Source organism: Oncorhynchus tshawytscha, linkage group LG12 (genome assembly GCF_018296145.1).
Source record: "Oncorhynchus tshawytscha isolate Ot180627B linkage group LG12, Otsh_v2.0, whole genome shotgun sequence".
Taxonomy (NCBI): Eukaryota; Metazoa; Chordata; class Actinopteri; order Salmoniformes; family Salmonidae; genus Oncorhynchus; species Oncorhynchus tshawytscha.
In genome coordinates, this window is record NC_056440.1 from 32392433 (window position 1) to 32536611 (window position 144179).

The 144179-nt window shown below is 41.6% G+C and overlaps 2 protein-coding genes across 4 annotated transcripts; both read left to right on the plus strand.

Annotated features, from left to right (window-relative positions):
- Nucleotides 1-1065: 1065 nt before the first annotated feature.
- LOC112262974 (multivesicular body subunit 12B) lies at nucleotides 1066-36198 on the plus strand. Its single transcript, XM_024438891.2, has 10 exons — nucleotides 1066-1170; nucleotides 3612-3733; nucleotides 10292-10387; nucleotides 13075-13171; nucleotides 14073-14202; nucleotides 14672-14764; nucleotides 20511-20599; nucleotides 31281-31336; nucleotides 31766-31825; nucleotides 35226-36198. The coding sequence occupies exons 2-10, from the start codon at nucleotides 3620-3622 to the stop codon at nucleotides 35292-35294; spliced, it is 804 nt and encodes a 267-aa protein (XP_024294659.1). The 5' UTR covers nucleotides 1066-1170; nucleotides 3612-3619; the 3' UTR covers nucleotides 35295-36198.
- A 25218-nt stretch (nucleotides 36199-61416) lies between these two features.
- On the plus strand, nucleotides 61417-115156 carry LOC112262975 (LIM/homeobox protein LMX-1.2-like). 3 transcript variants are annotated; one of them, XM_024438894.2, is made up of 9 exons: nucleotides 61417-61640; nucleotides 61917-62036; nucleotides 62751-62937; nucleotides 107168-107400; nucleotides 109201-109376; nucleotides 110143-110220; nucleotides 110642-110708; nucleotides 112252-112413; nucleotides 113851-115156. In XM_024438894.2, the coding sequence occupies exons 2-9, from the start codon at nucleotides 61973-61975 to the stop codon at nucleotides 114000-114002; spliced, it is 1119 nt and encodes a 372-aa protein (XP_024294662.1). In that variant the 5' UTR covers nucleotides 61417-61640; nucleotides 61917-61972; the 3' UTR covers nucleotides 114003-115156. The 3 variants fall into 3 exon arrangements, with proteins under 3 accessions (XP_024294662.1, XP_024294663.1, XP_024294660.1); XM_024438895.2 differs by having other exon boundaries at nucleotides 61417-61608; XM_024438892.2 differs by having other exon boundaries at nucleotides 61417-62036.
- Nucleotides 115157-144179: the final 29023 nt, after the last annotated feature.

The window sequence follows — 144179 nt, forward strand, 5'->3', positions numbered from 1 at the left end:
AATGGTTTTCATCATATGAATGGTGAAACGGGATCAATGTGGCCATAAGAATAAATTAAAACCTGTTAACTCTGCCCAAAGCACAAATACAGTACATGACAGGAAGACACTAGAGACCACTGGAGAAGCAGGAAATCATTAGGCCTAAACCTTGACAAGAAAATATTAACATAGAGCACACCCCCAATTATGTGCAGACCCTATTTGATGTAATTATTATCCACAACACGATGGGAATTTCTGAATTTTGACTTAAGGTAGGCCTACAACAATTCTAGGACTCTTACCTGCTTACATGCTGTTTCGACAAGCTTTTCTACTTAGATAGTTAAAAATTCTGGAATATGTTATTCCATCATCATCAGATGAATGCCTGAAATGGGTATTCCCGAGGTCCTTCCAAAAGCATGGGACAAGATTATGTGTGGTAAGGTTAGATCGACCTATAGAGACAGGCCAAGCCTATAAACTACACCAGGGATGGGCAACTTTGATGGAGGTGGGGCCACAAAAAAACCTGAACTCATCATGAGGGCCTGCAATTGCTTGCGGGTCTACGTCATAGAGTTTATTTCGTTCAATTCTACACATTTTTCCATGAGGCGTAGAGAAAATGTTGCAGTTTTAAAGCAAGTTTGCTTCAATTCCACACGTTTTGCCATGATTACTAAATTGAGATAGCTGGTCGCTAGACTAACCAATCCCAAAAAATGATAGCTGACATGGGCTAATTGAGTGACTATCAGTGACTGACATATAGAAAATCCCTGCTGATACACAACCAGGCTGCCAGTTGCCCATGCCCGACCTGCACTGACTAAACTGATTGCAAATGGCTATTGCAGATGGGATTGTGACACCAAACCATACTGTCAACTCACAAAACAAGTCCGATTCTAACATGTCAATGAGACTAGACTAGACTAGACTAGTGAATGGCTTCGCTAGATGCCTGCATACACTATCAATGGAAAATTGGCACACAACTTTGAATTATGTAGTTGAGGAAATTTGAGTTACGTAGTGAGGAAAAAAAGTTTAACCGTCTCTGGTTGTAGTTAATTATTTCTTAACCATGATAAGAACATTGACACTGGCTCTGTAGTAAAAGACACAAGCAGCACCCTCTAAGGATCCACAGCAGGACGACATTTAAAACAATTGACCAAGGTAAGAATTACAGGCCTACCTGTCTAGCACCATGTGTCCCTCTCTGTCCTATTCCATACGGCAGGAACACTTTACATTTTTTCCAGGCGGTCAAATTCTGTGGTAAGAATCCCAGTTGCTGGCTGGTCCATTCTTGAAAATTGACACACGCTTGAAAAATCTGTAAATCGCCATCCATCTGGGTAATCAGGCTCTGCAAATGGAAATGAGTATGTTTGAAAGGAATATTACTCACCGATAATAGGCTACGTAGAATACACAGATAATGAATCCTTTAGTTGATCTATCAGATTTGTCTTACTTTTTAAAAACTCTGCATTGTTGGTTTAGGGCTCATAAGGAAGTATTTCACGGTAAGGTCAACACCTGTTGTATTCGGTGCTGGGACAAATAAAATATGATTTGATTTGACAAATGTAATGTTGCTCTCATAAAATGTCTTTAAGCACGTCTTTTAGCTCCCCACGCAACCGCGAATATCACAGTGTTTGAAAATCACGGTTTTAAAATGTTACAAATTTTGAAGACGTCATCAGGTTTAACTTTTCAACTGTATCATTCTTTCTACAAAATGTAGAAATGTCGGGACAACTTCAGCATTTTAGCTAAGCCTCTAAATTGAACGCACTTCACTTAACCTTTGTCGTTTTAGTTCCCCTAACCTTTCACATAAATTATCCTAACGTTTGTTGTTAACTCACCTAACCACCAATGTAAATTCTCCCCATAATTCTCCTTTGTTGTTAGGATGCAACAAACAACCTGGTCACTCAGAGGAAGACATAGCACTATACGTCCTCCAAACTTTTGTCAAATTCAACCACAGACCATGTACTTGTTTCTGTTTCTCTAATATGGCAATTCAGAGGGAATACGCATTTGCCAATGGAATCTCAGATTACATCATGTAATCTACGTTTTAGAGCCATTTTAGAGTAACAGAAAAGAGGAAACGGTCAGTGGTTGTATTTAACGAAAGATTCATAAAAAAATATGGATTCCATCAAAAATAGATAAGCCTGACTTTACACGGGACAAACATACTGTAGGTACATGGTAAGGGTTTAAGATTTTACAGCGACTCAATGTAGTCACAGCTCCAGTCTGCCCACACTCATCGCTACTCAACTCCCTTGTACTTGTATATGGAGAGTTTAGATTTTCTCAGCTAGCCCTAGTTCTAACCCAGACCGTCTCCATCACACAAGAGCATTTCTCAGCTAGCCCTAGTTCTAACCCAGACCGTCTCCATCACACAAGAGCATTTCTCAGCTAGCCCTAGTTCTAACCCAGACCGTCTCCATCACACAAGAGCATTTCTCAGCTAGCCCTAGTTCTAACCCAGACCGTCTCCATCACACAAGAGCATTTCTCAGCTAGCCCTAGTTCTAACCCAGACCGTCTCCATCACACAAGTCTCCATCACACAAGTACATTTGCATGTGGCAATTTGATGGGATGCAGTATTGAATTTTCTCTATTGTTTACAGTTTTGTTGATGGCCGACTCTTTGATATGTGCACATTTTACAGAGTGTGGCTTAATGGCAGTTTGCCTCCAACCACTACACTGCAGTTAGGAAAAGCTAGAATGATTAGTCCACAAATTAACATTCTCCCTCCCTAAACTAATTTGCTATCCTGGATCTCTTTCATGAATAAGAACATCCAACTAACATTTCTTAAATAAATAGCTATTCCTGTATTAAATCTACCAAATTCAATAGACTTAATTACAATAAATTCAGTAAACATTTAGATGGAATGCAGTATCTGTGTCACTTACCCCACTAGGATGCTTTAAACATAATTTAATAAAAGGGCAAAGGAACCTCTGCAAAGCCACTTAACCTTGTAAAAGCCTTGTATACACATTACGCTATAGCTTCTTTAGACAGGAATAGATAACAATTGATCTGGATTTTCTTGCAAATATGTGATCACTCCATCTAAGCTGTTATTGGGTGACTTCACTGGGTCACCCTTAATTGCTTTTTGTCATGCTGGTCTCACTTGTCATTCGATGCAAAGCTCAGAGGCCACTTTTTCTTTTGGATCCCAAGAAGCTGACAGAAGTCAATATTGGGCGACAGTTATCATTCTGGCCAAGATGAACATCTTTATAGGTTTAGTCATGATGTAGTATGCTTTACTCCAAAATATATGAGCTGTGCTGTTGCTCAAAATCTTCTGTCCAGAAAGTACAGCATTAGACTACATGCAGCCCGATGGGAAAGATCCATATAAGAGAGACAAAAGTGTTTTTGAAATAGTTCAATACAGGGAAATTAAGATTATTGACTCAGAAGCTAAGATTCTAATCCTCTTCCCCCAGATGTTCACGTATGTTGAAAATGTATTTTGTGAGGGAGTGAAGGCACTATTACTTCTATTACTAGTATCCCAGTAAGGCTCTGAAGTAAACTTTGCTGTCTTTCCAAGGGTCCAGCATGATGCCTGAGGTACAGGAACTGTTTGAGGCTCTCCCAGAGCTGATCTCAGAGCCCATCACCGGAGTTGTTGTGGTGGCATGCCGAAGCAAGGCACCTGCTGAATACTCTGTTGTGAGTAACTTCTCAGAGCTTTTTCATCATTCACTCTTTTGGACTGAGGATACATTATTAAATAAAAGCATATAGCTTATCATGGAATATAAATGGATTTGACCATACTTCGCTCAACATTTTCCACTTACTTCGAATTCTACCTCATTTGTAAGCAAATCAATTGCATTATGCATACATGTATGTTGTGAAGCAGATGCAGTATGATTTATGCATTATGATTTATGTATAACTTCTATATTTTTTGTAATCAGTGATTAATCAAAACCATGCAGGTCTTTATTAATATTACATTTTTGGGGAACTCAGTCTTACTGTTTTGAGTTAGAATAGTAGAATACACAAGGTGCCATTTTAAAATTTGTTGTGCAACAGCAATTTGTCTCTTGTTATGTCAGTTACTGACAGTCCCTCAATTAGCCTATGTAAGCTAAACATCTTTAGATTAGTAAATTAATCTAGCCAGCTATCTAAACTGGTTGTAATCATGGTGGAATTACCGACCGGCCATGCAGGGCACGTGCCCAGGGGCCCTGACCTCCAGGGGGTCCCCATTGATTTTGTTAGTTAAAAAAATAGATACATTTCACTTTTATTTAACCAGGTAGGCTAGTTGAGAACAAGTTCTCATTTGCAACTGCGACCTGGCCAAGATAAAGCAAAGCAGTGCGACACAAACAACAACACAGAGTTACACATGGAATAAACAAACATACAATAGAAAAGTCTATATACAGTGTGTGCAAATTAGGTAAGATAAGGGAGGTAAAGGCAATAAATAGGCCATAGTGGCAAAATAATTACAATTTAGCAATTAAACACTGGAGTGATAGATGTGCAGAAGATGAATGTGCAAGTAGAGATACTGGGGTGCATAGGAGCAAAAAATAAATAACAGTATGGGGATGAGGTAGTTGGATGGGCTATTTACAGATGGGCTATGTACAGGTGCAGTGATCTGTGAGCTGCTCTGACAGCTGGTGCTTAAAGTTAGAGAGGGAGATATGAGTCTCCAGCTTCAGTGATTTTTGCAATTCGTTCCAGTCATTGGCAGCAGAGAACTGGAAGGAAAGGCGGCCAAATGAGGAATTGGCTTTGGGAGTGACCAGTGAAATATACCTGCTGGAGCGCGTGCTACGGGTGGGTGTTGCTATGGTGACCAGTGAGCTGAGATAAGGCGGGGATTTACCTAGCAAAGACTTATAGATGACCTGGGTTTGGCGACGAATATGAAGTGAGGATCAGTCAACGAGAGCATACATGTCGCGGTGGTGGGTAGTATATGGGGTTTTGGTGATAAAACGGATGGCACTGTGATAGACTGCATCCAATTTGCTGAGTAGGGTGTTGGAGGCTGTTTTGTAAATGACATCGCCGAAGTCAAGGAACGGTAGGATAGTCAGTTTTACGAGGGTATGTTTGGCAGCATGAGTGAAGGATTTTTTGTTGTGAAATTGGAAGCCCATTGTAGATTTAATTTTGGATTGGAGATGCTTAATGTGAGTCTGGAAGGAGAGTATACAATCTAACCAGACACCTAGGTATTTGTAGTTGTCCACATTTTCTAAGTCAGAACCATCCAGAGTAGGGACACTGGACGGGCGGGAAGGTGCGGGCAGCTATCGGGTGAAGAGCATGCACTTAGAGCATGCACCCCCATAGAGACTGTCAGAGGTCCGGACAACAGGCCCTCCAATTTGGCACACTGAACTCTGTCTGAGAAGTAGTTGGTGAACCAGGTGAACCAGTCATTTGAGAAACCAATGCTGTTGAGTCTGCTGATAAGAATGTGATGATTGACAAAGTCGAAAGCCTTGGCCAGGTCGATGAATACAGCTGCACAGTATTGTCTCTTATCGATGGCGGTTATGATATCGTTTAGGACCTTGAGCGTGGCTGAGGTGCACCCATGACCAGCTCGGAAACCAGATTGCATAGCGGTGAAGGTACGGTGGGATTCAAAATGGTCGGTGATCTATTTGTTAACTTGGCTTTCGAAGACCTTAGAAAGGCAGGGTAGGATAGATATAGGTCTTTAACAGTTTGAGTCTAGAGTGTCTCCCTCTTTGAAGAGGGGGATGACCGCGGCAGCTTTCCAATCTTTGTGGATCTCAGATGATATGAAAGAGAGGTGAACAGGCTAGTAATAGGGGTTGCAACAATTACGGCGGATATTTTTAGAAAGAGAGGGTCCAGATTTTGCAGCTCTTTCAGAACAAATGGGGGAGGCTTGGGCAAGTTGCTGAGGGGGTTGCAGGGCTGTTGACCGGGGTAGGGGTAGACAGGTGGAAAGCATGGCCAGCCGTAGAAAAATTCTTATTGAAATTCTCAATTATCGTGGATTTATTGGTGATGAGAGTGTTTCCTAGCCTCAGTGCAGTGGGCAGCTGGGAGGAGGTGCTCTTATTCTCCATGGACTTTACAGTGTCCCAGAACTTTTTGGAGTTTGTGCTACAGGATGCACATTTCTATTTGAAAAAGCTAGCCTTTGCTTTCCTAACTGCCTGTGTACATTAGTTCCTAACTTCCCTGAAAAGTTGCATATCTTAGGTGCTATTCCATGCTAATGCAGTACGCCTCAACATGTTTTTGTGCTGGTCAAGGGCAGTCAGGTCTGGAGTGAACCAAGGGCTATATCTGTTCCTGGTTCTACATTTTTTGAATGGGGCATGTTTATTTAAGATGGCGAGGAAAGCACTTTTAAAGATTAACCAGGCATCCTCTACTGATGGAATGAGGTCAATATCCTTCCAGGATACCCGGGCCAGGTTGATTAGAAAGTGTTTTAGGGAGCGTTTGACAGTGATAATTAGTCATTCTCACTCCGATTAAATATTAACATGGCATTAGGCATGGCAAAATGTGTTGAATTGATGGAAATTAGCTTAAGAACTGCTAAAACTTGTCAATGTAAAAAATTGCTTTGAAACAGCAACATTTTCTCTGCAACCCATGGCAAAATGTATAGAATTGCAGGAGATTAACTCAAATGTTTTTCTCTCTACCGTCAAGAGGGCGGCCACTCAAATGTTTTTCTCTCTACCGTCAAGAGGGCGGCCACTCAAATGTTTTTCTCTCTACCGTCAAGAGGGCGGCCACTCAAATGTTTTTCTCTCCACCGTCAAGAGGGCGGCCACTCAAATGTTTTTCTCTCCACCGTCAAGAGGGCGGCCACTCAAATGTTTTTCTCTCCACCGTCAAGAGGGCGGCCACTCAAATGTTTTTCCCTCCACCGTCAAGAGGGCGGTCACTCAAATGTTTTGCCACCTCTTAGGGCCCCCAAAAGGCTAGGGAAGGCCATGAAACCATGTTCTTAATAACATTGTTGTATTGTTGTGGATTCTACAATATTGTCTTTGGAGGGTAGCCATGAGGCACTTGGGCATGTACTTGGCTAGCACTTGTGAGTAGTGTTAAGTTTTTTGTGAGAGGAATTGAATAACTAACTAATTCATGCAGTTTACTTTGATGATGGAGATGATTACTGCAGGCTTATTTGTTGCCATTAGTCCTTCAGCCGTACCAGAGGCTATGGTTTAACAACCCTTGGTGGATGCCCCCTACAGTTCTGGCACTGTGTCCCCATGTTTGTTGAACACTCTCACAGTAAAGAGGGGTTGCCGGCTGTTTGGCACCCCAGCGAGTTTGAACAATCTGGTTGTGAGAGAGAGGAAAGTGGGACAGCGATATCACTGGCCCGTGGGAGCCATGTTTGTATTTGTGAAAGAGTGAGAAGTGAGAGAGCTAGAGAGAGAGATGGAGAGAGGAATGTGTTTTGTGAATTTAACAAAGCACAAAGCAAACACAGTGATATAGCCTGAAGTGGGCTCAAGGGCAGATCTCTGTTCCTTTTCTTTCTCTACCCTCTCTCTTTTCTTCTTCCTTCCTCTCATCCCCTTCTCTCTCTTCCTGCCCCACCCCACACAGCCCAACTGTTGTAATCTCTGGTGGGTGTTGGTGGGTTGGCATTGTGACTGTGCTTTGCATACTGGCATTGGGACTCCATGCATGCCACATGACAGTGAATGAGAATGAGACTTCCTGCTTGGTTTCTTCAGTAGGACAGATCCCTATGTTGTTACAGAAGGGAGTGGAGATGTCTGCTTATGTCAATTTTTTGTCATGTTCTTTTACTGTTCATGTTACATTCTAGGCCTACTTTTGTTGTTTCCTTTTTCTGAATTCATCTTCAACGATGACTGCTTTTAAGAAATACGTTTTATGCCGTAGATCAATGAGCTGATTAACTCTTTTGCTCTCCACTACGGTGCACTCATATCTCTGAACTTGAACAGGTTGTTCCTACGCAAGAGAGCAGGCCCAGATCAAACACTGTTCCACAGGAATCAGGAGCATTGCTCAAGCTGCAGCAGCCGCCCCACATCAAACAGCTTAAGCAGGCAGTGACACAGACACTTAGGGCCGCAAAGGGAAGCTGTGTGTAATTCAAATTTGCCTGAGCCTATAACATGCTACCCTCATGAACACATTAACATAGGTTTATTTGAAGGCGTGTGGTGCTAGCCTGAGATCTGAGCCCACTGTAATTGGCTAGGGCCTCCGCTGAATGGGTTTACCAACCTTAGATGGGTACGGTTAATCGTTTAATCAAATATTCGAACGGACGTTAGTATTTGATAACTTGAGTGAGTTTTCTTTTTATAAAAAATGTTTGGGTCTATATTAAGAATCAAAAAGCTTTGTCCAAATGTAATTTAAATGATCCTTGTGACATTGTTACCTACAAGGATATACCATGACATTTGATATTCTTAATTTAATAAAACAACAACTTTTGAATGTAGTTTTTGGAACACTTTATTGAGCAGTCTGTCCACTGTTTATCTCTGCCATGTGCATTTGCGTCATTTTGATTGGTCAAGAAAGTCAAGAGTTCTTTCTTTAATGTATTTTGACTATCCGGATATCCTAAAATGTCACTATATTATTTGAATATGAAAATCATTTCAAATGTCCATCCCTAGTAGCAGTAGCCTTTCATCTGCTTCTTAGTGCTCTCTCTCATTATAACCTCAATGAAGTTCTCTATCTTTTGAGATCTGTCATAAGAAATACCAGTACTCCCAATAGACTTACCTATTCCATGACAGTTTTGAATCATTTTCATTTGTACAGATTTTGGGAACCGACTTGATATGTGTACATGAACATCTAAATGACAAGATCAGATTTCAAAGATTGATTTAAAGTCAGATCCTGTGATTCCTCTGATCTTCAGAATTTTCGTGCAGCGGAAACACTTCCAGCAATGAGCTCTGTTGGAAGATGGAAGCCACATTACAGTAGATAGTAAAAAGAAAATACAGAGTAAGTCCACCAAAACTTTACCCCTTTACCTCTCCCTCTGCGGCTCTGCGGGTGGCAATTCACATTCTGGGCGCGTCGCCCCCTGCTGCCGGAGCTGTGGCAGGATGACGCCTGAGGTGCCTCCTAGGAGCGCTGTGCCCTCGTTACTCCCTTGCTTGACTTTGGGTTTCACACAGCCAGCCCTTTGTTTACGCTGACAGGATGCACTGGCTACTGACCTGGAAAAAGTGGCCAAGACGGGTTGTCTTGTAAGGAGGTGGGGGCTTCTGGTGATGTATGGGCTCCTCATGGGACTGCGCCCGCTTGAGATGCCTGCATCTCTCTTTTTCTCTCTCTGCCTCTCACTTTCTCTCTTTATTTTTCTCTTTTCTCTTTTCTCTCTCTCTCTCGCTCTCTCTCTCTCTCTCTCTCTCTCTCTCTCTCCCTCTCTCTCCCTCTCTCTCCCTCTCTCTCTCTCCTCCCTCTAGTCACTGGTGGTTTTGCATAAGTCTCTCCCTGCCATGTTTTCCACAGCCAATTGCTAGGGTCATTCATCATTATTGTCAGGATGGTAATTTGTGTGGGTGGGGGCAGAGATCCAGAACTTCTTTGTTTGAATGAACCTCATTAAATTGAATCGTCTTTGTAAAGGATCCTCTCTGAGAATAAGTCTGGCAGTCATTTTGGTGATTTACCGACGATGGCCAATGTAACATGACGTTTCAGCCAAGCTTGTTTGCTGGTAGCTATGGAGAAATGTCTGACTCACTCATGTGAGGGAAGTCTTGGCTTTATCATTGTTGAGTGCATGCACACTTATAGATATGCTGCCCACACTGTCCTTCATAGCCTTTTCTATGATGTGCCTGGGCTCTTGTGCATTATGTTGCCATATTCAGGCACTTATTTTATTTTTCCTCCAAATAATATCTCCCCATCCCCATCAGGATATTTTAGGAGCACAGTGAACTTTGGTTTTTCTTATTAGAGCAGATCTTTGTCAGGTTTTATTTAATCAGCCCCATTCCAGGGGATGATCTTTTCAGCCACCTATTTGGAGGCTAAGGCTCCATCTTTACCCACACAGGGCACTAATGAGATGGAGCGCTGGAGCAGGCGACCGTTAATTAAGGGAAGTATGCAAGAGAAGAGGCAAAAAGCAACACGCTCACAGCGTACATACATTAACTTTATCCCACCTCATGCATGTTCTTCTCTCCTTGTTGTTTTTTTCTTCCTTTTTTCACGTAGGTTGCACAAACAACAGATGGTTCCGACGCCGACCTGTGGAAGGACGGCTTATTCAAATCCAAGGTCACCCGCTACCTCTGTTTCACCAGAGATAATGTAAGTGGAAATGTAAACTTCTCAATTTCCCTAGGCATCATGCAATAACACCTCATCCCTAACACCTTTTTTGGCACTGGTTTGCTTGATTTGCCCTCTCTAGCGTTCTCCTGTGCAGCACTTTGATAATTGAAAGTGCCATAATGTTCAATGAATTTTAAAAGTCAGTTTTTTTGTATGAATGTAAATACCAATATGAACTTTTGATTATATGATTGCATGTATATTATTGATGTGTGATATCTTGGTGGGCTCCCAGGGTTATATCGTTGACGTTCTTGTGTCCTCCAGAGAGGGAGATTTATGATTATTCATAGTATTTCAATGAGCTTTTATTCACTTTTTCCAATGAACCTTGTCCCTGCAGAGAATCTGGATACCTCCCAGGGATTCTTCAAAGATGATGCACACATCAAAAATGTTGTTCCCTTTATAAGAAATGACTCTTCAAAAGGGTTGGAAATGGGGCACCTATTTAAAATAACAGTAATAACTTTTCTGTTAATTGAGCTCTCTTTGAACGTTCTCTACATATCAATTGGTAGGCAAATTTGCATGGTCTTTTTTACACTTAAAATTTGAGAATAGAGAACACCAATTATCCTGCTCTAAAGCCTACAGTAGATTTGATAAATTACCATGAAATAGAAAAACACTGTGTATCATCAGTATTCACCCCCCCCCCCTTGGATTTTAACCTGCAGGACAATAACCTAAAACACAAGGCCAAATCTACACTGGAGTTGCTTACCAAGAAGACAATGTTCCCGAGTGAGCAAATTACAGCTTTGACTTAAATCTGCTTGAAACTATATGGCAAGACTTGAAAATGGCTGTCTAGCCCATGATCCCCAACACCTTGACAGAGCGTTAAGAATTTGAAAAGTAAAATGGGCAAATATTGCACAATACAGGTGTGCAAATCTCTTAGAAAGAGAAGACTCAACACCCTAATTGCTGCCAAAGGTGTTTCCAACGTTAACTCAGGAGGGTGAATGCTTATCTAATCAAGGCATATTAGTTACATAAAATGTAACCGTGTTTAATAATGCTTACTATGCTATCATTTTTAAACTTAAAGAATTTGAACAAATTCAGATAAATATATGACATGGGTTTACTCCATTCATCTGACTGATCAAGTTAATGGTCCTGGGACCTATACAGTACATGTACATACTTCAGCCCAAAAGACTGATAATATGTCAACAGGATTGTAATGATTAGACAGACATTTCAACCTTTGTTCCTTCCACAGTTTCTGTCAGAGTCTCAGTTTACAGCCTTGCGGTTGGAGTTAGAGGAGGTCACAAAATCAGTTGAATGAATGCCCCATTGAACAGTCCTCGACTCCACCCTTAGAACATTTTATACTGTCAAACTCACACTTTTCTTTTATAAAACTATGATTTTACCTCATGCCCACATTTGTAGACATAATAGCATTTTTGCAAGCAATGAATTATTTCTCTGTGTTCACTCTGACATATCCTTGTGACATGTCAATAATGTGTGGTTGGACACTACTACTAATTCTGAAAATAGTTCCATTAGAATCCTTGTGAGAGTGGTTGAAGCCAGCTCTTGTAAATGCACCTCTTAACGGCTGCCTGCCTACCTGCCTGCCTGCCTACCTGCCTGCCTACCTGCCTACCTGCCTGCCTGCCAACCTGCCTGCCTACCTGCCTGCCTACCTGCCTGCCTACCTGCCTGCCTGCCTGCCTGCCTGCCTGCCTGCCTGCCTGCCTGCCTGGGACGGAGCTCAGTCTAGTCCACAGTTTAGTATCTGTCACACAAATAGCCTTGCCCATGTTCCTGTGTATTATCTTAAAATGTGTGTCCACACTGTTTTAAAGACTTTGGCACAAATAAAACATGACAGAGCCATCAACCAAGGCTATTTTGTCTGCCAGTCAATGTAGCCCCTCAGTAACTGTCGTGGACAAAAACAGACTCTGCAAAATTAGCCACCGAATTGCGTTGGAAGGAAGTAAATACTTAGTGATTTATACTCTAGGTTGAAGGTAGATGGCCCTTTTGTCAGGTCCTGATGGGAGAAAAAAACAGCCGAAGAAAGGGTTTCATGCATAGTAATAACATTCATCCATATTCCACCCTCAGAATGAAAACAATCAGTACAACATGTCTCTAACGGTGGTGACTGCTGGGCAACAGTGGCAGTGGAATCCAGATTTTCGGACGGGCCAAGTAACGACTCGGTCGCCCCCCTCTCCACTGCCGCTGTGTATGATTGCAATTTACTACGGCGAAAAATTGAAATATAATGACTGGAGGCTGGGAGGCTGAGAAGAGTCATGCTTGAAAATGTCAACTAAACAGTCCCTGATTGTTTTTAACCAAATTCTGATGAACAGGCAATCCGGCCTGCCTCACATACAACCCCGCTGTTTCCCTCCAAGGGTTGAGAATGATTGCAAGTTCACAGATGCATTCTCATTTTTAAGAGAAGCTATTACGGAGTAATTACTTTCACCAACGTGTCAACTCCTCTCTTTAGAGACTTCCCAAGCTTTTAGGAAATCATTGATTCAGTTGTCTTTGTCATTTCTTTTCAGACCATTACAAAAACGGAATAACCCTTACACTTTTGTAATAAGAAGTGGTTCTTACAATCTATTACATCTGAAACGTGCATATGCCATTTTGAATGTTTTCCTGTACATTAGAGCCAGTCGTCAGATGTGCTCCTTGACATGAGGTTGATTGATTTGAAGGACACTCTACCAGAGGGCTTCATACCCATCCAAGAAACAATAGACACCAGTAAGTAAGCATTTCCCCCTAAACCACAACCGTACCTCTGAAGGTTTTTCGGGCCCCTCACTAGCTTTGACTTTGCTTTAATCAGCCTCTGCGGAAGTCCTCTGGGGCAGCTTAGCTTGAGATAGTGAATGTTTTATGGGTGCAGGTTAGCTTAATTTATGATAGTCTGTGGGAATAAAAGAAACATTTTGCCCTCGAGGTACACGGGAAGAGAATCATGAGTCATTGTTTATCTCAGCTGGAGCTGTGCTTTTCTTTATGAGGGGCTTATTTATTTATGTATTTATTTGGGGAGAGGACGAGTGGATGGGGGTTATCTAATATTAATGAAATGCATTCCCCAATGCTTTAGTGCTCTTTGAGTGCTATGTATTCCCCCTCACTATCCAGGCCTTGAAAATGTAATAATATTGTGGTGTGGTGAGTGAGGACAGATGTTTATTCTTTTTTATTATCATCACATTTACTCTACACTTTCTATCGGTGGTTGGAAATAAATGGAGGAGTCACAGAGGTAATATGGGCATGCATGGTTATGTTTTCTAGCTGGAATGAACAACAGAAAGAGTATGTGTTGTTGGGCTATGGTTTAATGTAATGTTTTACCACTCTATTTGAATCCATGTTTAGTGTATACATCTAATGTGATGTATGGAATGTTATCCTGCACATCTGGTAGAACAAAATACATTCATATTTGGCAGCATATATTCTGGCTACTGTAGGGGTTAGCATTTGTCTTTCGGTTTCCAGTTATCATTATTGGATTTTGTCAGTGCTTAGCAGTATTCTGTCTGTTTATAGTTCATATCATTATTTTATGCATAGCCGTGACCAAGAGATGAATTTGGCCTCTTGTTCATGATCCCTAATATGGTCTGTCTCTCTCCTTGTCCGTCAGAGGAGCCTGCCTTGAGGAAGAAGAGGCTGTGTGTTAGGCTCGGCCTACGCCTAGCCACAGAGACTGCTGTGTGTGACATCCAGATCCAGGGGAAGTTCAAGCACACCTGTCCACACTACACGTGTATTGGGTGAGTGGACGGACCTGTAAAAGCAGAAGGAATGTCGTACTTAACACCTGACACTCATGGCATTGTGTTTTGACATGCAGCTCTGTGGCAACGTGCGCAGTAAGTTTTCATTGATTTTGCATAGTCTCCAATGAGCAGGATCCCTATTTCCCTTCTCAAAACATACTTTGCCTGCAGCCTGCTAGAGGCACCTGCCTGGACATAAACAGTGCACAGTCTGTCAGTAGTACCTCATTTCACCACAGGTATGCAAGAGAAACGAAGGGCTCACTCAGTCTTCTGCTCTGATCATCCACATGTCTGCTGTTTTATCAATCATATATGAGCTGTACCCTCATCAATTATGTCATTGAATTTGAATAATGGATTTGGTCTTGGAATCTTTTTGGAATGTCCCTGTGACAGTGTTGCTCATGAATTTAAGAGTTTAATTTCCCATTTGACTGGTGTGTGACTCTTGTTTCTACAGAGAGCTAAACAATATGGACATTTTGTATCGAATGGGAAATGTCCATCCATCCACCGAAACCGCTATCTACAACTCAATGCCCAACACCACAAGGTACATACCAAGTTCTTAATGATACTTTTATAACCAAGCATCAACACCCTCTCTCTAAACTTTTAGTTCAAAAGGACCATGCCATTGATTGTTTTGTGTTTTTAGTATTTGGAAACATGAGTCCCAAGTTCAGATTTGTCCGTTTTGTGTTCCTTTAGGTATGTTTGTGATCCATTAGTCAGTCAATACCTCTTGAGTGATGTAGTTTATTACACACAAGTAATTGACAGTTCATATTCATGCAGTACATGTCCTGATAGCTGTGCCTGGTCAGAGAAAGCAGTGAAGGAGTACTGGAGAGAAAGGGAAACTAGACAGGATCCCCTGAATGGGAACATAAGTTCAACGAGGGCCGAACAGAGACTTTTTGGTCTCTGTCTCAAGTTGGAGAGCCGGGTCGCTCTCTTACTGTGGTGACATTAGTGCTGTTGTACTGTGCAGACAAAGGGGAAGAAACGTAGCCTGGCGAGAGAAAGAGAGAAACAGCTGCAGAGGAAGGGAGGGGAAGACAGAGGCAGGTAGTGCAGAGAGCTCCACCATGCCATACTGTTGCTGTACTGTACCCCCATCCTCAGCTGCTCTGTCTGCCCTGCCTGGGGCCCACGGAGAAGGAGCAGGCCTTTGTACTGCGGCCCGATTCAACAGCCTAATTTTTTAGCGCAATGAAGTACTGGGGATTTCCAGAGCAAATTGTAAGTAAACAATCAAGATTCCTTTTGAATGGCGGTGGGGAGGGGGGCATGGCAGGGGTATCGATGGGCTTGCCGGCTTGAAGTGCTGCTCCTGGAATGTTCGAGGCTCAATGTGGAGAGCAGTATGAAGACTACTCCACTCCACAGCAGCGGTCAGAGTGAAGGTGGCCAGACTGATGGAGTGATATTCAAAGGTGAGACTGTTCATATGGCTACTGGTGATGAGAGAAAGCTGTTTGATTTAAAGGTATGAAGTGTGCAAACTATGATTTGAGAGGCGAGACACACAAATCGGAGTTGTGTGAATCGCGAATATTTGGGGAGCAGATAGTTAATAATGTTTGATGTCTCGAAACGATGGAGAAAGTCTAGGCCGTGTACCCTCTCAACTGTTACCAGTAATCCTTAGCTCTTTTGAAGCCCACTTTCAAGTCGCTGGGGCGTTGGGGGTAAGAATAAATTGCACCTCGAAGCAACAAACCCCCTCCTGATGCCTGCTGAGATCACAGGCTCATGTTTTTGTATTAACATTTACAAATTCATGCCACAGCTTGAGAGCCTTCCCTTTCCTTCCCTTTAGTTCATTTCCATCCACAATGCACAGACACATAGGAGCAAGATGATGTACTGAATAAGAAACTCTCGCCAGCCAAAGTAGACAATGCCATTTTATGAAGTGAATATTGCCGGCATGTTCTTTGTTGGCTGCTCCAGACCCCTCATTATAGACAGATAAACAACCAACGCATGGAAAGGCCACACTTTCATTATACTGAGTACCTTGTGCTACAATACATTGCAATATTTCTGGAGTGTTTATGAGCCATCCAACTGGGCACAGATGTCAATTCAACGTCTATTCCATGTTAGATCAATGTAACTTCATTGAAATTACGTGTTAACAACTTTGATTTCACTGTAAGGTCTCCACCTGTTGTATTCGACGCGTGTGGCTAACATCATATGATTTTATTCAACCAGTGTGTGCTCAGTGTCATATGAGCTATGTTTGGTTCAATCAGCCAAAATAAGTATGTCCATGTTTTTGAACTACTCAGGCAGTTAGTATCTGGTAACTGTCATTTTTGAAAACTTGTTTGCATCACTTGAACTCTTCCCTCATCCATGTTCAGCGTCTGAGAATTCCCTCCTGTACACTGTGCTGTCTTGGGGCTATCTATAACAACTTTATGGCCTTTTGAAAACGGCACCCCTTAAATGTAAGTGCCTTTCACAGTCAGTGGAAAATATGTTTTAAACGCAGTCAATATTGTGTACATTTTTTATGACCCTTGTAATTTTGAATGCTGGTGATCCCTCACAAATGTTAGGTTGCCCCAGGCAATGTGAGCTTGTTAGAGTTGTGCTCTGACTTAAACCACTAAGCCACTTAAACTTTTGTCAGCATTTAAAGCTGTCAGCGTCTAGGTTAAAGTTACTGAACAAGCAGACAGGCCTTGTTTTGAATAACCTGAGCCTTTAGCTAAACTGAAGAGAGCTGTTATGTACTTTTTCTGATCAGTTTTGTCTGGAACATCCTTACTTGCTGCCATGTCCCGTTTTAAATGATTGCTTTGGCCTGGTGTCAACCACTTCAGCTTTCTTTCCATCTTGAGAGAGGCCAGTCAGCCACTTCCTGACTCCCTTATGTGGAAAAGCTGCGCCGTCCTGTCAGGCTTTTAATGCATCCACTACAGCAGCCCCCTCTCCTTTCATCTACGCTCCTCCTTTCCAACGCTGCTATTTGTTCTCCTGATAAATCTGTCATTGCTAAGGCTGATATCTGACCTCTAGATGGACTGGTGGCATAAATTAGCCTTGTGCTAATATTGCAATGTCTTTTTTCTCCTGCATAATCAAGTTTTTTTTTTTTTTACATTTCTCTTGGAATAATAGCCTGATGTACTGTATACCTGGACACTTTTTAAATCAAATGGCCCAACGATAAAAATGTTAAGGCCAATCATCTTTTCCACAACGTAACATGACCATAGTTGTATGATTTGCAGTTTAAAACATTATTCATAAGGTAACTGTCTGACGGGGGTCAGGAAATATAATTGAATGCCACGATTGACATGCATGCAGTCTCCTCTAGCTTTTATATTGTCCTTTCCTCTGCTTTTGACACTTTCCACAGTGTCCCAGCTGCTATGCGGTGGCATTGTACCTGTCCCCATTCCTCGCTGCCTAACCAGCACTGTACCTGATTCTTGAGGGAGGCCATCATTGTCTGTGAGTGGGCTGTTTTGACAGAGCCCCCAGCCATAACGCCACAGTCAAACTTACTGAAATCACTCTTTTTCTTTACTTTGTGGAATCCTAAAAAAGTTGGCAAATATATATCTCAAATCAAGCAAATGGATGCAGAACGGTGCCGCAAACGAGAGAATCATCAAGTGAAATCTGATGCGCTCTGTGTGCTCAGAGATTTTCCTGTGAATTCATGCAGCTATTCTTTCCAGCACCTGACACAAACCTTAAAGGAAGATAATGATGGGTGAGAAAGCAGCCCCTGCAAAGCAGGACTGTCTGCATATTGAGGAAGGTGTGGAGATGTTGTCATGGAAGAGGCTGGATGAGTGTCAAAACAAGCGCTCCCAACTCCCTCTATGGCAGCTCAGGCTCTTCACTGATATTATTTTTTATCCTTGTCTTGCCTCTCTGCAGACTACTACTTGTCTGTCCACTGTCTAACAGATGTTCTCCTCTTCTTTTCAGATAGACAGCTTCATTTTCTTTTACCTCATTTCTATCTCACCGACCACACCGAACAAATATATAAAACCATAAATTGATATTAGGATTTAGACAGCTAATTGATCTTATCAAGCAATCAGCAGTACTCTAGTTTTACTTAGAACATTTTGACTTGAAGATGTGTGCCAGCTCAAAGTGGATCAGGTTGTTATTTATGCTTATGGCTTTTATGCATATGTGTTTGTGATTACATTCCGCATCGATTTCATTGGGCCAATGGGCTCCTGAGTGAAGTTGTAATTGTTTAAATCTGTCAGGCTATGTTTCCAGTTTTAGAGTAATTTAATGAGGAATTACATTGTAATTAAATATTAAAATTGGGAACAAGTGTCAATATGGCTCTCGTTGCCCAGAATGATGATTCATTGTAGTCAAAACTCCAGTGGCCAACATAATCTGAGCCCAACTGCTACCGTTGATTACATAGCAATACACTTGCCATGTTTTTATTTTAAGAATTAGACTTGATTTGCCACATGGTACCCTATATCCAGTACACCCAAATCATGCCCAGAAAGCCCAGAATTTGGAATAAGACAGTTCTTTGTGGTTTAAGTTTAATATGAAAATGGAGACTCTTAGACCCCTTACTTTATACTATAACAAGGAGATGCACTTTATGTGAGCAAAAAAATTCATTCAATACAGTTCTTCGGTAGATTTGATGTTTGCTGATCATTTCATTGGTCCATGAAGGTTTGTTGGAGTGGGAGGTTCAACCATTCTCTATTCTATGCCAATGCCTGATCTTCCCTTGATTTCATTTAGCGGCAACCCATCATTTCATTATAAAGTGCTTTGTTTTTGTACCAGGAAAGATGCAATATTGAGTACAATAGTTTTCAAAGGCCAGCTAAACATATCTCCATTTTGACCTTATCAAATTGGTGATATTTGAGCAAATGGATGTTTCAAAGTAGGTCTTCTCTGAATGCTTTATTTACATTTGTGTTTCTCAATGGATCGGTTCATTGTTCTATGCAATATCATGAACCAAACCGCTCAAGCGCATTTCTTCAAAAGAGCATCTAAACAATCTCCCTTCAGTTTATCAGTGTTTGTGAAATGTCTCACTGCTTGGAGAGGCATGTCCCTTCCCTTTTCAGCATTGGAGTCAACCTTTGCAAGGTAAGGGAAGTCTTCATTAAATGTGGCAATCGGTTCCACAAGATTGATGCCAACCTTTTAAAAATTCACCATTGGCCTGGATTTAAGATGGCCAAATGCTGATGTAAATGAACAGGGGAAAAGTCGACCCTATCATGGCAAATAAATCTGAGTTGCAAGCCTTAGCTCATAAATACCACAACCTGTCAGGGAGTTTGTTTTATTGTTTTTGATAGAAATGATAGCATTTATTTATCTAATCAAAAGAGATAGAAATGTAGAATGGCCACAACTCATGCAGTGTTGCCATCAGAATATGCGGATGTGCAGATATGTCGCTAGTCTTTTTAACATTTATTTTTTAGCCCCCTGAAGATGATTTGTCCTAACTGCAAATGGGCAAATACATGTAAACATACACACAAATACACAACTACAGTATTTGAGTTATTTGTTTGAATCCTTATGACCCTAGCTATGGGTATTTAAAGTTCCCATATTACATGAACACCTTGCTCAGCATTACACAACATTTGGACACACTGTAGCCTATCGCTATATCAGAGTTCTGGAGGAACTCATTTTAACTTCAATACATGTTCAGAAGCACATTATGCAGCACTCTTGAAGCTGAGAAATAATTTGCGCTTGCTGTGGATTTATCGATCAGTAGGGCTTAGTCACAGGGTGTAATTCATGATAGCTTGATTGATGAGGATTGCAATCTTATACGGTTTGTTAGCTCCAACTGCCCATGAAGTGCATTGCATGCTGTTTCTTTTGTAATGCAAGCCTGTAGTATGGTAAAACAGACTTCCCATGAGTCATATCATTTATATTCCTTTAGCACTAACCAGGCCCTAATCCCAGACCCAAACCATGAAAGACCTACTAAAGCCCCCTGGGCAGCTCACGTACAGGTTGGCTTTTATTTCATGTCTCCATATCCAGACCCTTTTCTGTCAGGTGTGTCTCGTCCTGATCAACGCGCTGTCTGACTTGAAGAGGGTGGGGGTGTCGTCATGGGGATGATGGGGTTAGAATCGGAAGATCCTGCCCCAGTGAACCCCTTTTCCTCCCGACACTGAATCCACGCCTTGGCGTTCTTCTCCATATCTCAGAGAACATGTCACCTTCAATGTTGTGGTACACTTGTCTGACGTGACATGGTGCTTTGTCTCCTCCAGGCAAATACCTGCAGCGCTCCCCACCAGCCCCTACAGGAGGAGCACAAGCAGGCCTGACTCAGAGAGCTCCAGTCTCTATACCATATCAGGTAAACTGTATCTTTACTGCACCAAACTCAACTACACATAGGGAGTCTCACTGTGTATGTATGGTATGGTATGGTAAGGCGTCTTGCAAATCATCGGAACTGTATAAATCAGTTTAGCTATAAATCAGTTTAGCTCTCTCACTGTGCCCCAACCTGACCCCAGTGAGCTGACTTAAATTCCTATCACTTCTATTCATTGCAGAATCAAGGTTTTTTAATATTTCTAGCCATATGTTGTTATAAAAGTGTTTAATCTCCACCAACGTGTAGATTGCTCCTTTGGTAATTGATCTATGCACACATTTCATGTCTTTTATCACAGACGTGTAAAGAGCTGTGCTTATCTGTAAGAATGAACACTGCTTCCCAGAGGAGCTCAGCATTACACTCAAGAGAACGTTTAACAGCTGTCAAATATGATTCATCACATGCCACGCTCACATTTACCCGCAGTTTTCTGCTGTAGGAGAAATGCAAACTGAATGCTCTTTTAGTAATAATAGAGTGGAAAGTGGAATGAAATTGATCTGGACTGGAACTTAGTTTAAACTTGGCTTAGTCTATGGAGTCAGAACTTGCTGAAACACCGTAGTGTGGGGTGGTGCTTCTCCAGACGAGGAGTGTGGAGAGTAGAGCAGGCAGGTTTTATCCAGCTGGAGAGAGACACCATGTGGTGAGGATTCCTCTTGTTCCACAGTGGCGAGATAGCGGGGCTGTGGCATGCACTTATCATCCCAGTTATCCCTGTCACACACTGACCGTGTCCTTACAAGTTTTTGAAGATAGTCAAGTCTACCAGTCCACTATTATATGATCTCACACAAAGTTCATAACATATAATTACTGTTTTAGGGATCATTGTTGTTCTATGTTATTTAGAATGATAACATTTCTATTTGTAATACCTATCTACAGTACCTGCTACCTACATTGGTCTGGTCTGTAGCCTTCCGTGTGTTATACCTCTGTTAGGACAGTATTTGAGTGACAATAAGAACCATAGTGATTCAGTACACTGCCAGCAATCATCATTTATCAATAGAGGCTGTGCTCTATAATCATATGAATGTCGTTTGTGTCTGCTCTTTTATCACCATGTCACAAATCCTCCAGCCCTGCTCTCTCTTTGAATCACTTTGTGGGGTTTGAAGAGAGGAGTTCATCTTCCCAGTCATACTGTACAAAGACTTTCTCTTTCAGCTTCATTTGTCTTGAAAAGAGAGCCTTCCAGCCACACATTTAGATTGTGAGAGGCAGTATCTTTCCTCCTTCGTTAACAGTGTGACGACCTGCAGACCAAGTGTGGGGTCGGAGCAGACGACAGGTTTGTGTTAATTGTGAGCTGCGCGGTGTGTGTGGTGTGTTGACAGCTGGCCAGGTTCACGTTGGTCTAAAACCATGTGCGCTCTGTCAGGGTTGTACAGGCGCCTTCTTTAGGATTGATGAATTGCCTGCTTTCTTGATTAAACCCTCCGTCACTTCCCAACAAAACAAAAACCCAACGCAAAAAAAAGAATGAGAGGGGAGGAGAGGCAACATGTCTGGGAAATCTGTCATCTTCAGTCACTTTATGTGGAGATGTGATGTGCAGGCGCTTTGACATTTATAACCAGATTATTAAAAACTAATTCATATAGATTTTTCAAGCTTCTCTCACTTGACAGTTCAAGCTCATTTTGACAGAGATGAAGTTTTCACAACAGCCCCAACCTTTTGTTTATTTCACCTGTATCTCTTTGATCCAAGGCAAGTTTCTTTGCCAATTATTTCCTATACTTTTGACAGGGGAGCAAGTTATTCCTGGTGCATGTAATTATAATGAAATGTGCATTTATGAAATGTATTGGATTGTAACAAAATGCATCTTCAAAGGTATTTAGCCTTCAAACTCAACTCTGGACCTCGAAGCCAGTTCCATTGCATTTTGTTTCATTGTTCCCCTCTAATCAGGGACTGATTTAGACCTGGGACACCTGGTGTGTGCAATTAATTATCAGGTAGAACAGAAAACCAGCAGGCCCCGGACCTCGTAGTGTAAGAGTTGAATACCCCTGGTATATAGTATTCTATTAATTTACATAATTAGAAGTACTGTTTTCGTTCCCTTTACTTCACTATTTAGCATAAAAAGATGGTTGTTTTGAATGGAGTTGATATACTATTTGCTTTATTTTGTATCCATTGAACAGCATGTCATATTTAGCAGACATCCTAGTGATAAAAAGTAATACATGAACATATCTATTGCATTAATCAAAAAATCCTGACATTGGCCCAGATCTAATGTAATATGGAGTGCAATTATTTCCCAATCCATTAAAAGAAGTTCAATTAACAGACGGGAGACAGTTCATCCATTGGAAGAGAAAGAAAAAAGGAAGATTCAAAATTAACTTGGGTTTGCAAAATACCATGGCAGAAGGATGACAATGATTTTTGATTTTCCGGAACGATATTAGAATCCTTATTAAACTTTGTGCATCTGGAAAATGCAATGGGGCTTTCCAATTAAAGCGCCACTTTACGCTGTTTAATAATACCCTCATAATATTTTAGCTTATGAAATGACAGGTGAGTTGGTGTATGAATAAAACATAAAGCCCCGTAATAAGAGACAGAAAAAAAAGGAGACAGTTGTTGGGGGGCTTTTAAATGCTCGACGTAATTTGCATATATTAATCTCCTCTTTTCAGCCTTATCAAGCATTCCACTGTATTTGAAGTTAAAATAGTCGTGACAGGCAGGGGTCTACGCTTCGTTTTTCCAAGGATTTATTACTTGTATAATTCCGGATCTTTAATAAGCCAATATGACTGATCCTATGGGTTTTGTGGAATTCAGTTAATTGTTCCAGATGGTGCTCACTGATTATACAAAATTACTTTCTTTCTCCTCTTTTTCTCCAACTACACCATTTTTTTGATTGACTAACATTGAGAAAAAAGATTATTTTTGGCCCAGCACTTTCATTAAGAGGCTTCTCATAAGGTTTCAAACAAAAGTTCCATCTTATCTCTCTCTGTGGTGCTGGGCTTGCAGACTAGCCTCTGCAGAGGGAGGAGTTCAGCTCTGCTAATCTCCAACTGTAATCTCAACACACTATGATGTATCTCCACAGCCTCTGCACCAGTGTGGTTATATTTTATAATAACAACATTCTTTAGGCTGAGGGATTAAAAAACAACCTCCGCCTAGTGACACAAATGTCATCGGCATGTTTTTATTATTCAATGGCCTTGTGGCACCTCTGGTGGGTCATTAAAACACTAACCAGAGTGGTGTTTTCCTCTCCTGTAAGGCATCCATCCAAAGGATCCTGGATCAAGTAAATTGAGCCAAATGAATCTTGCATGGATATTTAATGGGGGGAGGTATTGGGCAGATTTACGGCTGTGTTTTAATTTAGATGGTACAAGATTTAAAGTATGCAATTCCTGTACGATAAAACAATTCTAAATGTCTGAAACAAAGCCAAAGGGTTCGGCTTGCATCAAGACATGAAAAACTGTGAAGTTTCTTCTCTAAAAAACCATTAATGATTTATTCTTATGGTCAGTGTGGAGAGAGAAGCAAGAGAGTGCTTAAGCATGCTTACGCACACAGTGAACATCCCCAAAAGATGGTGATCATTTTACCATTTTGGTTATCAGTATCTTGAATATTACAACTATTTTCTTTTGTCAACACATTTTACCTAGATAGTTAATACAAATGGTTTCTGTTTTGATAATCTGCTAATTTCAAAAGGCCATAAATTGAAGCATATTGAAATATATTTACAAACAAAATATATGAATGCAATCTTTCAGAACCCCATTAATAAGTGACTTTGAATAGCTTTGCATTTGCAGACCGGACTGGACTCACATCCCTCATTGCTCTCTATTCTTCCCTGGAATAAAAGCAGGGCTCCATTATTCTCAGTGGCCAGACATGGAGACCATCAATGGATGGCCTGTCACAGCTCCCTCATTCCCTCCATGTACAGCAGGGTTTGTTATCACACATCTAATTAGAACTTGGTAAAAAATATTTCCCCCAAATCCAGTCATTAAATATAGTTTAAGGAGATTTATGGACAAATATGCCTTAAAGATCTTTTAATGGCTCTGCTGACTTGTTAAGTTTGTAATTAATGATCTCATAATACATACCGTAGTGTGATGTAAAAAGCACATTGAGATTCTGGAAATGAAGTAGTTTTGGAAAAGGGCATCTGGGGCTCCCAGAAGCTATATTAAATAGTTCTGCTCAGACTGGTTCTCTAAGAGGACCTATGAAGTATGCTTTAGAAATGTTAAAACAATCACCCTTTTTACAAAGATGGAGTCATTATGTTTGTGAGCATAGCAAAGAGCCTGATTAAGAAATTGTTCCCATATGATTGGATGAAAATCAGTAAGTCTCTTTTTAGGTGAACCATACACTCACTTATTGTAACATTTCAACTGAATCAATTGTTTTGTCTCTCCAACTTGAAACACTATAGGCCTACTCACCCACATACAGTTTACTGACCTACAGTCTTAGAAAAAAGGGTTCTAAAAAGGGATCTTCAGCTGTCCCCATAAGAGAACCATTTTTGGTTCCAGGTAGAACTCTTTTTGGTTCCAGGTAGAACCATTTTTGGTTCCAGGTAGAACTCTTTTTGGTTCCAGGTAGAACCCTTTTTGGTTCTAGGTAGAACTTTTTTTGGTTCCGGGTATAATCATTTTGAGTTCCATATAGATCCCTCTGTGGAAAAGGATTCTACATGGAACCAAAAGGGGTTCTTCAAAGGGTTCTCCTATGGGGACAGCTGTAGAACACTTTTAGGTTCTAGACATCACCTTTTTTTCTAAGGGTGTACACGTTGATGTGTACAAACATGCCTCAATGTGTCAACCTATCCGAAAGGCCTTAACTAATAACCGTTGCTTGTTTCACCAGGAGAGTAATGGTGTGTTTATTAGCATAATTAATGACAAATGGCGTCGCGGCATTGGTGGATTGGTTTAGGCGGATGATGAATTGGTTGAGGCCCAGCTTAGTGGCTGCCAAGGAAGCCTCTCTGGCTGTCATCCCTCCTGCTTCCGCCCTGGCACAGCTCATTACTCACCATGTGAGGTGCCACTTTACATTGCCTGGTACTGTGAGCATCGAAAACTTAATAACGCCACCCACAACCTCGCAGGACTTGCTGCTCTGCCCACAGTCCAGAGGGCAAGGAGCTCAGAGAGTGCTAGGAGCTGGGGGGAGCAGGGCAGCATGGCGACCATCCCTTACCATAGTGTACAGCTGCTTTGATCACAACGGATCACACGTCACTCTCTGATCCTCTTCAGAAGGCACATGGCCATGTGACACTCTCACCAGTATTCTGGAGTGTTCCTAGTTAGTTTTTTTGGGCTCACCACATCCCTTGCATCATTACAGGTTAGTTTGCCCACAGAACCGCTAATTAAGAGGGGATTTGTGTAATTGTGCCTTCTGCTGTGTCCCATCCTGCGCATGCAATTTACTGTCAGCCCTCTGCCAGATTTAACACTTGTCCAGAGAGGCGTACCCCATTCATACACAGATTCTGCTGCACATTTACCAGCAACCACAGCTGGGGCTCAATGTTGGTGCCACTGTTAAGTCTTTAAAGACAATGTACTGCTTATCAAGTTCTGATGTTTATTCAATTCCCAGACTTGTGCTAAGTGATCATCGTGGTTAGCCTACCTACATTGGAGTTTTGAAACTTTGAAAGGGATGTTTGAGTATGTTTACTTTGCAATTACAGAGCACAATACAAATAGCATAATCTTTCTTTAACTAGGCAAGTCAGTTAAGAAGAAATTCTTAGCACAATATGTAGCACAATACAAATAGCATAATCTTTCTTTAACTAGGCAAGTCAGTTAAGAAGAAATTCTTAGCACAATATGTAGCACAATTCAAATAGCATGTAGCACAATGCAAATAGCATGTAGCACAATGCAAATAGCATGTAGCACAATACAATAGCATGTAGCACAATACAAATAGCATGTAGCACAATACAAATAGCATGTAGCACAATACAAATAGCATGTAGCACAATACAAATAGCATGTAGCACAATACAGATAGTATGTAGCACAATACAAATAGCATTTTACAAATAGAATGTGCGACCAGATAAGTTCTCTATGGATGATTGATCATTATGCTATAGCCGCCCTTTTATAGAATTGTAGGTGTCTGTTGTATCATCATATGCATTTAATGTCCCTAACAGAGAGACAAAAATATGGGCCCTCAAATAGAAGAAATGATGTGAAATTAGACTGTGGAGCTCCAAATATCCACTGTTGTGCCGTAGTGTTTGTGGCCAATTCACTGTAGGTGTGCCCACTTTCTGGAAGACTGATGGACCAGCGCCCGACTGGGACTGCCTCCTGGCTCCCAACCCAGAACTGGATTTCAAGGGCTGCTTGTCACACAGATGGAAAAAATAACTCTACTCCCTCCTTGCTAAATACTCCTCCGCTTTCCCTCCTCTCTTTCTCTGTGTAAACCTGGGTGTTTAGCAGCCCCACTACTACCCCTGAGGAGTCTACAGAGACACCCATATAATCCACCGGTACAAATGATTAGCTGCACTGAGAATCATGCCCTCCAAGCTATCTGGGACTAGTAGTGTGTCTTAAAACCATTTAAATCACACTTTTCAGTATAGGTGTTGGCATTTTACAATTGTCTCCATTTCATAAATATTGTTTTGGTGTCTATTTTTGGTGACTGCATCAATCTAACTAGGGTTACCGTGCTGAATTAGTAAATGAGTTAGTTATTTATTAGTAAAATGAACCTGTTGTAAAATATATCCTGAATATCATATGAATAACGTCTCAATTGTAATGCTTGTGAAAAAGGATATGAATAAAGATAATATATTCAGTTGTCATCCCCAGCAACCATTTTTTCATTTGCTGTAATCATTAAAAGTAACACTTTTTTGCTTTTCTATGGGACATTTTCAGAATCTTCATAGGTCCCCCCCCAAACTCCCATTCTGTCTGGAGGAATTTAAAAAAAGATAGGGGGAAAAGAATGGAAATCATAGAGCCACAGTCATTAAAATAATCTGAAAATAGCAACGCGCGATCATCTGTTCTCATAGCACGGGTCAGGAGCTCTGACACCTCCTGTCAGGGTAGGGGGCAATTTGTATTCTCTCTCATTAGGCAATTTGACTAATGACCTGCCGCGGCTGCAGAGCTACTGAGGGACCCTGTGCCTCGTGCCCTCTCTCCTACAGCAGCCTGAGAAAACAGCCTCTATTGGAATGGCACAGATGGTATGCCCGGGCGACAAAATAAACTACAATCTGTCTCAGAGATGCTGTCAGGACTGGCCACTATTTCTCATGTCAGTGTCTAGTCGGGGTGAGGGCTGTGAATGGGCAGAAGAGGTCCTCCTCTTCTTGATCTATGTGGATCCAAACTCCGTTTACCTTAAATGAGGCAGATACACTGGCAAGGAACCTAGAATAAAGTATTTGGAGTTGGACACTGGTGTGGTTGTGCACAAAGTTTCTATTGTAAAAATATATATATATAGTAGATGCATCAATCCTCAAGGCGCAATAAACAGTTAATATCATGTCTTTACAGGGAAGTGCTTAGATGGAAACTGGAAACTCCCGTAATAACTTTTCAAAACTGAGTCTGTGATAGATTTTGGCCAACGGGAACTGTTCACTCTGGTTCTTTTTTTATCTTCAGATTTCTCATACTCGGCTCCCGCTGTCCCCTCACTGTATCTCAGTAGAAGTACCACAGTCTTAGTCACAGTAACCCAAACATTACTGATTGATATGGCCACTTTAAAAATAGAGAGGCATGTAAGACTGTATTAGAGTAAATATTCAGTACTTTCCCAGCTGATCCTGGAGTCAGTTTGATTCACCTGAGTAATTATACTGGACACAGATCAGTGCAGGTATGTTGAATTAGTGAAGCATGAAAGAAAAGTTATTTAACATTCTTTCATTGTTAATTAAGAGTTGTGGTTCAGGTAATGGGAGGTATGCTCGATCACCCACACAGTCCTCAATCAGTCAATGTCTGAGCATAACCCTGTATACGTGTGTGTGTGTGTGTGTGTGTGTGTGTGTGTGTGTGTGTGTGTGTGTGTGTGTGTGTGTGTGTGTGTGTGTGTGTGTGTGTGTGTGTGTGTGTGTGTGTGTGTGTGCGTGCGCGTGTGTGTGCGTGTGTCTGTGTGCATGTGTCTGTGTGCGTTATAGTCCTGTGTACGGGTCATAGCGGGACTGAAGCTGTAGTCCACAGTGACAGCGCGTCCAACTACAGAACTGTGAGGGATTGTTGCTCTGCGCAGCAGACGAGGGAGCCCATCCCGTCCTGAAACAGCCATTCATCTGCGCCCAGGGGCTGGAGATGACAATGCAGCCATTCCTCATCTCACCTGATAGAGCCATTAATAAGCCAGTGATCCACTCTGGGCCCGTGCTGACTCCGTTCTTTACACTACCATCAGTCAGGCCACAGGGCCCTTACTCGCTAACACCACCATCATCATCATTGTTGTTATCGTCATGATCACCATCATAACCATCATCATATTCATTAGGGAGTCATAATTAGAGCACATGTATGGACTCTGATTTGATAGAATATGTCATCATACCAAATACACAATCACTCTACAACGCGCACATTTTTACTACACCATTTACACACATATAGATTGGACCACATGACCAATGGTCAAATATTTGTTTTCCTCACAGAAATTGCTGGAACTTGATTCATTGCTCAGACAGACTCTAGCCCTGGCCATTTGAGTAGGTAGTGAATGCTTTAGACTGGGAGTGTTTCAACCAGGAGATTGGACTAACATTACTTCAGCACTTTCCACTACTGTATGTACGTGTGCCTGGTAAAGTAGCAATTTCTCGCCCAGTAAAATCGGCTCCAAGTTCCTCCGTTGGTCTGGGTGTGAGATGGACCCTCCAGTATGGATGGTGGGGGGATACTAAGTGAGATCTGATTTAAAATGTAATCCTTGAACAACAAAGAAGCACCCCAGCCTTCAGCTCTAGATTAATCTGTCTGTTACACACAGATCCATCAACAGGGTGCAATCTGCACTTCCCATTGCTGGGTATTGATTCTAATATATTCCCCCGCCCGCCTACCTCTTTGCTCCCGGTGACACAGTAGCACATGTTTATTCACTTGTTTTTATGGGCTTAAACAAGCCATCATATCCACCCAATCACCCAGCCCTGCTGCTGCAGATAGCCCTTCAGCTAGCACTGCTGCTAAATAGTCCTCCTCTGAGCGGGTTGAAGCACACATGCCAGAGCTGGCTTTCTGAATGGCTTTGGGGTGATGGTAAATGGAGGCCAAAGGCTATTCTCTCATCCTCCCTAACTCATAGTGTAGATTTACAGTAGTGGTTTGTAATGGTGATGGTGGGTTTTAGGTAGGGGTGATATTCAATGTATTTCCCTCAGAGCTCTGTAGTCATTACATTATGTGAGGTCACGGGTAGATTACAAAGACCTCATTGTAGCAGTAAAAATCACATTTATGGGTGGAAAGTACAGTATAATGGATCCCTACTGTTGAGGTACACAAAAAGGCAGTCATAAGTGTCAGAATGAAGGAACGTTCAAATGCCATTGTTTGAAATACTGTTATTAAGTTATATTCTCCACAGACTAATATCAGATCCAAAACAGTGACTCATGAAAAGCATTTGGTTACATTTATTTCTGAGTTCCTTTTCCTGTGCCAGCAGGCTGATGGACTATGGGTAAAATAACACCAGTTGGAAGGTTGGCCCTTCAGAGAGAGAGAGAGAGAGAGAGGGGGGAGCTAGAAGTTGTGTGCTTCGTGATTTGGTGTAGCCGAGCAGCGGCAGTTAGTCACCACCTCTCGTCTGGAAAGGAACGAGAGCCTTTGTGTCCCCTGTCACCCTGCGTTAATTTGGGCCCTAATGTATTTTATAAACAAAGGGCTGCTCTCTAGCCTGACAGTAGTGACACTCTGATTCCTTTGCAGGCTGCGTACAGTATGGGGTTGCACCATTAATAATCAACTGGCAGCCATCACACCATTTTAACCATGATCATTATGATAAAGGGCATACACTTAATTACAGGCCTGCTTAATTATAGCTCTGTTGAAGCTCGTTTGTTTGGTCAAATGCTAATTACACTACCACGCTCTTGGCAAGTCCTCATTTCAATCCACTTTTTGCCTGCCAAACACTGTGGCTTATTTTCATGCAAATCAGTATCCGGTGAATGTTTTGTCTCACTTCTTTCCCCCTTTCTTGTGCGAGTGTCTTTGTTTTGGAGTGGAACATCTCTCCGACAAGACAGAATCAGGAATAATCAAGAGTAATTAAAGAGGAGTCGGGCTGGCGAGGGTTTTGGGGGAAGGAGGGAAGGGGGTGGGTGGAGGTACTCAAGTACAGTGGAGAATAAAAAACCTTTCATCTTCAAGCTATTGAGGAAGGGTTGGGTGGGAGGGGGGTTGAGGGAGGCTGGTCTTCAATTCTTTCTTTTTTTTTACACTTAGCCAGGATGAGATACTCAGTATGAAGATTATGGAATGATTGGTTTTGTATGAAATGTATGAAACGTGTTGTCATGTTTTTATTCTTTAATGTTTCCACTCAACATTTTATTTTCTCTTTTCAGCAATGGATGATGTGCCCTTCACAATCTCTGAGAAATTTCCAAGAACCCCTGAAGAAGTGAGTGTTTCCACAATGCTTTTGAATTATGCCAACTAAAAAGCCTTTTTCTTTTCATCGCCTCTAATTTGTTAAATTGTGAGGTACAAAGTGCTCTCTACACGTAGCTTTTATCCATCTACTTTTCAATTGAGGACATACTGTATGTAGCCTGTATTCTTCCTTCTCCAGGATCTGATCCCCAGTCAGTTCTACACAGCTTCCTGCACTCTCCTCTCTTCTCTTCCAGTGTAGACTGAGTGATGAATGCATGCAGCCAGACAGAGCTGGCTCAATGCAGTCCATTTGGCTGGCTGGCGGCGGCTGTCACTATATCACCTTTTGTATTGAAACAGAGAGGGAGAGGATTAAAGATTTTAAGCATGCTTACTTAGCCATGTGCCTAACGCCGTGTTTCTTGTTTTCTTCTCTCTCTGCTTTTGATTTCAGATGCAGCAAGTCAATTTAATGGGCATTACGATCAAATCCTTGGCAGAGATCGAGGAGGAAGTGAGTAGGGGCTGCAACGCTCGGCTGCCACTGACACCGTTGGCCCAGAATGCAAAGCAAACATTCTTGGGGGTTGTAATTAAGTGTCTGAGACGGGCAAGGCCCTTTTGGCTCCACTAAACCCAGATTGAATTAAAGCCCGCCCAGACTGGGCCTGGTCAGCCACTCTCTCTGAGAACTGACTAGTCTCACTTTGTCCTGCACAAAAACCCTCTGGATTCCATTTGGTGTTCTTTTCTTTTTTTGGTGGTCTTCTCACTATTGAAACTGATTGCCAGTATGATGCACATACTGCATGTGTTTGGTTTCAATTAGCCTTACTTGATCTTTCTTACCCAATGAGACAGCCAGCATACAGACAGTAGAGATACACGTTCATGCAGAGTAAATGAAAAGAATACAGACAGTGTATTATTACAGAGCAACTAGCTACCCTACAGGCATTCCTGGTAAGAAAAAAAATGAGAAAAGTGTGTGTGTGTGTGTGTGTGCATGATATGTTCTTGTGCTTGTGTGAGTGTGAGTGTGCATGTGTGAGTGTTCTCACACAGTTATTGTGTGTGCATGAAGGAGAGTGAACCCCTCCCCCTCTCTCTCATTAGCACGATATCTGGGTATCAGAACTGCCAGGAAGTGACAGACCACTGTAAAAGAACAGGTGCTGTTGGGTTTGAGATGTGTTACAGAGCAAACACTCCCTCATCAAACTGGGTGTCTGTTCTGCTCCCTGGCTCTGTATACTGTCACATAGTATAGAAATCACACAGTCGCCATCTTGTCATCTGGTCTCTGAGAATGGAGCTCATTGTCATTGTCAGCTCAGGTACTAATATTATGTGTGTGTGTGTGTGTGTGTGTGTGTGTGTGTGTGTGTGTGTGTGTGTGTGTGTGTGTGTGTGTGTGTGTGTGTGTGTGTGTGTGTGTGTGTGTGTGTGTGTGTGTGTGTGTGTGTGTGTGTGTGGCCACTGCGGTCTGCTGATGGAGACAGCCTGGCAGCTCGTCCCGTAGGCTAGCTCTCCTCTCCTCTCAGTTAGTGTGATTAGCAGCAGGACACATGGCGAGCTGAGCCGTGGAGGGGAAGGGAAGAGCGCTAGGAATCATTAATTACCGCAGCGGTAGCTGGAACTGATGAAGTAAATGTGAGATAGTGTAACACGCAGGATTTAGTGAAGTGGACGACAGCACAAGATTAATGGTGGGGCCAGGCTGATGGGGATGAAGTCACAGCTTAGCTTGATAATTAGTTTCCAAGAGGAAACATCCCTCACCATTGTGTTATTTTTACTTCTCTCCTCTCGCATTATTATCCCACTACAATATCTCTAGAGATGGGAAATGAATATCGTATTTTAGTTTGATATTACACATGTCAAATATATATTCAGGGCTTTTGGAGTGCTTATTTTTTTTGTAAAAAATAAAAAATAATTTAATTTTGGGCTCTAAAATGTAGATACTGGTTTTCTGTTCTAGTTTGAAGGTTGAAGCCAAAATATGTAGTCACTGAGCACCCCCTAGTTACTAGTTAGTAACACCTGCTCATATATGTGCAGATATTTACAGTTATCAAAAGCTAAGCAGTATTTGTAATATGCACTAGATCTTTTTTTTCAGTGTATCAAATCCAATACCACTATGAATAAATAGTGCAGTATTTAGTGCAGCCTTTAAAATATGCAGTCACACAAACAGGCCGTTCTTGTTCATGGTGAGTGGTGTTCAGTTGTCCAGCAGAGGTCACTGTCAGAGTACACTGGAGGAGTTCATTTTCTCTCTTCAGGGCAAAGAAAGATTATTATTGTAAAGGACATTCTAACTGACTGATACATTTTTTTAAAGACATACATAAAAGAGAGGTGGTATTTGACATGTGCACGTGTAATTGAGGAAAACTGTTGTAATCATATACAGTGTTACAGATAAGAACGCTTCCTAACAGGCATCACTTAAGCCATACTTCTCAGATGATGTTGGTTCCAGCAATTAGGCATTCTTTTCATTTCCCAAATGATTCGCAAAACTTGTGGAGATTATAATTGCTTTTATCCACGCATATCTAATTTGTATCTTTTTAAGTGTTAATTAGTAAGCGATTTGAGCTGACGTCTTTATGTACTTTGCACTGCTAGAAAATGTTTGTTTTTGGCGGCTGGCTAATGATTTTCAGAGTTAGCTTGTGAGAGTGTGTCTGTTAGTGTGGATGTCTTTTCATATGTGTGTTTGAATCTGACAGACATTTTCATTTGCACCTATGGACGTGTGTGTGTTTCAGCAGTAAACTGTGTGTGTGACTGGGTGCATGTAGTGTGTAAGAGACAGAGAGAGACAGACAGAGAGAGAAGGAGAGAAGAGAGAGGAGAGAAAAGAGAGAGAGAGCTCCAAATAGAGGTGGAATTAATGAAGACAACATGTCACAAATTTTTAGCAGTGGAGCAGGGACAGGAAATGAAGCTCTGTTCATCTGGGTGATTGCCGCCCATGTTCTTGTGTGTCACTGTCCTGTCAGCCCGCGTGTAAAAGTGGCAGACAGTGATACATGCTCTCCCTGATAACACCCCATTCCCCCATCCATCATCCACACACAGGCTCACACTTACATATATTTGTTTATTTATTTTGCCAGGTGTCGTGGCTGAATTTCATTATAACTAACCGTCTTGTGGCATGTGACTCGTAACTTATAGTTTCCTGAAAGACAGAGGGGTGTTGGTTGGAGATCCCCAATAAATCCATTGTGCTTAGTTGGGATCTTTGAGTATAGATATAAAAATGCATTTGATGATCTTGCAGCATCACCTAGTGCAGTGATTCAGTATTGCAGATCAGAGTGTATTGAAGTGATGAGTTGGTATGTGCTTGCTTGTTTTAGTAAAATTGCAATAGTAAAAGTTGATACGTGGTACTACTCTTTCAACAATGACTTGAAATATATTTTGACCACAACATCACAATTGATTACTGGAGGTTTTTTTTCTCCAAATATATTCTAAACTGATTTGAATTGCTCTCCTTCAATGCAATGTATTTTTTTATATTTGTTTGTGACCAAAGGATATATTATTTTATCCACTGAGAAAGCCAAGAGGAACTGTGCATTAGATGCATGTATGTGGGAGATGGATGGTGTGAAGAAAATTCATAAACACTGTGGTTTTATAAATGTATTATACATTCTCAATTTATTCCACAAGGGGACAGTATTTGCACACATTTCTCCTTTCAGCTTTCTTCATACACAAACCCATACCCGGCTTGTAATCTTGAAGGCATAATGATCTGCTACTGAAAGAGCTACTTGTACAAACCTCAATGCTGTTGGTGAAGAAGTGTTTTCATATACAAACCGTTTGTACAGGATATACTGTATTTTAAATCCCTTTCTACTTCTATCCTGTGGCAGTATGAGTACAACTTCAGCACGGAGCACAGCATCGGCACTTCCCTGCCTCCCAGGCCCACCCAGAGCTAGTACTGAGAGAGCCTTTGAGTGAGGAACGCTCTAGAGGAACAGGGACAGAGAAAACGACTACAGCACCTTCACGAATGGACCTTCCACAACCTTCCACAGCACCTTCCACAACAACGAAGCACTTACTGGAATGATGTCTCTGATGTCCAGTTTAGAGTCCACATTCACAGTGGTCCCTCATATCAGAAGTCAACAGGTTTCTAATCTATCTCAAATTAACGGCTAACAGAAATCTCACAAACAGGATGTGAAGTTAGTAACATAAAATTCCAAGTATCATAATATTGGAGGTAACTATTCTCAATGTTGTTAAATGTGCATTTGTAATCTCTCCATAGCTCTGTATGTTTCAGAGTTATGGTCAAATGTTTGTATTTGTTATCATAACAATACTGTGCAAACTCCGCTTAACGCTCATTTAATTGTTTGTGCTCACTTATTGCTTGCGTGACCAAATGACCTCATATGTTGTAAAGCTATCAGAAAATGTATTTTTAATTCTGTAGCACATCTCCAAATACGTTGATACCTTTTCCAGTTTTTATTTAGGAAAATATTTCATGTTGAGTTAGTACAGGGTCTCCCAAAACTCTGTCCAGGGGACCCCAAGGGGTGCACGTTTTGGTTTTTACCGTCGGACTACACAGCTGATTCAAATAATCAACTAATCATCAAGCTTTGATCATTTTAATTAGTTGTGTAGTGTTAGTGTTTCCCAGCACGTTTTGGTTTTTACCCTAAGGGGTCCTGGGAAACACTAAGTTTAGTACAATCAAATAGGCTATACACATGTTAAATTGATATGATTGTTGAATTGTTTTAAATCTATTGTTATTGAGTATATTATTATATTATTCAGTTATGTAATGTATAAGAATGAATAAACACCTTATAAATCTCATGACCACTGAATCTCATGTCTCCCTTTTGGTTGTCAGAGTAACATGTAGGATTGAGGCTGTGTAGCAGTGACTGAGACTTCAGAGAATAAATGGGAGGCTGCCTCACTGCTCTGCTCTGCTCCCACTGACAGACAGACAGATCCAGTCAAGTAGTCAGTTCTCCTTGAAGGTGTATGAGGAACACTTGTTTCAGCAAGCACACACATCCATCACATAGTCAGTTCATCATGAGCACTTTGCAGTAAGAATGAGCAAAGCTTCATGACACCAGTGCTACCACTTCAGAGCCCCCCCCCCACACATTCCAGACCCTATTATAATATGTTATCAAAAATATGCCCCCCCCCCATAACATGTTCTGTCTCTTTACATTAATGTAATTTAACAACTACTGAAATGTGTCATTCTGTAGAAATTGAGACATCAGAATCTATTTGCTAATCTCTGCAGATTTAATTAGTTTCTGAAATTACATGAATCTAATGACTTGCTTCTTTAATTAGACTTGCTTGTTACCTTTATGAATTTATGATTTCTGTGTAAGCAGTGTTAATATAATTTCTACCTAAACTCCTAATGGATTTGAGTATTCCCAGGTGTTTAGCGGTGTGTGCAACAGATGACAATCCTCTGTGTTGTGGCTGTCTGTCTCCTGTTCGGCGGTTTGAACCTGACCAATAAGAGGTGACTCAGGAACACTCTGCTGAGAACCGTTGTTACATCTTGTGGTTGTTGTTGTTCATGAAGGTGACACCCATCGCCCCACATCAGTGAAGCCCTAAAGTACACTGACAGCCCGAGACAGAACCTTCACGCACCTCCCCAATGAACTACACACAACTACACTTCATGCACACTCATATGTTTTACTCCAGAAGTAAGCAGGGGGTAATGCCACCACATTGCTCTCTTCACAGTTTGAGAAGCTCTCTATACAGTTTGGGAGAAGGCAGGATGAGCACTGTTATGTGACAATGGAGCAGCGGTAATGATAAGGATATGTGCTCCCTTATAAAGGTTTGCTATAAAGCCTGCCATGGTATCTGTTGTATCATACCCTGGTCAGCATTAAACCCATTTTAACCTGATCCATCAGGTTAAAACCCAGATTTTGGCAAACAACATGACTGTGGACACGTGACTGTGGACTTTTTTCTTGACACCTTTAAAAGAAGCCTATTGTTCTCTAATTGTTCATGGATGGAAAGGTAATAATTGTAACATAGATCTAAGCAGACCAGAATAGAAACACAGCAGGTCATATGTGATATTTCCTGCTGAATTTGTACCCTTAGACTGTGGTTGCCCATGTCACTTGGGCAATTCTGTGGGGGCGTATTGCTGGTGAGCTTGGGAGTGTGGCTGGCCTAGCCCAGCAGATTGCCTCAGAATGGGCCCTCCATCAGAACCGCAGCTCCTTCAAAAGCCATGCCCAGCGCCCTTTCAAAAAGCTGCCTCATATGGTTTTACTTTTCGCTCGGCTCCACTTTATCATATTGAAAAATAATAATGATATGCAGAAACCACACTGTAAAATCAAAAAGGAATAGGCCTTCATTTTGTCCCTGTTTTGTGTAAACTTATGCTGTAATTAAAAGGGTAGAGGCTTGCACATGTGTCTTTAGTGGAGAGGTTTTGGGTTGTTGTGTATTTAAGCACATTTAAGCATATATTGTGGATCTATTTAAAGGCATCTCTTTGTAACTCCCCTGCTATGCCTGTCACTGCTATATACCACAGTTGTCATGGTGATATCTTCTTTTCAGCTACAATACATGTGAGATTTGACTGATTAAACTAAACTCTGGATCAGCACTTCAAAGCTCCGCCCTCTGAGAGTCAGGCCAGATGCACCATAGTCATTTTTAACCTCACACCCAAGACTTTGGCACGGAACAGTGTGTAAGCTAGTAGACAGAGGTGGATCTGCCAGTTGGAAATTGGAAAAGGAAGTCTGTATTTATGAGGTGGTTTGAGGGGCTGTGTTAAGACTGGCTTAGCCTCTCGCTCTCCCTCTGACAAGCCTGCTTCCCCTGTGCTGCGGTGACCAGGGAGAGGGAAGTCAAGAGAGTGACGGTGTGAGGCTTGTCAGGGGCGATCAGCCCTATAGAACCAGTGCAGGCAGGCAGGTGGCTAGGCATTCAGGTCTCCTGTGATACAGCAGCCCATTGATAAACTCCACCCCCAAAGTGAACAGAAGCATAGGGAGCCATTAATCCCAGAGCATGTGGGGCTGTTTTTATATTTGATGTGCTGCAGAGAATATGTCCGTCCCACTGGAGGAACATGTAGCAACGGCATACACACAACTTCCACCAAAACACCACAAACCTGATTATAGCAACGGCACACACAAACACCCAACACACCCATCCTACACTCACAGACAAAAGAGTATGGTTAGGGTACAGTATTGTTCCCAGGTGTACAAAAAGATCAAAATACACAGGGGTGCCTTCAGGGGTACACATAAAATCTCACATTGTACTGTCCGGTACCTTTTAGGGTATATGTGCGGATAATATAGTACAATGGTACATTTCTGTACCCAATATTTTGAATATAAAAGGTACAAGCATCACGCGCTCTTAAAAACCACACCCATTTTTACAGTGGCTTGCGAAAGTATTCACCCCCCTTGGCATTTTTCCTATTTTGTTGCCTTACAACCTGGAATGAAAATATATATATTTTTGGAGGGGGGGGGGGTGTTTCATTTGATTTACACAACATGCCTACCACTTTGAAAATGCAAAATAATTTTTTTGGTGAAACAAACAAGAAATAAGACAAAAAAATGAAAACTTGAGCATGCATAACTATTCATCCCCCCCAAAGTCAATACTTTGGGGAGTCACCTTTTGCATAAATTACAGCTGCAAGTCTGTTTTTATAAGTTTGGCACATCTAGCCACTGGGATTTTTGCCCATTCTTCAAGGCAAACTGCTCCAGCTCCTTCAAGTCGGATGTGTTCCGCTGGTGTACAGCAATCTTTAAGTCATACCACAGATTCTCAATTGGATCGAGGTCTGGGCTTTGACTAGGCCATTCCAAGACATTTAAATGCTTTCCCTTAAACCACTCGAGTGTTGCTTTAGCAGTATGCTTACGGTTATTGTCCTGCTGGAAGGTGAACCTACGTCTCAGCCTCAAATCTTGGGAAGACTGAAACAGGTTTCCCTCAAGAATTTCCCTGTATTTAGTGCCATCCATCATTCCTTCAATTCTGACCAGTTTCCTAGTCCCTGCCGATGATAAACATCCCCACATCATGATGCTGCCACCACCATGCTTCACTGTGGGGATGGTGTTCTCCAGGTGATGGGAGGTGTTGGGTTTGCGCCAGACATAGCGTTTTTCTTGATGACCAAAAAGCTAAATTATTGTCTCATCTGACCAGAGTACCTTCTTCCATATGTTTGAGGAGTCTCCCACACGCCTTTTGGTGAACACCAAACATGTTTGCTTATTTTTTTCCTTAAGCAATGACTTTTTCTCTGTCCACTCTTCTGTAAAGCCCAAGTCTGTGGAGTGTATGGCTTAAAGTGGTCCTATGGACACATACTCCAATCTCCGCTGTGGAGCTTTGCAACACCTTCAGGGTTATCTTTGGTCTCTTTGTTGCCTCTCTGATTAATGCCCTCCTTGACTGTTCCATGAGTTTTGGTGGGCGGCCCTCTTTTGGCAGGTTTGTTGTGGTGCTATATTCTTTCCATTTTTAATAATGGATTTAATGGTGCTCTGTGGCATGTTCAAAGTTCTTTTTTTTTTATACCCCAACCTTGATCTGTACTTCTCCACAACTTTGTCCCTGACCTGTTTGGCGAGCTCCTTGGTCTTCATGGTTCCACTGGCTTGGTGGTGCACCTTGCTTAGCGGTGGTACAGAGTCTGGGGCCTTTCAGAACGAGTGTATATATACTGAGATCATGTGACACTTAGATTGCACACAGGTGGACTTTATTTAACTAATTATGTGACTTCTGAAGGTAATTGGTTGCACCAGAACTTATTTAGGGGCTTCATACCAAAGGTGGTGAATACATACGCACGCACCTCTTTTCAGTCTTTTTTTTTTTTCACTTCTCCAATTTGGACTATTTTATGTATGTCCATTACATGAAATCCAAATTAAAATCCATTTAAATTACAGGTTGTAATGCAACAAACCAGGAAAAACGCCAAGGGGGGTGAATACTTTGCAAGGCACTGTATATTTCCCATCATGCTCTATTGCAGGTTGATTTTTAGAATTGTTTGTTTCAATATGTGTGTTTTTGCCTGCACATTGATTGGTTGATTGATCTTATGCCACACAAAGATAAATAACTTACATATTTCTAAACTAATCCAATCTGTTAGTAGTTGGACTTATTGCACCCTTTACTGAGGTGGTTGTTCCCGTTTAGATGGATTATACATTTTCCCTACATTGGCAATCATTCTAAATGCAGGTTGTTTGCACTGGTGTAAAGCACTTAATTAAAAATACTTGAAAGTACTACTTAAGTAGTCTTTAGGGGTATCTTTACTTTACTATTTATATTTTTGAAAACTTTTACTTTCCTATAGAAAAGTATGTACTTTTTACTCTGAAACCCAAAAGTACTCATTACATTTTGAATGCTTAGCATGACAGGAAAATGGTCTAATTCACACACTTATCAAGATAACATCCCTGGTCATCCCAAACTGCCTCTGATCTGGCGGACTCACTAAACACACGCTTCATTTGTAAATGATGTCTGAATGTTGGAGCGCACCCCTGGCTATCCAGAAATAAAAATAAAATGGTTTTCGTAATATATGGAATTTGAAATGATTTATACTTTTACTTTTGATACTTAAGTATATTTAAAACCAAACTTTTAGGATTTTACTCAAGTAGTATTTTACTCAGTGACTTTCACTTTTACTTGAGTCATTTTCTATTAACGTATCTTTACTTTTATTCAAGGTTGACAATTAGTAGCTTTTTCCACCACTGGTTGACTGTGATTAAAAGTTTACATTTTTGGATATCCTAACAGGAATTACATATCACTTTGTAAACCAGCATAATGTGACCTGCAAGCCAGAGGTTTCAGGCCATTGTGTTGGGTTAAAACTGGGCTGTCAAAATATAGCCTTATGATATACAGTATGTAATGAATTGTGATAAAGCATTTCATATCAATGATCAAACATTCACTTAGACACTCACTTGGTGAAGGATACAGGACTGAAAGCCATTGAATGCAACAACCATCTCTCTGTCACTAGCAAACAAAGTCATGGGTGGTACTGGTAACTATAAAATTCACCTGAAAGGCTCCCTGGGAAAATATGCAAATAAGGCTTTATACCCAACAGTGTTAAAACAACACCCAAAACCTTTTTATAGGTACATTTTTGCCACTTTAAAGGAACAACGAGCATTGTCACTGTTATCGTACCCTAAAAATGTTTTTTATATTTATTTTCCAAAGGTACACTTTAGTACCTGTACTATCTTGTCCCCTAAGGCTAGATATGAATAAACAAGAAGTTTAGCTTTGTTTTTTTATCATACTGTAGCTTTACACGTGTTCTATGAACTACTATGTCAGGTTAACAACACAGATATTCTGCTTTACCTGCAGCCACACTCGACACTGTAGTTTATTTTAATGGCCTTAGAGCTGTGTACCTGGATAGGGCCATCCATGGTAGAGGGAGGTGGTATTGCACTAACTGGTACTTTAGGACTGGTTGAAGTCGACCTTGAGGCCTCTAGTCTCTTTGTTGTTTTGTGAGTGTCGTCAGGTAGTGGAATGTTCCACTGAGCCTTTTAGAGGGGAGCTTGAACGTGTGGTCCTCCCTGCACCTCTACCTTAACAAGCCCCAACAGGACTCAGGGGGAGAGGGATATCAAAACCATCTTGGCCAAGTGCAGTGAGTGCTGTGGTGCAATGAGTGATCTCACAGAAGAGAGCAGGGCCTATCCTCGACCCCCACAGCTCTCCTCACTTCTCTGCCACGGCATCTGGGCCGTGTGAGCCACATTATTGTAATTGAGCAAGGATGGAGCTGGGTGTGATGTGATCTCTCTCTCTCTCATATTTCTCCATATGTGAGATGACCAGTCAGTATTTTTTTCCCTCCTGGGAGAGTAGGTCTACAACACAAAGTGCCTGTAACACAGAGATCAATTAACTCCTTTCAAGTGAGATCAAAGGGCCAATGTGCTGTGTCCAGACCTCAGCAGAACCTGCAGCCTCATTAAGCCCTTCTGATTGGACGCATGAAGGGAGTTTGCTGCCATGTGTCTCATATGTGTGAGTTAGTCATAAACAAGGGTGATGTGATTGCCTAGGACAGATGTTTGCAAACAAACCAACTTGGCAATGACATTTTTTATATTTCAGATTATTTACATTTTTTGTCCAATTTTGCTTTGTCCACAAATACCAGTATAGGCAAATTCAGCAACCTTACTTGGGTATGAGTTAACAGAATATTAACTTTCAAAAGTTAGATTTTCACTGGACAGTTACTGTCGCTACTAGCCCTTCCCTGCAGTCGAATTACCAATGTGCCCTCTAGTGGCCACATGGGTGGAATGTTATTCATATTTTTTTTAAATGTCATAATTAATAAACACATAATCATTTTTTACGCCCAAAATTCGGTGTTTCTATAGCAAATGGTTTTGTTTTATTTTAGTCTCCTGTGATGTATTTAAAGTGTAATATTTGGATGCAAACTCAAAACGTAATACATTTCAACTCTATGTCATGGTACAGGTATTTTGTTTTTTTAAGCCCATGTGTCTGATGTGTATACTTTTGTTTCAAAGTAGATTTGTTTAAAACTACCAATTTTCACTGTGTGACCCTGATTTAACCCACTGCACTAAAAATAATGCCACCACATTGTATAACAAACAGGAAGGGGATGGATGGGTGGTAGAGCTGGAGGTGGTGTGATACAACAAGCTGATCATCCATGGGCAGGGCCGTGCACAGAATTAATATCTCGAAATTCACAAAATTCCAAATGCCCCCGTAGCGATAACATTGTTGAGCATGGGTTTATTTATTGCTGCAACAACATACTCACTGATCATCACAAATTAAAATCTAAAATTTCAATGTACAATTCCCTACTGAAGATGCAGCTACTCCTCTCTATGGACCCGATTCCGACGTGGGGAATTATGCCATTCTTACTCACAAACTTTTCTACGCACTTTTCAGTATTATGGGATTATAACGATGACAGACCTACTTGAGTTTGTATTTTGAATTTTGTGGTGGCAGGTTGAGATCTGTGGTTGCAAGTAGTAATTTTATTTTGAAAGCTTGTATCATGATGTATGAAAAATGTAACATGTTACTTGACATTTTAATTTATTTTAATTTATTTTCAGAATGATTACAAATCCATTTACAAGTATGAATGATTCTGCTGTGAATAAAAAATACACTTGCCGTTTTTAAATCTACACACACTCGGAGTTCTGTCACTGTTGTCACCTTAAAAATGAGATTTGTAAGCTTGTACAAAGCTGTGTATGTTTGTAGAAAGAGATTTCCAAGTAGAAATCTGATTTGCACTCTGTGGGCAGGACATTTTACTCCTGACCAATCAGTTCCCCAAAACCACAACCGTCGAACCATTGACTGGATTGTTCCTTGAATCAAATCTCAGGAAGTAGCTCCCCACATGAGCAAGATAGGATGAGGTAAATGAAAAGAAAATAATGTCCTTGAAAGTAATTGTCTCTGATCTGTATTCATCAATTTTTTGTGTGTGAAAAGGCATGACAGTAGTTTGCTCATCATGTGAAACATAATGGTACATTTCAGACGAACTCCAGACCAGTCAGTGCATTGACAGCCGCTATTGCGTTAGCTAACTGGCCTCTGACATTCATCCTAGCTTTACTAACAACTAGCTAGCTTTATCAGGCAGCTTTAGAAGTGAGGGGAAAACGAATATATGTGACCCGATTCAGGAAACTGGCCGTATGTCGAAAGTCACAACTTCACAGGAGAGCCCGTTTGAACGTCTGCATTTAAAAAAAAATCTAAATGAGCTTTTTGGCAGAAATGCCTTCTCGAACAGGTAAACTTTCATGTGCCTTAATAACAAACTTTTATGCCATCTGTAAATACGAATGAAGCTGTTCATTTACGAGCCTAGTTGGTTTATCCAAAGAAAAAGTCAGGAACCTTCCCGCTAGCCATGATTGGCTGAGATAATGAGTGGGCTGAACATGCCAAGAGATGAGTTTCAGATTGGTCTGCAACCTTCACTTCCCGATCACAGGCCACCCCAAGTTTGCTCCCGACTGGTGCTTCAGCCTCATCAAGCAGCGCTTCAAAAAGACCAGAGTGAACACTTTGTCTTAGATTGCTGGTGCTGTGAAGGACAGCACTGTGACAGGGGTTAACATCCCACAGCTGGTTAGTACCTTTCCACATCTGGATGTGGCTGGGGGTTATAGCATTTCTTTCACATGATCCATCAATTGAGACAAATGTGTCTCGGTCAGCGTCATCTAATATTTATTAAATATTTTTATCTGGACACTTTCTGTTTACCTGGAATTGCTCCTTATTGTAGGCTACTAACAATTCTAGTCTTAATCTTTACTACACTACTCACTGTTTAGCACATTATCTCACATGTGAATCCTTAAAGAGATGGGTGGGGCTGGCTTAAGACGGTGTGAACAATGCTGAATGGGTGTAGACAAAGGAGAGCTCTCCAGTAGGTGCCAAAATAATAAAAGGCCCTTTTCTCAAAAGTGAGTTTACAAGTTTATCAACTTTCAAAGCAGAATTACTTTCTCATTGTTCCTCAAAAATGTAGTGTGTGATATACCATTTTGCAGCTCTGAGTCTCTACTTTATCCAATGTAAAAAATAAAAATAGTTTTTTTTTGCTACATAACACCGATTTGGGCCGATCAGTCACATATTTGCTAGTTAGTTAACCACCTGATTAATGAAGTTGGTTATAAATCTCATGGACTAGCTAGCTAACTCTCACCATCGTCACTGCTGTGTAGCTAATGTTAGCTAGGTTTCTAGAAAAAAATATAGACATATTTGAAGCTATTTTAAAGACTTCTTACTGACTTTTGAAAACCTGTCAAACTACTTCGTTCCACTGTTTATTGATTAATTGGTGACTGAAAAAGTTGTCAAGAAAAATGCCCCTCCAAATTTCACTGCAAATAGACTATTAGGCTGGTTGGGTATCATTTGGCTGATGTGCACATTTACATGAGTGTTTAATTAGCCTTGTTAGCCAAGTTACTGACTGACTAGTATTATTGTTGTTCAGGTTTTTGTTGTATTTCAGGTGGAGAGGGAGTAAGATTACTAGAAAGGAGCATGCTGCCAGACCACCAAAGGACCCTAGAGGTATCACAGTCAATGTTTAACAACTGTATTTGAATTGCCAGTTTATGTCAGTGACACTAACAAAATGGTTTGATCGTTCAGCAACGTGCAGCAAATGCTAACATGGCTTTGGTGGTGAAACGTACATAATGTATTTATTGTCATCTCCCTATCAGGCCACTGCATGCTGTAACACATCTGCTACAAGCTGCCTGCCTGAATACTGGGGCCTTCAGTGGTTCCTTCCCTTTGATTACAGCAAGAGTCTCCTTATCTCCATCTCATAGCCATTTAACATGTACTGTATGTAACCACTCAAATTCATGGAACATTTTGCAAACACAAGAACTGACTTATATTCACTTGTCCCTGGCTGTGTTTAGACAGGCAGCCCAATTCTGACCTTTTTTCCACTAATTGGTCTTTTGACCAATCACATCAGATCTTTTAACATCTGATTGATCAAAAGACCAATTACTGCAAAAACAACCTTACTTTGGCCTCCTATCTAAACGCAGCATATTTGTCCTATTCTTAAGTCTTGTCTGGGATATATATTTCATTTGGCACACCTGTGTGATGTCCTTTATACATAAAACATTTTTTGCAACCTGGATATGAGACTTAAACCTTTTTGAATTATAAGCTCTAAGTGTTGTCTTGATGGATAAAGTCTGCATGTTGTCAGATGTTTAGGTTACCATAGTAGTTAGTAAAAATGAGAACAGGCTAAGAAACAGTCATTGTTTTGTAACCTATAAAAAAAATTGAAGCCATGATAGTTGCATCCTTCCTCAAGGAACTGTTTATAGCTTACAACATGGTGGCAGGTTTCTTGATGTTCTGCTCTAGAGTTCCATGGCCCGGTAGACTCACCTGGGAACAGAGGGATGGAAGCGTTAGTTTTAATAAAGGTCTGGGAGACTTTTAGTGGGAGGAGAGTACATGTGTTTTGGAGTGAGTACAGTAAATCCAACCAGTGGCCCTGGATAATATGATATGTGTCATCACACAGACGGACAACCATAGTGAAGAAGGTTTACACGGTGCATCAAGTATATTACCCCCAGCAGAGCTTACTTCTCTGGAGAGATCACAGGTAGTTGATCTGAAGGCTCTGGAGGTCCTTGGAATATTCTGTCTCTAGCACCTGTAGAGAGATGGATAGAGGTACGGAATGCTCTTGCAAGAGAGTTAACATGTATATGTTGATTATTGAGGACTATAAGGGTGCCTTCCAATCAGTCAAATGGATGAGTAAAAGGGGCAGGGGGTTTCAAGTTGTATCTTCATGTCTGTAACTTCACTCTCACTCCTAAGACCTCACCCCTGACCTCCCATTGGCCCAAAACTCTCTAATCAGTCTCTCGGACAAGGAGTTACTCCAGGAGTAGACAAGTGTATGAGGCGTAGGGCTTCTCACTCTGCATATGAGTGGAGTATTAGCTATATATACAGTATATAAACAATATGCATGATTTACTGACATGGAGTGCTCCATGTTCCTGGTGGTATCAGGCCTCAAACTGGATGCAGGGAAATGTTCTGCCTTGTATTATGATTCTATACATCTTCACCAGGCTCGAGGAAATCATATGACAAACCTACATAGATTAACAAAATAAAATGGTAATAAAATAACTGTATTTGGTCAATTGAAGTCATGACAGCCATAGGTTCTTTACACAGAAGTGTTTTTGTTCCAGCACTTCACTAACGCCTCATTCAACTAATTGTGGTCAAAATCGAACAAAAACGAGCAGAAAGTGGGAATAAATGAACCTCACTGCTCAAATTTCAGTGCTGGTTCAAGTTACTGAGAACACCAACTACCTTTAATGTGTCATCATTTTTGTAAACAGTTTTACATTTGATTGATGGAACAATCCAGCCAATGGTTAGGTGGTTGTGGTTTTGACAGAAGGAACTGATTGGTCAAGAGTACAAGTTGCTGCCCCCAGCACGCAAATCACATTTTGACTTGCAAATCTCTTTTGATTTGCAAATCTCTTTCAAAAAATGTACAAAACTTGGTGACAGTTTAAGAATATCTTGGTAATGTATCAACAGTGACAGAACTCGGAGTGTACACAGATTCAAAATCTGCAAGTGTTATTTTGATTCACAGTAGACTCGTAAATGAACTTGTAATAATTCTGAAAATAAATTATACTGGCAAATCTTATTGAATGTATTCAAATATCAAAATGCAAGTTTGCAACTGTTGTTAAATCTTTCACAAATCATGATACAAGCTTGCAAAATTAAATTACACATTTGCGAATCGTGCTTACAACCACGAATCTCAATGTGCGACCACAAAATTCAAAATACAAACCCACATAGGTCTGTCATCATTAGAATCCCATACGGTAGTTGGTATTCAGATTAATTTTAGGAAGGTGCATAACGGCTTTGCATAAAATACATGTCATTCAGCTGCTGAAGTCCCACCCACTTGCTGGCCAACATATGTTCTTGTGGTGTATGGTATACCTTTTAGTTAGGCTTTTGTTGACAGACTCAATAAAATATTGACTGGTTCAGCAGAATAATAAGGATCAATGAAAGAAAGCCATCTAAATATATGCAAATTCATCTCAGTTTTAGCACCAATTAGTAGATGTAAATATACTCTGATTTTAAAGATTATTTAGGTTTAGGAAAGTTAATAATAAAAAACAGGGTTGGAGAGCCTTTACATATGAAAGAAATAAAATGGTGGTTTGATTCATTCAGAAAATTGCCAAACTCAGTTTTTTAACCCATGCTAATGTTGGAAGATTAGTGTACATATAATTATAATAGGGAGAATAGTGTACAACAGTAGGCTGTACCCTCGTCTATTGCCTGCGCTAACCATGGAAATGTGTGATGACACAGCCAAGTATTGCACCATGGGTCAAGTTCAAACTGTTGTGGCTTAGTCTGTGCTCTGCTTCGTAACGATTTAATGAGCCAACATGTCTTTTTTTATATTATCAAATGTTACTAAAGATCCTTAGGAATAACCACATGGCCATAACAGAGAAAACATAGGAAGCACATTTCACAGGAGCTCCTCAAGAGGAAGCTGACGATGGTAAGAAAAGTACAAAAAGAAGCCAGAGCTCGCACCTCAGATGTTGAATACACGGAACATGCCAATCAATTCTTCTAAGTTTGTGTTCACGGCCGACACGTCCCTAGTGTGCTACGTGACAAAGAAATGCAAAAATGTGGTACTCATGAGTACGCTGCACAGAGATGAGAGAATCTGTGACCAGGAACATCCAAAAACAGAAACCATAATGTATTACAATGCCACAGAAGGAGGGATGGACAATTTAGATAAGCTGGTGACTTGCTACAGCTGCAAAATAAGAACCCTACGCTGGCCATTTGTGATATTCTTCAACATCTTGGACATCTCAGCATACAACGCGTTTGTCATCTGGATGGCGTTGAACCCAGATTGGAACAGAGGGATGCTCCAGAGGAGACAGCTCTTTCTCGAGGAGCTGGGCAAGGCATTAGTAATACCTCAAATACAGAGGAGGCAACACATAAGGACTCTTGGAAGATTAGTCCAAATGGGGACTAAAAGAGATCCTAATCAAATCAAATCAAATCCCAAGAACCCCAGCTTCTGCAGCCATTGTGAGGAGGATTCAGGAGGAGGATGCTGGTGCCCCAGCCGCCCGTCCCACAGAACCAAGAACTCCAATACCGGAAGTGAGTATTAGTGATGTTGTTGAATGTGTGTGTGTCTGACTCTCCTACCTTGGCCTGCTGTAACTATGTATGAATGTATGTATGTATGTATGTATGTATGTATGTATGTATGTATGTATGTATGTATGTATGTATGTATGTATGTATGTATGTATGTATGTATGTATGTATGTATGTATGTATGTATGTATGTATGTATGTATGTATGTGAGTGAGTGACTGAGTGAGTGAGTGAGATGTTAGTAAAATTCCTGAACTAAGTGTTTTCAACATTGTAGATTGCAGCCGCTAGCAACAAGAAGTCAGGAACCAATACACGCAGTCAGTCAGGAAAGCTAAGGCCAGCTTCTTCAGGCAGAAGTTTGCATCCTGTAGCTCCGACTCCAAAAAGTTCTGGGACACTGTGAAGTCCATGGAGAACAAGAGCACCTCCTCCCAGCTGCCCACTGCACTGAGGCTAGGTACCACGGTCACCACCGATAAATCCATGATTATCGAAAACTTCAACAAGCATTTCTCAACAGCTGGCCATGCCTTCCGCCTGGCTACTCCAACCTCGTACCTTCTCCGCTGTGCAATCTGGTTTCCGAGCCGGTCACGGGTGCACCTCAGCCACGCTCAAGGTACTAAACAATATCATAACCGCCATCGATAAAAGACAGTACTGTGCAGCCGTCTTCATCGACCTTGCCAAGGCTTTCGACTCTGTCAATCACCATATTCTTATCGGCAGACTCAGTAGCCTCGGTTTTTCGGATGACTGCCTTGCCTGGTTCACCAATTACTTTGCAGACAGAGTTCAGTGTGTCAAATCGGAGGGCATGCTGTCCGGTCCTCTGGCAGTCTCTATGGGGGTGCCACAGGGTTCAATCCTCGGGCCGACTCTTTTCTCTGTATATATCAATGATGTTGCTCTTGCTGCGGGTGATTCCCTGATCCACCTCTACGCAGACGACACCATTCTATATACTTCCGGCCCGTCCTTGGACACTGTGCTATCTAACCTCCAAACGAGCTTCAATGCCATACAACACTCCTTCTGTGGCCTCCAACTGCTCTTAAACGCTAGTAAAACCAAATGCATGCTTTTCAACCGTTCGCTGCCTGCACCCGCACGCCTGACCAGCATCACCACCCTGGATGGTTCCGACCTTGAATATGTGGACATCTATAAGTACCTAGGTGTCTGGCTAGACTGTAAACTCTCCTTCCAGACTCATATCAAACATCTCCAATCGAAAATCAAATCAAGAATCGGCTTTCTATTCCGCAACAAAGCCTCCTTCACTCACGCCGCCAAACTTACCCTAGTATAACTGACTATCCTACCGATCCTCGACTTTGGCGATGTCATCTACAAAATTGCTTCCAACACTCTACTCAGCAAACTGGATGCAGTTTATCACAGTGCCATCCGTTTTGTCACTAAAGCACCTTATACCACCCACCACTGCGACTTGTATGCTCTAGTCGGCTTGCCCTCGCTACATATTCGTCGCCAGACCCACTGGCTCCAGGTCATCTACAAGTCCATGCTAGGTAAAGCTCCGCCTTATCTCAGTTCACTGGTCACGATGGCAACACCCATCCGTAGCACGCGCTCCAGCAGGTGTATCTCACTGATCACCCCTAAAGCCAACACCTCATTTGGCCACCTTTCGTTCCAGTTCTCTGCTGCCTGTGACTGGAACGAATTGCAAAAATCGCTGAAGTTGGAGACTTTTATCTCCCTCACCAACTTCAAACATCTGCTATCTGAGCAGTTAACCGATCGCTGCAGCTGTACATAGTCTATCGGTAAATAGCCCACCCATTTTTACCTACCTCATCCCCATACTGATTTTATTTATTTACTTTTCTGCTCTTTTGCACACCATTATCTCTACCTGTACATGACCATCTGATCATTTATCACTCCAGTGTTATTAATCTGCAAAATTGTAATTATTTGCCTACCTCCTCATACCTTTTGCACACAATGTATTTAGACTCCCCTTTTTTTCTACTGTGTTATTGACTTGTTAATTGTTTATTCCATGTGTAACTCTGTGTTGTCTGTTCACACTGCTATGCTTTATCTTGGCCAGGTCGCAGTTGTAAATGAGAACTTGTTCTCAACTAGCCTACCTGGTTAAATACAGGTGAAATAAAAAGAAGAAAAAAAAGAAGAAGCACTGCAATGTGACTGGCCTCAAGAAGGACAGGAAGACACAGTACACATGCATCAAGTGCAAGAAATACATTTGCAACACACACAGTAAAACTATATCCCTCATGTTGTGTGTAGACCGGCCTTAATTTATGTTCAATAGGGCTCATTTATCATTTCCATAAATACTGTATGTAAGATTTGTCCTTCCAATTTGTTCCGTTCAAAGCAATTAACATCAATAGTGATGAAAACCTTGTTTCATTTATATTTGTTCAAGATAAACATGATTTATTCCACCCATGTCTTGATTATAATTGATTTTTGTTAACAAAAATCACATTTCATTAAATAAAACAATATTTATTGATAACTGTGATCTAGCAATGGTAAATGGCAAATATGAACCATGTATGCTGTCTATATTGCTTGTGATTGACATAAGTCAACATCTGCGTATTAAGTATTTTTTATGTAAACTGTTATGGCTGTATTGTTTTAAAAACCCAATATGAATAACAAAAACATGAACCCCACACAAAGTCAGAACATGCATAAAGAGAAAAGTGCATGAAAAGGGATTAAATGTTCCATGTATGCATGTTTAACTCGGGTTGGAACTGGGCCCTATGTCTTACTGCCTGTCTGCTGCTTGTATCAGCCAACCAGACGGGATATTGATGATGATGTAGGTTAAATCAAGTGTTATCAAGTGTTAATCAAATGTCATGCTGCTGTGGCAGTACGGTACTGTTGATATTTAAACTAGGTCGCTAGCTTCACACACACTCGACCTGTGACAGCATCTCATGCATGTATGGATACCAGGCACATGCAATCTGTGTACAGGGCCGACTGGGTAAAAAAGGATGAGCTCCATACAGGGCAGATCAAAAGGTTCAACCAATGGGTGGTGGAACTTGATGACATCACGGTGACTTACGGGCATTGGGTTCCAAAAGCAATGACAAAAAAAATTTATACAAAAAAATCATTTTTGTGGAAATTATACCACCACCCAAGAAGGGCATTTTGGATACTAGAAGGGAAAATGGGCATGTGCTCTGCACAGGTAGAGCCCTATCTGTGCACGTGCCTGGCCATGAGGAGAGAGGAGAGACTTACTCCACAGACAGGTGCAGTGACCCTGTACACCCCTGGAGGTGCCACATGCATTTTATTGGACATTTATGGTTGGCCAGCTTTTTTTAACACAGCCACCTGGATGCAATAAAGGGTCAGCTCTGAGCTCCGGTTGCCCATGGGATTACCCAGCAACTCCCGTGGGACGCTTGCCCAGTTAAGATGTTTATTAAGCTGAAAGTGGTCCGGAGGGAAAACAGAAAGGTATTGAGAGATTTGGGCTAGCAGTTTTCTTGTTAGTTGTAGCGCTCCACAGAGGATTGGTTTATTTCCCCTGCTGAACCCAGAAGGAGGATGTAACAGGGTCAGTTCATAGGGCATGAGTTTGCCAAAGTGGTAACTAGGCACATGAACTCCAGGAAGGAAATTCCTGCAGACCAGCGAGGTCCCTTTCTAACAATCACCCTTTTAGTTACTCCCACATTACTGAGGAACACCATACAGAGCTGACCGGTGGCATGTTAGGTGAACATTCTTTAATTGTTGACAATCTTTTTTTGTGACTTGCAGAAAAAAAAGCTAAATGGTGCCAAATGTATTTTAAGAACATGTTACATTCATAATCATTAAAACAGTATTAGCAGGAAACCTTGTCCTGTACTGTATGTCTACACAGTAGATGATTGTTTTTCTAGTGACCTTCATGAGTACCACTAGACCACTAGTTCAAAGCCCTGGTCCTCAGCCCCAGGTGGGGTGCTCTGATAACTTAATTTAGCCTGTTAGCTCTCCTTTAAGGGGCTGAAAACACCCACTAATATATTCATTAGACTTTATGGTTCTCTGCTCTGGCTTTCTCATCTTGACAAAAGCCAGAGAGCTTTTTTCTCTCTCTCTCTCTCTCTCTCTCTCTCTCTTTCTCTCTCTCTCTCTCTCTCTCTCTCTCTCTCTCTCTCTCTCTCTCTCTCTCTCTCTCTCTCTCTCTCTCTCTCTCTCTCTCTCTCTCTCTCTCTCTCTCTCTCTCTCGCCAGTCAGACGTTCCAAGTATTTCTTCGTTTCTGGAAGGGATATACTGAAGTTGTGGTCAGCACATAAGGAGCAGCACGTTGTGATGGAAAGGGGTTTTAGATTACTCTGCCTAATGTTTAGGACAGATTGGAAATGTTTGCTTGTGACAGACGCTGTCTAAATCTTCACTACCAGATCCACCCAGCTGAAAAACATCTGGTGGATTTCTACCTTTTCTCTGAAGTGCAGACTTGTAATGACACACACACACACACACTTCCCCAAGAACACTGTGGTACACCTATGGACTGCACAAGAAAAGTGACATTTACCTAAAGTAATGAACTTGATTCTATAAATAAAAATATTTGTCTAAATACCTTTCGAACTGTGGCCCCTAAGCCATTGCACAGCGGTTGTGACCGTAACATAGCCAACACACATATACTAATGGTTTCTGACTTACTTTGCATGCATGTATAACTGCAATAAGTGAAGAAATCATGCCTTTGGTTTCATGACAGTTTTTTCCAAGTATCTCTATAATGGATTCTCCATAGTGTGGTGTTCATCATGATTATACATCTTTCTGGAGTCCTAAAGCTAACATGACATTATGACATAGCCTGTTTTTTTTTAGATCCATTCAGAATGTCTTTCAGTGCTCTAGCCACAAGGTCTGTAGGAACATGGAGAATGTATGTGTCCCACATGAGTAAAAGCTGTGTACGCCTGCTGTAAATGGCACATATCCCAAGATCATGCTTGGAACTTCCTGCAGCCTTGCTTTCTGTCAGGGATACCTTATTGTCCTGGAGACAAATCATATGAACAACATAACAATCCAACAAAAATCATTGTAAATCGCACCAGAATTGAGAGATATTTGCCATCACCAGAGCAGAGCAACTAGATCCATATTGCTGCATCTGTTACAATCACATCTTATATAATTATCAAGAAAGATACTCTCGCTGACCATTTTTGTGAGCAAATGGAACTTGTACACGAGTAAACGGAGGAACGTGCATGTTCTCTATTGTTTCAGCTGAGTAGTCTCTGCTCTGGTCTTTCTATCATCTCCCACTCACAAACACAACTCCCCTGTCTGTCTATTTGGCCTATTAACTTATCCAGATGTGGCTTGGTTTTCTATGTACTGTTCTACAGCCCTGTTCTGCAATTACCTCAGTTGCCTAATGTTTCTTAGTCACAGCAATATCCATATGCCAGATGGATCATACCAACCTTTAACTATGGTCACCACCAGTCGGGTAGTGTCACGGATAGATGTTGAGTGACTGACACAGATTTGGTATTAATGGGGTTTTGATCATGCAGAATTCTGCCGTACTTTGATTGTTTTCAATGTGTTTAAGGTGTTTGACATGTTTCTGGCTGTACATTTTGTGTGTGCTTTGTGAAACTTTGCTGTAACGGGGGGGAAAGGAGAACCATCCTTCATTGGCAACCCAGTACTCTTTACTTGGTTCTACATTTGTTTGTTAGTGTTTGTATATGATGTGCCCGTCTGGAATCAAGTCATTTCTGAATGACAGATATAGTTTTTTATTCTCAAGAAATATTGCTCAGATTACATGACTCACTCATTATATGTGCAACATGACATCACTGTTCACAGTAACTTTGTGTAACAGTTTGACATGCTCAGTTATTGTAGATAACATGCATTCAAGATTTTGACATTACGCATCTGCTACCATATAAACTGTTAGATAATCTGTTGCCATATTCAATTAGAAGTAGTTCTGGAGCTGAAACAGTATCTGAGATATTCAGTGTTTGTGAATGAACCACAAGTTGAGTCACATAGTGTTAGACTGTCCAGCAGGGGGCATCACTGTAGTTCTGTTATACTATAGAGGAGCGCCGTTGTGCTTCAGATGGGGGGTTTCTCTCATACGGGTGTAGACTGGTACTGTGAAAATGATCATGTCAACACTGTTGTTGTGTTGTTCTTTTGTTGTTGTTGATGTATGATAAAGTATGTTTGTCTTTATTGATGTTGCCAGTATTCTTACAGCACTCTGTTCCTTATTTATATGTATCTGTAAGAGTACATTCTGCTGTGAACGCTACCTGTTTGTTCAGAGAGGGGTTACCACTGTATTTTAAAATGATAATGTCACTTTGAGATTCCTGCATGATATACATATAATATGCACTCATATTTCACCATTTTAACTCATTTTCATGGTGTTTTTATGGCTCATCGTTTCACTGTCCTATATTTTGTTTACTATATTATGTTATGTTTGATTGGGCTAAATCAAGGATATTTGTAGTTTGGGATGTTAGTGTATCAAAGAGGGCATGATTGAGTTGCACGATAAAGGATTCTGATGGTCTATTCCCCAGGTGTGGCCTTCAGAAGTGAAAAAAACAACACCTATAGTTAAAAAGTATCCTATGGCTATTTTGTATGATATCCCAGAGACATCTCGTGTTCTGTGTACCTCAGCCTATGCTTGTAAGCGGCTACTTAAACTAGCGTAAGTCATATCTTGTGTGGGGCAAACAAGACCGCTAGAGAGGTTTTATCCTTGCCTTTAAAGAAGCATCATGGAGAGCCAAAGGTTTTGAGGAACATTCATTTCAAGATCAAAGTGAGTTAAACCACCAATGTCCTCAGCCACTGCAATTTACTGTATGTCTCTGGGGTAATCTTTCAGTCAGGGATGGGCTTTTTCACTAAGATTTCCAGACTAAATAATCTGTCTGTTTTTATGAAAGGGAAGTTTGTTTTGCATTCCTGTATTTCTGTATCCTTTTGTAGCCATTCAATATTTTGGAATAATATTTATTTGACATTAATATCATCCGATCTGATGTATTTCAAGTCTGGTTAGTGTTTTGTAGAATATAAGACCCTTGTAAAAAGCTTTACAATGTTTTCCACAATGTTTCATCTCTAAGTGCTTATTTCTATTATTATGTTGATTATTGTTGGATATGTTGAAAGCCAGCCTACCAATTGTACAGATGTACCAATTGTAACTCAAATTCACCCGTTTGCCCTACAATTTAATTCATCCCCAAAATACTGTAATATCATAGTTTGTACCCCATGCACAATATTGAAATAGAACAACTTGTATACTAGAGAGTGAAAACTATGTGTCCATACAAAAGTCATTTTTTACTACTGTGAGTGAACGAACACATTTGACACATTTTGACCCCTTGATATTTTGATGCATAATCAATATAACATTCAAAATCAGGTATTGGGTTGGCTTTTATTGTAGTTCATCAATCCCTATGCAAACGCATTATTTGATTTATATTCTGCATGTTCCATTTTAGTGTAAGCAAACGTGTTCCCAAGCTATTCACAAAAGCTTTAAGTCACTTTGAAAATGGTTTCATTCATTTTTCTATGCTATAGCCTTCTAGTAACCTGGTAATCATGTTTATCCTGGTAATTACAGTCAAACTAATGTTGGATGAATATTACAATATTAAAAATGTAAAGACTCTCATAGACTTTTTGGTAAGAGTTTGCATTAAAGTAAATTGCAATATAGTTCCCAAGTTAAGGTAAGTGTATTCAAATACCCGTGAAATACATAACAATCAAATGAATGTCTACTTGGCAATATTACACCACAATTTGAGGTTTTCATTATTATTAATAATAACAATAATAAGAATAATACGAATGGTAACAATAATAGTGCAAAGATAACAGTAATAACAGTAAATCAACGTCAATACAACGAATTTCTGCTGTAATTCAACTAGTTATCACAACATGTTCGAGACCCATCATTATGATGGCGGTAAAGATATAAAGTGGTCTTTGAGTTGTCTTATAAATCCATAATCTGTCTTTGATATAGTTGTTATAACCTGTGTTTAATTCCTTATCGGTCTGTTATAGTAGGTTTGGCGATTATATAACAAGTAACATAAGGTTCTCAGAGCCGATAATGAAATAGGTCTTGACCTGACCCCTCACATCTCTCTCAGTGATCTCACACAAACACACAGTCTTTGCCCCGGGCTCTCACAGTTAACATTTCACGGTATGGAGGGTAAAAACGTGAAGAATGAAGAATAAATCACATTTGGTTGTCATATAAATGTTGAATATAAGATGACTTGTGCAGGGTTCCCTTCCAAAAGAAACGTCGGTCTTAATGAGACTCTCCGATAAAATAAAGGTGAAATATTAAATTCAAATAAACAAATGACTTCAACGAATTTATTTGCTTTTTAAATGTTTGCCTTTTGATTTTTCTTTGTTTTATTACATTATTGTCTACTTTACCGTAGGAAAAACGCAATACCAATTGATAAAATAATATATTAACCTGGGTGACAAAGTAGCCTACATTCAGTTGCAGAATATAGTTTTTCTTACGCGCACGACTAAAAAAATGACTCGCATGGGCCTATTTAGACATTTCTGTAAATTAACAATACGAAGTTTATTCTTCGGCTACTTGTTTCGTTTTCTTATGTCTTGTATGGCCTGTTGCCTATTTCAAATCTAAATAAAGGCAATGTCGTTGTTGCCATATAGGCCAGCCACGAATTGAACTTGAGCTTTCATGCATTGCATTTAAACAATAACCTCTTACCTTTTCGGTGGATGCAATGGAAATGGGTTGTTTTACTGAAAACAGATTCTCATAACCTTCTTAGCATACTTATTGGGACCTTTTCCCAGGGTGCACATGCAACACACCTGCTGCGTGAAGTTTCTTCCATAGTTTAGGGGGAGGCGTTCTCATGTAGAGACCCATTAAACGCCGCGGGCAAAAACATAGCATTTGGTTTATTATTGGCATATGCGATTGGTGTCCGACTGCCAGTAGTTTGTATTAATTATAATCGCTTTTGAATTTTCTTGTCGATGTGACACAATGGTAGAGAGTAGAATTCTGTTTCAACCCTTTGAATAGTTAGTCCAATATACGGACGACATTTACCAAGTGGAAAATGAGAGGTGGTTGATATTGTACAAACACATCACAGATGTGTCATGCAGGTCTTTTCTAGTGCAGCGTTACATCCTTAGCAGGTTTAGGCAACCATCCTTAGTCAGGCAGGTCAATCCCATAGAAATACGGTTCATGAAGCCTACTACTCTACGTTGTCTATTATAGATATATTATTCTATTGTACTCGAATTATCTATTTCTCAAAATACATTTTTCTGAACCTCTGACATACAGTATAAAGGCTTAGTAAATAGAATACATTAGTATCTGTTGAGGCAGTAGTTTTGCATATAAACAAATATATTTCCCCAATCAAATCCAGGCCAATTGCAATCCAGAATATGTCTAAATAGTCGACGCATGAAGCATTGTAGTCAACACAATTCTTCCAACATATCGAGTCCTTAGCAGTTCTTCTTCTGAACGCCAGAGGGCATCGTAAACAAATCATGGACCAGTTCTATGGCTTTGAACGTTGCAAAGTGGGCTAGTTCACCATATTGTCCACAAAGGATATCAAGAACACATATGGATACGGTAGGCCTAACCTAAAACTAAGATTTTTTAAATGTTATATGATCATTTATTGCATTTTTTTAATTTAGAATTTTGCTGTCCTTTTATTTTATATAGTAATATACCTGGCTATTTTGAATGTCTTAACTGCGATTGTAAATGTATTCTTATTCATATTATTATTGTTATTATTGTTTTGGTTGTTTTGTATTTGATGTGGCTGCAAATTCTTAGTGTAAAGTGCTGTTATTCGCAATCAAATTTGAGTTACAATATTTCTGGCATCTTCGACATATTTCTTATGCATTATTTATGTATCAACTCAGCAGCAACATGTAACAATATTGCTCAGAGTCGCCTATGGACTAAATGCAGTAAACTATTAGCACCTGATTTAGATCCATTAAGCTATTTAAACAACGGGGGAAAATGCAGCAGTTTCATTTAGTTCGCTGACAAGTAGGTTTGAGATTGATTGAGTATTTATTTGACTACCAGGACATTTAGGATATCCTTTGGATTTAGACGCGCTGCGATAAATAATAGCCGATTCGAGTAATTAACTTAAGCAGAGGCCGTCTCTTCCAACCCACCTCCTGCCCGATGCTGTGCTTGATCAAACTGAGACCAGAATCACATTAGAACCGTAGATCTGAGTTCTCTCCATACCCAAAACTATGGGCTAAGGAATGCTCAAAACCATGAAGGTGTGCATATTGCAAGATCTTCTAGGCCTGTAATTAGGGGTGTATTGGCCTACTGTAGAGATAGAGAGGGATGAGGTATACGAGGTAGGGTATCTCAGAGTGACTGCCCGAAGTGTCCCAATGCCTTCAATGTACTGAATCCCTAGAGTACTACCAAAGGGGAGGCATAACGAATTATGTACAGCACCCTGTAATTTCAGCTACGGGCGACTCGCATTCCTCACCTTTGCCGACATCTTAAAACACAAAACCCGCATTGGAAAGCTAAAATATTTTACATATAGGACAAACATTATGTTATATAGGCTAGGCCTACATAGTGGAAACTCGTTGCATTTAATTTAATTTAATTTAATGGTTTAACATGGTTTATTTTCTTTACATGTATATCATTGTTTGAAATTGGGAATAATTTAGAATTGAGGAATGTGCCTCTTTTTTTTCGTTGGGGATAGTATTTTCGATTCCAAGGCTTTGCTTTTCTGAGCCATCCTGTCATGAATAAATCGGTGTGCATCTCAGTCACAACTGAGGACACCTGCGATTGATAAAAGTAGATGAAAGGAACAGCCCTCTGCTGAATTATAATGATGGCCTGTGTCCGGCACAGAACAGCATAATTGTGTCAGTATGAATAATTAGCATAACTACACTTATTTGTTTTTGCTAAATGTTGTGATTGCAATGCATAATTGTTTAGTATAATTTTACACTACACCACAATAATAACATTTTCGGGTTTCCCACAACCAACAAGAAAAGGATATCCAACTGAATACAATAACTAGGCTAATGGAAATTAGGTGTACAGGCAAACAGGTCGCATTTCATAATGTATTAGGCAACAGTATTATTAACAATTTAACATAAACCTATATTGTTAAAATGATAGCTCTAAATGAATGAATGAACGACATAAAAAAAGGTTCCATCCTGTTTTTAAAATACATTGCAAATGGATATAGGCTACTGCTTAAAAAGTCAGTATAGGCTACGGCATCTACGCTGCACGCTGCTCAGTTATCGCCACCCCATCGCCAGGTGCGTCGGCGGTAGAGGGGTCACTAGGTTCAAGTCTTTGTAGTGGACACAATACCACAAAGCATGTGCACTTCGAACGCGTGATGGTCCAATACTTGATTTCAAAGCATTTACTAACCTATATGAAGACAAGAAGAAGGAGAAGAAGGAGGAGAAGAAGGAGAAGGAGGAGAAAAAAAGAAGCATCATCCTCACCAACACCAACAAAATCAACAACAATAGGCCTACTGGGCTACTTCTACTATTGTAGTAATAATAATAATAATAATAACAATAACAAAAATAAGCATTATCAGCATCATCATCATTATATCATCATCAAAACAATAATAATGCATTATAATCTTAACAATAGTACACTTTTAGCTAAATAAAAATATATTGCAAATGGTCGTAGCAAGTTACTTGATATACCTTTAGTTTACTATGTACGGTATTTGAGTTGTCTATTTTATAATTGTTGTACACTGACTGTACTTTTTTCTCTCTCACCATATTGTCTATAGCTTTGTTCAAAGTGATAGCCGAAACTCAGTTCAACTCTTTAGAGCGCACCAAAAGTGAGCACCAATAGCATCCCAATGTCAGTAAATAGTCCAAAAAAAAGTGACGTGACCACGGAGGGGTGGGAGGAGGATCTATTGGCTTCAATCTTGGTCTGAGACTTTTCAAGCTGCAGGGATCCGACCGAGGGGCATAGTATTTGAAGAGTTACCATTGGAACATTTCACTCATATTTCTTGGAGTTACAATTGTTGTTGTTTTTGTTGTTTTAGAAGCAAATGCTTGAGCGGATACGTCCCTCCTCCGTAGCCTTCTCCTCTGGCCACGCTCGGGTGCAAACAAGAAGGTAGCCGAAACGTATTCAGTCCAAATTAACAGGTGACTGCTCAAAATAGTGTTTGTCAAATTTATTGCCGCTTCTTACGATTCTGTGACATCTGAAGATTCTGCTTAGGAGAGCCCCACAAAAAGTGGAGCCGGTCTTTAACATTGGGACGCCTTTTTTAATTTTATTTTTTTAAGTTAGCGATCTGGGAACACACATTGTTTGTGTATGTGTGTGTGTGCGAGTAGTCTCAGCAAATATTGTGGGCTTTAGCTAGGATTTGAAGCGAAAACAAGTCTGACAGTACATTGTTATGGATATTGCAACAGGTCCCAAGTCACTAGAACGCTGTTTCTCGAAGAGAAACCATTCCAAGTACCCAAGGATGTTAGACGGTATAAAGATTGAAGATAATCCCCATCGTCAAACTACCCTTGGAGTCATGCTTGGTAAGTCCTGCTTAGTTTCATTTGCATCCATAGTATTAAAAGAGCCGGAGAGTGCAGTTTGCACACACAATACGAGACCTTTGATGAACACACCATTGCTGCAATTGTATGTCCGCAGCTATGCAGACTATATCCTCTCATGACCCGTAGGCCTCCTACCTTAACATTTGATATATTTTACAATTTTCTTTAGATGTCATTTTCAATATGAATGTATTGTATTCTTAGCAATAAATAACACACATGACTGATCACTGTGTTCACGATCTATGTATTACTCTGGCACAATAGCCTGTTTCATTCATTTGTGAAATTATTACTACGTTAAAACATTTGATGAAAGTTACTGCAATTGATTGCTGCTTGTTAGGACATAGGCTATCACATTCAACAAATATTTTCACCGCTAGCTGGCCTCATTCCTGATTTTAGTGGTTTTGGTATAGATATTAAAACACATTCACTAAGCACTCCAGGTCTATATTTCGATGATCATTCTAGTTATTAGACTAGGCCCTACAACCTGGTCTTGTAGTGTGATAAGGACTGCTTGTGTTTTCTATTTTATAGTTACATGTTTATGACATGTTTATAATCTATTACTTCATATTTAATATCTAAACTGAACATTTAAATTGTAAATAAAGAAATACAAAAATAGAGGTAGTATGAATATTATTGTTGAATTTTAAACTTATTTTGCATCCATTTTAGGGACAGAATACCATCACCGATCTGTATGTGAAGGATGCCAGCGTCCAATATCTGACCGGTTTCTGATGAGAGTCAACGATTCCTCATGGCACGAGGAGTGTTTGCAGTGCGCTGTGTGTCAACAACCTCTCACTACCAGTTGTTACTTCCGGGATAGGAAACTGTACTGCAAACATGACTACCAACAGTAAGGACAATAATACTTATATATGTTGTGTGGTTGTTTTACGCGCAAGGATATATCACCAAGTAGGCCTTGGCTAGGCCTAGCCTACAACCAATTGGGAATCATGAGTATAATTCTGGTTTAGAGTGTGTCCAACCATTTCAGAATTGCAGCAGAATAACCCACTTTGGTTTAATTTAAGTCTTCAGGCCTACACTGTTAGCTGATGTGTCCAATTTTCCAATAATTTCACTCTTCACGTGGTCGAATGCGGTCCTCTTGCCCAAGCACAGATACGCGCTTCCGTTAGGCCTACTTGTCAGTTGCCTGGATTTATATCGCTCTTTAGAAAACATGGGCAACATTTACGCCCATCATAGACCTATAATTGAAAAAAATTAAGCTTTTCAATATTTTCTTTATTTTTATTATATGGCGTGTGATAACAGGTAGACCTACAGGCAGCCAGTTTCAATTCACGTTAGTGTTAGTCGTAATTATTTTCTAACGTTGATGTAGGTAGCCTATGCAGTGTCCAGCACTTGGTCGAAATGATAGTCAGTCACAGAACAGTTGGTTTTTAGTGGCACTTTATTATCTGCAATTTCGTTTATATTTTATATTGTTATGACGTGGATCTCTTGCGGCAAGTGTTTAATTTGTCGTTGGATTGGAGACGGATGGTAGTCACTGCAGCGTTCAGTGGAGCATTTATCCTAACCTTGTTCATAGTAGTAGGACGGCAAGATTCATGTCTAAACCTCAACCATTCAACATCGGAGCGCATTTTTTTCTTGATGCAAATGTTTTAGACAATTATAGGTCTAAATGCAGCGTAGGCCTTTGTCTCGTTTCAAGACAAACAACAACCCAAACATGTAGACCCACCCATTTGAATAGTTTATTGATATTATTTCTTTATTAATCCCATGTCATTGTAATAATTACACACACTCACAGAGAGAGAGGGAGAGAGAGATTATAAAAAAGAACTAGAAGGAGATACAAGCCTTTTTGCGAATATAGTGGGCCTATATACGAAAATGCTCTATTTAGTTCTGTTCCTTTATTACATTATAGGAATAATAGGTTATCATTCGACCTTTTTAAATAACAAAAACGGCCTGCGAAAAGCAACAATGGCATGCGTAAATGTTCTCCATACACTCTGAGAACTAAAAATATTATTATTATTATGATTATCATTATGATTATTATTATGATGATGATTATTATTATTATTACTACTACTAATATTCATAATTATCATTGTGACCTTTAAAACTTTTACTTTGGACACGTTTAATTAGACTAGTTAGACTAATTAAACGTCAATGGAAATGTATAGTAAAACTATTTTAAAAAATAAATGTATATATGTAGTTTTTTTCTTATATAACTAACAGCAAGAACATGGATGCAGTAATGATATTTTGTGGCAGATCACATGCATGCGTGATATCGAAAACTTACCGTTGCGCGCATCCAATAAAGCCTTGACAATGGTGAAGCAAACTGACTGATGGCGTTTGCTGTTGTCTCGATGGGGGGCTAAAGTGTATTCTCCCTGCACAGTCTTTGTGTAGCATGTGGACTTAGGGGTGCCCTGTGTTCCCACTCATTGCATCAGTGCTCTTCATGCTTGTCACTCAATTTTAAACTTTTTGTGTCAGAGCTTTTTAACACGGCTACTTCAATCACTGGTACATTATAGCTCTCTGCTAGATACCCTGAATCAAACAATGAGCTACATCTATTGCCCCGCATCACTCTCATTGTCTGCTATTCATCCTGCTCTATCCAACATGACCTTAGGCAGTTAGTAGTAACAATGTGAATTTCATAGCAGCAGCTCCGGGATGCCATTGCCTGGGAGATGCAGCCAGGAAACAGTGACATAGACAAACAGTGCAGGCAGGCACGGAGAGGGATCCTATTATTTGACCACCTTTCTCTCTGTGGTGTTTGCGTATAGTCTGTTTGTGTGTGTGTGTGTGTGTGTGTGTGTGTGTGTGTGTGTGTGTGTGTGTGTGTGTGTGTGTGTGTGTGTGTGTGTGTGTGTGTGTGTGTGTGCGTATGTGTGTGTGCGTGTGTGTGTGAAATTGTGTATGAGGTCGGAACTGGCAGTAGTTTATTTTCACAATTGGAGTGCTGTTTTGGCCGTGAAGTGTTGTAACCGTTGTAATGCTGTGACCTTCCAGGGTATCCACAGCCTCTAAACAGTAACCTGCTGATTCCTGTCATGTACACCCATACTATTATCCATCATTACACCATCCAGCCTCCCTTTCTTCACCTGCCATCATTCTCAGGTCAACAACTAGCAGGGGGGTCCCATGTGTACACAACACTATCTGTATTTATTTGTTTATTTCATTTGCGTTGATGGGATACTTAGAGGTGTAATTGGCACCTTTTTGACTTTTATGACACCAATTTAAGATGTGTTTGTCAGCCCACAAACTGCCATGAGCTGCAAGGCAGGCTCCTTGCCATACAACGGGAGAGGTGCCTAATTACATTCCTACAGCAAATGATGCATGCCCCATAATCATCTCTGGCTACTATAAATCAAGGGATTGGCAAATGTTCATTTTTACACCTTTGGCACAATTTACAGCTTTATGTTCATACCAAGGAAGTGTATGATTTTGTGTCCCATTAAATTCTCCCTCCAACATAGTTTTACAAAACCTGGCTCAGAGTTAGGATGAATAATCTTATTATAGGATTAGGGTAGGATTTAATTCTTTAAATGTTCTTAAGACTTTCTCCTGTTGATATATAAACAACTAGATTTAATTAAGTTTCAGAATGGTAGAGAATGTTGAAGTTGATTTTTTTTGTCTCACAATTGACTAAATAGAAGATTTACACATTAGACAAATGCGCAGTTTATAAGAATTTCGAAATTGAGCTATTTCACTTTTTTTTATCAATACATTTTAATAAAATTAAATGGATATCATACAGAATATTAATGATATATTCCACTGGACCCAATAATTTTTTACATGTTTTTTATTTATTAATCACATGGAAAATGTAATGCAAAACTTTGTATATTTATATAATGTCATGTGACTTTTAAAATGTGTTATCTTACTCAATTCTCCATACATGATTGAGCTTGTATGCAAAGTACTTTAGACTAGGACAGGTGACAATGTAAAACCACTACTAACCAAAGTAAATAGGTATGGTTTGTTTGGTTGTCTGCAGGGTGGAAACTGTAACTGTAGAAACCATGAGGTGGTCGTTGGTCAGTCGGTCGGGGAGGGAGATGATGTGTGAGAAGTGGAGTGGAAATACACCATCCCCTTGAGAGCTTCTTCTGACCTGGTGTTGGGAGTTCAATTAGACATCATTAGAGGACACATGTATCTCCAGAGAGGGGCGTTTTCCCTAACCAAGCATCATGCTAGCAGATACCCATAAACTTCCAGTCTGCTAGCATGCTAGCAGATACTCATAGACTTACAGTCATTGCGCTAGTTAGAAACTTCCTTCAAACAGCACGCAGAGAGAAAAACGGATACAGTGTCTACGAGTTCATCTGACTCTGAGGAAGTAGATAAAGGGCCTCAGTTCCAAAATCCGAAGTATCCCTTTAAGGTATATTATTTCTGAAAATATATTGTTGCAAACCTTTTTATTGTGATGCTCAGACAAGTGCAGGTAGGTGGCAATAGATCTAGTGAAATATTTCCATTAGAATGCATTTTTTTGCTAAATAAATATTTCTGCTATCTATTGCAATATTTACCATTTCTAATCTATGTTGCTAACCACTTGATCCACTATTGGAATATATGTTGAAGCAGCAGTATTGCTCAAGTCACTATGCACATTATTATAACAAACCACTGAACACATGACACCAGAGCCCCTTACTATCAGCACTGGACGAGCCCCTGGTGTGCTGATTGGTGCTTTTTAGGCCTGTTAGGCGTGTCCTCCTGTGAAATGTTGTTTTTTAATTAGCTGTGTTCAGGATGCGGGGTGGTGGATACATGCTGACAGCTAGGTTTCTACACTAGCTGCACTAGCTCACTCTGTGTTCCACTCACTGTAGTGTACGACACTCCTGTGTGCATTTGCTCTCGGTGTGAACAGGGATTCACGCAAAATGGTAAAGGTATTCTCATGCCGACTCCATCCCTGTGTACGGGGACATTCTGGAGTAGAGGACAAAGTAACTCTTACACATTGGCTATACTGTAGCTATGTCATGGTGATTTTGATGATATGATAAAGGACTAGCCAGGTCATAAACAGAGAGACGTATTTTGCAAGACGTAACGTTCTTTGTTCTCTAATTTTTTCCCAAAAGAACGAGAAAGGGGATGATGGAGTGGCTATGGCTAGCGCTGGAATAGAAGTAGAGGGCCCCTGCATAAAGACAAATCTAACGTTAGTTGCCGTAAGCTGGATAATATTGCTTCAGCTTGCCTGGATTCTTAGTGCATGGCGCGGCAAGGAGCTGACTGGTCTAGCTGTGTTCCTCTGTAAGGAAGTATTGAGTTTTGTGTCAACATTGCCTGGCCTGTCCCAGCAGCATAATATGATGCAATAATCTGTCATCTCATGACGTACAAACCATTTCCCCCTACTCATCGTGACCTGTTAATGGTACTTTAGGGGGTATTTACTTGTAATGCCGTACACACTTCTTATTTACTTGGTGCATTTACCAATGGTTAACTGAGTTTGCAATTATAAGATGCTCTCGTCCACCCACATTAAATTATAAATATTTTATTCCCAACATCCAAACCATGGTAATATAGGCTTAGTTGTTTGTTTAATCACAGTGTGTGTTTGTGTGTGTGTGTGTGTGTGTGTGTTTGTGTGTGTTTGTGTGTGTGTGTGTGTTTGTGTGTTTGTGTGTGTGTGTGTGTGTGTGTGTGTGTCTTTTTGCATTTGTCCATGTGTGCATGCTTGCGCATGTGTATGACTGCAGTTGAAAAAGGACGAGCTAGCAAGATACTTTGGCAAGCCACAGAGGCTCAGCCATGTTAATGCCCATCACCACTTAAGAGGCCAGGCTGGTGGGTAGGGATGTGGGGCTACGTCTTGTGGCTTGTTGTGGGGGAGCTGTTGGCCTGAGGAGGAGTGGAGTCGGAATCGGTACTGGGAACTGCCTGGTGGGCTCACATTACTCAGAATGATAGCAAAGGGGGCAAAGCAACTCAAGCATGCAATTTGTTGGTAGCCACAACTTAACCTCAGCTCCTAAAGTTAGAGATCCAGTGTGGGAGTCAGTGGGACCTGTCAGTCAGACAGGAATGCTAATCAGCCATGAGTAAAGGCTTGGGAACATAGGGATTTTCATCAGCATCTTCAACTCCTAAGGGGATCATTGGCAGAGGGTGACAACTATTAAAAAAATACTGAAAATGTTTTAATCCAATCTACAAATTAGACTGAAATAAAAAAGCAAAATCTGCAGTTATCCCTTTATATAGAGAGAAAGAGAGAGCGTTAGAGAGAAGATACAAGGAAAAAGGGACAGGGATTATGGCACTAGTAGATGTGTCAATTTGTGAAAAAAATATTAGGATGGCTGTTTTTTTCATTGATTTGATTGATGTGAAAAAATTGGATCAATAATTAGAATGCTGTTTTTTTTTTTACAATAATGTTTTAGTGTTTGTACTGTATCTGCAGAACAACCAATCTGTCCAGGCCTGTTCTTCAAGCACCCCAGTCGAACTTGCATGTGGAATTGAGACAAGGCCTCTTCTGGCTCAGGATTTCAGAGCTGGCCCCCTGCACTCCGTAAATGTGATCACACCGGAATGTTTTTTCCAACACGTAGGCTTTTCACAGATGCACAAGAAAGGGGTGGCATCAGGATGGTAAGTGCTGCAGTCCGACTGCTGTGTGCCCTTGGCGCACTCTCACACTAACGACACACATTCTACCACCACATGAGGATCTGTGCATAGCAGTATGTTTACCCTCAACCAGTGGATTTTTCTCCATCTCTCTATCTCTCTGTTTCTCTTTCTTCTGCCCCTTGTGCAGTCTGTAATCATATTTCGTTGTAGCAGTACATTCACTCAAACCTCACAAATCAGTACTGTTACCTACACTCACTGATTAAATGTATATGTCATACTCAGTAGGAATGTAATCGTGTTGGCGCATTTCGTGACTTATTTGACATACAGACATGTATGTGCTCTGACGTTGATCATGTTAGCACTTGTCATTAAACACACTTTAGTCAACAACAAAAAAAATCTTTCTCTGCCACTCTTTTTGTTCATCTCTTAATGTGATTAGCTTACAAACACTGGTATTTCTGCCCAAGCTGACTGACAGAGATCTGTACTTTTATCATAGACTGTGACATTAAGCTGTGGAGTGCTTTGTCCTGGGTGGAGGCCCTGACGGAAACAGGGGCTCCTAATCCTTTTAGTTGTGTCAGGTCCAGAGAGGGGGGAGAATGGTGCAGAATAGGATGGGGCTGCATAATGCCACAGCCCCAACTTCCCCCTAAGCCCTCTTCCACAGCCAAGTGGGCATGAGACTGATCTTATGAGGCACACACACACACACACACCCTTAAACATCCATTATAGTGTGTGTGTGTGTGTGTGCGTGCACACGCGCGCGCATGTAAGTACAGTACATGCAAGTGTGTGTGCATACACCTGAGCACATGTACAGTATGTCTTTGTGTGTATGTGTGTGAGTGCATGGCTTGCTATAGCAGGAGGTTGGTGCAACCCAGAATGAGATTAATAAACCTGGCCAGTTCCCTGGTAGAACCCCAACATTGGCTTTTGTCTGCAGCTCCCTGGGTACTGTGGGGCTTAGACTCCTTTGTGTACCCTCTTACGGTAATCCATCTCCAGCAGAAGTCCCCTGGGGACACTTTATTTACTCATTCAACTGTTTGGAAGTCTGTTAGACTGCAGATCAGATGCACTGAAACAATCTGGTTACTTTAACCAGGCCTTCAGATTCCAACCCATCCTCTTTCCACTCCCGTCTCAGAGCTGATGTAGGCTGCAGGTGGGAGGGTCACTGGCACTGCTCTGGCTCATCTCCCTGGCTTACTGTCCTGTCTATCAGCACCCTCTGTCTCTCAGGCCAATGGCACACAGAGGTGTTATGAATGCTAGCTGTAGAGTAGCCTCCAAGGTGTATACACTATGAATGTTTAGACAATTATCACCTCATAGAGTTACAGTTTTGGCCTGCAAATGAAAGTGTTGGTTGAAGTTCAGTCTCTCCACAATCTTTTAGGGTATAGGTTAGATATGTAGTGCTGGGGCAACTGAAGTAAGGGTTGTTTTCTGCAGAGAGGAGACGGGTCTCAGACATATTTAGTACTTTTTGGCTCCCCTGCTCAATGGGCAATAATTCAGTAACAACAAGGACGGCAAGTGAGGTGTCACACTGTCAAAACGAACAGCTCAGTTTTATTGGAAACCAGGAGATGTATTGTGTTCTCTATTTATCAAAGGAGAGCCAGTGCCGTGGTTCTGGGGCTGAATCCTGAAGCCAGACACAGCAGGCTGTCAGGAACTCTAAATATGCCGTTGGCCTATTCCCCTGGAGCAGGAGGGGAGAAAGGTTTAAGTAAACTGCAACGACGACATGTAGACCAGCGAAGGCTTCCTAAACCTCTCTGTTTGAGGATCACCGCTGATTGACCATCGCTGTCTTGGCAAGAAAAATAGCCCTGCAGTGAAAACATTGCAGATTGGGTTTCGTTGTCTCTCCCAACCTTTCTGGCAAGCCACCCCAAAACCAGCTAAAATGATTTGTGCTCAGGGTCCGGTGACCCATGGAAGCTTCAAAAAGCTCCAAGGGGAAATATTTGTATGCTATAGATGAAGGATTTGGAGGAGTGGGAGAGAGGGGGAGGAGGGGGTGGTGAAGGGGTGTGGAGTGCAGATGACCAGTGTAAGACAATGCAGATGTGGAGGCTCTGTGGTACTGTGGTGATGACAGGGGAGAGTGTTCACTAGTGAACTGAGTGGCTGCCTGCCCTGCCCACCCTGGACTCTGCCCTGGAGACCTGGAGAAGACAGACGCCATGTTTGATGTGAAGGGAGGGGGGACAAGCGAGAGAGAAAAATACAATAGAGCGAAAGAGAGGCGAGTGAGGGATAGGGAAAGAGAGAGATAAAGATGGAGGACGGAGCGATAAAGAAAGAAATATACGCAGAAAACGAAGCAGGCAAAGCATGGGGAGGGAAAGAAAGGAAGAGGAGAGCAAAAAGAGGGAGAGGGAGAGAGAGGGAGAGAGAGAACTGGGATATAAGAGGCATTTCATCATCAGCGAGACGATGATACTGAGCGTCTGTGACCCCCCCCACCTTCTCTCGCTGCTGGCTGGATCTTAATATTTCCCAGAAAACAGCCACAATACATCTTCCTGGGAAATTCCAGCACTCGTGAGCTGCAAAATGATCCTGCACCTTGGAGAGGACTGGATAAGGGGATGAAATATGGATGATTTACAGAATGAGATAGAACATTAATTCTGATATATTTTGTTTTGAAGTGTTAATGAAAATACATGTGTCACCAGGCTTTTGAAAGTGTGAAGAACATTGAATAGGAAAAACATATTTAGCTTATGAGACAGTGGATTGTACAGTGAATAGATATTTCGCCGTCATAAATTTAGCCGGTGGTAAGTAATGTAATAGACACCGGCTGTAACGTGATTTTAACCAATCAGCATCCAGGATTAGACCCCCCCCGTTGTATAAATTAAGATATTTGTGTCTCCATACTGTTGAAAGTGTGAAGAACATTGAATAGGAAACACATAATTAGGTTGTTGTATCAGAACTGTCACTATATGGATTCAATAGTCTTATGTTTAGAATAGTGTGAATCTTATTCAATGGCTTCTGGATGACTTGATGTACTTACCATATGTCGTTTCATTTGCTCAGTTATTGCCATATCATCATTTTCAACGACCTTTACTGTACCCCCATAATCTCTTTTGATTTGGCTCTCTTTGGCCCTGTGGCTTTTTCCATTAGTTTAATACCAGTGCCTTATTGAGATTGTTCATTTGAGTCAGTGAGGTGGAACCCCCCGATGGAAATACGTTGTGGTGGGATGCAAATCCAAACTCAGCAGTTTAAAAGGCAAACGTGTGGTCTATGGCAGCCCTATGGCAGCCCAATCTGTCTTGGGCCCCTGTGATTGTCGCTGCCTCCTCCTGAGAGCGGGCGGGTGAGCGGGCCCAGCCCCCTGGGGTGGGCGTCTGTCTGATGTCAGTCCTGCAGGCCTGCCGCTGGGTTCTGCCTCTGCCCCTGCCGGCACAAGTGTCAGGCATCCCACCCCTACACCCCGAGGCCGGAGTCCTGCTCTGAAACCCAAGCCTCAGTCTAGCGTTGTGATCCCAGCTGGAGAGACAGCACTGGCTCTGACCGGGGCCCTCTCTTGCACAGTGTGGAACTGGGGTCACGAGTTGCCTCTCTCCCTCTGCTCAGTCTACTCTACACCACTGCAGTGCACCCTGGGACTGGAGAGTCCTCTGCTCTATTCAAACTGGTGATATAAGACTTGTTATTGGCAGACTCAAACACAACAGACAGATGGGAAGTAGTCAGTTTGTATCTACAGTAAATTGAAAGCAGCTACAGTATACCCAACTGTATTTGTTTGAAATGTGTCAGATATTTCACAGATGCTGTTTGAATGTAGATTTTCTTTTTTTATGAAACATTTAGGTTGGGGAGGGGGGGTAGTTGTAAGCATGACTACAATGTGACTATTTGTGTGTGTGTGTGTGTGTGTGTGTGTGTGTATACTATGTTCATATCTGTGTTTGTGTAGTACATACAGTGAGTGAATGAATGTTTAAGTCGGTGTTTGAAGTGGATCTGTCCCACAGCCAGGCATTGGACACGGTGTTGGCAGATGACACAGTCTGTGGTTTCTCCTCCCGGTTACGCGGCTCTGGAGGCAGTAAGCGGTGCGTGCCACCCAAACCACAGCCCCCCTCCATCAGCAGCAAGCTGGCCCTCTCCCTGCTGTCCCTTCCTGGCCTGTGGATGAGTGCTACATCCTGGCTTTCAGCACAGGGGTTAGCTGGGGATTCGCCTACGGTGGAGGTGTAGTATCAGGCCCTGTCTGTCAGCTCCTCGTTCCCCTTCCGCTCACCCCTCTGCACGGCCAGCCTGCAGTGGCACAACACACACACCCCTCCGGAAGACCGAGTGACTCAGATTTCTTACATGAAAACGAAAGGATTGCCCTCAGAATAGACATATTCATGGCCATGCCAGTGAAAAGAGGCTGTTTAAAACCGTTAAGTGCTCTGGTGTTGTGTTTTCAAACAGACCGAGAAGGCTTTGACACACACACACACACACACACACACACACACACACACACACACACACACACACACACCCCCCAAAACATCTGTATCCCACATGCTCAGAGACATGCTTACACATGTTGTAGGATTTGTGACCATAATCAGATTAATTGGTCCATCTTTCCTTGGAAACATAACATCTCCACATGAAGGCCTCTTTTAGCTTTCAGCTGGAAGCCAGTTACACTAACCAGAACCCATGCACCGGCTGAAGGGGCACTCGGGTCAGAGCATGCTCTCTGACATGTCAGCTCCAATGGAATAGATACTACAGAGATCTCGCGAAGACTCTACCGAGAGATACCATTTTACACATTCCACTGATATTTTATAAATGTTATCAAATATTAGATCTCTCTTTATAACCAATGAATGAAGTTGTCTTTGTCTTTGTAAATTGGCACACTCCATGTCCCTCTCTTTCAGAGACAGAAGTTTAAAGTTGGCCTTGCAAAAGAAAAGTACATTAGCTTGAAGTATGTTTCTAATCCTTATTAACATTCTCCAAAGTCATGCATGAAATATAGGCCTGGTGCCTGCCACGCTAAGCAACATAGGTTTTTCTATTTCTCCACAACTATTTCTCATGAGAGTGATCATCTACACACACGCTGCTGTTCATGACTTTATTACAGGTTTTAAATTCACCTCAACTCTGACATGGAAATTATACAGAGGAAGGAAAAGTATAACAGTTATTTCTCCTCCTCTCTTTCCTGTTCTAAATGATCCTGCATTGGATTACTAATAGTAGTGTAGCTGATGTAGTTGAAGTTAAGAGATTAGATGTTTTTCTTACCATTTGTTATTATTTAGATCTGATCGGTAATCACAAAACAAAAACACGACATCATTGAGGCGACTGCAGAGCGTATGCTAAACGCTTTGGTCTTTCTTCCCAAATGTGCACAGTAAAGACTGTACATTATATGTGTTTCAAAGGTTTCCTCTCGTAAATCACATGTATTAATGCACATGTGACGGAGAGTTGACATACCATGCAGTATTGAGCTTTTGTAGTTACATCGATAACTGCTTGCTGATATCATTAATAGACATGGTTTTAAATTCTCAATCTGGCCCTCATACCATCACGGTAACCTGATCATCCCCAGTTTACAATTGGCTCAATCATCCCCCCTCCTCTCCCCTGTAACTATTCCACAGGTCATTGCTGTAAATGAGAATGTGTTCTCAGTCAACTTATCTGGTAAAATAAGGGTTAAATAAATAAAAATGCATTGGCATAGGGATTGTCATTATTATAAGTGTGTTGTCTGATGGAGTAATTGTCATGTCTGGGTTCTTAATAGTGCGGTGATGTTGCTTAGGGTTTGATGACGGTCTTGTTTAGATAGTGTACATGCAGACATCCCAGAGAGGTTCTCCCTCCCTCCCTCCCTCCCTCCCTCCCTCCCTCCCTCCCTCCCTCCCTCCCTCCCTCCCTCCCTCCCTCCCTCCCTCCCCCTCCCTCCCTCCCTCCCTCCCTCCCTCCCTCCCTCCCTCCCTCCCTCCCTCCCATATCCTGGCACTAATAAACTCACACACACACCACATATATACTCTCCCCACCCCCTCAAAGAATACACACATGGAGTCATGCAGCAAATCTGGGTCCAGGGGAGGCGTGTGGTTTTGGAGCCAGTGAGGGAGTCATGTACCGCCGTCCCACAGAGAGATGGCAGGAAGATAAGAGAGAGAGAGAGGAGGAAGGACCCTCTACAGAAAAACATCCCACTATGACCTAACCTGGGAGAAGAGATGGGGGCGGATCACTGCCTGGACAGATTTGCTGCATTGGCAGATGATGCAGATGGCCAACGTTATAATATGCATCTTGTTTAGTAAATACTCAATTGACCAGATATGTCACATCTATTGATTATTATCAATGTGGAATTTGAATCTGAATCCACAGTAGAAATAGAAGCAGAATCAGAGCTGTAATGTATGGTAAGAGCAAATCATTTTTAGGGATTTTCTAACCAACAACAAAAAAACAGAGCGAGAGAAAGCGACAGACTCTTGGCAGAGTCATTCTCTGCAGTTATAACTTTGAAAACCGCTTAGAATTTGCAATATTTGATGAGAGAGTTGTGGGGTGCTAGAAACAGCGAGTGGTTTCTGGAAGCGCCGCTTACACACAGATCAGCAACATTAAAAGAGATTTACACCCTAAGTCCTGAAAACAGTTTGCTTTTGCTCAGTGGCTTCTCTTTTCCAGATATTTCAGGGAAGTAATAAACTGCTCTGACAAGGATTTGAGTGGCTCTGAAACATCCCTCATGGGCAGTAGTTCTCCATTTCTGTTGCCTTGTTTGAGTTATTTACCCTTCTTCTTGTACAATATTAGACTATTGTTATTTGAGTGACTTTCAGGACTTACACTCTTGAATTTGGTTGCCTTGTTAAACAATTACCTGAAGACACAGCTTAAATTGAACTCTTACAGGAAAACATTTTCGAACTAAGTTAGGAGTGTTGCTTGGCTCCATAGTAGCCTCATACAAACTCTGTTTTTCTTGATGGTTTAGTTCTTTTGAAGCTGGCTCCTCGGTCCAGAACATAGACCTGCACAGTGTAAGATGTCATACTCCCACTGTGCTGACCAACATGCTCTATGGGCCCTGATGTGCCCATAACATTTAATGGCGCCTTGGCAACTGCTAAAGGAAACTCTTACTTTGCCTTGCAATCACGTTTCGTTCCCCTTTTTCTGGTTGTATTTATTTTTTATTTACTATAATTATTCCTTTGCGTCTTTGATATACACGGGCATGAACACATGGTTGAATGAGGAAGAAATATGCATTATCTGCTGATTGTTATGATTATTGATGGGATAAATAAACCAAAACGAAAGGGAACATTTGTCTTGAGTAAGGCACGGTGACCTGCTTACTGTGCCCTCGGGCTGAATGTTTGTAGTCTTGCTGGGAAAGAGAGGCACATCACAGAGTGTTCCTCTGGAGCTGTCTGCCTGGGCATGTGACAGGGGCTGGGAGGGCAGAGGAGGGCAGAGAGGAGGAGGAGAGGGCAATATCATGCCATGGCACGTGTCTCAGTGTAGGATAAAGAAACTTGTGGACCTCTAACAGGTTGAGAAGTCCAAGCCTGGTTGCGATTGCCTCTGATAAACAATTCCTGTGGTCTCCTCTCTATGCTCTCTCTCTCTGCAAATCTACTGGGAGCTCTTTTGCTTTTATTGTTGTGTGCTGCGTGTGCTTTGTTGTGGTGGTCTTTGTGTATGTGTGTGTGTGTGTGTGTGTGTGTGTGTGTGTGTGTGTGTGTGTGTGTGTGTGTGTGTGTGTGTGTGTGTGTGTGTGTGTGTGTGTGTGTGTGTGTGTTTGAGTTGTGTATAGTATTATGTATAATAGTAGATGAGCTCTATTAGCCTGCGGATGTTTTCTATATTCAGGATTAACAGACAGTGTTGTAGTATCGATAGTATTACTATGGTATAATCGAAATTATAAGTCAGGGTCAGAACCGACTTGTTTACGATAATGTGTCTGTCGGCAGTATCAAAGCAGTCTTAGTAACATTCTTCTGAACAAAAGTCATGTCTAAACTGCCCCTTTGAATCTGTAGAGATGCCTCACGGCAGAGGGCGTTAGGTTGGTTGTGGGTTATTGAGTAATGCCTTTCAAAGCCTCAGATGAAGTTCTTTTCCTGAGATTGGGTGTAGCTGGCATTTTGGCTGCGAGAGAAGCCAGGTACAGTATCTTTGCAGCACAGATAAAGCTTCAGTCATCTCCCTGTGAATAGCATAATGTCACGATGAGAGAACATTTCACAAGATCCACAACCTCACCACAACAGCAACGTCTGTACAACATTGTCATCAGAAATGCAATAACTGAAAGAAGTCCTTGAATGTCCTTTATCCACCAGTGTAATGTAATAATCCCAAGACACTTCAACAGGAGAGCTGGTTGTACGATACATTCTTGTGCCTTGTGACTTTATCTGTTTCTAGACTTCCGTGCAGATGCCTGGCATCAAACCTCATGGTACTAAAAGTGTCGTGAGAAGGTAAGTGTTTACGGTGGAGATCCATAAGGTTAGAGGGATCAAAGCCCCGTTGAACGGACATTAGGCAAGGAAACAGGAACAAATAAACAAAATGGCCTTATTTTTGTCATGCATGGTTAATCATGCTATCAGATTTACGACTCATCCCACGGTGAGAAACCATGCCGGGGAGAGGCCAATTTCTTTATTATATTATTCTTTATTGCTGTGAAAAAATACAGAAAATTAAAACCAGACCACGCAAGCATAAGAACAATAGCAGTTAAAAGTAGGGAGAGGAAAAACCTCACAGAAACATTTGATATTTCACACCACAGACATACAGTATGTTTTGTTTATGGCTCTTTATTTTTTTTGCTCTGTAATATTATTTTTTTCTCTGTCGAGGACTGAAGCAGAACACTTATTGGATGAAACTCTTCTTTGACAGCTTTTTCATTCTCAATGCATTTCTGGGTTTGTGGGGAAACAGCACACTGTGTGAATAAAGCATTTTAACGTCAGACAAGAGCCTTGTGTATGTATGACTCGGTTCTGTTACTCAGCCGTCTTCTGGTGTTTGTCGGCTAGGGAAGCCTAATTGATCTGACTGTTTTAGGCTTCTCTGTTTACCGATGTTTTTATTGCTGAAATCTAGCTGAGCTTGAAGCTATTGGCCCAAATGGTATTTACTACGACTAAACCTCTGCCTAAAAAACAGTTTGGAATAACATCATCATTTTTTGGGGGTGTTGTTTCCGCCTTGTGGTCAAAATGATAAATGATAGTTTCAGACCTGATGTATGGTTTACATCAGTGGGAGAAAAAGTTAGATGTATTTTTATGAAAATGGTACAGAGTGAGGACAGTAGGTGAATCACTTCTTATGTGTTTCGCACATTCTGACGGACAGCTTTGTATTGGAATGCATCCTTTGTTTCAGGGCTTGGAGCAATGTCTTAGCTGTACCGTGTGTGTGTGCGTGTGTGTCTGGTGTTTGAGGGAAGATGACAGTGTTCATAGTCAGGCCTGTGTTAGGAGCAGTGTAGCCTACCACCCAGGTATCTGGAGCTTGTGCAGGTCTAAGTGGGACTTATTACTTGGGAGATAAATGTGGAGATAAGCCGGATCCTACTCTGGGAGATATATGAGGTGTCTGTACACTGCAAGAAGGTGCACCTGATGAGGAAATGAATGGTGCTAGGGTACAAGTGCAACCCCTGCCCCTCTCTCCTCAACCCACACTGCAGCACAATAGATCATTCTCTAGCTTACAGAGAAACGGTAGCTTACACTAGCATCTTGAAATTGTCCCTGGCCATTGCTTGCTGTTTGGGGTTTTAGGCTGGGTTTCTGTACATCACTTTGAGATATCAGCTGATGTAAGAAGGGCTTTATAAATACATTTGATTTGATTAGATTGTATGCAGAAATACAGTCCCATCAATAAGATCTGTTTTTACAGTATGAACCAGTCGTTTCTCCTTCTCTGGTTTGTGGGGAAAACATTCCTGGTTGGCTGGTGTGTTAACTGACAGCCTCAGGGCCTACACAAGTCTACCTCCTCATTTTAATGTTTCCTCTCACTCTTCTCTATCTCTCTCTTTCTATAAAACAAACATCTGCCCTTTTTATTTATTAGACAATCCCTCATCTGCAAAAGATGATGAAGAAGACATATTACAACTCTTCAGGCAGATTGCTGCTATTGCACATAGATTCATGGAAAGTAGAGTGCTTTCTTAGGCTCTTGAACACATTTGAGCTTTAAAATAGAAAACATGTACATGTTAAAAGTATCTGCTCATTGACCAGCTGCCAAGACGTATTTATAAAAATCGGACAGGATCACTTTAATCTTGCATATTAAAGGTAGACTCAGCGAAATTGGGGCGGCAGGTAGCCTAGTGGTTAGAGTGTTGGATCGAATCCCCGAGCTGACAAGGTAAAAATCTGTCACTGCCCCTGAACAAGGCAGTTAACCCACTGTTCCTAGGCTGTCATTGAAAATAAGACTGTGTTCTTAACTGACTTGCCTAGTTAAATAAAGGTAAATAAAATGTTGCCATGTACCGCAGATATTGAGATGAGTGAGATGTAAGACTTTGCTGTCGCACACAGTATCCGCACGTTCGCTTTGTGCTGTAGCCAGGTCACCAAAACAGTGGAGAAGTTGAGCCTCACGCTTAAATGCTCTTAGTTGTTGCATTAATTGCTCCACTATGCTATTTAGTATCTACATCATGCAGCTGACTATCTTTAACAGTAACAACAAAACAAAGACATGTTCATTACTGTACAGATAATATTGACTTATCCCATATTAACCATATCAGACTGAATGGTTACATAACATACTGTACTCATCTGTGTTGATATTTGATAATATTGACTTGATGATATTTTCAACAATGATCTTTCTGAATAATGTAGCATTAGTGTGGATTAGTCTGTTTTATTCCATTTGTATAATGAGGACGTTTTTGTGGACTAATCACACGTCAGTGTCTGATGGTCATCTGATGTGGTAAACGTTCATCAGTTGTTCATCAGTTGTTCTAATTAAAGTGAGAGCTTCTGGTTTGACCCCGATACATAGAGAGAGTTTCCTAGGCGGCAGGCATGAGAGCACCAGCTGTTCTGGACGACTTTGTGATCTTGCTCTCCTTAGCCGATGTGAGTAAGACCATTAAACAGGTTAACATTCACAAGGCCGCGAAGCCAGACAGATTACCAGGACGTGTACTCAGAGCATGCGCTGACCAGCTGGCAAGTGTCTTCACTGACATTTTCAACCTCTCCCTGACCCAGTCTGTAATACCTACATGTTTCAAGCAAATCACCATAGTCCCTGTGCCCAAGAACACCAAGGTAACCGGTCTAAATGAGAATCGCCCCACAGCACTCAAACTGTAGCCCTGAAATGCTTTGAAAGGCTGGCTCATATCAACACCATCACCCAGACACCCTGGACCAACTCAAATTCGCATACCGCCCCAACAGATCCACAGATGATACAATCTATATTGCATTCCACACTGCCCACTCCCATCTGGACAAGAGGAACACCTACATGAGAATACTGTTCATTGACTGCAGTTAATTGACTACAACTCAGCGTTCAACACCATAGTGCCCTCCAAGCTCATCACTAAGCTCAGGACCCTGGGACTGAATACCTCCTTCTGCAACTGGATCCTGGTCTTCCTGACGAACAGCCCCCGGGTGGTGAGGGTAGGCAACAACACATCCTCCACGTAACCATCAACACGGAGCCCCTCCTGTATTTGTATTTATTATGGATCCCCATTAGCTGTTGCCAAGGCAGCAGCTACTTTTCATGGGGTCCAGCAAAATGAAGGCTTTGGGTGAACATGCAGTCGTGTTCACCCACGACTGCATAGTCGCGCACAATACCAGCACCACCATTGAGTTTGCTGACCACACGACAGTGGTAGGCCTAATCACAGACGATGATGAGACAGCCTATAGGGAGGAGGTCAGAAACCTGGCAGTGTGGTGCCAGTGTAACAGCCTCTCTCTCAATGTCAGCCATACAAAGAAGATGATCGTGGACTAAAGGAAACAGAGGGCCGAGCACGCCCCTATCCACATCGATAGGGCTGTAAGTGGAGCGGGTTGAGAGCTTCCAGTTCCTCGGTGTCCACATCACTAAGGATTTATCATGGTCCACACACACCAACACAGTCATGCACTAATAAGACTGAAATGATTCTGCATGAGTCCTCAGATCCTCAAAATGTTCTACAGCTGCACCACTGAGAACATCTTGACTGGCTGCATCACCGCTTGGTATGGCAACTGCTTGGCATCCGACCGCAAGGCGCTACAGAGGGTAATGCGTATAGCCCAGTATATCACTGGGGCCGAGCTCCCTGCCATCCAGGACCTCTATACCAAGCAGTGTCAGAGGAATGCCCCCAAGTCACAGCCACCCAAGTCATAGACTGTTCTCTCTGCTATCACACAGCAAGAGGTACCGATGCACCAAATCTGGAACCAACAGGACCCTGAACAACTTTAACCCCCAAGACTGCTAAGTTTTTAACCCGATAGCTACCCAGACTATCAGCATTGGCCCTTTGTGCACTAACTCTTTTAACTCATCACATGTGCTGCTGCTACTGTTTATTATCTATCCTGTTGCCTAGTAACTTTACCCTTACCTACATTTGGAGTTGGAAGTTTCTATACACTTAGGTTGAAGTCATTAAAACTCGTTTTTCAACCACTCCACCAATGTCTTGTTAACAAACTATAGTTTTGGCAAGTTGATAAGGACATCTACTTTGTGCATGATACAAGCAATTTTCCAACAATTGTTTACAGACAGATTATTTCACTTATAATTCACTGTATCACAATTCCAGTGGGTCAGAAGTTTGCATACACTAAGTTGACAGTGCCTTTAAACAGCTTGGAAAATTCCAGAAAATTATGTCATGGCTTTAGAAGCTTCTGATAGGCTAATTGACATAATTTGAGTCAATTGAAGGTGCACCTGTGGAAGTATTTCAAGGCCTACCTTCAAACTCAGTGCCTCTTCGCTTGACATCATGGGAAAATCAAAAGGAATCAGCCAAGACATTAGGAAACAAATTATAGACCTCCAAAAGTCTGGTTCATCCTTGGGAGCAATTTCCAAATGCCTGAAGGTACCACGTTCATCTATACAAACAATAGTACACAAGTATAAACACCATGGGACCACGCAGCACCATGGGACTACGCAGCAGTCATACCGCTCAGGAAGGAGACGCGTTCTGTCTCCTAGAGATGAATGTACTTTGGTGCGAAAAGCGCAAATCAATCCCAGAACCACAGCAAAGAACCTTGTGAAGATGCTGGAGGAAACAGGTACAAAAATATCTATATCCACAGTAAAACAAGTCCTATATCGACATAACCTGAAAGGCCGCCCAGCAAGGAAGGAGCCACTGCTCCAAAACCACCATTAAAAAGCCGGACTACGGTTTGCAACTGCACATGGGGACATAGATCATACTTTTTTGGAGAAATGTCCTCTGGTCTGATGAAACAAAAATAGAACTGTTTGGCCATAATGACCATCGTTATGTTTGGATTAAAAAGGGGGAAGCTTGCAAGCCGAAGAACACCATCCCAACCGCGAAGCACGTGGGTGGCAGCATCATGTTGTGGGGGTGTTTTGCTGCAGGAGGGACTGGTGTACTTCACAAAATAGATGGCATCGTGAGGCAGGAAAATGATGTGGATATATTGAAGCAACATCTCAAGACATCAGTGAGGAAGTTAAAGCTTGCTCGCAAATGGGTCTTCCAAATGGACAACGACACCAAGCATACTTCCAAAGGACAACAAAGTCAAGGTATTGGAGTGGCTATCACAAAGCCCTGATCTCAATCCCATAGAACATTTGTGAGCAGAACTTAAAAAGCGTGTACGAGCAAGGAGGCCTACAAACCTGACTCAGTTACACCAGCTCTGTCAGGAGGAATGGGCCAAAATTCACCAAACTTTTTGTGGTTGTGGAAGGCTACCCGAAACGTTTGACCCAAGTTAAACAATTTAATGGCAATGCTACAAAATACTAATTGAGTGCATGTAAACTTCTGACCCACTGGGAATGTGATGAAAGAAATAAAAGCTTAAATAAATCATTCTCTCTACTATTATTCTGACATTTCACATTCTAAAAATAAAGTGGTGATCCTAACTGACCTAATACAGGGATTTTTTATTCGGATTAAATGTCAGGAATTGTGAAAAACTGAGTTTAAATGTATTTGGCCAAGGTGTATGTGAAATTCCGACTTCAACTGTATATCTACCTCAATTTCTCAATACTAGTACCCCATGTATATACCCAGGTTATCGTTACTCATTGTGTATTTATTCCTCCTGTTATTTTTCCATGATTTATCTTTTTTTCTCCTGCATTGTTGGGAGGGGCCTGTAAGTAAGCATTTCACGGTTAGTCTACACCTGTTGTTTACAAAGCATGTGACAAATAACATTTGATTTTGATTTGATGATTGTCACTCAGCTCTGGTGGTTTTTTAATCATTTGATCTGAGCTGGGGACCTCTCCTGAGACCCGAGCGACGTTTAGCAGTCTGTGGCTCAGGACCTCAGGGCTTGTCTAAGCCGTGCCCATATCTGAGCTGCCGTTATTAGCTCTGCTCTCGAGAGCGTGCGGCTCATCTCTCCCCCGAGAGCGAGAGCGGCTGAGAAATGAAGAGCGTCGAGCAGAGCTCAGCGGTGGAGGGGCAGCCCGACATGTAACAGTAATTACTCCACCGATATTCCTCACACAATAACGGTGTCATCAGTCATTTGCATAACCCCGCTCCATTCACCCGGGCAGATGAATGCATATGATCTTGTCATGGGCCTCAGGAGTTTATATTATTTATGGATATATGTTTTTCTCTCCTTTATGCAGCTAGTACTAGAAATGCAGAGGCTATGATGAAACAGATGCTGGATTGTGGTTCGGTTACCAGGGCAACACCATCTATTGTGTGTTTTACTGTATTGGCCCCTGATACTGTAATGAAATAAAATAGTCTTTGCCCATGGCCTTTTGTCTTTCTGCTGACACAATGGCATTTTTGAACAGTATGATGTGGGTGGGATCAGATTTGTGGGATTTCTCTGAAACACTTTGTCTTTTGATAGGACATCTTGACAGAGAAAGTTAGTTGTGATGCCACAGGTGGGTGGATGTCTGTGAGTGTGACACACTCTCCATCTCTATAGATGAAGACTGAGGGGGGACACTGGATGCCACAGGGCTTCGCCCTCAGCCATCAGTTAATGGTCATTGGTCATAGGCTGTCTCCTCTTTATTTATTTTGCTCTCCTGCCCCATCCTCCCAGCCTGGTCTCCCGCTGGAGTAGGGCCCTCAGGCACCACATCATTTATTGCTGTCAGGAGCCAAGGGGGGGTGGGGGTGAGGGGGGGGGGTGGAGGGGCTGGGGAAGATGTGCTGCAGAGGGAGAGAAGCCATTGACGGGGATGGGAGAAGCAGGAGTTCCAGTCAAATCTCAGCTGCTGAATATTTAATGATGCCTGGAGTGTTTATTTAGTTAGCCTGTCGATTTTTACTGCTCTGTCAATAGCAGATCCAATATAGCAGCTACCATGTAGCAGCGTGCTGATGATCTTTAGTGTCTCGCCTCCCAGGAGAGGCCCGGCGCTAAACGCAATTATGGATTTTCTTCCACCGCAATGTGTTTGATATTTTTACTGATCTAATTTGCAATCTGGTAGTTTATTGTTTGGCATTTTAGTGGCGCTCAAGTGGCGAGGCAAATTTGATTTCCTCTCATAATTCTTTATAACATCATTAATGCTGTTAATGATTTAGCACATTGGCACAGATCTTAAATAAAGCCAGAGAATCCAACCGTAGATGAATACATTCCTCTTTTTATTGTCTCTACCCCATTTTCATTTTACTGATTTCGGTTCTAATGAAAAATAATCTCGGTGGTTCAATGTTTATGTGAAATATGAAATTCTAATAGGATTTGAATGGTGGCTCCCGTTGCTCTGCTAGAAGCATGTATTGTACATTCAATAAAATTGTATAGAGCTTTTTTGGGAAAAACAGGGTGGAATCAAAACTGAATTTCTCTCCCTAACATTGTAGACCACATTCTCAGAGACAAATGAGGGCTATTCTCATGACAACCACAAATGGTGTTGAGGCAAAATAATCTAACTGATTGTTTTAGAGGGCTGCATTGTGGTCTGGGGTGTTTTTGCAGCAGAGCTAATGCTGTTAGCATGTAGCTCTGTGAGTGATGTGTTAGTTAGAAGTCCAACATTAGAGCTAGCTAATGATGTTAGCATTTAGCTCTGTGCGAGTGATGTGTTAGTCAGATGCCCAGCAGTAGTGTTAATGTTGTTAGCATGTAGCCCATGAGAGGGAGGTGATCGGTTAGCCGATGATGGATGAGTGTCGTGTCACCAAGGTCTGCTTCCTCACTCGAGGAGCTGTCAACTTCTTAAGTGGACGAGCACAATTAGTGCTGAAATCAGAGCCCACCTAATCTGATGGTATGCTCAACACACAAAAGAAAAAAAATAGCCCTACCAACCAGTGATGAATGAGTAGTGGTTACTTTAAACAGAGCAGTCAAAGGAAGAAGGAACTGATACTCATCTTTCCGCCTCATTTTAAACCATTCAATATGCCTGCAAATGCAAGTGGTACTTGTCATGGACTCTCTCGTGGTCTCTCAGATAAGAAAGTGGGGACATTCGGTGGCTCAGTACATAGGACTCCTATTATACTTTCTGGCCAGCTATGTCTTAAATGCTTGGTTGTTTATAATCTGTTGGAGTTTGAATATCCATTGCATATAGTGAATTGAGTGACTCCAGCCCGAGGATCTAGACATAAGGTTACCATGGCTCATCCATATAGAATGTATGGCATGAGAGGAGAGTGATGTGGGTGTCATAGAGAGCAGACAGCAGCATACCACCAGTGGGTTGACTAGCAGGACACACACACACACACCCACACACACACACACACACACACACTCCCCATATTCACCCCCAACATTGTTTCCAAAACAAACATTTGATATATCAAAGGCAGACCGCGCCCTGTCAAAGACAAACCCCACCCATTCACATTAGTGCAACTTAACCTGCTCTCACCTGACTGACTGACTGACTGACTGACTGACGTACTTCTCAGCCACATAGCTAGCCGGATTAGATAGCTATAATTGGGAGCTATGTGTGACTTTTCTTTAACACCACCCGATAGGAGTTTAGGCTCACTGACCTATGACCTAAGGCTTGTATAGGCCACATTGAACAAGGACTGTACTATGGATGCTATGATATGACAGGCTAATGCTACAATTTAACTGTAATATAAGAACAATAGAAACGTGTGACATAGAAAGTGAAACAACGAATACCTTACATTGAATTGTAATCCGAGTTCTCTCCCAATATTAAATGATCTATACTTAGTTATCATTCACGTTTCCGATGTTGTTTTTGTCAGAGTATATCCAAAGATTCATTTGGAGAGATGATCTGATCAAAATGTCAAAGGTTTATTTGTTCGAGCAGATTTGGACCAGAGGGCCTCAACCATGAAATGTATAGGTAATAGCTTGGAGTTGCATGGAGTGCGATAATTAACAGATCCACAGCTACCTCAGAGAATTCTCGGATTTATTCACCGATACTTTTTTACACTTGGAGCTCCCTGACATATTTCTGTGTCCATTAGCTATACATTATTTAAATATTATAATCCCATTGAGTATGCTTTTGATTCATATGAAGTAGCCGCCATCTCAATATGAAGCTCTTCATTAGAGCACGCCACTCTCCATAAAACAGTAAACACATTCCAACAATTGCTACTGGTTAAACCCTAGCCTGGAAATGACTCCCCTTATTGTGTTGAGGCATTCCTGGAAAAAAGACAAAGTCCTCTCTAAGTCCTCTCTAATTGAACATTCTCATTAAATCATTGTGAACGTTCAATGCTCTCATCTCATGTTGATTGTGGTTTTGGAAGAAACTCCAGTGGAGAATGCCGAGTCCCTCTCAGCCAAATCTGAGCAAAGAAAAACTTGCTCCGGTCTGAGAGATGAGCAATGTTTATCCTCCAGTCTTTCCTCCTCTGAGAAAAAAAAGCCTAATTATTTTATCAGACGAGAAGGGGGAGAGAGCTAGAAGGAGAGGAGGAATTCACTTGGAGAGGAGAATGTCATCCCACCATAATAGTTTATGATTCATCCCTGCACCTTCAACTAAATAATCAGAGATGACAATTAGAGCAAGCCATGGGAGTAGGAATCAAAGGGCTGAGATTCCTCTTGGCAGAGGCAGCCCTGTCTGAGTGTGCTCACAGCAAACTCAATCCAGATGTCACGGCCCGTGCCGCCATAGGCCTAGGCTGCTGCCAGAGCCACACAACAGGGCCTTTCTGCCATCCACCGATCCAATCTCTCAGCCTCTGCGCTGCAAACATGACAAGAGACCCTCTCGGAGAGAGCTGGGTACGGGGGCCCTTCTCCAAATGAAAGAATTCCATCTAGACCCCCTCACAAAGCCAAGGGCTGCGAAGTATCATTTTTGCACATGCTGTGATTTATCTAACCCTTGGTTTGTGTCTGTATCCTTCCCCTCCCTTCCTCACTGCTAGGTCTCTCTCTTCTCTCTCCCCTCTCTGCCTCTTTCTCTCACAACTTACATATGGGAGATCAGTGAAAGGATTTGAGGAGTGTGGGAATCACTATCATATAAGTAGGCCTACAATACATTTATATTTAAATATCCATAATTATCTATATTCAATTGTATGCTGACATCTATTGTGCTATAAAACATATTGTCTTATATTTAAGTTATTTCACCCAATAGATAGCTGGGAATTTGATATTCCTTTTTATTCATACCCAGGGGTTGGGGTGGGGGTGGGTGGGGGGCTCTTGTCTCTCAGCACAGTGGCAGCATCAATGGGCCAATACAGGAAAGAAAAGGCCAATAAAGCGCTATTGATGTGTTTAACAAATTAGCCGTGATGACGGCAGGTGTGATTGTGGGCATGGCAGTGGGGTCAGCTCATCATATGGCCGTTAACAGACACGATATTGCTCTGCAGCCTGATCTCTCCATTCCCACACAATGGCATTAGGGGCACCCCAGGGAAATAAAAGAGTCCCTTTCCCCTATCCCCAGTGCTCTTCAAATTAACTCCCCAGAAGGTTAATCTCCCCGATTCATAATTATTCAAGCCCCTTCCCTCCATCCACCCTCAACCCCTCTCTCTCCCTGCTACTTCTCCTGAGTGGCACTTGCCTTTTTTTTTTGTGGGAAACCCCAGGAATTAGATTAGCTAAGCCTGACCTGTGAACATGTAGCCAGATGAAGGTTTGGGATTCAGCTTGATCTCTGCCTGTCTAGCTGTCTTTCTATCTAATCGTGCTGTCTATCTCTCTCATAGCATGTTATTGCTTGTGTGAAACTCCCTATGGATGAGGCATTTTCTGCCTCACCTTTTCTGTAATTGCCTAGGTGTGTGGCTCTCCGAGAGAAGGCCATGGTCATAGATCTCATGGATATCTTTATGATGACAAGAGATGTTATCTGCCGCTGGTGCTTTAGATGTGAGGAGTGAGAGATGACTGTCTCAATGCCTCAGTCCCTTTGTTCCTTCGGCATGCATCAGCGTCACAGACAGAGCCGTAGTACAGGCAACTGACTGACTGCATGGCTTGAGCATAATGTTACTCAAAAATGGAAAAGGATAAATTCACAGTCCACAAAAGGGATTATTTTAATGCCAATGCATTGTGGTTTTACATTTAAAGAAAGGTTTAAAGTCCTTTATCTGTATTTGAGATGTAATATATGATTTTTGTTGGCTGACTCCGAGTAGGGTTATCATTTCTTCCTCAAATCCCCCATCTTAAAAGGAATTCTTGTGGTGGTCAGAAATAATGCACTGTACTGCTCCTAAAAGCAGCTGCATTTCAAATGTCATGCACAATGATTATTTATGGTTTTCAAGGATTTTTCTATTTTGGAGCCCTAATGCATTTCTTTCATGCGATACTGTATGGATAATCCAGTAGAGGAGAATACCAGAACATTATGATTTGCTAATAATTGATAACATAAGAGACAAACATATTTATTGACTATGTATACCAGGGGTTGGCAACAGGCGGCCCGTGGGCCAAAACCGGACCACGAGTGATTTATTTGGTTTTGGTCAAAAAAGACTGTACAATCACCAGTTATTCAGCTAAAATGTTAAAATTAGGAAATATGTTCCCAAGTATTCAACACAAATAAAAAAAGAGACATTTGATCAATCGTATCTCAATGTAATCAAGGTACATTATATATACAAAAGTATGTGGACACCCCTTCAAATGAGTGGATTCGGCTATTTCAGCCACACCCGTTGCTGACAGGTGTATAAAATCGAGCACACTGCCATGCAATCTCCATAAACAAACACTGGCAGTAGAATGGCCTTACTGAAGAGTTCAGTGACATTCAACTTGGCACCGTCATAGGATGTTACCTTTCCAACAAGTCAGTTCACCAAATTTCTGCCCTGCTAGAGCTTCCCCGGTCAACTGTAAGTGCTGTTATTGTGAAGTGGAAACGTCTAGGAGCAACAACGGCTGAGCCGCAAAGTGGTAGGCCACACAAGCTCACAGAATGGGACCGCCAAGTTCAGAAGCGTGTAAAAATACATTTACAAAAATAAATAGTATGTTCTCAGTTGCAACACTCACTACCGAGTTCCAAACTGCCTCTGGATGCAACGTCAGCACAATAACTGTTCTTCGGGAGCTTCATGAAATGGGTTTCCATGGCCGAGCAGCCACACTCAAGCCTTAGATCACTATGCGCAATGCCAAGCGTCGACTGGAGTGGTGTAAACTCGCCGCCATTGGACTCTGGAGCGTAGTAGAAACATGGAGTGATGAATCACGTTTCACCGTCTGGCAGTCCTGACGGATGAATATGGGTTTGGCAGATGCCGGGTGAACGCTACCTGCCCAAATGCGTAGTGCCAACAGTAAAGTTTGGTGGAGGAATACTGGTTCGGGCTAGGCCCCTTAGTTCCAGTGAAGGAAAATCTTAACGCTACAGCATACAATGACATTCTAGACAATTCTGTGCTTCCAACTTTGTGGCAATAGTTTGGGGAAGGCCCTTTCCTGTTTCAGCATGAAGCGAGGTCCATACAGAAATGGTTTGCTGAGATTGGTGTGGAAGAACTTGACTGGCCTGCACAGAGCCCTGACCTCAACCCCATCGAATACCTTTGGAATGAATTGGAACGCCGACTGCAAGCCAGGCCTAATCGCCCAACATCAGTGCCTGACCTCACTAATGCTCTTGTGGCTAAATGGAAGCAAGTCCCCTCAGTAATGTTCTAACATATTCTTCCCAGAAGAGTGGAGGCTGTTATAGCAGCAAAGGGGGAACCAACTCCATATTAATGCCCATGATTTTGGAATGAGATGTTTGAGGAGCAGTTGTCCACATACCTTTGGTCATCTAGTGTATGAAATGATTGTTCATTTCAAATATAATCCATTATTGGGCTTAATTGTGGTCAATTTGCAGTGTACAAATTATAATTATGTTCTGTCCCCCCCCACCCCACCAACCCACCCACCATCCACTTCAAAAATCATCTCGCGGTTGAACCTAGTTGACTACCCCTGATGTATACAAATTGAAATGTACTGGAATTATTCTGCCAGTAGAATCAGTTTTAACTGTATTTTATCTTCTGCAACTTATTCCTGACCTGTAATTACACAGAGACATTATGTGAGATGTAGGAAATACATGTTGTGGTGCTCAATCAGTGTAAATCTACATTGGGCAGGTAGGTACTTCTCATTTCCACCTCTGAAGCAGTGGAGCTGCGTGGGTCTGAAGTCAATTGGGTTTCTCCAGAGGCCTCAGTAATGTAATGAGAGACTGGTCTGAGTCTGACTGAGGGTTGGGCTCCTTCTCTTCTCCACAATCACATAATTAATCTCCTGCTTCTACAATGTACAGGGAGGGAGAAAGAGCTCACCGTCGCCATCTCAGATACGTTTGTATTTGGTGCATGATAGTGAAGTGTTCTGGGGGTCCTGCCTCCCTTTTTTTCAAATGGTTTATAAACTCATGCCTTCATGGCCTACAGAGGGTTAGTTACAAAACAACCATGTCCCTTTGGGGCCTATTAAGAGACAGAAAAACACACACACACTTCTCAACCAGGTACCCTAATGATATGTCGGCAGTTTAGATAATGACTGGGAGTGAGATAAACTGAAGTGTGTATTACAGGTAATTGGATCTGTAATGTGCCATCCCTCTTTAAGCATCAATGGGCTGTGTATTGTTGCTCTTGTTCCCCAAGCTTACCAGAGGGAGCACGAGATGGACTGTCAATGATAAGTATGTCTCTAAGTCTTCTTTTAATGCGGGCTGATTCCCTCAACCAGGAAGCTTAGACATCAACATAACCCACAGCAAATCAAAGCTGGCTTTAGCTAAATAACTCCAGAAAAAAACCCTGACTTGTATAAACACCAGGCCCTATATTGGAGAGGGAGGACATGTTCTGCAATGGCGGAACCCATCGTTTGTTCTCAGCTCTATTTTTCTTTGTGTTTTTTGTTTGTTTTGTTCGGCTCTCGCATGCATGGTCCATTAGTGATAGGTTGACACATACCTGGGGCTGTCAGAATGATGGACTTGAGAAGGCTGTTCAGAGAGCTGGAATAGTGAAAGGTAGCAGTCACAATAAGAGGTGTCAGGCAGGCCTGTGTGGAAAGGCATGAGGACCCGTGGATGGGTAACATTTCAGAGGCATGGTGGAGCCTCAGGGCCCTGCAGCTCGGCTCTCCCTGGCCGTTAAAGAGATTAGCTGGCAGTGTTAGACCAGGCCCAGGTCCACCCAGAGGGCCAGAGGAGAGAGATATACACAAGCCCATTACTGTGGAGCTGAGGGCCCAACACAAGCTTCATTAATAATCTGATGATGAATCACTACCTTAATTAACACTTTATAGCTACTGCTTGATCCCTAGCCGCCTTCTCTCTTTTGACTTCTTACAGGTACAACACTTCCTTTGCATTCTTTATTGTTGATAGAGGAACTGGTAAAAGAGATGGCGATAGTATGCACAAAATGTATGATGCCATATTTAAACAGATGGATGGAGCAGTTGGCATGTAAAGAGAAAAATATCTAGAATGCATTATACCCATTTTAATTTTACTCATGTGCACTGTGGTCTTTTATTTTGAAAAAACATCATTTTGGGGGTTTTGTTTTAGATATTTTCATCAGTTTCACCACAAAGTTGTTTTTTGTATGTGACTACATGCAGGGTCACATTTCTTAAGGTCTTAATTAAATAAGGGACAGGCTAATTAAATCAAATTCATTACCACCCCATCCTGCTTGGTGCTCTAGAAATCAAGCAGTTCTATTGGATATAAGGTTAGTCTCTCCCTCATCCATCATGCCCTAACTAACCAATTTACAGGCCAGCCTTTTTCATGCAGCATTATTACCTTGTCATAAACAGTTACCTTTAAAATATTTGAATCAAGCCGTTATAGCAGGAGCTTGTATCACATTAGTTTGTTCTACTGTGTCAGCCTCTCTCTGCCTAAGATAAAATACACTCCAAATAATCCTATTACCAATGCTGGGCAGAGACAGTGTAAACGACCGCTAGTTAAAGCTGTCTGATAATTCCCTAGAATTAAGACATATTGTATAATCTCCCACATAAAGGCTTTTTAAATTGGAATATGGTGCTATTTCACCAAACAACAATGTACTTGCACCTTTTTTGTGACAAATACCAGGGGCACAACTTTCACTGGGGACAGGAGGCACATGTCCCCCCCCATATTCTGAAATTGCATTTTTGTCCCCCCCGGTTTTATCATTGGAATGTGATACAAAACGAGGAAACGGTGTGTTTTAGGACCATGCGGAAGGCTCCGAGCGGTCAGGTAGGCTGTTTGGAGTGTTTATCCGACTGGATAAAAAAAATACAAATAATTATGTCCCCCCCCCACTTCTAAAACCAAAGTTGCACCCCTGGCGAAGTCTGGTGGATGTCTGTGCTACATCTACATTATCACGGTTCGTCTAACCTGTCAATCAATGAATGCTGGTAAAAAATATATATATTTGGCCTGTGTGGACTGACAGTTCTGACCACATTAGACACACACTCCCAACATTGTCACATTCTGCAGCTGCGTGTTTCAAATCACGCTGTGGCCATTGTCTGAGGAACACAAAAGCGACCAAAATGTTTACTCCCAGGTCAGCTGAACTGTCTCAATGTTTGTCTCTCATTGCAAAACCGGAGGTTCTACCATCTATGAACCTTTGAGGCTAACATTACTATTTATTTGTTTGGGACCGTGGTGGCCACAATATGGTCACAGTATGTTGTGGATATGAGAATGGAGGAGCCTGATATTTATAAGTGTGCACAATACGGCCAGCAGCCCTCAAAATCCCATTCAGTGATGAAAGAGTACTCAGAAGCACATGGGGCTTGTCTTACTCTCTATGCTGGAAAGTGAATTAGTGAGGGCCACTCTGGAGATACTGATATAAATGGGAAAAGAGCAATGATTTGTTAGCTGTGTATATTACAGCCCATGGGTCAGGGAGAGAGTGGGGGGGGTCATCACTCAGTGTTTACTCACAGTAAATTGAGTTGAAATAATGGTGTTTCTCTGAGGCAAGACAATGGCACAGGCCGCGGGCCATGGGATCAGGCCGTGGCAGAGCTGGGCCAGGGCACTTCAAATGAAAGGCTGGGCCTGGGGCCATGGTGACACCAGTCGTGAAACAGACACCCCTCTGACAGGCACCTGGGAATGACAGCGGGCGAGGAGAGGGGAGGTAGGGGGATGGGGGTGACGAGGCCTCAGGGCTTTGTCATTCGCGTATAGAGGTGGGAGGTTGAAAGGAGGGTGACTGCCCTGAGGATAGGCGAGCTACAGGCCCTAGTGGGGCAGAGAGCCTCACACCCCCTCACCCCCCTGGGACTGCAGCTCCGGCTGGTGGGACGCGTCCTCCTGTTAGTCCCTCAGCACGTCCCCATAACCTCTAGCTGTATCTGTGGTTTACCACTCCATCCTGCTTGGTGCCTACATTCATACTGCATGAGTGGATATTTGTGTACATTTCCTCTTGTGTGTTTCAGATGCTTTTCAGTGGCTTTAAGCTCTGCCTCTTCCCCTTCGTGTGTCATTCTGTAACATAAAGTGCTGCAACTGCATTATCCAAACAGCTGTTTTTTGTCGGCAGGGTCAGAGAATGGGCTGCTCCCAGGTGCAATGAGGGGCTGCACGCGTTTAAAGGGAGTCTAAAATTGGCTGGTGAATACAGGGCTCACCGAGGTTGTCAGTGCAGGAGGAGGCGTTGTCACTTTCTGAAGAGAAATAGAGATTCATGTCATTCATTTGTATAAGGACTGGTGTTTGGTAGACAAGAACCTCATTGTAGACATCTACTTGCACTGCATATACAGCTGGCACAACGTCACATGCCCTAGAGAGGTTAGTTCTCTGTTAACCAGGATTCATCCTCTTACCCCACAGCTGATGGCACTTGCATGTTTGGAAGAAGTGTTTAGTAAAAAGTGGTGCTAAGGTGTCTTTGCCCTTAAAAAACACGTCTGACTCCACGGGTCAATCCCTTAGTGGCCAGTCAGAGGGGTAGTGTGCAGTCAGGAGCCACGGTTTAACCAGCGAGGTGAGTTGGGTGTCAGTGCTGGTAGGGAATGTGGGGAGTCAGAGTGTGGGTTGGGTTGTGGGGAGATGGGACGTGCTCTACCATGCTTTGCCATTCCTCTCTGTGCCTCGAAGGCTCCACGTGGAAAAAATGGAATTTTGTCAAACCTGTTCTCTTCCAGCTGGAGTGATTCACACAAACACTCAGCCAACTGCATGAAAGAGAGCCGTGTGTGTTTGTGTGTGTGGGAAAGATAGAGGGCAACGCAGACAGACAACCTCTTTGCCAGATCTCTGGAGGCAAAATACATGCTTGAATACATGAACAGAATAGCCTAACGGTAACATTAGATGGTAACATGTAGGGTGGAAAAAACCCTGTCAAGATGAAACACACATAAATACCTCCAATTCAGATACACAACACAAGTATCAGCAAGTAAGGAAAATCTCAGACAATTCATTTATTGTTCTTTTGGGGTGTTATTTATCTCTTGCACAATGTCTAGACGTTACGGTATGTTATTCTCACCTCTGTGATGCCGAGACATTGCTGTTCATGGTTTTCTCTCTGCAGTGGAGAATATTTTATGTTCTTTATGCCGTTGTTATAGAAATAGCTGGGCTCTCTTCGCCCAGTAAATATAATCATTCCCATTTCACAAAGGGAAAATACTACTGCTCAGGTGCTCTGGCATCTTCAAGATGGAAGGTTTAAAACACAGAACAGACCACAAATGGTTGTATATGTTATTTTAGGCAATATTGCAAACATTGTATTTGAATCTTTCTTCAGGATACTGTAAAGCAGCAGAAATGTTAAGGCTCACTATCTGTGAACAAGGAATTAATTGCTAACCCGCTCATTGCCTGCACTTTGCAGTAACTTACCTCTTAATGAATGTTTGCAGACCTTTCCAAATGACTTTATGATTGCCCTCTAGTTTGATGATTCCATCTCAGGGAAAATGCTGAATATTCGTCTCCGATTGTCATCCCTTATTACATAACGGTATCAAATCAAAACCATTAGCATTTGAAAACAAACCAATACCTAATAGTGATGTTTCAGTGCAGGATCTTCTTCCATCGTTTTACTTTGCAGTGGTACCAGACCAGTTCTGTGACTGTGTCCCTGTGTGTGAAAACAAAACCGAGTCATGTCCATGTTACTGTTGTACTATCATACCATAACTGACCTCGTTATGGCATTGCCGGTCCATGCGTCATGCTGTGTCTTTGCCAGAATTTCCTGAATGCTTCAGCCAGTCAGTTTCCCGCCAGAGAAATCCTGGGCCGTCGTTATAGCTGATCTTATCCTCTGCAGTCTCAGGCTCTCTTTCTTTAAAAGCTCGCCAACTCCCTGTCAGTAGCATATGGGTGACAATTCTTAGCCAACAAAATGGAGATCACCTGATTTCAGCATTTATGTGCACATATGTTCCATCTACTTTAGAAAACAGACCGTACGTCACAATGCCATTTTCAGTAAATTAGATGTTTTGTGTGAATGCTTCACTTAATGAATATACTTTTTTTTTTTACGTCAATCTTCCTCAATTGGCTCCTCTCCCACACAAAACATAGACAATACAGTGATAATCAGGCACTGAGAAGCTTTGTGATCTCACAATGAACATTTTTATTTTCCTCGGCCAAAGATACTTGATATTTATAGGTGGTCTGTAAGCAGAATAGTGGAGTAGATTATGCTTTTTTTGTGAAACAGCAGGTTTTTGGTTAGCTCTGTGGTGTGTTCGCCGCCCCTCTGTCTGTCTGACACATTCCAACACTGCCCCCTCTCCAAGGCTCTTAGATACCAGTTGGCTTCTATGGCTACGGCAATACATTCATGCCAGCCCTTCTCACTGAAAGACATATTTGTTTGGCTAGTGTAACTATGTCACACAAAAAGCTTTTTAGCATAACACCTGCTAATCTTGGATTTATTCCTTTGAAGGGACCTGCAGATCAGAAATTCTAATATATTATTTGCATGCTAATCTGAGTGTTAATCCCTAACCTTTGGGTCCTGAAACATCCTGTCATTGAAAAAGATTGTTTGTTTTTCTTTGGCTTTTTCTCTTATCCTCTCCCACTCTCTTTCATTTGTTCCCTCTATCGTTTTCCATTATCTGTGGCTTCATCTTGTAAAGCTGGTGCCCTTTCCAATGCATACATTTCTGATTTTGAGATCCCTGTCAAGAAAAAGCCTTTGTGATCTTTTCTTGTTGTTGAGAGAACCAGAGTTCACAGAGGTCCCCCAGTGAGCGTCCTCCCTAAAAGATGCAGCAGCGGTGCCAACTTCCAGTATATCTATTAAATGTGTATTTGTATACTTAGCCAGACAGGAACATGATGATTGGGTGATCTTCTTTAAAGGACTCTTGAGGATTATTGAAATATATTTAGAATTTATGTGATAGTTGTGCTGGAAATGTCCACTTTTGGTGTTTATTCCTTATGGTCAGTGCTTTTCTGTAATGAAGATAATAGGCAGGGATGATCAAAAGTGATCTCCATCTCCATCAATCGGAGCAGTCTGAGTTAAGAGGTTTACGTCACTCAGAAAGACAGGGAACCAGTGGAGAGGGTGAAAAAGCAGGAACACAAACAGACGAGTCCGGCTCTCATGGACAATGGCTAAACCCCGGCAGTCTCAGATTCTTCTCTCCAGACTGATTTTAGGCTTAGCCAGAATCTCTGTTGAATAAATAAAGCCCCTCATCCAACTATCCACCATCACAATAATCACCACATCATTGCTCATAATTAAAACCTGGGCAAACACTTGTCTTCACACCAATATCCTAAGGATGGGAGGAAGCGGAGGGGGAAAACACACATGGGATTTTCTTCCAGATTGTCTGCCTCTCCCTCTCTACCTATTAATCCAGTATCTTTTTAGCCATGGTAAACTCCACAAGATGGACAGGGCTTGGTTTGGGGTAGAGGGGGGCAGGCCCTATTGGCCTCTGCACGGAGCTGTGGAATTTTTCATTAGCGAACAGCTGGGTCACAAGTGGCACCAAAGCCGTCTTAATATTGTGTTCGCCCACAGATTAGGAGCGGAGAAAAGAAGCCAAAACGTGAGGTTTTCCAGCAGACCCTGCCTTTGCATATTTGCAGACCTCCGCTTTAGAGCACCTCATATTACTGTTTGTTTTATTTCTTCGTCCAGGACCTTCTGGGGTCAATAGTAATTATAAAGCCCTCCACTCCAAATGTTGTTTTTGAACCATTTCAGCACATAATGTGAAAACAGATTTTCCATATATATTTCCCCCAAGAAATTCCCAAAATATAGTTCGAGTTTTTAGTAATTAGCACCCATTTATTCAATAAAGTTAAACAACCATAGTTTTTTGTGTCTAACTTTTCTTCCTAGATTGGTGTTCGATAGGGGATCAGGTCATTCATCATCAGAGACCTCCAAATTTACTTACAGAAAAAACTGGAACATTAGCCATTACCCTTGGTTTATTTTATGTACTGTGCTTTCACAGTACAGCCTCTCCATGTTTGAAGGATGATGTCAGCCCTCAGATGCACTAGCTGGTAATGAGCACACAGACTCAGAGCCTCCTCTGCCCTAACTACCCTAACCTGGGCTGAGTACAGCAAGCCTCAGGTCCACTGTTGTGAAAAGCAGACCGTAGATGTGGGCAGTTATAGGCAGCAGTATACTCTACAACATCTGATAGCTATTACTACCAGTGTAGCTAGCCATCCCCAGCTCCCCCTCTCTAAAGGAGCAATCACCCAGGATGCCTCATTGAGTGGGCCAAGCCCTTAATGGGGGGTCTGCTACACCTCACCTAGATTCGCTTGGAAGGGGCAGACAGACAGAGGACCTGCGATAGAGTTATTAAAAATATAAAATGGGTGCGGAGGAATTTACAGTGGCTTTAAATGGAAGCTGTCCCCAGCCCTCCCTCTGTTCTCGGCGGGCTCTCATTTGCAGAGCATGTGCTGTAAAGATGTCACATCTCCAGCAGGGCGGCCGGGGAGATGGGCCATACAAACAGCTTCAGTTACTGTCGGCTGGACTGACTGGGGGGAGTGAGAAGAAGCAGATCACGATTAATACCAGCCTTGTAATTCACAGCCTTCTGCCTCATTTGTAGACAAATAAATTCAGCTGTTTTGAATCGAAAATAAAAGTCCTGTTTAGAGACAGTTACGATGATGTAATGGAATGAAAACCTATAGACAGTCTATTGATTATTACCTTGAATATTATGCTATTAGTTAGTAAATGTGTTCAAACATTCATTTGTTCCTTGTACTGTCGGACTACTAAATGCAACGTAAATTGTATCGGCATATGTACTTATCTATCTATTTTAACAGTGCAGTTGGGGCAGAGGTCAGTTCTGAGTGAATGTACAGTGTCCCCATATGTTTTTAGTGTATGCAGTATGATGGACTGACTGGTTTAAATATGTGTGAGGTGAGAATGTATGTGTATTTGATATTTTTAATGTAAGGTGATGCCAAAGAAAAATGTCCATCCAGGATAGACAATAAAGTTTTATTCTATTCTAGATGCACTAATCAGGAAGTTAGTCTATCCTATGTATCGTAAACTCGCTCATTTCAGTGATTTCTTTTATAACTCACCTGGGTTGGGGAGTTACATGTGTAAGGGATTACAAAACCATTGTAACTGTAATCCTTTACTTTACCAGCAAAAATATTGTAATCAGATTACAGATACTTTGGAAGAAATAGATGAAGACTTTGAGGATTACTTTTAAATTCAGAAAAGATGTTTGCGAAAAAAAATCTTTGACACTACTCTGTTTTCGCAATGACATTCAAATCAGCATTGAAAAAAAAGTCTATATTCCACCTGAGCGAGTCTGACCACTGTGATGACACACCAAATGTGTTTGATGGATCGCGGGAAAAGAGCACGAATTAAGCTTTTGTAGGCGACCGTACAAGCTATGTCTTACAATGGTGCGACTGCTGTCGGCATCCAAAGATTATCCAACTTGAATAAACGCTTGGAGGTAAGGATGACAGCAGTGGTGTAGAAAACGGCGATACGGATATCACTTATTATTGATATCTACATAGCGCATTGATGTGAATCACACTGCTGCTCTCTCATTTAGCTCTTTGCGCCTTACGGATTGTGGTTGTTGTGGATGGCTGTTCACAAATCTAAATGTGTATTTGAACCCAATAATGGTTGAATTCAAGAAGTTTAAGTTGCCTATCAATCATTGTTTTTGAAACTAGTGGACAGTCAGTGAAAAATGCGCTCTTGCAACAGCTGCACAGTGCTGATCCCAGCCTATGGAATAACAGTGTTTTATTTTTATTGCTCAATCTAATTCATGCTGATATTTTTTTTTATCCATAGGCCTAATGGACACATGCTCAAACTCGCACACTTTTGATAGACAATCTGTAGTTGCTACATCCATTTTTGTACTAGTAAATTATATATATTAATGTAAAGATATTATTTTATTTTATTATTATATATAGTAACAAGTGATGGGTTAGAAGAGGCCTACATAACCAACCCATAAAGTACAATTTTACATCCATATATGTCCAGCTATGTAAACATTAACATTGATTTATCCAGCAATATATACATTTTTGTATTCTTCTAATGACTCTTAAGGGGAAAGTAATCTAAAAGTAACTATATATAATCAGATTACGTGACTGAGTTTGGGTAATCCAAAATTTGCGTTACTGATTACCATTTTGGACAGGTAACTAGTAACTGTAACGGATAACAATTAGAAAGTAACCTACCCAACCCTGTACCCCACTCTATAATGCAAAGTGAGTGATGACACTGTCTGTGTGGAAGCAGGGCTTGAATGCGATGTTGCATTGAGTGTCCATCCACAGAAACTACAGCTGTCCAAACAGCACTTGTGTACCTGGCTGCCTGCTCGCCCGCTTAGTTGTGTACTCAGCCTCTTCTGCTGGCCAGCGGTCTCACTGTCCTTTCACATTTCAACATGAGCTTTTCTTTCACTGTGTGCTTGAAGCACAACTCTTTCCCTAACATGCAGAGAAAGTTACCTCTCTCTCTGTCTTGACTACAGAGTGACAAAGAGCGAGCTTGTAATTTGCATCTATTATGAACTCATGAGAAAGATGGTGATGATGTCACACAAGCAGGCCTTTAAGCTCAACATCAACCCTATGGGACTCCATAGCACAGACACGGAGCACTGGCTGTAAGAAATCCCAAAGAACGGCAGTCTTAAGTGCACAACAACTTGATCAATGCTTGGAGGCATGTAGGTGATGCTTCTAGCTCTGTGTTCTGATTGCCGGTGCCGCAGAATGTCTGATAAATGATAGACAGAGCCTTATGATAGGCAGCAGCAACACCCTGGTTGGTGTCTGGCCTTTTCCTATACGTGTGATGAGGCTTTCCCAGTGACAGGTCCTTTTATCCTCCCACAGCTGACTGTCAGGTTGTGCCCACAGGGTTTACAGCATCTGGTGAACCTGGAAGACCAACATGCTGCAGTAGACATATTGCAATTTTAAGGGAACCAACACCTGCCATAGAAGTTCATGCATTTTGCCATCTAAAGCGATGTGTAGACATTTGATATTGATACTGAACGACATAACACAACTTGTTTCGCCTTGTTTCATCTCTAGACTAGTGTGGGAAAAACACAATTATTGGCATGTGATCATTTGAATGTGACTAAAAGCAGAGGTTTGCTGTGTGTAGTTGTGTAATACAGTGATATTGCCCAATCTAACATGACTAGCCGGCTGGCTGTCTGTTTGGCCAGAGGCTTGCCTGAAGAAATCTTTCAGCATTCCAGTACATAGGAGATCATGTAGTCATAGAAACAGCGTGTTCATCTGAGCCAGACCGGCAGTGGGGGTCAAGTGATGAGAATAACACCTCTGTGACTCACTATGTAACTGATGTTTAAAACATAGTGATATCCAAAAACTATGCCATATGTTTTCATTGGCATTTTGGGTCAGGTGCACATGCGCTCATAGCTTCCTTTCAGCAAGGCATCTCACAAATGCCAGCCTCACTATATAGTATAGAGGGAGAGCCCATGTGTGAGAGAAGTGATGGAGATGTGGCACCTTTGAGCCTTTAGTAGTGTGTACATTTCGTCTAATGGGTTACTTTTACCTGCTGAGAGTTTAATTAAAAAACAAAGCGGCTCCATTTGAAGTCCATTACTATGCTAATGTTTTGTTAGCGGGGAGGGGGGTGATTAAGCAGGTTTTAGGGCTGACTGGAGCTGGCCCTGGGGACTAGAAGGATGGCACTTCTTATTTGGCTTCATTACTTTCTACACGTGTCTAAACACACCAACCTAAGATCCATGCTGAGACCATACTGCCATGGAGCCATATCCTTTAGGATTATTAAAAGTAATGATGCTCTAGATTACCATTTTGTTATGCCCTAGTTTTGAAATGTAATTGAGTGTAAATTAACAAGTTTAGTGTTGTTTTAGTTATGATGACAGTCCATACTCTCGCATGTCAAGTCCCTCTCTATGCTGTGTGTTTTACAACTGTGGTTATCACTGTAAGCAATTAGACAAAGTAGGGTTATAGTTGAGGCTGCTATATTTAGAACACGTGCCTCTGTGGTCTAAAGTGCTGTCTAGTAGCCAACACAATTGTACATAACAAAGTCATTTTCTAAATGTTAAGGATCGCCATCTATGCACAAAGGAACATCTGGGCATCAAATGTTTTTGCACGTAACATACATCCACAACCAGTAAAGCTGTTCAACTCTATATCTAATATTCATGCTGTTACTCTTCAGTCTTCCTTGGAACAGAGTTACCATGTTTTTAACAGGAGCTGCTGTTTATCAGTATCCTTGGCCTCTGGCCTCTCCCTCCACCCCTCTTTCCCTCCACCCCTCTATCCTCTGGTCTTTCCCCCCACCCCTCTCTCCTCTGGTCTCTCCTTCCACCCTTCTCTTCTCTGGTCTCTCCCTCCACTCCTCTCTCTTCTGGTCTCTCTGGTCTCTACCTCCACCCCTCTTTCCTCTGGTCTTTCCCTCCACCCCTCTCTCCTCTGGTCACTGCCTCCACCCTTCTCCTTGGTTTCCAGGAGACAGGCAACTTGGGCTCTTGTTGGACTGCGGTGGAGATGGATGGCTGGAGAGAAAGGTCAAGCCAGAGATGTAGCCTGTAAATCAATGAGCTTCCAGCCATGCGGTGTTGACCGATTGCTCCACAGGTCCTCAGTCTGCATTCAGTGTCCGGAGACCTTCCTGTGGCTGTGACCCTGTTCCATACACCTCATCCCTCACGTCTGAGTGATTGACATGGCCAGCCTTACAGGCCCACCCGCTTCCTAGTGAAACAAGGAGGGCCATCTTCAAAGTGATTGTTTACAGCTGTTCCGTGGGTTAATCCTGATCCTCTCTTTCTTTTGAAGGGGATGCGAGGACATAATAGCCTGGGCTATTCTCCCACTAAATTGTTATGCTATTTCTCTGGTTGTTTAATAGCAAAAGGGGAGTAGGTGAGACGAGACCATGTGTTGCTAAATGTACCATGATTATCAAGCCACAAACTCCTCCATTCCTCTTTCTCATCCTCCGGGCTCCTCTTTTATCCCTTTCTCTCAGTCTGATCCTTATCACTGTGGCAGAAGCATTGAAAGTAATGTCTTTAGTGGGAAATCATTGGCAACATGTGGTGAAAGCTTAAGATGTTGTCACACTTTAAGTTGCTTCTAATCTGTTCAAAGGGAAAGTGCATACTTCTGCAGTGGGCCTTAGCGGGAGAAAGAAAGAAGAGGAACAGGGAGGTGAAAACACACGACTGCAAAGGCTGAGGCTTCTCAGCTGCACTGAGCTTATCCTTTGACCAGACCAGGGATATATTTTTGTTGTTGTTAAATATCTCTATCTGAGGAAGCTTTTCGAACAGTTGAGTATTTTCCATCGTAAAGTACTTTGAGGGTGCATAGCTGAATTCACCATAAGTGAATGTAGAGTAATGATGAAATGCTGCTGTTCCATTTACTGTTTTACATTGCTTTTAGCAAGGTGAGAGTATAGGTTCTTGTGCATCTCAGTACAGCTAGCTAGAATGTGAGCATGGCAGAAAAGGAGAGAGAGAGAGAGAGAGAGAGAGAGAGAGAGAGAGAGAGAGAAGCAAAGATATTGAGTGCTAAGAGATGGAAGGATGGAAAGATGAATGATTCCCCTGGGAGCCATCTTAAAAGGTATCTGCTGAGATTATCTCTTATTCTACTGATGAGGTCCAATGCTGAGAACGCCTGGGTAAATATTGGCACTTTGCTGCTTGAAACGTGGTCATTGATCCACACTAGAGGGTCTTATGGGCTGATCTGTGCGCTCAGGTGTGGGAGGAGAGAAACGCAGATCCTGACTGCAAACGAAAGCAGGGACAGAGGATCCTGCTGGCTGGTGGTCCTCTTTGTGGTCCGTGCTCTATCTCCGTCCTCAGTAAATGTACAACAGCACAGCTGCTGAGCACACAACAAACAACAGACTTCTTAACGCAGGCTTCAATAGACGGGTCACTATGGGCAGCAGCAGAAACTGATGCATTCTTTTTTCGCTGGTTAATTTTGGGCAGATTCTGATTTCAAATGGCATTTTGAGTCTTTGAGACAGTTTGTCATTTTTGAGTGATATGAGTGGAGTTGTAAAAGGATATTGACAAACCATGCTAGCCCAGCACTATACCAACGGCTGCATCTTATCCCTCTTGCCCCATTAGCTTTTACAAAGAGCTTAGCCTACACTTCAAACTGCAGACCCTGTTCATCTTAGGGCTGGAGTCAGCATGACCTTGATAGTTGATGTGTTTATTATAGTATTTTACAGATCAGTGTGATCATCATCATCTGTGTCTTTCCCCTGTCTCCCGTGGGCATGTTCTCCCCACCGCCTGGGCCTCTATCTGCTAATCAGGTAATGGTATGGAGGTTGAATAGCGTGCCTCCCTCTGGTTGTCCTTCACTGCTCACACACTGGTGTTGTTTTAAAGAGCATTCTTTAGGAGCTGAACTTGGAAAGGTATTAAAGTGGGATTAGGCTCCTCCACAATCCAGTGCTTGTGTCATTCAGGGAGCTGTGTTCTCCTTTCTGCACCGCGACCCCCCCTCTGTTTGATTGTAGCTAGCCGCGGGAGTCGGAGTGACTGGGCCTTTCAAAGGAGAGGGGTTAAATCCCTAGTCCAGTGCTCCCTGCTAATTCCCCTTGTTCCTTAGAGAAGGATTTACTTCTGCTGCCAGCTTCTGAAAGGCCCTCTCTGCCCATCCGAAAAGTCGCCGTTGCCTTCCTGTGGAGGTGTGGTTGCCATAGAAGGGGCGTCATGCATGGATATTCCATCTGAACCCCACTGAGAATGGGGTACAGGGGCCGACAACAGGCTAGAAGTCTGGATTAGACCAGAGGACAAAGCAGGACAGGAAGATTCCAGAAGGGACAAATAGGAATTACAGCACCAAAAATAATGCAAAGTGACAGAGGGGAAATAGAAAAATAATGGCTTACAAGATTAGAATCGTAGAGGAAAAGAAAGAAAGAAAAGAAGGGCCTGAATAAGAATGTTTTTATCTGGGTGAGAAGATTTGAGAGAGCGGTTGAAGGTGAATGTGGAATCTGGGACATATCAAAACCATACTAACAAGTCATTTCCTCTGCCTTTCTCCTCTCAGACGCCAATCATTAGCTGAACATTAGAGCTGGACCTCTGGGCTGGTCACCACACATTCATCCCCTCATGTCCCTCAATCCCATGTCCCTCAGTCCCTCAAACTTTTAGTGTATTCAAGGTTTAAGTTTGTAATTTCCACTTTAAAATTTCAGACTTGATTTGCCCTAACGAAAAATATATCAACCCCTACAAAAAAATGCCATTAATTATAATCCACATAATAATTCACATTTCCTGTTAATGCAGGATTATTTTCCTGCTGTAGCAAACTGGTTCAAATTAAGATCCTACATCTGTATGTATGTCCCTGCTATTATCGTTTGACACAGCTTGAATATTTAATGTGTAATTGCTTGCTGCCCATGTAATGCAGGGCTGCCTTGCAAAAGATACTTTGGTCTCAGTGGGACTCTGCCTAAACAAAGGTTAAATTAATATTAGGTTATGTTTAAGATTATATGAATTACATGTTTTGTTGGATCACAGTAATTTCATCATTGAGCAGATAAGCATCATGCTGTAGGTCTACAGGTTGCTTTCACAAGAAGTCAGCTTGTTTGCAAAATGTGCAAAAATATATTTTTTAAGCGATTATCCTTTAGGTTTTTCCATAGTTTAATAATAATCTTCTTAATGTATTGTAATAATTGAAAGATTAAAGCATGCGTGTGCCAATTCTGATATCTCTGTTGTTTTGCCATTATAGTGAGAAAACAGTCTGATTTGTAGTAAATGGCCGCTCAAAGATGGAGCTGATATGAGATGTAGAGACTAGAAACAGCAACCAAACGTGTCTCTTGTTTCAACCATGCAAGCAGCTGCTCTACTGAACTGTGTGGCAGACACAAACTCCCTATCAGTTCTCAATCAGCACCTACAATATTATTAACATGACAAAACCTTCCTTGGGTTTCTCTCCCCTCATATTTAAACATATTCATCACTATCGCTCATCCCTGTCCTGAAACAGCAGATGATGTCAATTGCTGCTCTCTCTCTCTTTCTCTATTCCCTCCCTCTCGCTCTCTCCCTTGCACAATGAAATAGATGTTCACCACAAATAGATAGGCGGCTGCCAGCTGTCCTCCAGACCAACGAAAACAAAGAGCATGCTAATAAAACCAGCTTCACGGCTGGACAAGATCAACCACACTCTCTGCCTCCTTGCCCAGTTAATGATTCTCCTTCTGAACGACAGCAAATGAATTAAAACTCTCCCAGCCACCAATAAAAGAATACAAAAAGTTTGACATCTTCCTGAAAATATATTATGGAAGATGGAGGTGTTAATGTAGCCGTGCACCATAGAGGCTGGATGGCCAGATGAGATTTAAAACAGTGTGATGAGTAGGAGGAGATGAATCAGATATAGTGGGTGTAGAAAAGTATGACGACACAGTGGGCATGTTCCAGTTCCTAGTCGTTACTCAAACAGACTATGCTGACAACCTGCAAAGAATCAGATGCTAATCTGACAGAGAAACAATGATTATGATAAACAAGTAAAAAGAGAAAAAAGGACATTTAATGTGCTGATTCTAATTGAGCATCATAACTGACTGAACCCAGTGTCGGTCAGCTGTCTGAGGCTAAGAGGCATTTAGGTGCCCATGTCCCAGCTCTGTTGGAGTGGCGTGGGGATAGGGGGACCCTAGTCACATACACACATGAACTCCAGTCAAAGGGACCACTCACTGCTACTGGCTGCCCACAGGATCGGCCACAGCGGCCTGCCACCCTCAAACCCTGTTAATCAAAAGCCCATGATGACAGGTCAAGCTCGGGAGATTAAGTTGACCCCCCTTGATTCTGTGATCAGATTGTGTTATTAATGTAACGTACGTTTTTTATTCATCTGATTAGTAATGGTGCCTTTTCTCTCACCTTCCATAGATTGTTTGCCGCCAAGTGCAGTGGATGCCTGGAGAAGATCGCCCCCACAGAGTTTGTGATGCGTGCTCTCGAGTGTGTATACCACCTCAACTGCTTCTCCTGCTGTGTGTGTGACCGGCAGCTGAGAAAAGGGGATGAATTTGTCTTGAAGGAGGGCCAGCTGCTGTGTAAGAGTGACTATGAGAAGGAGAAGGACCTGCTCAGTTCTGTCAGCCCGGACGACTCCGACTCAGGTAAGACCAAATCCTATCGCAGTCAGTACAGTACAATACAGTACACGCAGAAACAGAAAAACACACACTCGCACTCACGCAAACACAGAAAAGTATGAAAACGTATTCTGGGTGAGACCCACAGTTTTGAGTGATTGTATTCAGTCATTCATTCATTTTATTCTATGTACAATGGATATTATGGGCAGGGAGCAAAAATGTATTGGGCTAGGAAGTGGAAACAGGGAAGACAAAAATGTATTGGGCTAGGAAGTGGAAACAGGGAAGACAAAAAGGTATTGGGCTAGGAAGTGGAAACAGGGAAGACAAAAAGGTATTGGGCTAGGAAGTGGAAACAGGGAAGACAAAAAGGTATTGGGCTAGGAAGTGGAAACAGGGAAGACACAAAGGAACTGTATTAATGGCTTGTTGGGCCCTTGTGCCGGCGGGCTCTTTTGCTGGAAATAATTAAATCGGTGTATCATGATGACTGACGGGAGGATTTAGGGCCTTTCGACAGAGGGCCGAGCGGAGCTCCTCTTATCTTCTCCTCTGTACCCCTCGCCTCCACACAATGAGGCATCTCGCCAAGCCTCACTGTTCAGACCCATCTGGCTCTCATTTAAACATGCACACAAAGGCAGAGAATTTGTCAAACACATCTGTCTGTGTCAACTTTTGTCAACTTAAAGGAATATTTATTTTACTTCCACGCTTCGTTTTGTCCTAGTGGAGCACATGGGCATTCTTTTGGAGTGTCTCCAAATTCAAGATTTTACATGAACAGAGGTTAACCTCGGCATATACAGAAAATAAAATATAGAAATCAACTGGTGAAATACAGTTTAGCATACTACACCACACTATTTACAGTAGAGAATCAGAACCAGATGACAGCCGACAGAACGAAACCATCATGTATGCATCTCCAAGCCATCACAGGAAGCCCACATCATTTGTTGCTTTAATTGAAAGTGCTGCTGTTTCTGAGAACACTGCTTTTCCCTCACCCAGGCCTTGAATGTTGTAATGAATGCATTAGGGATACATTATTTAACATTGGATTTGATCATTATCTTTGTAAACTCATGAAGTTTAGCATTTTAAGTACGAGTATCTTTATATTATGTATACTGACATTGCTTGTTAGATTAATGATCTAATGTCCATCACACTATGTGATGATAAAAGATGGCACATTATGTGTGCCAATAGACAGACACCAAGATCCCTTTATGGATACATCCAATTACAATAGACAATAACAAAACCCATCAGCTTTCCACCTTTTCGTAAGAATGCCTTAGAACCTTTTCCAATTGTATTCTTTAAGCATAGCATCTTTTTAGTATTTTTGTCTTTTGGGACCCAGTGTACATTTTACTATTATTTTCAGGTTCTGAAATCTATATTTGATATTTCCTCTGATATTTTGAGTTCATTTCCCATATGTGGTCATGCTGCCTTTTCATGTTGTGGTGGATCCGCTATGTAGTATTCTTACCAAATATTTATTTGGTGTAAAACAGCCAAAGCTGAGTGTAATTAATTACCAATGACATAATGTCAAATCCAATGACAAATGTGCATATAACATTGTGCTTTTCTGGTAAGTCCTCTGAAAGTCTAATCGTGCACGTGGCCTATTCGTTTTGTAATAAATTCATAAGAAACTATTAAATCCATGTGTCTCCTTTCATTATGGATACACTTGTGGAATCTCTTGGAATTGGAAAGAACATCTATTTATCAGCAGACTTTCTGAGAAGGTGTCAGCTCAAACCCATACTGAAATTGGTGAAAAATGGTATCTCCATGCAGAGAAAAGCGACGATGGGGATCTGGGTATCAAGCAGGAGAAAGGCACCGGAGGCCAGGGCAAGGGAGATGATGGGAAGGACCCCAGAAGGCCCAAGCGACCCCGCACCATTCTGAACACTCAGCAGAGACGAGCCTTCAAAGCCTCCTTCGAGGTGTCCTCCAAGCCCTGCAGAAAGGTGAGACCTTCTCCTCTCCTCCACATGACCTAGTCACCACCAAAGCAGCTCTATTTTCACCAGACAGACAGAGTTAATCCCACTGTCTGCCTACTGAACACTCAACGGAGGTGAAAACTAACACTTTGTTTAACCTCTAGCACGAAGGCGGCTAGCTGCAGTTTGAGCACAAAAGTAGCTACGAGGAACAAGTGTATTTAGGCTACAGAGAATGACCTGAAATAATGACCTACATTGGGAAAACTACTGTAAATGTCTGCACTGCTACAGTATACACACAGTATGAACTGAAAGCTGGCATTTGTGAGAAGAGAAGCAACAAAATCAATCTTTTAAGCTTACTTTGAGTTGTTTTTGTAGTATACTGTAGATGCAAATCCAATACTAATACTTCATAATATCCCCATGGACAGACTGACATGTGGAGAATTGGAGGAATGCCATGAGGCCTACAGTAGTTTTACAAATAAAATTCTCAAATTTGAAAAATCTCCAGCACCTCGGAGCTGTGCTTTGAAGTGGCTAGCAACACTCTGGTCTGTGTTAACTGAGGTAGAGGGTAACGCAGCCCATCTGCCCTGCGCCAAATGACATTCTGAAAGAGAGGAACTGCATCCATAGTGGAGGCCCTATAAGCATTCACTGCACCCACTCCAAAGCTTTGAAGAGGCAGTAACCAATAGGTCCAAAAAGACTGCCACAATCTGTAGTTAGGTGTTTGTTTTCTTGTGGGATGTTGAAATGCATTTGTGTTGACTTGTTAAAGGTAAGGGAGACCCTAGCTGCTGAGACAGGCCTCAGTGTTCGTGTGGTGCAGGTGTGGTTTCAAAACCAGAGAGCCAAGGTGAGAGCACAACCACCAGAAAGGCACTGTTTGTGATAATGATGTTATTTGTTACTAATCAAGAGACCAATGTAGTAATAGCAATGCAGTACACATAGATTGGCAGGAGTGTTCAAACATTACAGTATTGGAGCTAACAAATCACCACAGATATCAACAATAAATGTAACTATTTCATTGCATTCCATTTAACTCTGTAAAGTTAAAGTGCAATGCATTCAAATCTACCTCAGTCATACGTTGGATGTCTACATCCACCTCCTTTTTTGATATTATCTTAAAAAGCCTTTGATAACAAAGTATAGTCAGATACATGTTCCTATAGTTCACTCAGGGGTGAGCAACAAGAAGCATTGTTTTCAAATGAAAAACAGCACGTTAGTTTGGGGAGTTACTTAAAACTCTGTCTTTTTTTTTTTAGATGAAGAAGATGGCAAGGAGACAGCAACAGCAACAAGAACAACAGAATTCTCAAAGGCTTGGCCAAGGTACAGTATACAGTCTACAGTTTGGGCTGAAGAGAGCCAATAACCACTGCCCCAGAATAATTTTCAATAGCCTTTCGGTAGTTTAAAAACAGATGTTACTGCTTCCGTATTACCATGGCTTTAGACAATTATTTTGGATTTGACATTGTGTTAAAAATTGTGATCTGGGATTATCACATAACATAAATAAAAATGATGTTTCAGCCAGCTAAACGTGCAGCATGGTACTTCAATGAGAAACACAGAGGCAGGATAATCACATACTGTATACCACAGCTCTGTGTGACCACTCCAAAAGATGGCATTAATTGAGGCAACATGCAAACCTTTGGAGTAGAACGGACGTAATGGCTTCTGCTCGTGTGTGACCTCCCACGCATTAGCCCTAGTTTCCACTGGTGTGTGTGTGTGTGTGTGGGGGGGGCTCTGTGGCTCCAGTCAGGCGTGGTACATGGGAGACCGTGTCAGCTGTGTGTGTGGGTTGGGAGATTTACAAATGAAAACCTGTTAATCAGTCTTGTATATAAAATGACCCATCCTGTGTGAGAACTGTAGTCCCCATGCTGTAGCCAGGTCAAACACTCACGTTCCCGTTCAGAAACTCCACTCCTGTAATGATGTCATACAAACTGTTTGTCAGGGTTAGAGCTACACCAACAAGGGTTCAGAGGCAATCTTCTCAGAATTCAAGACAAATGCCTTGGCACTGTACCACACCGTGAGGAAGAATCACTAGTAAAATGTTCACAAATCATATTATATTTGGAATTTTAGATAAAATGGTAGTAATGATATGATTCCAGGCACAGATGAAAGCTTAATTGAAAAACACACATCCACTATGGAGAAAGATTTGGTTTCACAATCTTGTAAGAAAACACAAGATATATAACAGTGAGGAGGAAGAATCTACACAAAGTCTACACGGTTTAAGAGATGTTGCACACAGTACATACATATAGCTGTACAAGCTAAAGCAGCTACCTGGAAATCCCAAGGCTTACATTGACATTTTATTACTCAACAGCTCTAGAATATTTTGTCAAACTCTGTAGGGAAAGGCATACAGTATGCCCTGAAATGCTGTTGCCCAAAAGTGCATATTGTGAATACTGGATAGAATAGTATGTGAGGAGATATATGTATTTTAGATAACACAATTTACTGAGTACAGTTAACTTAAACAAGAAAGCATTACAGCAGACATATGTGATGGAAACTTCTGGAACCCCAAATAAATGAATGACAGACATCTATTCACAAGGGCTCACCACTGTAAAGGAAAGTGCAGGGTGGTGGGCTCCAGTCTCAAACCCACAAGGGCTGTGTGTGCGTCCCACTCACCGCTGAGTGAGTCAAGAGCTGCCTTCTTCAAGGGAATGCTGGGAGAATCTCCCTTGGCCACAGCAGAGCAGAGAGGGTTTCCATGGAGACAGTGCTCATGGTCTAGTTTCTGTATTAGATTTAGAGTTGATGATTTTCCTCCCAGGAACACAAGAGTCTTCATGTAAAGTCTTTCTCCACGTGATTGGCTGTGTTTCAGAGGTGATGTCCAATCGGATGGAGGGCATGATGAACTCCTTCACGCCACTGGCCCCGCCCCAGCAGCAACTGGTTGCCATGGATCAGAACGGCTACAGTACAGACCCCTTCCAGCAGGGCCTCACTCCCCCACAGATGCCCGGAGACCACATGAACCCATATGGTGAGCAGCCACCCCCCTACCCCCCTGCTCAACCTTACATGCTCCCCAGTGTGGGACATGTGTTCAGGCCACAGAGCCCTGGCTTAGGCTGCTCGCACAAAGTACAAGCAGCCCCCTTCCACATGAGATGACACAAACATACTCACAGGCCACTGGTTTATTTTGAAGTTCATTTCAAAATCAATCCAACATGTTTTCTACTCCCCCTCCCCTTCCCCCTCCCCCCCCCCCTCCCCCTCCCGCCCCACAATCACTCAATACGTTCTCTCTGTCTGTGTATGGGGTTTAGTGGCATGCAATGCTATGCTATCTGACAGTTTGCATTGCGGACTATGTGAGGAGCTTTTAGATAATCCAAATGGCTTGCGGTAAATTATAATCAAAACAATGGTGAGAATGATGAGTGAAGTAATGTACCACGATGCGAAATAACCATTGTATGTGACAATCACAGGGATTTTTATTTGTTTTTTTCATTTATCCTTTATTTAACTAGGTAAGTCAGTTAAGAACAAATTCTTATTTACAATGACGGCCTACCAAAACGCAAAAGGCCTCCTGCGGGGGCGGGGGTTGGGATTAATTTTTTAAAATATATATATATATAGGACAAAAACACACATCATGACAAGAGAGACAACACAACACTACGTAAAGAGAGACCTAAGACAACAATATAGCATGGCAGCAACACATGACAACACAGGGATGCAAACGCAAACAAAACACAAATGTTTAAATAAAACTTGATTCAGTTATTTTATTCTTCCGTTTAATTTTCATATACGGGTTGAAATTGGTAGAAGACCATTTTGAGCAGTGTCTCCAACCCCATAAAGATCGTTTACTAAACGTAATATCATTTCTGAATGCCTCCATTTTGTGTCTTGCAGTTGCAACACCCAAAGTCCCAGTCTCATCACACTTCTTCTGTTTTTATGGGATAAATAGAGGGAAGGGTGATATTGCCAAAACATTAAAAGATATGTCTCTTCATCACGCTATCCCTGTCTTTTGTAACAGTGTCATTAAAATCGGGAGTGCAATAAAGTTAACAATTCCCACAAGAAAAATAATAGGAAGAGAAATTATGAGATACGTAAACATTTGCTATTATTGAGCTCTTTTGGATAGATGCCTCTTGTTGACATGTTCCTCTCAGATCCATAGTAACTGTCCCAGAGAGGGACAATGCTTTCAGAGAGCTATTGTCAAAACAGTTTTCAGAATTGTAATGGAACGTAATAACAATCATTCAAAGTGGGCATCAAGACTAACAATTATAACTTTGCAAGACAGTCATAAATATATCAGATTTATTATCAGTGCAATTGGAAGTTGCAGTTTGCTTTTATTCAATGCCCCGTGTATAGTATTTTCTTTGACTGTAAATTATTATATTGTTGCAACTATTTTTTCTCTTTCTCTCCTTTATAGGTAATGATTCAATTTTCCATGACATAGACAGCGACACATCTTTAACCAGCCTCAGTGACTGCTTCATGGCATCTTCAGAAATGAACATGCAAGCACGTGTGGGACCCATTGACCGACTCTATTCCATGCAGAACTCTTACTTTGCATCATGAAAGAATCACATACAGAAATTATATTATGTAATATAGCAGATCATCCACAAACTCTGCTTCTCGCCTTCCTCAACTGCCTCACATCAAGGAGTTTCCACACTGCTATGGACAAGACAGAAGCAACGACCTGTTCCAATGACTCCTGGATCATGTGCAGACAATGGACTCAAATAGAGAAAAATAGTTTCTCAACAGTGGAGATTCCCTGGGAAAAAAACAACAATTTTCTTCTTTTTTTCTAGAGATTATTGGTAACATATTTGTATATTACTGCCAGAAAAGTTGCACACCTTTCTTTGTCAACAAAAAGAAAATCAATGGAGCCACCGATTTTAAAAATGCAAACCAAATACTACAGGCCCACCAGTTATCATAATGCATGACTTCATAGTTAATTGTATGACCATAAAACTGAAAAACCCAGAAAAAAAAACCTGTGAGTTGTTGAGATGTGTCCACTTTATAATGCATTCAGCATTAGCATTTTGGTCACATTGATAGTTTTAGCCCTAAAGAGAAGATATTGTGTTAATAGTAAATAGACAGTGTGTTCACAAGAGACAATGTGGGTATGTGTGTGTGTATTTGAGTAAGAGTGTGTGAGAGATATAAACATTCAGAAAAATAAAGATGCATTGTGGTGTCCGTTTGGTGTAAATACTTTCCCAAGCAGATTGGTTGTGCATGTTAAAATGGAAAACATTCTATTTATTTAACTATAACATGTTCTTGAAGGTACTTATGAATCTGAAAAGCTTTATTTAAACAGGAGAACATTTTGTTATGTAATTAGTGAGTACATGATTATCACAATTCATTTGTATGCCATTTAATTATGAACCATAACCATTTTTTCAGACTGGCTGTAAATGAACAAAATTGTGCTATTTATTTCATACAGACTTGAGACCATGTCAAATGTAAATTTTCAATTGTTAAGAAATTGCTAAATTACCAAAGTCGATTGGTTCATTGAATAAACAATATTTCTTCTCCTGATGATAGCTTAATTCATGCTATACTGAAACACATTTGTACTAAAAAGACTGAACCTCATAATAGCAATTGAAGTGACCCAGAAGGAATTGTAACATGTATTTTCATGGTACAGAAGTTGTTAAAGAGATGGAACGCAAGGTTTGTAGTTTTTTGGATTAAACTGTGTGAATGGATGAAATTTACAACCATGTTCATTTATGATTTGAGAGAGAGAGAGAGAGAGAGAGAGAGAGAGAGAGAGAGAAAGGGAGAGATTAGTAGTTTGGGTCACAGAGAAAGAGAGCAGGATCATTTAACATGGCTTGAGTAGGCTTCAGACACCCATCCTTAATTGCTAATAACCCATCCGCAACCGCCTGACGATATGTGATAAAGTGAAAAGGTCTGCACTGAGGTCTGAGTGCGGTCTGCAGGTCTGTACCCGACCCTTACCCGCAAATATAGAAAATGTGCTGTACAGTTCACTTTTTTTCTCTTGAACATTTATTGAACAAGGACGGTTTTCTTCAACATTTCCAAATGTATTTATTGAATATTTAGCATCTACATGAGCTTTTTCTGCCCAAGTTCCCCAAAGCATTTGGAGATTGGCATGTACTTGGCATGCATACAGTTAGGACCTAAAGCTTAAGCACTAATGCCAGATACAAATAATGAAAGAAAAACCTCTGTATAGCATATAGGTATGAATTACACACGAATGATACATTCATGGATGTTTTTTCCCCTTATCTGTATTCAACCTGCCCACCACGCACCCACCCTTCATCCACACAACATTTCATGATCCTAAACCCGCCCGCCCTACGGATATAACTGCAGGGAGTACGGGTTATGAGTCAACCCGTGTATCACTACCAGACCCCCCCCCCCCAGTACAGCCTGGAGGGGATGTAGCACGCAGCTAGGAAGGCAGTGGCTGATTGAATGTAGTCTAGCTACCACCTGTGTGCTCCTTCATCTACCTGACAGCTCCTCAATGCGGTCAGACAAGCTGACACTTCCCCCAGATCCCAGCCTGGCCACCTGCCTGCTGCCTACAGTCTCTTCTAATCATGAGGGGTTATCTGAGCTCTAGTTTATCAATTCAAACTCAAATCAAAATGTATTGGTCGCGGACACAGTATAGCTGATGTTATAGTGGGAGCAGCAAAATGCTTAGGTTACTAGCTCCTAACAATGCAGTAAAATGTCAAACGAGCACACAAATAAGCAATTTTAAAAAACAAAATAAAAAACTGGCGGAGCTAATTAAATTAACAACCCGAATATCACAAGAAATCTAAATGCAACCGATACGTATATAGTGTACACCAGATTCATTTACATAAGATATACTAGGTTATGTACAGTACAGTAGAACATAAAATACAGTATTAGAATGAGGCATTACTAGAATACAGTGTTTAAGTTAACATTACAAAACCTCATGGCAAAATGTGGAGAAGTGCAGGAAATTTACTTCCAGACCAGAGTCCGAAATATAAATATTCAGTACCAGTCAAAAGTTTGGACACACGTACTCATTCAAGGGTTTTTATTTATTATTTATTGTATACCACCACTACCTTGTCACAACACAACTGATTGGCTCAAACACATTAAGAAGGAAAGGAATTCCACAAATGAACTTTTAACAAGGCACACCTGTTAATTGAAATGCATTCCAGGTGACTACCTCATGAAGCTGGTTGAGAGAATGCTAAGAGTGTGCAAAGCTGTCATCAAGGGAAAGAGTGGATACTTGGAAGAATCTCAAATATAAAACATATTTTGATTTGTTTAACACTTTTTGGTTACAACATGATTCCATGTGTGGTATTTCATAGTTGTGATGTCTTCACTATTATTCTACAATGTAGAAAATAGTAAAAATAAAGAAAATGAGTAGGTGTGTCCAAACCTTTGACTGGTACTGTATATGTATATGAATGGTGTGTATAGACAGTATGGATAGTATGTGAATAGAAAAGGTGTGTACAGCAGTAGTTATATAGGATGAGGCATAACTGGGGCGGCAGGGTAGCCTAGTGGTTACAGCATTGGACTAGTAACCGGAAGTTTTCAAGTTCAAACCCCCGAGCTGACAAGGTACAAATCTGTCGCTCTGCCCCTGAACAGGCAGTTAACCCACTGTTCCTAGGCCGTCATTGAAAATAAGAATTTGTTCTTAACCTGGTTAAATAAAGGTACAATAAATAAAATACACTATATACTGTACACTTAGTATACAAAACGTTAAGAGCACCTGCTCTTTCCATGACATAGGTGAAAGCCATGATTCCTTATTGATGTCAACTGTTAAATCCACTTCAATCGGTGTAGATGAAGCAGAGGATACAGGTTGAAGAAGGATTTTTAAGCCTTGAGACAATTGAGACATGGATTGTGTAAGTGTGCCATTCAGAAGGTGAATGGGCAAGACAAAATATGTCTTTGGACGGGGTATGGTAGTAGGTGCCAGGCACACTGGTTTGAGTGTGTCAAGAACTGCAAAATTGCTGGGGTTTTCTCAATCAACAGTTTCCCTTGTGTATCAAGAATGTTCTACCACCCAAAGGACATCCAGCCAATTTGACACAACTGTGGGAAGCATTGGAGTCAAAATGGGCCAGCATCCCTGTAGAATTCTTTCGCCACCTTGTAGAGTCCATGTCCCAACGAATTGAGGCTGTTCTGAGGGCAAAAGGGGGTTCAACTAAAAATTGGAAAGGTGTTCCTAATGTTTTGTGCACTCACTGTACATATAAAGTGGGCAAAACAGTATATACACATTATTAAAGTGATCAGTGATCAATGACTATGTACATAGGGCAGCAGTCTCTAAGGTGCATGGTAGAGTACCGGGTGGTAGTCGGCTAGTAACAGTGTCTGAGATTCAGGGCAGGGTACTGGGCGGAGGCCGGCTAGTGATGACTGTTTAACAGTCTGATGGCCTGGAGATGGAAGCTGTTTATCAGTCTCTCAGTCCCCAGCTTTGATGCACCTGTACTGTCTCTACCTTCTAGATCAGTGGTTCCAAAACTTTTTATAGTCCCGTACTCCTTCAAACATTCAACCTCCAGCTGCGTACCCCCTCTAGCACCAGGGTCAGCGCGCTCTCAAATGTTGTTTTTTGCCATCATTGTAAGCCTTCCACACACACACACACACACACACACACACACACACACACACACACACAACACACACACACACACACACACACACACACGCACACACACACACACACACACACACACACACACACACACACACACACACACACACACACACACACACACACTATACGATACATTTATTAAACATAAGAATGAGTGTGAGTTTTTGTCACAACCCAGCTCGTGGGAAGTGACAAAGAGCTCTTATTAGGTCCAGAGCACAAATAATAACATAATAATAATCAATGATTTTGCTCTTTATTTAGCCATCTTACAGATTACATTTTATTGGTTCATCAAAAATTGTGAATAACTCACCACAGGTTAATGAGATGGGTGTGCTTGAAAGGATGCACATAACTCTGCAATGTTGGGTTGTATTGGAGAGTCTCAGTCTTAAATCATTTTCCACACACAGTCTATGCTTGTATTTAGTTTAATTCAAGTGAGGGCTGAGAATCCACTCTCACATAGGTACGTGGTTGCAAAGGGCATGAGTGTCTTAACAGGAGGATTTGCCAAGGCAGGATACTCTGAGCACAGCCCAATATAGAAATCTTGGCAGTGGCTTCTGATTAAATTCAATTTTCACGGAACCACTTGTTGCAATTTCGATGAGGCTCTCTTGTTCAGATATCGGTAAGTGGACTGGAGCCAGGGCATGATAACAAATCAAGTTGTTTGTGTCATCCGTTTCGGGAAAGTACCTGCGTAATTGTGCACCCAACTCACTCAGGTGTTTCACTATATCACATTTGACATTGTCTGTAAACTTGAGTTCATTTGCACACAAAAAATCATCCAATGATGGAAAGACCTGTGTGTTGTCCTTGTTAATGCAGACAGAGAAGAGCTCCAACTTCTTAATCATAGCCTCAATTTTGTCCCGCGCATGGAATATAGTTGCGGAGAGTCCCTGTAATCCTAGATTCAGATCATTCAGGCGAGAAAAAACATCACCCAGATAGGCCAGTCGTGTGAGAAACTCATCATCATGCAAGCGGTCAGACAAGTGAAAATGATGGTTAGTAAAGAAAACTTTAAGCTCGTCTCTCAATTTTAAAAAATGTATCAATACTTTGCCCCTTGATAATCAGCGCACTTCTGTATGCTGTAAAAGAGTTACATGGTCTCTGCCCATATCATTGCATAGTGCAGAAAATACATGAGAGTTCTGGGGCCTTGCTGTATTGCTGTAACAAAGTTAACCATTTTCACGGTAGTGTCCAAAACGTCTTTCAAGCTGTCAGACATTCCTTTGGCAGCAACAGCCTCTTAGTGTATGCTGCAGTGTACCCAAGTGGCGTTGGGAGCAACTGCTTCCACGCACGTTACTACTCCAAAATGTCTCCTTGTCATGGCTTTTGCGCCATCAGTACAGATACCAACACATCTTGACCACCAAAGTCCATTTGAAGGCACAAAGCTGTCCAGTACTTTAAAAATATCCTCTCCTGTTGTCCTGGTTTCCAGAAGAGGATGTTTTCCTTAATTGACCCTCCATAAACGTAACAGACATATACCAGGACCTGTGCTAAGGCCCACCACATCTGTTGACACATCCTGCTGTAACGCATATCATTTACTGGCTTGTATGCGAAGCAGTAATTGTTTCAAAACATCTCCTGCCATGTCACTGATGCGTCGTGAAACAGTGTTGTTTGATGAAGGCATTGTCTGTATATTTTTTGGGGGCCTTTTCCCCCAGCATTGTCCGAGCCATATCCACAGCAGGAGGAAGAATTAAGTCCTCCAATATAGTATGGGGCTTGCCTGTCCTCGCCACTCGGTAGCTAGCCCCTTCTTATTAATGGTATCTGTTGCTTTTAAACGTGTTTACTCAAAAGTTGTCTTAGTTATCGCTCAAGAGACTCCTGTGGCTTATTTTTCATATTGGAATTGTTTCTAAATGTCTGCGCAAGAGTAAAGGTTTCATTTAGTTGTGAGATAGTACTTTGCAAATACAGTTGAAGTCAGAAGTTTATATACACTTAGGTTGGAGTCATTAAAATACATTTTCAACCTCTCCACAAATGTATTGTGAACAAACTATAGTTTTGGCAAGTCAGTTAGGACATCTACTTTGTGCATGACACAAGGAGTTTTTCCAACAATTGTTTACAGATGGATTATTTCACTTATAATTGTCACGGGATACTAGGAGTGGTGGATTGGAATCAGGCGCAGAGAGCAGGGTTCAGTATATCGTGAATTTATTCTCCGGCAAACAAACGTTCACGCCAACACACAGGGCGCATAGAATAGACCAGCCCAAACACAGGACAAAACAGTCCGGAGAATACACACATGAAAACCACAATCCAACAGAGTAACAAAAACAATCCCGCACAAAAACAAGGGCGGGACAATCTACTATATATAGGGAAGCTAATTAAACTAAAATACACACAGGTGAAACTAATAAGACAAAACCAACAGACAAACGAAAAAGGGATCGGTAGCGGCTAGTAGGACGGTGACGACAACCGCTGAGCACCGCCCGAACAGGCAGGGGAGCCAACTTCGGCTGAAGTCGTGACAATAATTCACTGTATCACAATTCCAGTGCGTCAGAAGTTTACATACACTAAGTAGACTGTGCCTTTAAACAGCTTGGAAAATTCCAGAAAATTATGTCATAGGTTTAGAAGCTTCTAATAGGCTAATTGACATAATTTGAGTCAATTGGAGGTGTACCTGTGCATGTCTCTTTGCTTGACATCATGGGAAAATCTAAATAAATCAGCCAAGACCTCTGAAAATGAATTGTAGACCTCCACATGTCTGGTTCATCCTTGGGAGCAATTTCCAAACGCCTGAAGGTACCACGTTCATCTGTACAAACAGTAGCACGCAAGTATAAACACCATGGGACCACGCACCTGTCATATCGCTCAGGAATTAGATGTGTTATGTCTCCTAGAGACGAATGTACTTTGGTGCGAAAAGTGCAAATCAATCCCAGAACCACAGCAAAGGACCTTGTGAAGATGCTGGAGGAACACGAACAAAAGTATTTATATCCACAGTAAAACGAGTTCTATATTGACAACCTGAAAGGCCGCTCAGCAAGGTAAAAGACACTGTTCCAAACCGGCCATAAAATAGCCAGACTACGGTTTGCAACTGCACATGGGGACAAAGATTGTAGTTTTTGGAGAAAAGTCCTCTTGTCTGATGAAACAAATATAGAACGGTTTGGCCATAATGACCATAGTTATGGAAAAAGGGGGAGGCTTGCAAGCCGAAGAACACCTTCCCAACCATGAAGCACGGGGTGGCAGCATCATGTTATGGGGGTGCTTTGCTGCAGGAGGGACTGGTGCACATCACAAAATAGATGGCATCACGAGGAAGGAAAATTATTTGGATATATTGAAGCAACATCTCAAGACATCAGTCAGGAAGTTAAAGCTTGGTCACAAATGGGTCTTCCAAATGGACAATGACCCCAAGCATACTTCCAAAGTTGTGGCAAAATGGCTAAAAAATTAAGGACAACAATGTCAAGGTATTACAGTGGCCATCACAAAGCCCTGACCTCAACCCCATAGAACATTTGTGGGTAGAACTGAAAAAGTGTGTGAGAGCAAAGAGGCTTACAAACCTGACTCAGTTTCACCAGCTCTGTCAGGAGGAATGGGCCAAAATTCACGCAACTTATTGTGGGAAGCTTGTGGAAGTCTACCCGAAATGTTTGACGCAAGTTAAACAATTTAAAGGCAATGCTACCAAATACTAATTGAGTGTATGTAAACTTCTGACCCACTGGGAATGTGATGAAAGAAATAAAAACATTTCACATTCTAAAAATAAAGTAGTGATCCTAACTGACCTAAGACAGGGATTCTTTACTAGGATTAAATGTCAGGAATTATGAAAAACTGAGTTTAAATGTATTTGGCTAAAGTGTAAGTAAACTTCCGACTTCCACTCTATAACACACTCTGGCTGAGGAAAGGCACTACTCCCAATATAAGTGAACACCAAAATAATGTAGTTCTCATCATATTTGCGCCTCTTCGATGGTTCAACATCCCTGTCTGTTGTCCGGTGCCTTCCCGGGGAAGGGCGCAGTAGCTCTTCGGCTGCATCAAATTCACAACTGTCAGTGTCCATGCTAGCTGGGCTAACAACAAATGTAGAATTCCTGATGCTAGCATTGTATGTGCTCGTGGAAGCAGAACAACTTGTGTCAACGACAGGTGCAGGTGTAGTACTACTGGTAGTAGCAGTACCACCAGTAGAGCTGGTACGTGGCTCTATAGACGCGTTCCTTACTTTTTTTAACCATTTATCAATTTTCGGGCAAACGGGATAGGCAGCAGCTACGTTTGGCTACATACGGACCGTTAGTGGAATATCCGCAAAAGAGTAACGGTTAATGTTATTAGATGTTAATTATTTGACTAGGCTACCTGTATTTCACAGACGCGTACCCCAGTTTGAGCATACATGTTCTAGATGATAATGGGGTGAACTGGAGAGACTTACGGTTGCGTGTGGTGCAGTTGCTGTACCGGCGGTGATACAGCCCGATAGAATGCTCTCCATGCAGAAAGTATGTGAGGGTCTTAGGGGCCAAGACATATTTTTTTAGCCTCCTGAGGTTCAATAGGTGCTGTTGCGCCTTATTCACCATGCTGTCGGTGTGAAGGGACCATTTCAGGTCCTCAGTGATGTACACTCTGAGGAACGTGAAGGTTTTGACCCTCTCCAATGCGGCCCTGTCGATGTGGATGGGGGCATGCTCTCTTTGCTGTCTCTTGTAGTCCATGATCAGCTCCTTTGTTTTGTTGACGTTGAGGAAGAGATCATTTTCCTGGCACCACTTACCTCCCTGTAGTCTGTCTTGTCATTTTTTTGTAAGCAGGTCTACCACTGTTGTGTTATCAGCAAACTTGATGAATGAGTAGGAGATGTGCGTGTCCATGCAGTCATGGGTGAACATGGAGTACAGGAGGGGGCTGATCACACAACCCTGTGGGGCCCCCGTATTGAGGATCCGCGTGGTGGAGGTGTTGTTGCCTACGTTCACCACCTGGGGTCGGCCCATCAGGAAGTCTAAGACCCAGTTGCACAGGAAGGGGTTCAGACCCAGGTCCCTGACCTTAATGATGAGCTTAGAGGGCACTTTGGTGTTGAAGGCTGAGCTGTAGTCGATGAACAGCATTTTTACATAGGTAATAACATACTCTATGCACTTCCCAATGAACCCATTCACAGAGTCAGTGTGAACATTGATACCATTTCCTGAGGTGACCTAAAACATTTCCCAGCCTGTGTGATCAAAACAGTCTTGAAGCATAAATTCCAATTGGTCAAACCAAAGTTCAACAGTCCTTACCACGGGTGCTTCCTGCGTAAGTTTCAGTTTCCAAAAAAAAAAAAAAAAACACTGCCTATGAGTTGTTAATCATGAGACATACCCTCCACCTCTGTTTTTCCTGGATAATTTTTTCTTCCTGTCTGTGCAATGGACTGGGACATATCCGGAAAGAGCCATGATTCCTTAAAACAGAGTATGTTACAGTCCCTGATGTCTCTCTGAAAGGAGATCCTCACCCTGAGTTTGTCTACTTTATGGTACAGGGACAGAACTTTAGCAAGTAATATATTTGGAAGCGGTGGATGATTTGCTCACCTCCTGATCCTGACTAGAATGCCACTTCTCTTCTCCGGTGTTGACGTTTTTGTGGATAAATGGGGCTGATACGGAGGATTCAAACAAAGGATCCAGGTTTGGGAACTCAAATTACTGGTCAAATTTCTGGTGATTGACTGCCGATCTAATGTCCAAAAGTAATTTTTGGACTGTAGGTAATAATACTAGACATTTCCTGAGCAAATAGTGTTAGAAATAACACACTCTCCCCAAAAAATATGACAAAGTTGGCTAGGAGCTAAAAACAGTGTGACCGTGTATGTCGGGGACATCTTGTTATCTTATCATCCTTTATGTGGTGATACTTCTGGTCCTCCAAATGTACAGTCCTCCCCGTCCTCCCATACCATGGCCTACACTCTTGTAAAAAAAAGGCGTCAACCTGGGTTCTTCAACTGTCCCCAAAGGATAACCCTTTGAAGAACCCTTCTTGGTTCCAGGTAGAACTATTTTGGGTTCCATGTAGAGCCCACTGAGGAAAGGGTTCTACATGGAACCCAATAGGGTTCTACCTGGAACCAAAAAGGTTTCTCCTATTGAGACAGCCGAAGAATCCTCTTACAACCATTTGTTTCTAAAAGTATATTATGGCTGCAGGTTGACATTCTGCAAACAATGAATCATATACAGTATTCAGGCCCCTTGACCTTTTCCACATTTTGTTATGTTACAGCCTTATTCTAAAATGGATTAAATTAATTGTTTTCTTCGTCATTCTACACACAATACCCCATAATGACAAAGCAAAAACAGGTTTTTAGAAATTATATCAAATTTATTAAAAAGAAAAATCAGAAACACCATATTTACATAAGTATTCAGACCCTTTGCTATGAGACTCGAAATTGAGTTCAGGTGCATCCTGTTTCCATTGATCATCCTTGAGATGTTTCTACAACTTGATTGGAGACATAAACCACTCCTCAGTAAAAAGCACATGACAGCCCGCTTGGAGTTTGCCCAAAGGCACCTAAAGAGTCTCAGACCATGAGAAACAAGATTCTCTAGTCTGATGAAACCAATATTGAACTCTTTGGCCTGAATGCCAAGCGTCACGTCTGGAGGAAATCTGGCACCATCCCTACGGTTAAGCATGGTGATAGGAGCATCATGCTGTGGGGATGTTTTTCAGCGGCAGGAACTGGGAGACTAGTCAGGATCAAGGGAAAGATGAACGGGGCAAAGTACAGAGAGATCCTTGATGAAAACCTGCTCCAGAGCGCTTAGGACCTCAGACTGGGGTGATGGTTCACCTTCCAACAAACAGGACAACAACCCTAAGCACACAGCCAATACAACAGAGGAGTTGCTTCAGGACAAGTCTCTGAATGTCCTTGAATGGCCCAGCCAGAGCCTGGACTTGAACCTGATCAAACATCTCTGGAGAGACCTGAAACTAGCTGTGCAGCTACTCTCCCCATACAACCTGACAGTGCTTGTGAAAATCTGCAGAGAAGAATGGGAAAAACTCTCCAAATAAAGGTGTGCCAAGCTTGTAAAGTCATACCAAAGAAGAATCAAGGCTGTAATCGCTGTCAAAGGTGCTTCAACAAAGTACTGAGTAGAGTTTCTGAATACTTATGTAAATGTGATATTTCATGTTTTTGCTTTGTCATTATGGGATATTGTGTGTAGATTTATGAGGAAAAAATCTAGTAAATTAATTTTAGAGTAAGGCTGTAACATAACAAAATGTTGAAAAAGTCAAGGAGTCTGAATCATTTCTGAATGCACTGCACAGTATGTGTATGTATATTCGTTAATCTTTTAGCTGCTGTGATCAGGATTTAAACTTGGATTGTTTTGTATCATCATTGGGTAGTAGCTGCCCTTTCATTTTTTGCTGTGTGCTATCGTGTGTGCTTCATGCACAACATACATGAGAGAGGGAGTGAGTGAGTTTCTACACAGGTAATAAATTCATGTTGAAATCCACTGCCTTGATGGTGGCGACCGACGCTTAGAGGGCGTGTGGTGTTCGTGAGGTGCTGAATGCCAGCTCTCTCTGGTAGAGTAGTATATCTTTTCCTTATCAACCCAAAATATCTGCTGTCACAGGTGTTGGAAGGTATGGCCGTTCGTCATCCCCTGTCACTCTGGCATTAATTCCTCCTCTCCCTAAAGGAGCATTGCTGACATCCCCAATTTAGCCCAAACACCTCAGTGGTTGACCTGTCTTCAGATGCAAATGGAGGGGAAATGTCTTCCACCCGTATCAGCTTCTTAACCTCTACGTAACTTATCGCCTCTGGCTGAATTCCTGTCATTTCTCCACTGCAACACTCTTAGAAACAGCCTAATGCAGTTCTCCATTTCTACTGTACAATGTAGATTACAGCTAACATTCCCGCAATATACAGTAAGCTCCAAAAGTATTGGGACAGTGACACTTTTTGTTGTTTTGGATCTGTACTCCTGAGGGGTATTCCATAAAGCCGGATTAGTGATTTAGCAACATCTGTCAAAATGTTCCGCCTCAGAAAGAGATCTTGAAAGCAAGAAATCATAGCAACGAATTGCTCTGAAGCAAACCTGCAACCTACTAGGTTCATTTGATCTCCACTTCAATCAGTGTAGATGAGGGGGAGAAGACATGTTAAAATAATAATTTTTAAGCCTTGAGACAATAGAGACATGGGTTGTGTATGTGTGCCATTCAGAAGGTGAATGGGCAAGACAAAATATTTAAGGGCCTTATGTTACGAATCCCTTTTGGCCCTACAGTCTAGGGGAGATGGTAGTGAGACATAGTGAGTGATAAATTACATGAGTTATAATAGTGACAAAGTAAAAGTGAGAAAGAAATAACCACGACAACTGAAATCTACCGTCAAACTCAGGGTTTATTAGTAAACACACGGTACACACACACACACACACACACACACACACACACACACACACACGCACACGCACACGCACACGCACACACACACACACACACACACACACACACACACACACACACACACACACACACACACACACACACACACACACACACACACACACACACACACACACACACACACACAGGATACCTGTATCCGTAACACTTTGAACAGGATATGTAGTAGGTAGTCAAATAAACCAATTTGCGCTTCACTTAGATTAATAACTTAAACGAGAAGCAGCCGTTCTGGAACCAAGGAATCCTGGACTCCCTCATCTGGTAAGACAAGCCGGATATGTTCAGGAAATCCTGAATTTGTTAAACCATCTTTCTGGAATACCCCTCTGCAGTTTGGATTTGAAATGATACAAGTGCAGATTGTCAGCTTTAATTTGAGGGTATTTTCATCCATATCGGGTGAACAGTTTAGAAATGAGTTTTGTATTTGGTCCCATATTTCTAGCACGCAATGATTACATCAAGATTGTGACTTTACAAATGTGTTGGACGCATTTGCTGTTAGTTTTGGTTGTGTTTCAGATGATTTTGTGCACAATATAAATGAATGGTAAAGAATGTATTGTGTCATTTCGGATGAACTTTTATTGTAAATAAGAATAGAATATGTTTCTGAACACGTCTACACCATGATTACAGATAATCCTGAATGAATCATGAATAATGATGAGTGAGAAAGTTAGAGGCATAAATATAATATCCCCAAGACATGCTAACCTCTCACCATTACAATTTGGGAGTTTGATATTTATGGCTCTGTAATTTTCTCACTCATTGGGACAGTGGGACAGTTCCCACAGTGATGTCCAGGGATTTCCTATGATCTTCTATGTAGAAGAACCCTTGACCTTTTAACGACATAGACCACTGCTCTAGCTCAGCCCCAATTAATCGCACAGGCTAATGGTTGGTATCAGCGGATGAAGAAGAAATAGACAAATCCAAACACAGAATGTATAAAAGGAGTCAGAAGCATTACATCACGCCAGCGTCATTGTGGGACTCAAAGTGTTAACTAAGACTCAGGACTCAAGAGTCCTCTCTGTACAGTGGTGAGGGGATATGTCCAGTGAATAGGCTAATGACTATTCTCAGGAAGCAGGTTGAGGTGATTGGCTCATTGTGCTGAGTCATGTGTGAGGACTACAGAGTAAAAGCCACAGCAAACAGGTATAACAAAATAGTTGAATGTACAGTAAACACCCAGAGAGCTGGCACACCCACAGTGGGTTTGCATTTCAAGGAGAGCCTAGATAGGTCAGGACCTCACCTAGTGGAGATCAGGTCAGGTCAGGTGAACCCACGGTGTAGGGTTCTGAGGACAACTGAAAGCCCTGCCACCAGCAAACACATGCCATAGTAGCATGCTGTAGTATTGTAGTGTGCTGAGTTGTCATCATATTTACCCTTTATGTGTTTCACTTTTTGTTTTGTGTCTTAGTAGTGAATACAATTACATGCATCTTCTAATCTAAACCTTTTCGCTCTAAGACACCTCTAGATCTACATTATGTACTGGCTGTTTTATACCTTTTATGAAGGTCATTTCGCGAGCCAATGCTAACTGGCATTAGCGCAATGACTGGAAGTCTATTGGTATCTACTAGCATGCACGTAAATAAGTCTATGGGCAATGTTCCGTCAAAAATGTTCCCCCAAATTTGAGGTCTGCTGAGCGCAAACTTGAATGTGGTGAAAATGATGTGCAACTTCCAGCATGTGTTTACTGTGAACACTGAGGCTGTACCCGCTTTAAGTTAGTTTTAACAGTGGTAAAGTAGGCTACGGTGTCTATTTGATCATAATCTAGGCCTACCAGAGCGGCCTAATATCAAAAACAATGGAGAAAATGCATCCCATAACATTTTAACATGGACATAGCTGTTCTATCAGTCAGCCTACAGTAGCAGCCAATGTGTGGTGCTCAATGTAGGCCTACATTCCATGAGACATGCAGGGCTTGACATTAACCTGTTTATCCACTTGTCCTTCAGACAAGGAGGTGACTGAAAATGTTGTTGTGTTGTTTGATGCAAGAAACCACTTTACAAAATAAAATGTGTCATTATTCCCATACGATTATTAGAGAGAATCAGACAAATTATGCTACCCTCTGCCTATTGGCTACTTAGCTTCAAGCCTGTCTCAGAATACAACACTGCCCCTTGAAGACAAAAAAAAAGCTCTTTACCTGACTCGCTTTTCAAAGATGTCTAAAAATGCACACTTTTTGTACCCTTGTAGGAAGCAATCACTCGCACATTGCTGACTACAAATTATCTATAACTGAGCTAATAATTCACTAACTAGCAAAGGATATGAACACATGTACAAATGTGCACACGTCGCTACATGTAGCTTTCGATTTGATATCAGTACCAAGACATCTACACACCACTGCTGATACTGTGAAAACAGTCCAGTTCAAAGTGAATGGCACAGATCCATATATGGCAATGATCTATTTGCATATAGGCCTACTGCAGCTCTGATTGGTTATGGTGCTCCCGTCTGTGTAGAGTATGTACCTGAGTCGTGCATGTCAATGCAATAAAATTATAACTCTGCTGCGTTATGCCTTACAACAAAATCTCTTGTATAGTTAGTTTTGCATACTAAGTATTGCATAGTTCGTTTTGTTTTGGTATGTTGCATAGAAAGTGGCTAATACTGCGCTGATTCGATCACAATTCCCACAGTACAAAGAAAAGTTGATAGTGTTAACTAACGAGGAAAACTCTAGAAAGTTGAGTGAAGTTCAATCTCATGCTTCTCAGCTTAGAGGGAACATGCTAGTAGATAGATAGATAGTAATAGATACCCATAGCATGCTAGTAGATGCCCATAGACTCCCAGTCATTGTGCTAACACTAGTTAGCATTGGTTGGCGAAACTACCTCTAACTTCCGTCATACTGGAACCGGAGACATAAAAATGGTATCCACAAGTTAATCTGACTCTGTGGAAGTTGATAAAGGGCCTCATTGCTAAAATCCCGAAGTGTCCATTTAAGCTTTCCAAATTATAATTTCTTATTCCATCACTGTGCCTTCCCATCCTGTCATTTCAAAGTACAAACCCCTTATTGTCATTACAAATATGAGGTTCTACCCTACCTCCTCATCATCAATGCAATCCTTGAGATTGTATTTTCTCAAATTAGAGCAGAACTAATCAAACCGAAACAGGGCAGGCAGCGGGTGAATGCTAGCTTGTATCACTACCTGCTAGGAGATTCAGCTAGCCCAGAGAAGACCCTGAGAGGGATTCGTGGGGTGGCCTAGTCAAGAAAACAGCACTTCTGAAACATGAGCTGACCTCTACCACTCGCACACACACCCACACACACTCTGACACACACATTTCCACTTTGCTAACCGTTGGCCTCTGTAGACTTTTCACACATTTTCTCCTCTGCCGCTCTGGCACCACATAGGAAATTAGCCCATCAACAATATTTTCATTAGATTACCAAAATCCCACACTTCCACCTGAGAGACAGTTGTTGGCCTGTAATCCATTTTTTCTCCTAGCTGTTTTCTTTATATTCCGCCCTAAGAAAAAGCATGTGTATGGTCCTGTTTGTTTATCCAAAGTATCAAATGAATGTCTAGGTATATTCTCAGCAGCAGGCCTCTTAATAACACAGCATGAAGGGAGACAATCGATAGTACTGTGTCAGTTTGTGACCTTATAACCCATCCTCTCTCCATCACTTAAACCAGAAGAGGCCCATCATTCATTCATCTACTGTAACAGATGACTGGGTTTGCTATGAATATCCCACAATACATTATTTTTTATCTGACTATTGTTTTCATTCCACAGCATATCTTAACACAATAACGTCCTCTAAGGGATATATTTTATCACCATTATTTCCCAACCTTACAATTAGAAGTGACCGAAACCACATTTCCCTCAGCCCAATTAATTACAGGCTAGGACAAAAACATTCAGGTCTCCGTGGGCTCACCACTGTCTGGTTCTCCCTGCTCTTAGCACAATCTTATGAGTTCAACGCTAGTCCAACTGGGGATTAGAGGAGCTTCTCTCTATTTTTGTTGGGCACTTTTCATTGTGTGTGGTTAACTGTTAGTGAGAGTGTTGGTAACCAATGTCTGTCTGACTGACATTTTCTTCAAGCCAGTAATTTTTTTAGAATCGTGAAGTGAGCACACAACTGAGGCTGACTGACTGTGCTGTGGCTGTGACCAAATAGAGAGGTCACAGCCTGCCATCCAGCTAGGTATTGCCCCCCCAGAGACGCTTTGGGTTCAGGCTGTCAATCAAAAACACCACACTATTCCACAGATACTGGCTGGCCAACTCTGTGTCCTGCTGAGAATGAAATGGAGTGGGATTCACCTCTCCATGCCTAGATTTGCAGACATAGCCTTGGATAGTCTTGGTAATCCTCCCACACTATTGGACACCATCTGTTTTGCTTTTCATTTTTCAGCATTATTAGTGCTTATTGTTAAACGGCAGAGGAATGCAGTCTGACTGTTTGAAGTCTGAGGAGGATGGTGAGACCAGGGGCATTGGATGAGGTAGTGATGCCCTCCAGGGCTAACACAAGCCAGCTCCCCTAACCTCCTGGCGACCCACCTTTAATGCGGCCCTACAATACTTAAACACATTTTACCACAACCATTTTTGGACTTTGACAAATTTGACATATTTGTCCACTTTGGGGTTGCAAAGTCTAATGATGATTTTCATTAATTAAGGTCCATGTCTTTGGGTTATATGTTGGTATGATAACCACTTATCAGAGGTAGATAACTGTGGGTATCAGTGCATAATATGTGATGACCCCTATGCGGTTAGTTGGACAGGATTGACGGAATGAAATTAAATGTTGTATTGTCAGGGAACAATCTTCCCATACTAAGGCAATTAATATTTTATTAAATTAATATTACAACACAAACTAAGGTTTAAAACAATTGGATTGGTAATAACATGTCTATGGGCCCACCTTGGAGTTCATAGGTCATACATGTATGCATTTTGGAGTACATTGAGACAGAATTGGCAGTACTGCGATGTGGTCATAGAACAAAGAGACCCATTAGTTGTTCTGCTAAATTGATCCCAAAATGTGCCAAAACCCTTTTTGGTCAGTATTTGCATCTCTTATTTCTATTTTTTATTTTTAAACAATAAATCAATGTACAGTGGGGCAAAAAAGTATTTAGTCAGCCACCAATTGTGCAAATTCTCCCACTTAAAAAGATGAGAGAGGCCTGTAATTTTCATCATAGGTACACTTCAACTATGACAGACAAAATGAGAGAAAAAAATCCAGAAAATCACATTGTAGGATTTTAAATGAATTTATTTGCAAATTATGGTGGAAAATAAGTATTTGGTCACCTACAAACAAGCAAGATTTCTGGCTCTCACAGACCTGTAACTTCTTCTTTAAGAGGCTCCTCTGTCCTCCACTTGTTACCTGTATTAATGGCACCTGTTTGAACTTGTTATCAGTATCAGTATAAAAGACAATATTTACACAAATAAATGCAGTTGACAGTGAGAAGACGGTCCTTTTTTTGCTGAGTTTATATGGTGTCTAGTTGCACTCTTTATGGTAAAAATTGTATATTGTAGTATATGGCCTCCTGAATTATATATTGGTTAGTGGCTGCAGAGGGTTGTTGAGAGCATCAGCAATAGTCCAATTGCTAAAACGCTGTCTTTTTCTAATCACCCATTGCATAATTTCAATTAAGGGCTCAATTCAATAAATGACACAGATTGAGTGATAGAAATGTAAAGGTCATTTCCGATTTAGCTGACATATGCAGCATTTCCCGTGAATGCAGTCCCTGCTATAACACGGGAACATTGCCTTTAAATTGCAATCATGCTGCATAACTCAAGGCGAGACCCAGATGCAGACACAGGAGCAATTGGTTGGAGTCTTAGATGTTTAATAATCCAAAAAGAATTAGGCAAGAGAATGGTCATGTACAGGCAAAACCAGATCAGAGTCCAGAAGGTACAGAGTGGCAGGCAGGCTCGAGGTCAAGGCAGGCAGAATGGTCAGGCAGTCGGGTACAGTCCAGAAACAGGCAAGGGTCAAAACCGGGAGGACTAGACAAAGAAGAAATAGCAAAAGCAGGAGAACTGTAAAAAACGCTGGTTGACTTGGACATACAAGACGAAATGGCACAGAGAGACAGGAAACACAGGGATAAATACACTGGGGAAAACAAGCGACACCTGGAGGTGGTGGAGACAATTACAAGGACAGCTGAAACAGATCAGGGTGTGACAATTCTAAAATGGTCATGGATAGAAGAGCTTATAATCACCAATGTTCCTTTTTGGAGATCATTTGTGTTTACCTAAATCTTTGTGTTAACTTGATGGGACAACTCAACAAATGACAAGAGCACACCTTTCATCTTAGCATGCTGAGTATTGTTATACAACAGACTACTATAGGTGGTAATCATAAAATCAATATGCCACCAGATCTGGATCTCTTGGACATGTATTATTTCCCAGTATGCTATTTGTAACATTTTGTAACATTTTTGTTTCAATGATGAGTCAGTCTATGTAAATCATTAGATCTGATGGCAAAAATTAACCACATCCCCTGGTTTTTAAGATGAGATCATTTTCAATGAGCATGTGAACATTCCAACTGGCATCAAAAATGATTTCATTGCATAGACTCCTATCAGGTATGAAGGTAAGATCCAGATGCAGACCACATTGAATAAACAATCATTTAATATTCCAACAGGGGCAGGCAATAGACAGGTCAAGGCAGGCAGGGGTCAGTAAACCAGAGGTGGGGCAACAGTACTGGGCTGCAGGCAGGCTCAGGGTCAGGGTAAGGCAGAGGTCGGCAATCCAGAGGGGAGGCAAGGTACAGGTCGTCAGGCAGACTCAGGAGCAGGCAGAGTGGTCAGGCAGGCAGGCTGGGAGCCAAGACAGGCAAGGGTCAAAACCAGGAGGGAGAGAAAAGAGAGACTGGAAAAAGCAGGAGCTGAGACACAAAACGCTGTTTGACTTGAACAAACAAGATGAACTGGCAACAGATAAACAGAGAACACAGGTATAAATGCACAGGGGATAATGGGGAAGATGGGCGACACCTGGAGGGAGGGGGTGGGGGCAATCACAAAGACAGGTGAAACAGATCAGGGTGTGACAGACTCCCATACTGCAAAATATATAAGGCAATATATATATATATATATCAATTTGATCAGGGGCTTGTGGGGAACAATTTAATACCATCAAACCTTTGCCACCCCAAAGTGGGAAATGTTATGTCTTACAAACTAGAACAATTTGTTGTCCAGGGACGTCAATAAAGAATAATAATGAGTCGAACAAGAGTTTTCCATTTGCTGCATCTAATTCAAATAGACATACAGACAGACAGTATTATGCTCCTATTATGAAACCTAAGAAAGCGTCTATTCAGTGTGGATAAAGAGGATTTTTAATTGGAAAACCTAATATCCTGCTTGTGGTCTTAATTTAATTAGGGTTTTGTTAGAACACTATGCAGTGGCAAAGTCATTTCTTGGATGCAGAGTAAATACATGTATTGATCTTTTACTATAGTGTTTCATAACCAGGAAATGCAATGTAAACTGATACCTGTGTGCTTACCATTATTAAATGACCTAATTTACCTCTTGGCAAGTGCCCAGGACACTGACATTTACTGAGCTAACTTTTCAAATTCACCTGTGCTGTTATATTGGATTTGTGCATCACTCAAAATGGAACACAGAATTAAACCGGTCACTGCTTTTTCTCTCTAGATGAAATTGGTCTGAAGGCTTGAAAGGGAGTGTCTGCAGTGTCATATTACTCAGGCAGTTTACAAACCAAGTCAAATAAAGAGCTGTATTTAACGGTTTTATTCCATCAGGTTCCCTCCCCAAAAAATGGCTGCCTGCATGTCATGAAGAAACATTATTAGTTTATTTGTACAGCCTGTTAAAGCCTGATACTTTCTGCACGGTGATCCGATAACACTTGTATAGCTGAAACTAAATAGGATACAACTTGTCCAGCTTCACGCATGGCAGGGAAGAGTTAGATGACTGGCTTACAGCAAGCTGGGTCCCTCCCGACAGCACACACAGTCCTCTGGGAAGTAGTTAGAGACTTTTGAGTTACCCTGGGATGTAGCACAGGACAAGGTGTTCCGACAGAACTAACCATTGGCTAATAAATCACAGGTAGGCAGAGAACTGGCCGTAGACAGTAAATCTTAAAGTCAACAGTCAATAACTGGTAAACTAAACTGGCAAGAATTCTGCATTTGACGCTCATCCTGTCATGTACTTTCTATTTATTACATGCGCGTAATTCCTCCAATACGAGCCCCTTTTTCTCTGCTTCCTGGAGGCCAATGCTGACTTGTAAGACATACATTTTCTCTCAAAATACAGGTTTTCCTCTGTTCTTTATGAATGAAGTTATAAAAGCAAACCTGTTTTTAAGGTCTATATTTGTTTGCATAAATTATCTAACATTTTAGGTCATGTCCAAAGGTCTTTGAAAAATAGTACATCTGTAGCTGGTGAATGCAAAACTTCTTGAAGTGACACCGTAATTGTTTCATCCTAATCTTGAAAATGAAAATAAGCTGATGCCTCTAGTTTGAAGCATATTTGACTCATATGTAATGAAATATTTACTCTGATAGAATTGCAATAAACTTCTGAACAATAAAATCATTGCCTTTTAACTCACATTATAAGCTAATCTACCATTCTTGCAGTTTTATAAGAATGTCCTTAGGTCTGTATGAATAATTCAATTTCCAAACAAGGGCAGAAGGAATACCTCTCTCACAGAGAGCAATGAGGGTCTTCATTTTCAAACTTCCAGTTCCATGGCAATGTGAGCCACATTGTATGATATTCAGGGGGGAGTAACTGCAGTAGTAAGGACCTTTGGGCCATATTCAAGAGAGATGGTCCAAGTCATGCAAAACAATGAATCGAATTGTCTGACTTCTCAATTATTTAAGCCCTCGCTAAACCCCACACAGGAATCCTGGTTAACACAGGTTGCAGTGACAAAGCTATTAAATGCTTCTTTAACAGTGCAAACCTAATGACTTGTGGGCTGGATTCTGGACCTTGTAATGCCTGTGTGACCTATGTATGACCTATGTAACCTATCTGATAACGAGTGTTTTCTCAGAGAAGATTGAGCTCACTACTACTGTCACTTCCATGCCCTTCCCTCTGACCTTCAATGAGATATTACTACGTCTCCAGAGTTTTTGTTAGGTCATCAATGCCATTCTTTTAATATGAACATGAATATTCTTTACATTAACATTGAATCAAATGTATTCATAGCGTGAGCAAAAGCATGATTCCATGTGCCTCCTCAGAGAGTCTTCTCTCAGTGGCTGTGTCCTCCCAGACCGTATTGTCTGTATCAGAGGCCTGACTGACCCCCAGCACCTTCTGTCCTCAGCTGACCAACTGGAGCACCACACCAGAAGACCGTTACTCTCAGACGGGCAGCTTTTGACTGGCTTTGACAGCTTTATTATTAGGCTTTAAACATCCCAAACAAACCTCATATTAACAGCCCCGCTAGACTTTTCTTCAAAAGGTTAGTACATTCACTATATGGATTTTGGGGGTCTTCCTTAAATGTCATGGTTTAATAATTAACTGTGCGGTCAATTTGTAGAGAAATTGCACTTTTACAATATCACTAGGTGTGGTGAGGTTAAGTGTTGCTGTTGTTCGTCCTCTCCTTTTAATAATGAAGATGGATATTTTAGATGGACTCGTGGGTGTAATAACAGATGTATCTCAATAGATCCACATCAATATGTAGACATAGAACATCACAAATGTTTGTCAAATAACTGGATGTTCCTGTGATCACCATGTTATATAAATGTCAATCTCATTGAATATTTAGCTGTCAGTGTTAGAATGAGGAACAGAGGAAATCATAGTTTTTAATAGTAGATTTCTTGGAAGGAGCAATAATCTCTGCCTCCAGATTACAACCTAGCACAGACATCAAAGGTCGTGAACTCCCAGAATGACCCTTTTGTGCTGATATTGATTACCTTACAGTCAATAGCCTAAGTGGACCCACCAGAGCAGAAGATAGAGTTGTAGTGTTTTTCTGAAGAGGCTGTAGAGGCTTTGGTGATCTGCACTGCCCCAGCCTCAGCCCAAGCCTCAGCCCCTGGCCTTGTACCCACCGCTACCACCCTGCCTGGTCCCCTTTCCAGGGATTTGTGTAAGCAGGTTTTATGTGTCCATTTTCTTTGTGTGTTGATGTGTACAGCAGACCACTCATCCGTGGTCTGTGTGTGCGTACGCGTGCATGTGTATGGAGCTTGAGTTTCACAGACCTTCCATCTAGTCCAACTCCTTCTGGCTCGGAGTGGTCACACCAGTGAGCCCAAGCAGGCTTTGGAAAGTCAAGGTTCCTCCAAGGCATTCACTGGTTCTCTCTCAAGGTGGTGTGGAGGTACATGAGCTCCCTCGCCCACCTCCCTGTATGTCATCAGACTCACTGTACCCTCCTGACTGAAAGATCTCTGTAGACTTCCTCTGCTGAAAAGGGAGGCCTGACAAGCTATATGGCGTTGAGCGCTAAGGTCTAAGCAGTGCCATGAATTAGGATAAGTAACACACTGTTTTAAGTAAACTGATCTTTATGTTATATAACTAGCTTTTTTCCTAAATGAAAATGTTCTTGGAGAAAAGGGATGAAGTTTGAGAAATATGTATTTTTCAATTAACATTACTCATGCGTTCTAGATTTCTCTTGTCATAGTTTTGTGTTGACGACATATTACTCAGAAAACAATATAATGTATTAGCTGCTCAAAACAACATTTTAAAATGCCTTTTACTTCTTGAGCAGTACTGTTGCAGATCCAATCGTTTTGTTGAGATGCACAGCGGTGGTGTCAATCTCAGCGTGTGACTGGATCACCTGATTTGCCTCTGAGAGGCAATGTGATGCAGCAGCAGCCTTCTGGGAAAGAGCAGGAGTATAAAGGAGGCTCGGGTGAAGGCAGCAAGCCCCGACAGAGAGAGTTCTGTGTTCCGAGCCAGCATGGAATGAGCTACCATTGCTCAGGGGGAAAGGCTACCCACAAACCCCTTGCCTGTGGCTGTCCTTTTGAAGGTGCATGTCATTTCTTGTCAAGTTGCCCTGGGAACACTGGGTTGCCTCTTCTCTGTCTTATGGTTGTGTTCAAACTGTCTGGAAGACGATTCAAAAGATAAGCCGTCTCAGTATCAGGTGAGGGAAGTACAAATTCATTAATCCTTCAAGTCCACATAAACTGTAATAGTAAAGAGCGTAAATGTCCCTGCCCAGCCCGCCCAGTCATATGTCTATTAAATAGCTACAAGTCTGACATACAATTACAGAATGATGTGTATCCTACATTTTTCATCCCTTACAGAGAAAAATAGAATCATTAGATAATAGTATAGTTTGTTAGTGCTCTTTGTGGTCTGCTGACAAAGAGAACATGATCTCATCTTGGTTTACCCCTGCAGTAGGTTGCATGCCAACAATAACTAGACTCACACTGCAGGGATGATGGCAAACATGGCATATTTCTGTCACCACAGCAATTGGAACAGAACAACATTAATAGACCATGCGGATGTTAATTAAATTAAGGGATAAATACAGGGGTGTCAGTTGGGTATGGCAGTCGCCATACCCCTAGTTCAAGGCCAAAAATGAAAAAGTCTGTTATAAAAAAGTAGACTAAAATCATTCCAATCCCAAATAAAATGCATAGGATGGTTTAGCATATTGGTTGGCTGGCTTTAGGACCATCACTAGAGAGAAGCTGCCAGCCTGTGAGAGCAGAGACAGTGCCAGACAGTTTACTTTGCCGAGCTGTTTAGGCAGTGCAACAATTGCTTTGAACTTAATGTTGGCATTTGAACTAGGCCTTGTAAGCCTCCCAGCCAGCTATTTTATGCACCAGTTACTTTCACATTGATGTCGGCTTAGGCGACGAGTCCAATAGAATAGGTGAAAGTAAGCTTCCCCTAAAGTAAACTGAATTTGCAAAAATGGCATTACTCATGCCTATAAATGAATAAATCAAATAATTCAAAATATTACACCAGAGAGCATGATTTGGCCACAGAGGATCATTAGCTTATTTTAAAAAAGAGATGTGTTGCTCGCAATTTGGGCATCGTGCATGTCAAATAGCCTACAAAAAAGCCCATTGTCTGAAGGACGAACAGTACTGGATCTGGAGCAGCATGTGAACAGCTGTCTGTGTGGAGTCTGGAGATTTTCACACACTGTTGCTGGTATTTTGGCCTATTCCTCCATGCAGATCTCCTCTAGAGCAGTGATGTTTTGGGGCTGTTGCTTGGCAACACGGACTTTCAACTCCCTCCAAAGATTTTCTATGGGGTTGAGATCTGGAGACTGGCTAGGCCAGCTCCCTGCACTTGCCGTGCGAAGGTGGTCCTTTGTCCAGGACGCGTTGTGCCAGCTCTACGATCCAGACCTCCAGGGAGCCTCCACGGCCCAGTATATCCTGCGCCGGCCCTACGCACTGTGTCTCTGGTGCGCCTTCACAGCCCAGTGCGTACAGTGCCAGCTCCCTGCACTTGCCGTGCAAGGGTTGTCCTTTATCCAGGACGCGTGGTGCCAACTCTACGCTCCGGACCTCCAGTGACCCTCCACAGCCGGTGGACGGTCCGGTTCCTCCGGCGACGATCCACGGTCCGGAGCCTCCGACAATGATCCACGGTCTGCTTCCACGGATGGGGGATCCGCGAGCGGAGCGGGGTCTACATCCCGAACCGGAGCTGCCCACCCGGACTCTCCCCCATAGAGTCAGGTTTTGCGTCCGGAGTCCGCACATTTGGGGGGTGGGGTACTGTCACGCCCTGACCTTAGAGAGCCTTTTTATTCTCTATTTGGTTAGGTCAGGGTGTGACTAGGGTGGGCAATCTAGGTTTGCTATTTCTTTGTTGGCTGGGTATGGTTCCCAATCAGATCGTTGTCTCTGATTTGGGATCATACTTAGGCAGCCTTTTTTCCACCTTAGTTTGTGGGATCTTGTTTTTGTACTGTTGCTTTCCAGCCCTACAGAACTGTGCATTTCGTTTTGTATTTGTTTTTGGGCGTCATCAATAAAATAAAAATGTACACCTACAACGCTGCACCTTGGTCTACTCCTTCCAACGACGAGTGTTACAACAATGCTCTGACTAGCAACTTTTCTCTTCTACTGTTCTCAGTGTAGCCAACTTCTGCCAGTCAAATAGTGTTGTACTTCTGTGAAGCAATTTTTTGCCAAATGTGTAGCACTAAAGTATTTTCTGTGAAGGAAAACTATAGTTGCACCCCCCATCACTCTATTGAAGCAAAAAAACACTGTTGACTTTCAATATCAAACGCAACCCCTGTCAATACACAGCTGGACTTACTTGCTTCTGCTTTCTCCGTTGTGCTATTTACAAACAAACACGTGACTGGCTCAACTGTTCTGGGGAACTGCGGTAAGCTTCATAATGTAAAATTATTCAACAGGGGAAATTAACAATGAAATCTGCTACAGTGGGGCAAAAAAAGTATTTAGTCAGCCACCAATTGTGCAAGTTCTCCCACTTAAAAAGATGAGAGAGGCCTGTAATTTTCATCATAGGTACACTTCAACTGTGACAGACAAAATGAGGGGGAAAAAATCTAGAAAATCACATTGTAGGATTTTGAATTAATTTATTTGCAAATTATGGTCCCAGCTCTCTGCAGGTCATTCACTAGGTCCCCCCGTGTGGTTCTGGGATTTTTGCTCACCGTTCTTGTGATCATTTTGACCTCACAGGGTGAGATCTTGTATGGAGCCCCAGATCGAGGGAGATTATCAGTGGTCTTGTATGTCTTCCATTTCCTAATAATTGCTCCCACAGTTGATTTCTTCAAACCAAGCTGCTTACCTATTGCAGATTCAGTCTTCCCAGCCTGGTGCAGGTCTACAATTTTGTTTCTGGTGTCCTTTGACAGCTCTTTGGTCTTGGCCATAGTGGAGTTTGGAGTGTGACTGTTTGAGGTTGTGGACAGGTGTCTTTTATACTGATAACAAGTTCAAACAGGTGCCATTAATACAGATAACGAGTGGAGGACAGAGGAGCCTCTTAAAGAAGAAGTTACAGGTCTGTGAGAGCCAGAAATCTTGCTTGTTTGTAGGTGACCAAATACTTATTTTCCACCATAATTTGCAAATAAATTCATTAAAAAATGTTTTTTCTCATTTTGTCTGTCATAGTTGAAGTGTACCTATGATGAAAATTACAGGCCTCTCATATTTTTAAGTGGGAGAACTTGCACAATTGGTGGCTGACTAAATACTTTTTTGCCCCCACTGTACATCTCCTAACTTATTGCACAATTTAACTGCAGGTATTTACTTGAAAAGTAGCTACAAATATAAAAATATATTGAAAAACTTTAAATGCTATTGACAATTATTGAAACACCATCCTGTGGCTATTTCCATACACCCAGGTATAAGGTATATACAATATACCGCCCAAGCCTAGTCCACACAAACCAACCAGTGGCAGACGCTGATTGGCTGAATACCTGGGGCACAAGGTGGTTGGAGTGGTTAACAAAAAAATATGATGACAAGATTTCAAACTCCCGGTAGTTTATTTAATAAGATATATGAAGCAATCTGTGCATTTGAACAACAGCATGAATACACCTATTTTCCTTTTGCATTTCAAAAACCTAATAACCACTGCTGCACATGCTGTTTTTAACAGATTAGATTATACTATTTACAACAAGGAGCCAGCTCACGAACGAACGAGTGCACCAGGGAGAACGCAACCAACATGCAGATGCAATAAGTGAAAACACATTATCAAACTGGAGATAGCTAGCTAACATAATGTCAAAAAGCATGATGCGCTAGCCAGTTAACATTCATTCAGAAATAACTATATAATTCTGAGTTAGTCAGATATTAGTTTAGTCTTTTACTGCAGTGGACTAAATCAGGGTCCCACAAAGTGTTTCTTGGTAGTTTTAAACAAATCTAATTTAATACAAAAGTATACACATCACACACATGGGCTTAAAAAAATAAGAAACCTGTACCATGTCTGATAGAGTTGAAATGTATTACATTTTGTGTTTGTCTCCCAATATTACACTTTATATACATACACAGGTGTTTTTTAATAATATTGATTAATTATGAAATTATGAAAAACATTAATAGCATTACACCCATGAGGCCACTAGAGGGCGATTTGGTCATTTGACTGCAGGAATGGGCTACCTAAGACTTGAAATTGGCATGGGAGCTAACTAGCTAGCAAGTTACCAGCTAACTTTAGCTCGCTGCTTATCAAAAGGTATATAACTTGTTAATTTGACCAAAATTCGACCAGACTATTTCTCAATGTTTCTCAAAATGACTGTATCTGGCTAATTCATTTGATCATGCTTTGTGATACACCCAATTTTATGTTGTTTAGTCCACACAACATTTTGCCCTGTCACCTACAGTGGCAAGAAAAAGTATGTGAACCCTTTGGAATCACCTAGACTTCTGCATAAATTGGTCATAAAATGTAATCTGAACTTCATCTAGGTCACAACAATAGACAAAGTCTGCTTAAACTAATAACACACAAAAAATTATACGTTTTCATGTCTTTATTGAACACACCAAGTAAACATTCACAGTGTAGGGTGAAAAAAAGTATGTGAACCCTTGGATTTAATAACTGGTTGACCCTCTTTTGGCAGCAATAACCTCAACCAAATGTTTTCTGTAGTTGCGGATCAGACCTTGCACAACGGTCAAAAATAATTTTGGACCATTCCTCTTTACAAAACTGTTTCAGTTCAGCAATATTATTGGGATGTCTGGTGTGAACTGCTCTCTTGAGGTCATGCCACAGCATTTCAATCGGGTTGAGGTCAGGACTCTGACTGGGCCACTCCAGAAAGTGTAGTTTCTTCTGTTGAAGCCATTCTGTTGTTGATTTAGTTCTGTGTTTTGGGTCGTTGTCCTGTTGCATCACCCAACTTCTGTTGAGCTTCAATTGGCGTACAGATAGCCAAACATTCTCCTGCAAAATGTCTTGATAAACTTGGGAATTCATTTTTCCGTCGATGACAGCAAAGCAGCCCCAGACCATAATGGTCCCTCCACCAGACTTTACAGTTGGGATGAGGTTTTGATGTTGGCGTGCTGTGCCTTTTTTATGCACACATAGTGTTGCGTGTTCCTTCCAAACAATTCAACTGTAGTTTCATCTGTCCACAGAATAGTTTGCCAGTAGCGCTGTGGAACATCCAGGTTCACTTTTGCACATTTCAGACAGTGCAGCAATGTTTTTTATTTGGACAGCAGTGGCTTCTTCCAGGGTGTCCTCCCATGAACACCATTCTTGTTTCGTGCTTTACGTATCGTAGACTCGTCAACAGAGATGTTAGCATGTTCCAGAGATTTCAGTAAGTCTTTAGCTGACACTAGGATTCTTCTTAGCCTCATTCAGCATTCTGCACAGTGCTCTTGCAGTCATCTTTGCAGGACGGCCACTCCTAGAGAGTAGCAACAGTGCTGAACTTTCTCCATTCATAGACAATTTGTCTTACCGTGGACTGATGAACATCAAGGCTTTTAGAGATACTTTTGTAACCCTTTCCAGCTTTATGCAAGTTAACAATTCTTAATCTTAGGTATTCTGAGATCTATTTTGTTCTAGGCATGGTTCACATCAGGCAATGCTTCTTGTGAATAGCAAAAGTTTTGTGAGTGTTTTTTTATAGTGCAAAGCAGCTCTAACCAACATCTCCAATCTCGTTTCATTGATTGGACTCCAGGTTAGCTGACTCCCGACTCCAATTAGCTTTTGGAGAAGTAATTTGCCTAGGAGTTCACATACTTTTCCCAACCTAAATGATGTATTCAATATAGACAAGAAAAATACAATAATTTGTGTTTTATTCGTTTAAGCACACTATGTTTGTATATTGTTGTGACTTAGATGAAGATCAAATTTGATGACCAATTGATGCAGAAATCCAGGTAATTCCAAAGGGTTCACATGCTTTTCTTGCCACTGTACAGCAGAACCTGATGAACAACTAGGGAAATTGGCCATGTTTTTTTTGTCCTACCAGATCTGAGATGAGAAGGTTTAGATAGTGTATCCCTCTGTCCTTCGACTCTTGTTGGATGTAGTTTTCCGATTTATCAGGTCCCAGGCTCCCATGAATGTTACAACTATTTATTTACCATTTAATTACAATTAGCTTTTAGCTTTGCCTGGATTGTTTTATCAAAACAATCCAAGCAATGTTCGCATGGTCTATGCACTCACAGAGGCGGAGCTGCTGCTGGTGGCAGTCACTGAGGGGCAGAGCAGTAAGTAACAGAACAGCTT

Bases quoted from the DNA above. Each gene is read 5' to 3' on its own strand.
- LOC112262974 (XM_024438891.2), top strand. From the start codon at position 3,620: ATGATGCCTGAGGTACAGGAACTGTTTGAGGCTCTCCCAGAGCTGATC. The intron at 14,765-20,510 runs GTACATACCAAG...TGTCTCCTCCAG, and splicing joins TCAATGCCCAACACCACAAG to GCAAATACCTGCAGCGCTCC. The intron at 31,337-31,765 runs GTGAGTGTTTCC...TTTTGATTTCAG, and splicing joins TTCCAAGAACCCCTGAAGAA to ATGCAGCAAGTCAATTTAAT.
- LOC112262975 (XM_024438892.2), top strand. From the start codon at position 61,901: ATGGATATTGCAACAGGTCCCAAGTCACTAGAACGCTGTTTCTCGAAG. The intron at 62,037-62,750 runs GTAAGTCCTGCT...CATCCATTTTAG, and splicing joins TACCCTTGGAGTCATGCTTG to GGACAGAATACCATCACCGA. The intron at 112,414-113,850 runs GTGAGCAGCCAC...TCTCCTTTATAG, and splicing joins AGACCACATGAACCCATATG to GTAATGATTCAATTTTCCAT.